We start from the raw sequence: 144,179 nt of genomic DNA, 5'->3' as shown, positions 1-144,179 counted from the left end.
TCTTTGTCTATTGGTCTATTTGTCTTTTATCCTCTAATATCAAGAAAAGCGATCATTTGTGTGGCTATATATCCCCCACTTGCCAACTGACCACATTTATACCATCTATGCAAAGTTAAGTTAAGCCAATTCTTAGACTTAAAGCAGAGGCCTCCTTTCGATTTCCTATATCTTTGGATTTTTGATTGCATTAAACATAGGACACAGCTATTGTGTACAGCTTCCTCTTCATATTTTGAATAAAATAGCGATGCATTGTTTGTATTTTTTGTATAAATCTCTGTCGTTCTTAATATTATGTTTTATGCTTAATATTTCTTTATGTGTTACAAGAATAGGATTTTTTAACCTGTATACTAAAATGTACTTTTAATTTACAGAAAATTTGAATTCTGTCTTGAGAAAGGCGCTTGTCGCCGAAACGCGCGTCGACACACAACCTACTTTTCATTGTTAAAAGAATTCATAAAATATTGTTTCATTTAATCCTTGACTGTAATTCATAATTTTAAATGATATGGTTTTATAATTCTACAAATGTTTTTCTTAATTAAAATTTATTGTCTGTTTTTCAATTGATGCACTTGTTTATGTTTATATTTTATGAACTATAAAATAGTCTGTATAATAAAAATAAGTTTTTAACTGGAAGCTGTTCAGTTCTAGTCTCTGTCCTACCACCATTGAGTGGGCAATCATAAGTTACCGCCTAGGTTGTTTTCTCCATTGTGTTTTTCCCTGTCCTAGGGGTTCATTTCTATATGTCTAAACAGGGAACCCTTGTTTGATACAAGTTTTTCACATTTGGTATTAATACTTTCGGGAGTGATTTATTAGACGTGGTTCCTTTGGGTGGTGCCAAAGTGGTCGCATTAGAAATATCGACATCACTCACAATCTGATCAATTAGGTTTGTTACGTCCTTCTTCAAAGGTGGTTTGTCAGAAGGATTTACTTTCGGTGGCGCCAAGGGGGTCGCAGTAGGAACCAATAAGGGGCTAACAACTACATCAGTGATTGGAAGCTCACTGCCACTTAGACTTAAGCTGGACAGGGTGATGATACTTTTCTCCACCTCAAGGAGCTGATTTTCAATACAGGTTAACCTAACTTCCAGCGGCCTAAGAAGTTTCTTTAATGTCTCCCACACAATTGCCAGAAACTCTTCTTTGCCCCCCTCTGTCTCTACTACGGGTGTGATAATTTTTTCTTCCCCGATGACAGGGCACCCTACTACCAAATCTAAATTTGACGCTTCCAATTTATCACTAGTATTTAACATTTGTGTGGTCAAGGGTGTCCAATGTAGCAAGCTACTTGTACACCCCATTTTCATTGCCCCCCCTGTAAAACACTGGCTTTTAGCCACTTTTGCCTTTTTCCTCGCGTATACTGACATAGCTTTACGTTTTCTCTTTTGTTTAGGCGCTACCTTATTTACAACCTGTTTGCTCTTCTTTCCCCGTAGCTTCGTCCTCTTCGACATCCTCCAACGGCATAACCACTTTAGAGGTATTTTCCAATAATTTACTATTAACTGAATGGTAGGGTGAATTTAATGTAACATCAACAGTAGTGGCTGTTTCCTCAGGAGCAGCGTGCACATCAGCCAATATAATAATGGGAGTGGGGCCAGTAGAACGCTCAGGGGTTTTGGCTAAGGCTATACTACCAAGAGAAGATTTTTTACCCAATGCAAGGTCTGAGGACAGTCTTCTAGCTGCCTCCAGCTCCAAGGATACTCTGTGCTGTAGTTTGCAGATCTCAATGTCAATGTTCGTATTGGTCCTTGTGATGAAATCGTCTAACGTCCCTGTAGCCTTTTTCACAGTTTTAGCAGCCCTGCTCCGACTTTCTCGTGATGACATTGTTAACCAATATCCCAAAACTAGAAAGTGCAGAACGCTAAAGAAACTATTACCAAGTTTGTCTAGCACAGCCACACAATCAAGGGGGATGGCCCGGTCCGGTCCTGACCGGTCTGTAACGGGCTTGAACGGGCCCGCTCTTGGCCCCGGCCTTAGTCCCGCGCGCGTCCCGCGTGCGCGTGCTATGGCGTGTTGAAATACGTAAAAGAGGGGGCGGGAAAAGACACCAGGTTCGCTGGGTTGTTGAAGCGCGTAGCCTCCTGGGTCTCGCAGTCCCGTCCCCTGCTGGCGTGCAGATTAGAATCCCGGTGTTCTGGTGCAGAAGGGCTTCGACGTGGGACAGTCTCTCAAGCTCACCATCCAAAGTGCAAAGTGCAAGATCAGCAAAAACGGCTGCGAGCGGCTCCCGCGAAGCGGGGGTCGCGAGCCGTAAATAGCCTGGCGCCGGGGGGCGGGAAGAGACACCAGGTGCGCTGGGTTGTTGAAGCGCGTAGCCTCCTGGGTCTCGCAGTCCCGTCCCCTGCCGGCGTGCAGATTAGAATCCCGGTGTTCTGGTGCAGAAGGGCTTCGACGTGGGACAGTCTCTCAAGCTCACCATCCAAAGTGCAAAGTGCAAGATCAGCAAAAATGGCTGCGAGCGGCTGTCACTTAGCTATAGACTGTTCCTAACGTATCGCTGGATTCCCAGCAATATTCACCCATTTCGCCGCTATCGCCGGATATTTTATCGCTTTAGAGATAAATGTTGCTAATAGCACGTTATCTCTGCGACAAAATCCGGCGATGCGCGGCGATAAAAGAAATATCGCTAAGCTCATTTAGTGATAAATATCGCTAGTTGTTGATAACATGCCCCTTCGTTTTTTCTTCACTTTGCAGACCACTACAAAATGGTTCTCTTTCCCGTGGCCCTTGCATACTTGTCCAATTGCGGGATATTTACCTTTGTGTGGAAATGAAAAACTGCATCTGAAACATAGTTTATTTTTCTTTTGGGACATCCCTGTGTGGCCCTCAATCTTGTGTCTCTGCTTACTTTTCATTTTCAGCACTGATTCGCTCTGGGCTCCTCTGGCCTCCATGTCAGTATCTTGCAGGTCTGTGCATTCTTCGGCTCTTGCAGCTATGAGTACTCACTTCAGACAAAGCATTTCTATTATCGATTCATCATCTGAAGAAATCAGAAAGGCAACCATCTATGACTTTGAGACAAATGACTTCTTCATCAATGAATTCACTGAACTTGCAATATTTGAAGAGCGTGTCAAGTCTTTTGACAAACTCATATATTTTTTCACCAGCTTTCTGCCTTTCTTGGTTGAAAATGTATCTCTCATAATCCAAATATGGCATTGGATTGAGCTTGATATTTAATGCCTCTTTGATTTCATGGTATGAGACTTCATCAGTGTGTGGTATTTTCTTTATTGCTGCCTTTAAGCCTTCACCTACAAGATTCTTGAGATATTTGATTATCTTGTTCTTATCTGCTTCTTTCAATGTATCAATGAGGTCATCAACATTTTCAAACAAGGCAGTCCATCTGGTGCCAATATTCTGATTTTTGGCAGTATCGAATGGAAGCTGTGGTTTCAGGAAAGCAGCGGATTATAACCAGTTATGGAACTTGTTGACACTAGGAGTATGTACTGTTCGGACAGCGCTTATGGGCCCCCTACTTTTGTAACTCTGAAAATATGAGCCCAGTACTTGAACTCAGGTCATTTGGCCCTCTCACCGGATGAGCAGCTCCTTCTTTCACTTTTACAGTAAGTACTTGTTTTGTCTCTTTCATGTATTTGTCAACATTTCCAATCTTCTGCATTTTACCTGATTTCCACTGCCTTAACATTTTTCTGTTTCTGGCTATTTCTCTTCAAGTGCTTCATTGCACCTGGCTATCGCTGCTCTGAGCGTTATAGTTCTATATGGCTCTGTGTTGCATTGTGTGGCAGTACCTCTTTTACAGCTTCATCAGCAGGTTCTGGACCGATAATACAAACATTTCTCTGTAAGGCCTTCGTCTTCTTCGAAAGCTCTGCACTAGCTGGAGTAACACTTTGACTCCACATACACCAACCTGTCAATCTTCACTTCAACTGAGACACATGTGGCATGCACAAGCAGTTTACTGGATTGGGGCAAACTCTCTGGGAGACCACTGTTGGTTCTTCGGATTACGTACCTCCTACCTCGTAGCCAGTTGTAGTGTCCTCCCCAGCCTTGAAGCATGTAAATGATCACACCACACATAGAGTTTGGTATTACACATCTTTATATCTAAGCTTCAAACGTGAACATTCCTCCCCAACACGCCAGCATCTGGATACCCTCACGGGAGATAAGCAGCACTTTACAAATCGGGTTTGATTAATTCTACATCACAATGTCTATCAACCACACCCAAGCACTTATGTCATTGTTCTACAGTGTACATCAGTAACCAAAATGGTCCTGTCATCTCTAAATCACAAGACACTACACTTCCTTTGTCAAATTCTGTGGAAATGAGTGTCGGAGTAGAGCATATTTTTGACAGACAGTTAGAGTTATAAAGTATTGGCCGTAAAAGTTGTTGTGTGCTCAAAAGTGTAATCTTGTAGTATAACTGTTCTACTTCTGCCAGAAAGAGGGTGGGTCAAGTACTGAAAGAGATAGTCATAAGGTGATTGGCACGTGATCTGTGACAAGTATACACATTGTTCAATGATGTGCCATTTAAATTTACTGTATTTTCATTGGCTGCCATACATGCCAAACCTCCAGATTCTGAATGGAAATCACCAATTTCAAGGCTAGTCTCCCTTCTCCCAATTCCTGCATGCAAAAGCCTGATTCCTCCTGTGCTTTTGCCGACAGGGACTAGTCTTCTGTGACTCGGAGTATGCACTGCCGGAACCTGCAAGACAAATATGTATATTTACATTTCTGGAATCCGCCCTATCCTTCAACAGCACGTTTACAAGTCCCAGACATAACAACTGAACTGATTCAGGCCTCAATATAAGTCAATGGGAAAAATACATTAACCCAATAATTTCTTTTCAAATCGCCCCCTTTTCTCGCTAAAATGTTGACATGTATGTAGCTGCTCTCTGTTTTATAGTAAAAATGGAGAGAATAATCTTCACCTCCATGTCCTTAAAAGAAATGGAAATTCTTGTTGTGATAGCAAGCAATTTTATTATTAACTCCACACCCTTCCCACTCAATACCCAATCCTGCAGCCCAACAGGGGTTATCAGACAAAGGATCATACGTATAGAGTGTTTGGGATCTCTTCGATGCTCATTGCGGCCTTTTAGGTTTTGCCTGCCCAGCACTTGCACTGTGTTTGTGAAATCTATTGTATTCAATATATCTTATAGGGTCTTAAAGTCCGCCTTCTCTTGTTGTTTGCCCTTGTGCGTGTCACTTTCATTTTTCTTTATTTCTATTGGCTGTAGCTTTTTTTGGGGGGGTGCTTGTTCTATCAGTATCCTGTTACCCAATTACTCATTCTCATCCTCATTTATCTGATTTCATGTCTTTATGTGTTTATTACATTAAGGCTGGCATCTGATTCCTTTAACCTTGCACTTTTGAAGAAATCTTTTTTTGCAGCATGCACAACTACATTTTTTTGTTTCTTCGATAACTTTAATTTCATTGGGATTTTGTTTTTAAACAATTTTTATTAAGACTTATTGTAGAGCATTTCAATGACAGCATGACATTCATCGCTTGTAAAATCATAATTACCTGAATCACATATTTTGCTACAGTTATATGGACCATCACGCCCATTCTCTTCCCTCTCATCCCACCCCACCCTACATGGACATGTTTAGGGAGTCACATATCATAATACAATCATGTACTTTCATCTGAATCAGAGTCTTCAGGCTGCAGGGATTCACACATATCTCCTCTGTACGTGTTCCACTTTCCCCATACCTTCTCTCATTTTCTTGGGCAGCCTCTATATATATACACTGATCTTTCTGCCACCATTGCCAGGTCCATATCCCTTAACCACTGAGTGAGAGTGGGACTAACTCTGGAGCCCCAGCATTGTGCAATATTTCTTTTTGCTACAGTCATTCCTAACGTCACCCAATCCTGGGTCGTCTTAATTAAGTCAGTTGGGTCCCACATGTTAAGGAGGCAGCATCTTGGACTCTGCAGTATAGTGATTTGCCTAACCTGAGAGAGTGTCCTCATGATAGCCATCCAATATCTTTCATTGGGATTTTAATCAACTTTCTTTGTCTGCACGCATTTCTTTAATTAACTCTCCCATGTGAGCAAGCATGTCAGCTCTTCTGCTTATCCCCTCTTCCCCCAACCTCTTACCCAGGTGCAGTAGATTAACCTCCCCTGACCCTCCTACCACAGATTCTTATCATCTTGGACGCTCTGTGCTCACCAAGCAGCCCAGCTTTCCCTCGGACAGGGACACGTAGCAAGGAGACATGCTGAGTACCGCACAGGTAATGGTATTTGTGTATTGCAATCCTTATTGGACCGATTTACACAAGCACTCTAGCCCTTGTGCTACATAAGGCTCCCTACTTCTGGGCAGCGACTACTGTGGGTGCTGCTGCTCCGCTTTTGGCCCGTTGTGTTAGCAGCATGAAAAAGGAAAGAAGATGGAAAGAAGGATCAAAAGAGGCATGAAAAGAAAAAAGGATGTGGAAAGAAGGAACAAAAGAAGTATGAAAAAAGGAAAGAAAACGGAAAGGAGGAGCAAAAGGAAGCATGAAAAGAAAGAAGATGGAAAAAAGGGAACAAAGAAGCATGAAAAGAAAGAAAGAAGGAACTAAAGGGTCATGAAAAGAAAGAACGAAGACGGAAAGGAGGAACTAAAGAAGCATTAAAAGAAAGAAGATGGAGAGAAGGAAGGAAAGGAGCATGAAAAGAAAGAAAGAAGATGGAATGAAGGAACTAAAGAGGCTTGAAATGAAAGAAAGATGAAGGAAAGAAGGAACAAAAGAGGCATGAAAAGAAAAAGAAGACGGAAGGAAGTAACAAAAGAAGCATAAAACGAAAGAAAGAAGATGGAAAAAGGAACTAAAGCATGAAATGAAGGCAGATAGAAAGAAGGAACAAAAGAAGCATGAAAAGAAAGAACGAAGATGGAATGGAGGAACAAAAGAACCATGAAAAGAAAGAAGATTGAAAGGATGAATGAGAGAAATAGGTCTAAACTGGTAAATGTTTGATTTTTGACCGAATCCCTTTAAAACATACTGGAATAGTCATCATTTTGCACCAACCATTTTCTTCTTCCTCACCACTGTCATCGTCACTGAGCATGTGTGGGTTTGGAGCAGGGGGCAGCTGCTGCTCATTGTCATCCAGAATCAGGGGGATCTTAATGCACAAGGCCAGGTCGTGTAGCATGGAGCAGGCGACTACTATCTGGCACACCTTCTGTGGGGAGTAGAGTAGTGCACCACCACTCTTGTCTAGACACCTAAATCTAGACTTGAGCAGTCCAAAAGTGCGCTCCACCACACAACGTGTCCTCCCATGGGAAACATTGTAGTGCACTTCCCCGGGCGTGGTTGGATTCCTCAGTGGGGTCATCATCCACGGAAGATTAGGATACCCTGAGTCACCTAGTTTTGAGGAACACAGACAAACATTGCAATCAGAATATGTGAAGAGAGCAACATGTCACACATACATCACAGTCATTGACACAGCACACTCACCAATAAGCCAGGCCTGCTCAGGTTGCAGATTAGCCATCAATTGTGGTATGCTGCTGTTCTGCAAGATGTAAGAGTCATGTGCAGAACCAGGGAACTTTGCAAAGACGTGTGAAATTATCTGATCCACCTGACATGCCACTTGCCCATTAATGGAGTGGTGGTGTTTTCGGTTGCGAAAAATGTGTTTACGTGCCTGTAGCAGAACGAGGCCAATCTGGGTTCTGTCAATGGCTCCCACAAAATTTGGGATGCCTCCCAGATCAAAGAAATTCCTCTTCACAGCTGACAATTCATCTTGCCTCGTAAGTGGACATAGCTGTCCTTGTACAGCATCAATGCTGACAGGACGTCAAGCAACACCATGCTGAACATGGTCTGTGACATCCCACATGCACTGGACACAGTGTAAACTGTGTTTAATAGAGACTGTGCACTTCGTTTTTTGGCCAGGAGAGGGAGTAAAGTTTTATACAAATAGTGTTGTTAGAGAACAAGTTTGTTGGGGCCGTACCTGCAGATGTCATGGTTCAACTCGTGCGCAACGATGATGGGGAGGTACTGTGTGAAAAGAACTACATCTCCCATAAGGCTTTGCAGTTGGGTGATCATGTGACGTCTATATAACCACATGACAGACCAGGAACTGGGTCGAACATTCTGCTGACTGGCCAGACTGGCTAGCTGTGTTCCTTGTTTAGACCTGCTGTTTTGGGCTCAAGACTTTGTTCCTGTTATCTCCGATATTTGTCCTCTTTACGGCATTACTCAGCGAGAATTGCACGATTCACTGTAGTGCGGCTGCACTCAGTTGAAATGATCGGCGATTCCGACCTGTTTGCCCTCCGTTGGTGAGCCGCTTCTGTGCTCGTGCGGAGGATGACACTTGAAATTTAAAAGGTTCTCTCGAGTCCACTGTAGGCGAGCATTACTTCTATTGCTCATGCGGGGGACGGTAGTCTGTTGATATTTCAGACGGCATTCCGGCCGTCAGAGAGAACTGGTAATCATTGTGAAGGCTTCACGATATACCGGACGGCATTTCCGACCGCCTTACACACAGGTCCTCCGTTGGACTGGAGTTCATGCGGAGGACGATTTTGGTTGTTCTTATATTGGAGGGTAGTGATTTACATTTGGATATTCGTTATTTCCAACCTGGGAACTCCAGACTCGGAACTCGTTGTAAGTACTCATTGAGTGCTATTAACTCAAGCTATTGGATTTACAACGTTATCTCTACAACGAACTGTGTCACAGTTATTTCTACCTTTTGGCGTTTAGGCAGGTAAGAGACAAAGAGTCAGCACAGTATTGTTCCTTTGGGTTATAGTAGTCATACGGGGGTCATTGTGGGTTTTGTCTTCCTCGTGCAGTGTCACTCCGCCTACTTGCCTGACCAGGGACAGCAACTTTCCTTTCTTTGGTGCAGTTAGATGCAGAGTAAGTCACCCACAGTTCAGGTATATATATATACATATAGAGGTTCCTTCTATTGTTAGCACATGAGGCACGTGATATCAGTTATAGTAAATGTGATCACTGTCTATTTGTTGTTTCAGATCTCCCTCCATGCTGTCCCTTTCCCTACCTTCCCTCTCTTGATCCTTCTATCGTCCTGTGTCATTACAACAATCAGGCGTGGTTAGGTCAAGAGGTGGACCCCATTAAGCAACAAACGATCCCGAGGACGAAAGACATGACAGCAGAAGTCCAAAGTGTGGATTGAGCCTGTCTGTCTCCTAGGAGATTGCTGAATAGAGGATATTTTTTGGATATTTGGAGGGGTATTTATAAAGCGCGACGTTCGCTCCGGAAGGAGCATCATGGCGCTGTAAATCCTTGAGACCAGATCACAGAGTAATGGGAGGGGGGGAGGCTAGATAACGGCTTTTGTCCAGTCGTCGGAGAGATTAAAAATCCAGGTTTTGAGGAGTTTCCTAAAAGGTTTCTCAAGAGTCTGAAGTCTGAGATGTCTTGGCATGCTGTTCCAGGCTCTAATGGCCAGGGTACTGAGGGTTTTACCGCCTTTAGACTTCAGGTTGAACTTGGTGGAGGTCATGAAGTTTTCTTGTGAGGATCGAAGGGAACGACTCGGATTATAGTGAGGGAAACGTCTGGTAAGATAAACGGGACCTGTTTTGTTGAAGGCTCGAAAAGCAACAGTGAGAATCTTAAAGAGTATTCTCTTGTGCAAGGGGAGCCAATGTAAGGTCTTGAGGGCTGTAGAGATTGATGATTTGCGTGGGAGTTTTAGAACAAGGCGGGCGGCGGTGTGTAAAACACTTTGAAGTTTCGAGAGAGTGGACTTTTTAGTCCCTGCCAGAAGGCCATTACAGTAGTCCACTCGTGAGAGTATAAGGGCTACTGTAACTGTCTTTCTAGAGTCAAAGGGGAGAAAATCAAAGAACTTTCTCAAAGATTTAATTATGCCGAAGCATTTTCCTGCTACGGACGTGACGTGGTGATCGAATGAGAGGTCAGAATCAAAAATGACCCCGAGGTTTCTGGCAGAGGTGACCGTCTGAGGGGGGGCTACAGAGTTGTCAGGCCACCACAGGGCAGGGCAGAACGAGGCATTCTTTCCAATGGGGAGGATCTCAGTTTTATTTGAGTTGCAGCGAAGATGGTTAGCGTCCATCCATTGGAAAACTGCCGTTAGGCAGTGTTTGAGATTGAGCTCTGCTTTGTTGGAGTTGTCGTCTAGGGGGATGATCAACTGAGTATCATCGGCATAGGAAGTTACGGTTATGCCGAATGATTCTATCAGGGTGAGAAGAGGAATGAGATAAATGTTGAAGAGGAGGGGGCTTAGGATGGATCCTTGGGGGACTCAGCTTCCAACTCCCTGGCCAGCAAATCCTGTCTGAGGTAGCTGGGACCTTATATAGTCTGATATTGTTTGGTACATGTGTACACTGGTGGTTGTATCTGATGTTTCTATTGGATTAGGGTTAGTGTCCTCATTGGTTGGGTATTTGAGGGTTCTGATTGGTTTCTGGGTCTGTGATTCAATCAGTTGTAGGGTTAGAACTAGGGCTAGGGTTAGGATTTCTATTGGAAGTAGGGACTAGGGCTTCCTGTGTTATTGGTTGTTGGAACTAGGGTGGGACTAGGGCTAGGGTTTGGTCTTTAATTGGAAGTAGCAATTAGGGCTTATGGTGTGATTGGTTGCTGGACTAGGTGTGGGCCTAAGAGTAGGGTTAGGCTTTCTATTGGAAGTAGGGACTAGGGCTTCCCGTGCCAGTGGTTGCTTGGACTAGGGTTGAGACTACTGGTAGTGCTAGGGCCTCTATTGGACGTAGAGATCAGTGTTTTTGAAACTGCTTGGGTGCTTGGACTAGGGATAAGATTGGCTGTAAGGTCCTTGTCTCCTATTGGTTCTGGATTTTAGGTCTAGTGCTGTGATTGGATAGTGTTAGGGCTAGGGTTCCCATTGGCTGAAGGGGTCACCTGACTACTAGGGCTATAAAAATGGCCAAGGCTTAGGGCATCTCAGCCCGGGTGTCAAAGCTAAGGGTGGAGAGGACAAGGGTGAGTGCCTGTTTGAGCCTGTTCGAGAGAAATGCTGCCCATTTTCCCATTCATTAATACACACCTTATGTATTTGTCTCTCTGTATATAAGCATTATTTCTCACTATTGATATGTGCCTATCTTTGTGTATTGCTTTGTATAAACATGTACAATAATTATGTTGTGATAAAAACAAACACAAAAGAAAAAAAATCATCTTTAGACATACACTTCCTGACTCCATTGAGCATCTATGTACCTCCATGTACTTGGATCTGTATGTCTGTTACTTTTCTCCTGAAAAAGCATATCCAATGCACTACCGTATTTCTCATCCGCTACCTCTATCAATATCTTTAATCTGCATATACTTACCTCCTTTATGCATTTATATACTTTCAATGTCCTTATGGATCTATATATTTATCACTTTCTTCTAATTTAGCATTTCCAATGCACTACCCTATTTCGCAGCCTATACTTTTCTCAATATATCTTCTAGCCCAACTTTCCGACTCATCTCAAACTCGTTCTGCTACTCTTTTCATTCACTACCCTATCTCTCACCCTATACATCTATCATTACATCCTCTACACCCACTCTCTCATTTATCCCAAACCCCATACCACTTCAATGCTCCCCAAAATAACTCTTCCCTCTGACTCTTCCCCTCCAAAAACCCTTTTTACTCATCCAAAAGCCTCCTCCTACTGCTATGACCTAAAAAACATACATCCTTAACTCTTCTATCCCTCCACTATCCTTTTCAATCAAAATAACAGACTAGCATGTTCACTTCTCTAATTCCATATTCCACTATACTAATTCGCCACTAATCCTTTATGGGTTCCAGAGTAGCGTGCTACTCACCAACAAAGCATTTCAACACCTCATTCAGGGTTACAAGCGCTATATAAATGCAAACCTTTTTTCCTTTTTTACCCCTCCCCAACCCTTCTCAAGCCAAATAACTGACTAACATATCCACCACTCAAATTATTTCATATTTCACTATACTAATTTTTAACACTAATCCTTTTTGGGTTCCGGAGTAGCCTGCTACTCGCCAGAAAAGCACATCAACACCCCATCAGGGGTAATAGGCACTATATGAATGCAAACCTTTCTTTCCCTTCTATCCCCCCACTATCCTTCTCACTCCAAATAGCTGACTAATATCCACCACTCAAATTACTTTCATGTTTCACCATAGTAATTCACCACTAATCCTTTATGGGTTTCCGGAGTAGCGTGCTACTCGCCAAAAGAAGCGCTTCAACACCCCATCAGGGGTTAGAAGCGCTATATAAATACAAACCTTCTTTCCTCTTCTATCCTTCTGCTATGCTTCCTAATCCAAATAACTGACTAACATATCCACCACTTAAAATTTACTTGCATGTTTCACTATACTAATTCAACACTAATCCTCTATGGGTCCCGGAGTAGCATGCTACTCGCCGAAAAAGCACTTTGACTCCTCGTCAGGTGTAGTAAGCACTATACAAATGCAATTACAATACAATACAATAATGGGCTCTTGAGTCCTTCGTCCATTTCTCTGCCTCTTACTAATTTAAAATAAGAGGAGAAAGCAGGACCACGAAGCACTGAGTATGTTTTGTTCATCTGGGTTCAGCAAGGTTATTTTCACAGTCATTAACTAAGGTATGAGAGAGCGTGAGCGAAAATAAATAAAGCCCAAATTAGGTACAGAGTTTTGCGTGCTCATCGTGCCAGTCAATACTTTGCTGTTGCTCACGAGGTTTCGGAGTTGGAAGCCTTGTTTGAGAAAGTATACAAAAATTTGATTAATGAAATGCTTGTTTGTTTTACTTTTAAATAAACACTAAGGGCCTTATGCATCAACACATTTTCCCATAGACACAGAATGGGTAAAACCCTTTGATGCATCTGGTCCTAAGAGTGCATGTGTCGGCAGTCTCTCCATCCCACCACGGACACACACAGTCTGTTGTGATTAAGACAAGAACACTCATGAAGGAGAACGTTCATTATTCCACTGACACCTCCATGGCACTTCAGCAGAATGCAGGAGTGTCACCTGAACATTCTAAGGTGCACTCCCGGCCATGACAATGAGGAGCAAAGGAGGTGGGGGGCACAAGGAAGGATAAAAGGCAGGGTAAAGAAAATAACTAGGGAATGGGAATTACATTTAAGTTGGCATTATAACACATGTCCCTACTAACTAATAAAAAGAACAATGCACAGTAGTTATGGATACTGTATTACCCACTACAAATTATAGCATGGATATAATAAAGAAGAGGACCTGACAACAAGGAAATGAAAGTTATGGTGTGACATAATCTTCAAGGTATTGAGGTTCATGTCTCCTTCTAATGGAATGGAACGTGGATACATCCATCTCTTTACCTTCCATGTTTTCCAGACCACAAACATCCTTGTGTTTGGATTCACAACACCTTACAATTCTGTCCATGCTCCACACCTTGCCATCATTCAAACCAACAGCATTGTTCTGTACTTCTGTTATAAACCTTGGCACAGAACCCTTGTTGTGAGCATTCCTGCGTGCTACAGGAAGATGTACCATGACCTTGTCCCCTACTATCCATGGTTTTATCTCAGAGTGGTGATGAGAATTATATTGTCTCATGCATCCTCTCTTGGGTAGCTATACCCTGTCCTCAATATTCTCTCTTTGTACCCAAACCGGTTGTCCCCCACCTAACCAATTGGGTTTCAGTTTGGTGCCTGGTATTCTTCCCTAGAGTAGTACAAAAGGTGTTACTCCAGGGACCGCATTAGGAGTAGTGTGGTAAGACCACAATAAATCTCTTAGAAAATCTTCCAATGGTATCCCCAAACGGAAGGTGAGTTGTAAGTTTTCTTTAATCATTGTGTTTGCTCTTTCTACCAACCCATTAGCTCTAGGACAGTATAATGCTGTGGTGAGATGGATAATGGACAGGTGTTTTAGGAAGTCTTTCATCACTTGGGAATTGAATTGCACCCCATTATCTATAATAATGACACTAGGAACACCTTCCACAGAAAATGTGTCTCTTAAGAAATCTTTCATCCCTTTGGCGTTTATAGAGGGTACCACACATGTGACGATCCATTGTGAGTGATAGTCAATAATAACCAAGGAAGGGAATTACATTTAAGTTAACAGTATAATTTAGTCCCGTACCATACGGGCACATATACAGCCGCCATACCATACAGACACACGTATGCTTCTAAATATTTTTAGACTCTGCATTCAGTTTCTGGGTACCTTGGGCTACATGTGTTTCACTTTATATAATATATATCCATTTTGGGGCACTTCCCCTTTTGCTGCCTGGGACGTTTCAACCTCCGGTCAGCTGTCCAGCCTGCCATGATTACAAGCCACAGGGAAACATTTGCTAAAGGCTTATGGGTTTGCAACTGGCTCCCCAGGCACTTGTCCCAGAAATACCCCTGCAGCTGCACCTCGGACTGGGGTCAGGACAGTGAAATATTGTTGTTGCCATGGAATTCAAGGCAGGTGCCTTTTGCTGCAGGGCTTTCAAATCACAGTAAAAAGGGAGGGGGTGTTTAGTGCCATATAATGTGACTGTCTCAGCTCAGAGTCACTGCCACATTTTTCAGGCAGGCTTCTAGGCTAAACATGCATATTCGGTTTTAACAAATATGATCGATGCTGCCCATCCAACAACCTCCACATCATGCACATTACGTTATGTTACAGTCTTCTGTGTAGCGCACACTCTTCAGTCTGGCCTCACAACACTATATTAGGAAAATCCTATTGAGCACCCACATCACAGGTGTGGGGCTACAGAACATTAGCCGATAGTTCTTGCTACAAAGATATGCCTTGCTGCCTGCCCCGTCTTTCTCCCTACTTCCCTCTATCTCCTCTAGACCTCTCACTTGCATTCCAGACATCAGCCCTTGTCTCACTGTCTCTCCACTGTTCCCTATCACACTGTCTCTTCCTCAACAACCTTTTGGCCATCCATCCCTACAGGTCTGTCTCTTGCTCTCTATCCCATCTCTTGATCTCTACCTCTTTACCCTAACGCTATATCTCTTACACCATATCCCTCAGTATCTTGCTATATACCCCAGTCTTTTGCTCCTACCCCACTGTGTCATACTCCATACATGGCTGTCTCTCAATTCATGGCTCTTCTTCTCCTGCTCTGTACCTCTCTGTCTCTTGCACTCCACCTCGCCCCTCTGCCTCTTGCCTACACTTCTCTCTCTCTTGTTTCATATTCTGCTCTCTTTTGTGCTCTGCTACCCTGACTCTCTGCTCCTAATATCTCTCCTGTTTCCTGCTCCTCTGTCTCTTGCTCTCTACATCTATCTCTTGCTCGGTACCCCTGTCTCTTGCTCTCCACTCCACTCCTCTGTCTCCGACCCTCTACCTCTCACTCCCTGGCCACCTCTCCCCTGGTCTCCGAAACTCTTTCTCTTGCTCCCATGCATCTTTCTTTCCTGATCCCCTCTGCATCTTGTTTCTGCCTGCAATGTGACTTGTTCTCTTCCAAATATATAATCTAGACTGTTTCTCCCCTACTGTCTATTTACAGTAGAGGCCACCATGCTACAAACTCTGCCCCAGTTGGGTGCTGCAGGGATGGCTCCTCCGTTATGGCTGAGGAGCGTCACCCCCTGATGAAAGCCAGAACCAACAAAAATAAAATGATGATAAAACATTTTTATAATAATTGTATTTGTTGTCCTACAAACAAAGCCCCGCCCCTCCAAATTATGGCTGTTGCAGGAAGATCATTGCAAGCTGCAGAAATAACTCAATAAACCATACTTGCTCTTTTCTTTGTATGCCTTGTTCTAAATGCAAGCATTTATGATCAAAACAAACCCAAGTGTTGTTTTCTAAAAGAAAATCACAGTTTCCCTATGTAGTATCTTCCTGTTGTGTTTATGATCTTCCCTTGTTACCTGGTTCCTCGCTGCTCAGCCAGTGTGAGTGTTCTGTGTGGAATGTTGGTGTGATGGACATCAGTGGAATGCTTGGGTGCCTGGTGTGAGTGTTGACAGTTGAAGATTGCCTGAGCAGCAGGGAGGCTGCTCTTCATTACTACACCCTAACTTTCACAAAACAAATTAACAACAGCGCCTCTGTTAGTTGGAGGCTAATGATTATCCTTCTGTATCCATCACTGGGCAATAAGGACACCATTGTGCTGGACCCCTTAAAATTCTATAAAAAGGAGCCCCTTTTTCAATTCGTACGTGGCTCTATCTGTCATGTCGGGGATAACATACTCCAGAGGAGCGTAGCTGTAGTGGGTGCAGCAAGTTCAGTGGCACCAGGGCCCAGAGACCCAAGGCATCCACTGAACCCTGATTATTGCTGTATTTTATGATTTAAAAATTGACTTTCTCAACGGGTTCAGCAGGATTACCAGCTTGGGTTACTCATAAACTACCATACTCACCTGGGCCCATAAACATTCACACATAAGCCAATAATCACCGCTGGACATCAGGATTCAATATTTTCCTTCATGATAAATTTACCTTTACACCAATTCTTACCAACCCTTATCACCTTGGTTCTTGATTTCCTCTGGTCAATAGATCAGGTTGTTAGCAGAATAGGTAGAAATGACATTTACTTTTATATCTTGAAATGACCACAGACTCAAGAGATTTTTTAAGTTTTATCTAGGAAATAATTGTGTGAGTCAGATACCACTACATGTCATACACCAATTTCTTTAAGGAAATGATCAAAGTAAAACACAAAGACTAGTTAAATCTCATGACGTTGGTACTTGGAAAGGGAGGGAAACAGAGAATGGTACAAGGACATTCTACACAGAATTATACTTACCTAGAGTGGTGTGAGGACCAACCCATGGCCAAGGAGCTGGAAAGGGGATTCCCGAGTAGTCAGTGGCCGACAGTACAGGAGAGGTTCAGGACAGGATAGGTGACCTCTTCTAAGTGCAACGCCAGCGTCGCACCCCTCTCTGGTACTGCTCTCCTCGATTCTTCCCCCTTCTGGATGGACAGGTTTGTCTTCTTCAGCAATTTCTCCGACTCTTCTCTCTCTCCGTCTCTTCTCTCTTGAGTCTTCTATCAGAGTGCTCGTACAGCATCTCTGACCTCCGTGGCATCTGCCCATCCTCTGCTTCAGTGATGGGTCAGTGGCAGGTCAGTGACAAGTCTGACATTTAACTGACTAAGCCTACCTTAGTTATACTATTCTATGTGTATGTACCACCCCCCAATGTTTCAATATTCGTGAAAACCCCTACTTCTGATTGGTCAATGGAATGGGGAGAAGTCATCCTACCATACTAATTTAATGGTTTTTCTTTAGTTCATTGTTCAATATTACCGCCCCTTAATTTACTTTCCCAAGCTTTATTCCCACCCGTATTTCACAATAGAAGAATGTATGCAAATTTGTCTTCTTTTCCTTCCATTCTTCGGGTCGAGAGGTGAAGTTCCCAAGCGCTTCTTTTCTAGAACATCCTTGGCTGGGTTTAAATGATACATCATGCATTATGACGGATTTTGGTGTGCTTGCGCATAATCATGCGGGACAGAGACTTCAGTCACCCTCCAGGCCCAAATACAAACTAATAATAAAGTCAAAGAAAAACATATTAGACCACAGAAATAAATTCATGCACTGTATACCACTTATTCTTACTCTAATCCCATTAATTTATTTAATCTTTTCGCATTAGCAATTTAATAAACATGCAAGGTTTAGTTTAAGCATGGCATGCGCATTAACCTGTGAGTTTCAAGCGGCCATCTTAATAGCTACTGTGCAGCTGCAAAGATTTGCCTCCAAAGCAAAGGACGTCATACTACGTAGTTGCAGTAGACGCATGCGCAGAAGATTCCCAGTTTTTGGCAGCCATCTTTAGACACTCAGATTACTTATTAGTAAAACACATAGGCAAGCATCTCCCGGATATCAATGTAAAATGTGTAATGCAAATATTAGTATTTACAAACATGTTGGTTACATTATTACATGTTATCTGAGAGGATTGCATCCGAGCAAGTTCTTTACGTACGAAACCTTGCTCCATCACCCAGAGACAGGGCCGGACTGGGAACCACAACTGGCCCTGGCAAAGTGCTCGGCCAGCCCCCCCCCCCACTCGGGGGAGGTTGGAGGTGCCACCAAGCTCTTTGCCAGGCCGGTTTTCGGCCGATTTTGGTACAGGGCCGATTTTGCAGCCATGCTGCAAAAACGGCCCTGTAACAAAAGCGGCCCCCAGGGGCCCAAAACCGCCCCCCACCCGTGCGGCGCACCGCGGGATTGTCCGATGCCCGCTATGGCCAGTCCGGCCCTGCCCAGAGACTCAAGGTGTCCACTGAATCCTGATTATTGATGTATTTTATCATTTAAATATTGACTTTCTCAAGAAAAAAGTAATAGCACTTTAACAGAGTTTCAGCACTTTATAGTGCACAACTGCTCACCAAGCTACAACTTACAACAAAAATCAGCTTTTTATTAATCACATAGCATAGCTGCCAACTGTCCCGTTGGAGACTGTCCCGGGTAATTCACTATCCCGGAGCAGTCCCAGCATGCCAGTGTTGGCGCATAATTGCCAAATCACTTACCCCCAGATGCATCCAGCCCATATTCTGTGAATTCTAAATTGCGAAAAATACCGAATCGCAATTTAGAATTCGCAGAATGGGATGCATCAAGAAAAGCGACTAAAAAAGCGAATCACAATCGGCCGCAATTGCCGATAGCGATTTTCGCAAAATCGCATAAAAATTGAAGAATCGCCCGTTTTCCATGTTAAAATTGCAAACTCGCATTTACCGAAATCGCAAAAACGGGAAGTCGCATTTCGAGCACAACCAGGAAGTAGGCAATTCCCTCCCTCATTCAGAACACAGAGCCGGAGAGTGGGAGAAGCACAGCCCAGAGCTCCACAACACACATCCTGCAGCACCACAACAGGACACAAACAACAAATTAAAATGTCCCAGGAAGCAGCAGGGAGCAGTGCACCAGGCAGAAAGAGAAAAATAAAATTCTCTGAACAGGAATTGGAGTACCTCATCGAGGGAGTATCGAAGGACCATGACAGGCTGTTTGGCCAGGAGTCCCGGAGGGTGCCTGAGGCCGACAAGAGGCGCATTTGGCTGCGCATCCGCTCAAAAGTGAACTCAGTTGGAGTGACCCAGCGCTCCATTGATGAGCTCCAAAAGAGGTGGTACGACCTCAGAGGTGGTGCCAAAGAACGCATCGTTGAGAGGCTGGGGGAGCAACATGCCACCGGAGGAGGAGACCCCACAGTTGCACCCAACACTCCACTAGAAGACCTGGTGGAGGACACCCTCAATCCTGCAGCCTGCGTGGGGGTCACCCGGCGAGACTCCTCCCGACTCACCCAACAATCCCAAGGTAAGTGCCATCCAACTGCATCCCCATCCCCTAACAATGCCCATGACTCCAGAGCTAGCCATTTGATAACCCCAGTAATGCAGGCCATGCTCACCTGAAATGCCCTATTGCATTGTGGGACCTGTAGTGTGACAACAATTCCCGGATAGCCACACAAAGCCAGACCTGTCAAGTGAAAGATATCCCTAAAGCCAGTCAGGGAATGCAAGCCTGCATGCATGTAGCAACATTCCATGTGCAAGATACATATCATTAATCATGCACCCATTTACATCACAGGTGCGTCAGAACAACCCAGCACAGACAGCGAGGCCCTCCACATAGAGGAGAACCCTGAGGACACCGAGGGAGAGGGCCATCCTGCCCCACGACCCGGACCATCACAAACACCAGCAGCAGTACCACCACCTCCCCATGTGGACAGGGCCACCCCTGCAGCCACAGGAGCACAGCAACCACCCCATGTGACACCCATGGCAGTGGTACAGGCCACACCACCACCACCCAGGAGGCAGACACGGCGCATAGCCACTGTGCGATCTCAGTCCAGAGGACTGATGAGGCAGCAGCGCAACGTCTCAACGCGCGCTGGCAGGGGGGAACATGTCCGAGATCATGGGCTGGACATAAAATGCCGGATGCTTGCTGTCCACCAGAAGCAGGCACGCCACTTGGCAGCCATCCACCTGCAGCTCAATAAGACAGTGCGAAACGTGAGCCAGCTCACGGAAAGCATGCAGGTCATGACCGCAGCTGTCAGGGAGAACAGCCAGATCCTGGTGTCCCAGCAGGACATCACCCACCGCCGCCACCGCCAGCTGCTGACCCGCCTGTCAGCATACACAAGATCCAACCATCTGATTAGAAATGCCACCTCCCAACTTTCGCGTCGCTCTCTTGCTATGCAAATACAGATGGTTCAATGCTGCCAAGACGTCGCCATGGCCTTGGAACAAGTCACAACATCTGTGCAGAGTCTGCAGGCGCCTGGCCATGGCCAAGCATGTGGGGGGATGATGCCAGTGAGGGCACTTCAAGTCACATCAGCCTGTCCTTGCCGGTGGTAACCGCACGCCAACGCAGCACCATGCCCACTGCAGTATCACGGGCCAATAGTGTTGTGGAGGACGTGGCGACTGGGTGCGTCCGGCCGGAGGCTCCAGTGACTCTATGAACTCTAGCAGCAGGGCCATGCTGATTAGACAAGCACGCCTGCTACTCTATCATGGGCTGTATGTGGAAATACAGTTATCATCTAATTAGAAAAAAAAATTGAAAGACACATTATTGTGAAAAAAACAATAAGAATTTATGTCACACGTAAATCCGACTCATGTCATTATTTCATTTGTCATGCATGAGTGCAGTGTTGTGTGAGGAGTATGGGTGCACTAGAAACAGTTCATTGTGATTTGGTTGCGGCGCCTGTGTCCTTCTGCAGGATTCTACCCGCGTGCATGATGCACATGTGCAGGTGGGCGGTTGTCCCATTCCGACTCACTGCCAGAGATCTCCACAGGTATCCTCCGCTTGGTAGCAATATTGTGGAGTATTGCACACACGGCCACGATGCGGCAGCAGACCTCAGGCTGGTATTTGAGGGCCCCACCAGTCTTGTGTAGGATGCGGAATTGGCTCTTTAACAGCCCAAATGTCCGCTCAATGCCATTTCTAGTGCGAATGTGTGCAGCATTGTAACACCATTGCTGTGGTGTGGCAGGGTTGAGGTATGGGATGAGGAGGTACTCACAGAGGCCGTAGGCGCTGTCACCTGAATGAAAGGAGCAGAGGGTGAGTGCCTGTTATGCGCAGCTACATGGTCACGGGATCACTGAAATAATATTGACTGCCAAAATATCGACTACCCAAAATATCGAGGAAAAAATATCTACAGACAAAATATCGAGTTTGTATGTACAAACAGGTGAGTACAAAAATATTGAGTACAAAATATCGATTGCAAAAATATAGATGTAAGAAATATCGACTTTATTAAAAACAGTGTTAAATTAATTTTAAATTTAAATTTAATTACTAAAATATACTTACAAAGACTTAAATTAAATTATAATAATTAAATATTTAATTAAAGTTATAAAAGAAATTAACAATCATATTTATTAAAACATATATATATATTAACATAATATAATTAAATAATATCCAATTTTATTTACGTACAATAGCAAAATGTAAAAAATACTATTCCCACTCCAGTGGGTGCAACAGTAGGGAAAGCGTTGGATAGCGTAGGGGTAAAAAATACTATTCCCACTCCAGTGGGTGCAACAGTAGGGAAAGCGTTGGATAGCGTAGGGGTAAAAATTACTATTCCCACTCCAGTGGGTGCAACAGTAGGGAAAGTGCTGGATAGCGTAGGGGTTAGAATTACTATTCCCACTCCAAAGAGTGCAACAGTAGGGAAAGCGTTGGATAGCGTAGGGGTAAATATTACTATTCCCACTCCAGTGGGTGCAACAGTAGGGAAAGCATTGGATAGCGTAGGGGTTTAAATTAATATTCCCACTCCAAAGAGTGCAACAGTAGGGAAAGCGTTGGATAGCGTAGGGGTTTAAATTACTATTCCCACTCCAAAGAGTGCAACAGTAGGAAAAGCATTGGATAGCGTAGAGGTAAAAATTACTATTCCCACTACAGTGGGTGCAACGGTAGGGAAAGCGTTGGATAGAGTAGGGGTAAAAATTACTATTCCCACTCCAGTGGGTGCAACAGTAAGGAAAGCGTTGCATAGCGTAGGGGTAAAAATTACTATTCCCACTCCAGTGGGTGCAACAGTAGGGAAAGCGTTGGATAGCGTAGGGGTTAAAACTACTATTCCCACTCCAGTGAGTGCAACAGTAGGGAAAGTGTTGGATAGCGTAGGGGTAAAAATTACTATTCCCACTCCAAAGAGTGCAACAGTAGGGAAAGCGTTGGATAGCGTAGGGGTTTAAATTACTATTCCCACTCCAAAGAGTGCAGCAGTAGGGAAAGCATTGGATAGCGTAGAGGTAAAAATTGCTATTCCCACTCCAGTGGGTGTAACAGTAGGGAAAGCGTTGGATAGCGTAGGGGTAAAAATTACTATTCCCACTCCAGTGGGTGCAACAGTAGGGAAAGCGTTGGATAGCGTAGGGTAAAAATTTAATTAAAAGTAATTACGAATTTAATATAATATAATAATTAATCAATTAAAATTACAAATTAAATTTAATTAGCAATTTTAATTTAATTAATTACCCATAAAATAAATAATTAACAATTAATTCTACAATACCAATAAAATGTTTGCATATTTAATTAATTATAAATAAATTACTTCCCACCCAATTACCCTATAAACCCACAACCCACTACAGAAAATAAATTAGAACAATTAACATATTTAACAATTAATCAATTAATTTTAATTAATTGCCAATTACATTTTAATTAATTACCAATTAAAAATTAATGAACAAATAATTAAAATGTTATAACAATAAATTAATTTACATATTTAATTAATTATTATTAAATTACTTCCCACCCTATTCCCCTATAAACCCACAACCCGCTACAGAATTAAATAACAAAAAAAATGTAAAATACAAATTTCATTAATTATTATTATTTATAACATAAATACACACTTTTCACACATATAATAACATAAAACACACTATAAAAAAATCAATATCGGCGAAATTGGGGGAAACATGGCGGCGGCTGGTTGAGCCGCGGCAGCGCTCTGCTTATAGGCTCCCGCGTGTGCTGACATTGAGGACGTACTTCTTCGTAGTTCTTCGGCGAAATTTGCGCATTTGTGCCATGGCATGACACTCCGCTATTCCGCTTAGATGAATAGCGGGTTAAGCGGATTAGCGGTGTTTGTTTTTTTTCTCGTTTCTCGATGAACGGCGTACACCCGCTCTCATGTGTTTGGGGGAGGAGCCTGTAAAGTCTGCAGCGGCGGCGGCAGTGGCAGTGGACGAGTGTTTACAGGAGCCTGTGTGCTCCAAGACAGTTAGCCTTCTGGCGCAGAGGCCCGCGCTTTCTCCGGCGAGGGAGTGGATTTGGTCGTTGGCCGCCCTGGAGCTCAGGAGGGGTCACCGCATTCGAGGAGCTCTGCCCGAGCGGTGTTGTTTGGCTACTGCCACTGCACGGGAGGAGCAGTGTGAGGAGGGAGAGGTTCTGGAGGAAGCGCAGCCTCAAGCCCTGCATCAATACCAGTACCGGAACCAGAACGAGAGCAACGAGAGCAATACCTGCGGTAACGGGGGTAACGGTAACGGTGGTGAAGTGGAAAGTTTGAAAGGCCCGGTGAAACCTGCTGGCAAACCAGTAACCACTGGGGAGGTCCCCCGGAGGGGTAGAGGAAGGGGGAGAGGGAGTACGAGAGGAAAAGGGAAATGCATGGATGTAATTACTGATAAAAGTACCGAAGACATTGAACCTTTAAGAGGACCTGCATCCCAAAACTCCTTATTTAATCCCTCCAATATTAACGCTGGTATAAGTATAAGTATAAGCAAGGTGAAGGATATAGATTCAATTAGTGCTAATAGCGAAGAGGGGGAATTGATCTTAAAGTCGCCTGCAGGCACTAATGCCTGCATTAGTGCTGATAATAAAAAATTGCCAACATATTTAACAGGCCAAGGTAAAGCGAAGCGGGCGTACACCCCTAAGCTAGCAAAAAAATTTAAAGGGAAGAATTCCGCCCTTGCATCAAAAATAACTCCCTCACTGCGATCTTATTTTAAAGCTGTGCCTCAATTGGTACAGTTGGGCGATAACACTCCCCCCGCTCCGCAGGGTCAGGCAACAGGTGATCTTATGGCCACTAATGAAGCTGAAAAGTCATCTATGGAGAACATGGAGAGTCCGGGCGATCCCATACTTAATCTTACACTAGAAGGTGCGGGGGGGCCCAAGGGCAATAGCATCTATGCCACTGTCAAGAGTAATAATGCCAGCAATAATGCTAATAATGACAATAATGACAATAATGATAATAACGATAATAACAAAAATGACAGCAACTTGGATCAAGAGAACCCCCTAAGGTCAGGAGAGACGGGCCAAGCCGATTTAGCGGTTTGTCATGTCCCGAGTGAGTTGGTGTTGCCTGTACCTTTTTCCTTGGTTCTGGCTCCTCCACTGGCCCCCCCTCCCCCTTTTGCTCCTCCTACTGTCGCGTCTGGGTTGAGTTTGCAGTCAGTCATTCAAGAAGCAGGTTTAACGGCAGGTCTAAGGGCTGGGGGAGGTACTGGCATTGCCTATGACGCATCCCATGTTTCGAATACGGATTTGGTCACCACACTTCAGGCCTCCTTTCAGGCAATGTTTTCAACTTTGGCCGCAGACATTAAAAAGGGCTTTGAGACCTCTGCATCAAACCAAGCTGATATCCGCTGCTTTTGTCAATCTCTGGATAGTAAGCTTGGCGCCATTACCACTAGGACAGAAGTCCTTGAAGATAAGGTTACAGAAGTGACCATCAACATGGACGCTACAAAGGCGGAAATAGTGAACCTTAGACAAGAGAATCAGAGCTTGTCCGACAGGATGGAGACCTTAGAAAATAACCCCCGGAGGAACAATTTGCGCATTCTGAATGTTCCAGAGGAGAAAGAGGGATCAGATATCAAGCAATTTGTGGTTTCTCTGCTAAAGGAAGCACTGCGATTAGACCTGACCGAACAGGAAATAGCATTAGACATCCAGCGCATTCATAGAGAGCCTTTCCGAAGGAATCCCCGGAGAGTAAAACCTAGAAAGGTTTTGGTTAATTTTCTTACCTATTCCGTCAAAGAAACCATTTTGAATATTGCGTTGAAACAGAAAGTTGTAAACACTAAAGGGTTCAACTTTCAGATTAGATCGGATTTATCCAGAACTACACTCGACAAACAATGGGAGCTAGGCAAGAGGTTGGAGGCCTTTAGAAGCTATGGGGCCGTTGCTCAGTTGGTATTTCCGGCAGCATTAAGAGTTATGCACAAGAATACCTTGCATAACATAAGATCAGTGCAGGCTGCAGATGAGTTGCTGCTGACCATGAGTAGAGGGTCGGGGCCAGTTGAGTAGCCTGGGCTTTCCCATAATCTACCTTGCTGGGTCTCCTGTGGCTTTTCTTCCTTCTCCTTCTGGTTTTGACAGGCGTACTAACATTTAAGCTATGATATGTTAAACAGTATAGACCCTCTATTGGCACTTGATATAATGAAATAGAAAAGAAAAAAAAAGTCGGAGATTATCAAAATAAAATGGTGGTGGTTAAAAAAAAATAAAAAAGTAAAAAATTATTACAAATACAATTTTTTTAAAAATGGGAGGGAAGGGGGAAGAGGGAAGAGAAAAGGGGGAAAAAAAGAGAGAAAAGAAAAGAGAAAAAAAAAAAAGGTTAGGCCTTAGCACTGGTTATCACATTCTGGTTTGCCCAGTGACAGGCTTAGTCGCCACCCGAACTTAAGGGTCACATTTAGGGGGGGTATTTTCACTTAGCATAGAGTGTTATGCTCTAGGGCTCTAAATCTTTTGTTTTGTTGATTCTTTCTTTGGTTATTGTCCCCGGGGCTTGTGGTTGGTTCTAGCGGGAGTCCATAGCAGGGTGCTATCTCTCTGGTTTTCCAGATAGATAGAGTGGGGGTTTCCCGAGGGAGGGGGGTGTGGAGGGGGAGGGGGGTCAGGGGGTGTGGAAAACTTAAAAATTGTCCTCTAAAACGTCCTTTAAAATATCTTCTAGAGGTGAAAAACAGGTGTAAGCTATTACATAACCTATGTATGGGAGTATGGCAAGATTGGTTTTTGGTCCTTGTGATTTTGTTGCTCGGGTGGGAACTCTATTACAATGAATAAACTCCGCATTCTGTCCTGGAACACTAATGGTCTTCGAACTTGTCCAAGAAGAAATAATATAATGCAATATCTACAAGACTCGGCAGCGCAAATAATAGTGCTCCAGGAGACACATTTGGCAGAAGCCGAAATACTAAATCTGTTGGGTAAAAATAGGTGGATAGACTTCGGTGTTGTCACTTCACAATCATCACATATTAGGGGAGTGGCCATCCTTTTCAAAAAATCTATCAGGGCGAGGTTGGTTTCTAAGCAGGTGGACCCATACGGCCGATGGGCCATAGCCTCAGTTATTATCTCAGGTTCGCCATTTACTATAGTAGGATACTATGGCCCGAATCAGGATGATCCATCAGTTCTAGCCACACTCTTCTCACAACTATACCTATTCCCAGAGCCGGTTATCTTGGCAGGTGATTACAATGTAGTCCTTGACCCTGTGCTGGATAAATCACCTTCCAACAGGGCCAAACTTTTATCTAAAACCAGGATTTTTTTGTTAGATAACATGAAAGCACTAAACTACAATGATATATGGAGGACACTTCATGGGTCTCAAAGGGGGGTCACTTTCAGGAACTATAAATGTCACCACCAGTCTCGTATTGATTTCATTTTGATTAGTCATATCTTGGTTAAACAGGTTAAATCAGTGTGTCATCTACCTTTCCATCTTTCTGACCATACAGCCATCCTTCTTGAGCTAGAGGTCATGTCCAGGGCCTCTCTAAGAAACTGGTCCTTCGATAGATCAATCCTCGTCTCATCTGACATTATAGAGGCATTAAACCAGGAAGTTAAGTTTTTTGGGAGATTAATCAGGGCTCTGCCCCACCTGGCATCACATGGGATGCGTTTAAATCTACATTAAGGGGGTATCTAACCAACAAAACTCCATATAAAAACAAGATATACAGGGAATCAGTAGCCTCGCTTGAATTGGAGATTGAGGGAGTTCAAGCAGAAATCGATAGGTACCCAGTAGCATCTGGGGCCACATTAGAGGACTTGCAGGATAAGCTAACGGTTTTAAAAGGAGATCTTTCCTCAGTTTTGAATGCGCGGGTCCTGGAGAGATGGGAGGCCAGCAAATTGGCCCATTTTGAATACGGGGAAGGCGCGGGTAAGCTCCTGGCCTGGAAGGCGAAGACAGACAGGGTCCGAAATAATATTAGTTCCATTAGTAAGGATGGTGTAATACACTCTACTGATGAGGGAATTAGCGGGGCTTTTAAGAGCTTTTTTAGCGAAATATATCGTGAGGACAAGAATGTACAACCAAATGAAGCAATGGAATGGTTGTCTGGGATTTCCCTTCCTGCCTTATCACCAGAACAAAGAAATGCTCTGGAGTGCCCTTTCTCATTGGAGGAAGTACGGTCGGCTGTTTTTAATAGCAAAAAAGGTAGGGCTTCAGGACCGGACGGGTTACCATCTGAAATCTATAAAGTAATCTGTTCAACAATTCTTCCTTACCTAACGGACCTGTTTAATAATATTCTGCTGGAAGGTGCGTTGCCCCCCACTTCTTGGGATAGGGCCTCTATAACTTTGATCCTAAAGCCGGGCAAACCAGCAACTAACTTTGGGTCATATATGCCGATTTCAATCCTCAACACAGATTATAAAATTTTCGCTTCGGTGTTAGCAAATAGATTGGGAGCGGAGGCAAATAACATCCTGCACTTGGACCAGAAGGGATTTGTAAAGGACCGGCAGCTATATGAGCTGACATACGACCTCATCGGCGCAATAGACATGGCCACGTCTGCATCTCTTCCTCTGGCAGTTCTCACGCTCGATGCCACAAAGGCCTTTGATAGGGTAAATTGGGTATACCTATCGGGGGTCCTGGAAAAATTTAACTTAGGTGATAATTTCAGGCGGGCTGTAAAACTTTTATACAAAGACCCTTCCGCCTCATTATTGGTTAATGGGGAACTGACAGAGCCATTTAGTATCACTCGCGGAACCCGCCAAGGGTGTCCCCTTTCCCCTCTTTTGTTTGATTTATATATAGAACCTTTTGCCCAATTAATTCGTGATAACCCTAATATTAAACCTTTTATTTTTGAAGGGTGGGAGCGGAAAGTCGCATTATATGCGGACGATGTTCTCATTTTCTCATCCGAGTTGAGCTCGGCGTTTCCAACAGTGATAGCCATTGCAGAAGAGTTTGGTGCAGTATCTGGCTATGAAGTTAACGCTTCTAAAATCGATATCATGGTTTGGAATCATCCTGTGCCGGTGGCAGGGGCACAGCCTAGCTCTATCCTGAGGTATTTGGGTTTAAACATTTATGCAGATATTAATAAGATCGTCCCCTTAAATTTCGCTCTCGTGGCTAAGGAGTGTCGTAAGTTGATGAGAACATGGTCAGCTCTCCCTATCTCCCTGTTAGGGAGGTCCAACCTGGTTAAAATGACTATTTTACCTAAGATTATGTTTCTGTTTAGCACTATCCCTCTTTTTTTTGATCCATCCATGATTGCAAAACTCCAATCCGAAATAAACACATTTATATGGAACTGTCATACACCCAGATTGGCCTGGAAGAAGATAAGACGTCGCCGAGAAAAAGGGGGCCTTGCGGCACCAGATTTGCAGTATTATGGATGGGCCTTTCAACTCTCTCACGTCAGGATGCTTTTAAAGACCCCTAATTGCACCGGGTGTGGGAAACTATTTTCAGCACTTCTTAAAGGGGAAAAAGTTAGGCCTGCAAATTTTTTGTTAAAGTTTGGTGACCCCAAATATTTCAAGAAAGTCAAGCTAAAGGTATTGAGGGATCTAGCTAGAACATGGGGTAATTTTAGACGTGCACTCAAACTTGATTACTATCATAGTAGGGCTCCACTTTGGGATTCTCCGGGCTCTCCCTCTTGGCTCTTGGATAGTCTAGCTCTACCTATTAGAGAGGCAGGCCTTACATCATGGGGAGACCTGTTTGTCAAAGGTACCTTATTTGAGTTCAATAATAGGAACGCGTTTCTCAAGATTTAAATACCTTCAAATTCAGAGCTGGGCTCATGCTCAAAGTCAGGGTAGGGGCAGATTCAAAATAGGTGCTGAGAGTAATCTATTATCCCATCTGATAGATAAACTACCTTTTAAGAAAGAGATCACATTTTGGTATAACCTCATGATAGACGAGACTGATGGTGAATTTTTGCTCCCCCACTCGCTCTGGGAAACATATATTACTAATACTGATGTGGAGAGTTTGTGGCTAGAATCGTTTAAAATTTTGGGGGACATTGTGAAACCTTCATGGCTTCGTCGCAACCATCTGTTCACATTGCATAGGGCGTACTATTCTCCATTACGTTTATCCAATTCCAAATCAAAATTTCCTAATAACGCTCCGGTTGCTTGTCCTAGATGCGGTTTGGTAGCCGCATCAGATGTACATATGTTTTTTGAGTGTCCATCCCTAACATCATTCTGGAATGAGATCTGCGTGTCCCTCTCCCTGGCGGTAGGGTCTCAAGTCAGTCCTTGCCCAGTGTTAGTCTTTTTGGCATTTTACCAGAGCTTTGTGGCATGGGTAAAAAACTAGTCTTCTATGGCTGTCTGCTGGCCAGAAGAGAAATATGTAAACGATGGAAAGATAAGGCACCTCCACTTTTAACAGATTGGCGTGCGTCTATGCTACAGACGTCAAAATTAGATATGATCAGAGCTGGGAACCCAAATAAGAGAAGATTTTGGCTGCTATTGAATTGGTAATCATGGAAAATAATAGCATGGTTTTTTTTTGTTGTTTTTTTTTGTTTTTTTTCCCCCATGTCCTATGATTACGCTGCTTGGATGGGTCTTCTCAATTGTTCCCCTTTGGCTACACATACCCCACAAGGGTGATTTCGTTTACGAAGTGGGTATTATATAGCAGCTTGTTAGCCTAGATGGTACCATGTGACGAATAAGAGGTTGATGCTCTGCACTGTGGGGTACTCCGGTAGGAATCATTAATATCCCCCCCCCCCAGTATATCTGGGTCAGTGTTCCTGTCATCTCCTCTATCTTTCTGTTACTATATGGTCACCAAGGGCAAATATGAGGACCAAAAAAAAAACCCAAAAAAAATCAATATTATTAAAAATTAGATAATTTTAATAACCTATATTATATACTTTGATATTTTAACTGTCTATATTTTTAACAGTCGATATTACTTTACTTACCTTAAAAACAATATTTTTGCTGTCTATATTCTGTCCAGTCGATATTTTGTCCAGTCGATATTTAAAACTCGATATTATGTCCAGTCGATATTTTGGAGTCGATATTTTGACGGTGCACCACGGTCTCGATGTATTGTTTGTTGGTATGTGTACTTACCTAGGAGGTGTCCTTCGCCAAAGTCTCCCCTGGCCAGGCATATGTGCATGCCGCTGTGGAGGAATATGAAGGAATCATGCGTGCTCCCCGGGTATTGTGCCACTATGTCGGTGATGATTGCCTTTGCGTTGCAGATTATCTGGATGTTCAGTGAGTGGTAGGACTTGCGGTTCCGGTACATGTATTCTGCCTCAGCGGGTGGGCAGATGTGGATGTGGGTACAGTCAATGCATCCAATTACATGGGGGAATTGCGCAATGTTGTAAAATTGTAGCTTTGTTTGATTCAAGTCCTGTTGGGTGGTTGGGAATGTAATGTAATGGTGTAGCCGGGTCAGCATGGCGTCCAGGAAACTCCTTAGGCAGCGGGACAGTGTGCTCTGGGACATCCCCTGCAACTTCAACTATCCCCTGGAAGCTTCCGGAGGCCAGGAGGTGCAGGCAGCACAAGACCTGGACATGGGTGGGCACGGCATTGGTCCTCCTTGTTGGGTGCTGCATCAGGGGGTCAAGGTCCCGGATGTGCTTGGTAATCATTGCCCCATTCAGCCTGTACTTCGAGTAGATTTCCTCCTCAGTCTGGCCCAGGAGTGTGATCCGCTGCCGGAAAATTCGCTCCTGGATCCTGCGTCTGTTCCTGGCTGCAGCCTGGAGCCTTCGCCACCTTACCACCATGTAGAGTCCTGGCATAGTGAATGTCCTCATGCTCCTACTGTGTCTACTTAAGTGTGTTTGTTCAGCCCCGCATCTGTAGCTAGTTCGAATTTTCTTTTTTTTTTTTTACTTTATGGTTACCACCTGGTTTGAGTTCTCCTTAAATTGCGCGTCGCAAATAGCGATTTTGAGGTTTTTCGTTAATTGCGATTTTTCATGCATTTGGTTTGCGATTATTTTGCGACTTCGCAAATGAAATCGCAGAATCATTGGAAATTCGCAATTTCTGAATCGCAAAGGGGTTTCCAGCTTGATTCTGTGATTTTATTTGCGAAGTCGCAAAATATAGTTTGCGAATTCGCAATTTGGTTGTTTTTCTTTTCATGAATTGCGGTTCATGGAATTGCGATCGCAATAGCTGTTTTGCAACTATTGCGATCGCAATTTGTGTTGATGAATCTACCTGCTAGGTTTGCACGATCTGCAGATTGCTCACTTTGGGCCAGATGTAGGTAAAATTATTTTACCGATTCTAAAATACCGACTCATACCGAATCGGTATTTCAGAATCGGAAAATGAGATGTAGGTAAAAAAATCGGTAAAAATTACCGATTCGGAATCACTCTGAATCTGAAATCGGTATTTACCGAATCGGTATTCTCCGACTCAGTAAATTCCGATTCTGTAAAACCCATACATTCCAATGGGCCCATGGCCCATAGGAATGAATGGGTTTTACTGAATCGGAATTTACCGAATCGGAAAATACCGAATCGGTAAATACCGATTCGGAAATTTGAAACTGACAAACATGTGAGCCTGTGAACCAATCAGGAACACCAACCACACCCAAAACCAAAGGTACAGTGGAATGCACCAATCAGAATCAAGCACCCCTCCCCAGTACCTGGGAGTGGCCACACCCATGCAGGTGCAGAATCCAACAGACAGGAGAGCAGGAGGACAGACTGAGGAGCAGGCTTCCCTGAGCTTACCTGTACAGCACCATGGAGAGTCAGGATGGACAGAGGGATGCTGCTGAGCGCAGAAGAAAATTGAAATTTAGCCCTGAAGAACTGCAGGTGCTTGTTGCAGAGGTTGTCAAACATTACAGCAAGATTTTTGGTAAACAATCACTGCATGTTGCAGAGTCCATCAAGCGCACTACCTGGATTGACATACAAGCAAAGGTAAATGCCATTGGTGTCACCCACCGTGAAATAGACGATTAAAAAAAAAAGGTGGTATGACCTTCGCATCATTACCAAAAAGAAACTAGCTGCCCACCGAAAAGAAGCTGCAGCAACAGGGGGAGGAAGAAACCGAGCACCACGACTCACCGACATTGAGGAGCTGGTGGAATCCACCCTTGAGCCTGAATCCATCCATGGCATTGGGGACGCTGACAGCTCCGCAAGAGCTGCAAAGAAACAAGGTAAGATGCATGTACATTGTCATTAACCCATTTACCTATTCCCCTTCCACACTCTGTGTGCCTACATCACACTCCAGAACAGGTTTTACTAATGCCCAGCAATGCATAATGGGAGACGTAGTCATAGGTAGATAGCTCTATGCAGTCAGCATACCATACAGCAAGGGATGCAACACACTACTAGCATAAGCAAATGAGGGACAGGCAAATGTGTGATAGTAGTGTGTTTAATCAAGAGACACAGGTGAACTACTCCACTGACACAATGCCCATGTCTGTCCACAGGAGAGTCATCGCGCAGCACAGCAAAGGATAGGGAGAAGAGGAGAGAAGAAGCTGGTCCCAGCACAGTACACGGAGGGAAGGACACAGAGCAGGCAGCCAAGTCATCTGAGGATACAACCACACAACAGCCTCAGTCTCCTCTTTTGTTTGGGAGTCAGGAGTCAGGAGCAGCTGCACAGTCCCCCACCCCGACAACTCCGTCCCCTGTGCTGGAAAGGGCAAGGCAGCTTGATGTGCCCCTCCCCGCATACTGGAAACATCTGAGGAGGAAGAGGATGAGGGTGGCATGGCCATCAATCCACTAGAGTCAGCCAACGCTGAGCAGCAGCCCACTCCTAGAGCTGTGCGGGCCAGTGTCCGAGGGCGAAGGTCACGGGAGGCAGCTGAAGAGCATTACGGTCAGGGGGTCTTCTGCGGTCTGGAGGCCACCTTGGTCAAAGTCCAGCGCCTGCAGGCAAAAGCAATGATGGGTGTTCAGAGGCAGGCACGCACCACCAACAAAAAGCTGGATGACATAGGCAAGGGCATAGGAGACATTATTGAGAGCATGCAGTCACTGGCATCTGGCATTACAGACATGACCCAGTGCATGACTGTCCTGTGCAACAAGTTGGACAGGGACCACTTGGAGAGGCACAAGGCTCGTGTGGATGTGCGGCAGCAGACAAAAGCCTTAAACAGATTTGCGACTGCAACCTCCCTGCTGTGCAGACGGTCAGTGGCGATGCAGGATGCTATTGTTCAGTGCTGCACCAATTTATCTGTGGGGATGGCCAGAGTGACCTTTGCCATGAAGCTCATGCTCGCACAACAGACAGCCACTCGAGGCGACACATGTGTGGCTGACAGTGAGGAATCCACCAGCAGGAGTGGGGCAAGCACTACTGTCCCAGAAATACGCAGGAGCGGCAGGCGCCATGCGACAGAGACAGGCCACACCGAAAGCCATGACACACAGCCACATCAGTCCCACCCTGTAATCCGTGGTCGTAAACATTGACTATGCCCTCCACCCAAAGGACAGGTCACGGTGGTGTTAACCGTGACCACCCAGTCATGGACATTGCTATTTTGTGTAACCATTGTGTGGTATCATTGCAATTGCGTAGTGAAAATAAAACTACGTACATCATAATCACAGACTGTCTGTGTCTCATTACTTACTCAGAAATATTGCTGTGTGATCTCTGCCCGTCTCAGTCTCCCATCTGTAGCTGGTGCTGCATCTGTAGCATGGGGCTCTGCCTGTTCTGCGTCATCATCAATGTCCTCATGATGTGTGATCTCCACCTCTGTGCCTTCCTTGGTGGCGAGATTGTGTAACATGGCACAGGTCGCAATGATTTTGCAGCACAGGATTGGAGTGTACTGGCGTGCCCCTCCACTCTTGTGGAGGCAGCGAAACCTGCTCTTGAGGAGTGCAAATGTGCCCTCCACAACGTTGCGTGTAGATCTGTGAGCCACATTGTACCGCCTTTCACTCCTGTTGGATGGGTTGAGGTAGGGGGTGAGCAGAAAGGACCGCAGGGCATATGCATTGTCGCCTAGGGGGGGGTAAGATTGACATTAGTTGAATGTACATGATACATTAATCTACTGTGAGTGTCAGGGTGTGTCAATGTAATTTACCTAGCAGGTATCTGTTTCCAAATTCTCCGGCAACTAGGCGTGTGTATATCCCACTATTCTGAAATATGTACGAATCATGGGTACTTCCTGGGAATTTCGCAACGATGTCTGTGATGATGTTGCCAGCGTTGCATATGACCTGTACATTGATGGAGTGCTTTGACTTCCGGTTCTTGTATATGTGTTCTGTGGCAGCAGGTGGACAGAGTGGTATGTGGGTGCCATCTATGCAGCCTATCACGTGAGGGAAGTGTGCCAGTTGATAGAAATCAGTCTTGGTCTTTGCAAGTTCCACAGGTGTGTCAGGGAATGAAATATAATGCTCCATCCTCTGCATCATGGAGTCAAGAAACCTCCTGAAGAAGCGGACAGGCAGCTCTGGGACACACCACCCACTGCAGCCATCACACTCTGGTAGCTCCCAGAGGCAAGCAGGTGTAAGCTACACAGCACCTGCACATGGGGTGGGATGGCGTGGGCCCTGGGTGTTGGGTGCTCCAGGAGTGGGTGTAGGTCCCTGATCAGGTCCTGGATGGTTTGGGGATGTAGCCTGTACCTCTGGAGTATTTCTGGCTCTGTCAGTTGGAAAAGTGTTATCCTCTGCCTGTATACTTGTTCCTCCCTTAGCCATTCCCTCACTCCTGCTGCCTGTAGTCTTTGACGCCTTGCAATGACGTAGAAAGCCGCCATTCTGCTCACACTGTTGCATTTTGGGACTCATTTTATGGACTTCACCTGGTTACCACCTGCATTCAATCCATGGAAAATACCGACTCGTAAATACCGAATTTCCATGAAATCTGTATTTTTCGGGTTTCCTACATCTCCATGCCCATTGTTTTACCGTTTCTTATTTACCGAATCGGTAAATAAGAAATCGGTAAATATGAATTCGGAATTTTCCGCATCGGTAAAAAAACTACTCATATTTACCGAGTCGGTATTATACCGACTCATATTTACCGAGTCGGTATTATACCAACTCATGTTTTCCGATTCGGTATTATACCGACTCATGTTTTACGATTCGGTGAATATTAGGCTCCTACATCTCATTTCATGTATACCGGTCGGTAACAGCCGAAATTACCGATTTTCGGCCGTTACCGACCGGTATTGGCCGACCTACATCTGGCCCTTTAATACGTTAAAATAAAACGTGATATCTGGCCTGTGTGTATCCAAAACCTCTGGCGGAGTATCTTCCTCACAGATCCAGCAGATGGCACTCCTGTATTTGTTTTGAAATGTTATCAAACATCTTGCTCTACTTTTCTTAATCCTGGTATCACAAGAGCCAAAAGTGAAATTTAAATGATGCTAATTGTGTGGGTTGACGGAGTAGGTGAGGCTTTGGGCAGTAGGTGTGGTAAATGGTGAGGTAATTGATAGTTGTGCTGCAAAATGTCCCTATAATATTTTTTTCAGATGTTGGCATCTATGACATAGGCGAAACAGAGTGCTTTTTTCGAAACATCATGATTTGGCGCCTAGTTTAATAAGGTATAAAGTTTCACCAACATACATAAAAAAGTAAATATTGTAATATACCTACGCTGTTGTATCAGCTAGCTAATTGTGATATGCCCCGCCGCCTAGGCTTGGCGGAATTTCAGTTTCCTTTGGGAACAGCCATCTGGCCTGCCCGAACGTAATGTGCCGTTCTAGTCTTTGGACGTACGTCTTAAAACGTCACGGTATTGACCCGCCCTAAAGGGCTTACACTGCAGACCGGAAGTTACAGTTGTAAACAATCGTTGAGACTTGGGTTGGTGCAGTTGGTGGCTGTGCTGTGTCCGCCATGTTAGCGCTGAAAGATTCTGCCGATTCGGACAGTAGCCCCACTGCGCTGGGAGCGGAGGAGGGTGTGGAGGTGCCCTTCACTCCTCCCGGACCCTCCTCGCAAAGCTCTCTACGGACCCTGCGGCCAATAACCGTGCTCGACCCCACCATGAAGGCTCGTGTGCGGGACTACTTCGTTTTCAGGGTGAGGGCTCCGACGAGGCCAGAGGCTGAGAGGGGTGGTGGTCCTGCTGAACGACACGGGGTGCTTCTTCGTGAGGGTGGTAGAACGGAGCGAAGGGAGGGCATTCAAGTGCGATGGGTAATCAAATTATGCCTCGGGTATGATGTGATGGAAAGCATTTGCGTGGGAGAGTTTATTTATTTATTTGTTTATGCGTTTTTATATAGCGCGGACTTTACCCGAAGGTGTCAGAGCGCTTCACAATAGGAACACAACTGATACATGAGAACATTACAAGTGAACAAGATACAAAAGCAAACGTTACATTAAATGAAGCAAAAATGACAGAGTGATGGTCAGCTACGTGTATTGCGACCTGCAAATGCGCACCTTTCAGCACATTACATTAAAAGCACGTTTAGGCGCTGTCGTAAGAGGGACGAAAGCTATGAAGAGCCTGAGATGTACAGGAGCAGAAGAGGGAAGGGTGAGATGACCTGCTGGTACTACAAGATCTGCTGAACCGATAAGTGTGAAACCTGTGGGCGTGGCAAGACTTACTGATGGAAAAGCTAGGGAGGTTTATTTATTTATTTATTTCAAGTGTTTTATATAGCGCTACTGGACCTAAGAGTATCAGAGCGCTTTACAAGGATGGTGAACATAATGAGATAAAATTAACAATTAAGCGAAAAAGAGTTGCAGTTTGATAATGCATTCAACAGTGCTAAGGGGGCAAAGAAACAGAGTGGAAGGTGAATATTAAAAGTTAGGAGAGAGATGGGGGTGAAGAGGGGGAGTGAGAAAATGAAGGGATTGTGAGGGGGTGGGAAGAGGAGCGGACAAGGGAAGAGCGAGGAGTGGACATGTTCAGAGTCAGTAACATTAGATACCCCAGTATTTGTTGAGAAGAAGTATGTGGGAGAGGTGACTTATAAGACAGCCGAGTGAAGGAAGAGGGGACTTATAAGGGTTCAGAACCTACTGATACGAGTGGTAAGAGGAAAACCGGAACCACCGAGATGGGATGGCACTGTATTGCTGCGTCCAAGGTGCTTTAGCGCTTTGAGGGAGTCCGGATTTCGGGGATGAGTTTAGTTGAAAGGACTGACGAAGGGAAGCACGTTTGAAAGTTTGCTCCCTGAAGTATTCTCATTTGAACTAGAAGTGACGTTCTGCGTGTGATATGGCATCAATCAATGGAAAACATTAATACTATGTAGAGTGAGGGATAGATGACCTAAAGTGTGTAAAACGTTAATCGTTGGGTCATGGTGAATTGTCTACCTTGAGTAACGGGGCGCGAGGCCTGGGTAGGCTGGCAAGTTGTTGTGTGCCTGCCCTGGGACGGACTGGTTTAAAGGGCAACCGTGCAACGGCCGAAGGGCTGGTCTGAGAGGTCACTGTTTGGATCGTTTTTTGCGCTGTTTGTGGGCCTGTTTATGGTCAATGAGTCGATTTGTGTTTTGTCTCCAGTGTTGCCATAAACATTGCCTACAGCAAGCACAAATGCATGAAGACGTCTATATCTTATAAAACGCAAATACAGCTTGTATTTACAAGTTAAAAACGATCCTCATTTGTAAACGTAGAGCACTTCATCTTTTTTTATTTTTTTATTTTTTTTATTTTTTTATTTCCGATTCGAAATGGAGGCACTTTTATTTTGGTGTCCCGCCCTATTTTCTATTCCAGCCCCTCCGAGCCCTCGTATGTATGATGTTTACACTTTTAAAGTGTGCTTCTGTATTAAGCATTGTATGACTTTTGTTTAACCTCAGTGGCCTGAAGCAGTTAATAGGACCCTTTCCGATGTCTATGTCTGACCTAAGCTGTTTGCAGTAGTCGGGGACACTGGAATTATGCAGCAGAAGAGAGCCAAATTAAGCGGCAGGGTTGAGTAAATTATGCGGCGAGGAACATCAAATGATGTGGCACAATGTGTAATAGTTTTATTTAATTATTTTATCATTTTTAAACTTGGCAATACTCTCTGGGCATTGGTTGCACATCATTAGTACCAGTTTAACATCCAGATATAGCAATAAGCTACCCAAAGGTGACAAGAACTGCTCTGCAACACATCATTGCATCTTTAAAGCTTGAGATAAAACAATAATTGGGGTGACGGGGGCTAAAATCTGCAGTTGATGCCTTATGTGGCACATCTATAATGATGTGCAAATCGCCACGGCTGCACAGTTGTGTAATTCCAGTTGCCCTAGTAGTAGTAAACATTGCTTGCAGTCTTTTAGTCATTGAATTCCCAGTACATATATTGCTCCAAGCAGAAATAAGCAAACAGACACTGCGTTGAAATAATTCCTGGGTGTATGCCATGTGGTTAATTATCTGTTAATGACTTGGCACAGCAGTAAATGACTGTGGCACAACCTTTCTCTCTACCAGGTGATTGCCAAGACTCCAAATTACCTGTCTGTTTAATTTCATTCAAGCTACTCGGACACTAACTATGTACAACTCATGGAGTTCTTTTCTGCATGCTTAGGAGTAATGCTCCTTCCTGACAGGCTTTTAGCATGGCCTATCTCCATCCAGTTTTCTCTAGCACAGTTTTGCCAAGGACATCTACATATGGCAACAATGGGCACTAGCATGTCCAGAATTGGCAGTTAAGAGCAGGATTCCAAGCCTTGAAAAATTATGGACATTCATGTCCTAGGATGTCTACTGCTATGTTGAGAAGATCCATACTATGTAAGGAATGTGCACCATTACTTCGTGGCCACTAATATGTCAACAATGTCCATGGCATGTCATATCAGACACCATTTGGCCGTGCCCACCTTTAGTCCAGGGACAGTCCTAGTTAAGTTCGGAACAGCCACAACATTATAGGTAACATTATCCAGGAATATCCAAAGCTACATAGAGAATTGGCCAAAACACATTTGAAACTAAACTTCCTCAAAACGGAATTCCTCTTAATCGCTCCCCTTAACAAAACTCCCACTATCCTGAAGTGGATGAAACACTTAACAGCCCTTAATGGTCAATCTCTCGTTGTGGACTCAGCAAAATTGCTAGGGGTAACGCTTGACAGTAACCTAACCATGCAGAAACATATCCGCGCCTCAACCAAAGGATCGAACTTCCACCTGAAGACCCTGTGAAAACTGAAACCCTTTCTGCCCGCATACGTTTTCAAACAAGCAGTTCAAGCCCTAGTAATCCTACGCATAGAATATGGGGCGGTAACCTTATGCGGCCTCCCAAGGTCGTCGACAGCACCGCCAAGAGCCACAATCAACTCAGCTGCAAGACTCCTCACGGGCTCTAAGAGAAACTCTCACATATCCCCAGACTTGAGAGCCCTCAACTGGCTACCATTTGAAGCCAGAATCCATCTGAAAATCGCATGTATGACGCACAAGGCCCTCTACCACAACGCCCCACTCTACCCAGCTCGGAAACAAGACTCTTCTTCTAAAACCCCAACGATTTGCCAAGAAAAAAACCTATAACCGATTCTTTTCTGGTATGGCTCCTAGGATCTGGAATGCTTTGCCCAGTGAAACAATAATGAACCTTTCCTCTGCCTCATTCAAAAAAGAAGTGAAAGCGATCCTATGTGGCTAAATTCACGTGAACTCTATAACTGTTTACTGTATTGTATTCGTATGCTGTTTTCTACGCTCCATAGTCAACCTTCGGTCACCTTAGTCTGTATGATTATTAGCTTTGTATTACTGTTTTCTCTTAGATCGTGTGATGTTATTTCGTTCTTTCCACGTATGACCTGTAAAGCACTTTGTTACTCGCAAGAGTCTTGTTCGCGCTATATAAAACCTTCAAAATAAATAACTAAATTCCATAACGTGCAGGACGCGGCACTATTATGTCATGGATAGGCAAAGTACTGTCATGATTGCTTTGTTTGTCAAAAATGGGACACCTTCGGGTAGAGTGGGGATTCGGCATATAACAAGGTGACCCCCAAACAGTTCTCCCAGCCATGCAGTTGCACACAGCAACTTTCCCACACACAGACACAAGCCGACATTTACAAACATGCAGGCACAGACTCTTCACCATCTGCACCACCTTTATATGTTTTTGACACACTGTATATTGTTTTCAGGCTGAGGCCCTGGGCATGTTTGTGAGGCTGCGGTGGGTGCTGCACCATAGGCAGAGTAAATTTGGTTGGTGAATGGAGAAGAAGAAATCATTATCATTGTGGAGCAATCTGGAAAATCATTTATAGGTTGGTCTAGAATCTAGGTTGATCTGTGTTGTCATACAGTCAGCTTGGTTGCTCCAAAACCTTTCAAATCAATGAGTGGTTAAATTGAATTCTTTATCATCCTTACCAATTCTACTTTGCCATCAATGTTGTCGTAGTATTTTTTTTGTCTGCTTGTTACTCATATAAAAAGAAAATGCACCACTTAGACCTATTGAAATAAGACCACAAGAGCCAGGCAACTGCGAAACAGTCACTAATGTGTCCTTGTACATAATGATGTTCCCGTATCTTTCACAGGCACAAAATGCCAATTCTTTACTAATTTTCATTTACCATGAACTGCAAAATATATTTTGCACAAGCACCTCCTACAGGAGTGACAGCGTGGTTTACCCAGAATTACACATTTTATGCTCGGGTAGTTTGGTGGTATTAACCTGACATAAGGTGCTTTATCAAGCAGGGAAGCTGGGATTTAGATGCACACCACATGTTGGTCTTCAACTCAGCCCCTAGACCACGTTGCTCCATTGCTCCTCTCCGATCCTATTCCTTTAACTGATGTAGGCAGAAAATGAGCAGATTGTATGGTGTGTGCATTGTAGAGTTAAAGTGGCCATATATTTAGACCCAATTCTTCTAGGCATGTTATTCCGGGGACACTGCTTCTTTGACCACAGTATTTTGTAAAGGAAGATATATTCTAGGTTTTGTTTTTCTGTTTCATACCTTCTATTTAGTTATATTAATATAGCCAGAGATTGTTAATATCTTTGCATGTGGGCATGAATTCCAAATTTGAAGTGCCGTAAGAAAGGTAGAGATGTAAATACATTTTAAAGCCTTCCCTATTACCTCGCATTCGTTTTGATCACCACAATAAACTTAAATTTGGTTTTAAAACGCTTCATTGACTCACTTCAATCTAAATCAATGGGGTAAGCTTCCGTGTTGCTCTGCTCTTCACTCAGTGGCCCCTTGCTTATATTTGTTGGTCCCTATTTTCAGGGCACAGCAGTAATAAACTATGGGGTATTTGGTGAGTAGGGGCTTGTGGAAGAGCTCCAAGTTTTGGGCACTGCGGTTTCAAGAATGGCTGGAGATATGGTTGTGGTTGTTGAAGGATATGGCATGTGCTGTGTTTGTGGGCAGGAAAGCAAGCCAGGTTAATAGGATTTCTTGATTCATAAGACTGTTTAGTATTGGAAAGATAGGCAAGACAGCTAGGTATGGAAGTGGGCATTTGGCAACAGTTTGGAGGTTTGGTCCAGTATTTGACATTAGACGGTGATCTCTATGTTTAGGGCAAGAGGAGCAGGAAGAGTGCTGGGTCTTATTTGGAGAGAGGATATACATTGCCTGGGATGTTTATTTTTTGAATTTTTTTGTTGGGGTGGGGGAGCAAAGTGAATATACCAGGTAATGGTTTGTTTATGGGATGTGTGTGTGTGTACGCAGTTGCCACATACTGTTGTGCCTCTCTTGGCCTAGGCTGCAGAATGTTGTCAGAAAAGGTATATAACAAAATCGCTCCACTTTTGTTTTGTAAACATGCCTATGTGGGAGTGCAGCACTTTGTCCTGGAATAGTTTGCATTTTTAATCCTATGAATGTAAATATTGTGAAGTGCTGCAAATAATGCATTTGTATACTTTGTGCCACACCATTTGCTAATCCATGCATCTGCAGTATCCTGTTAATATGAAGGAAAACGGTTGGGTGTATGAATAGTCTCACTTGTGGTGTTTAAATTAGTGGAATTTCAACTCTGCAGAAGGCAGACCACTTGTGTGTATAAAGTTCAACAGACTCCTGCTGGCTTAATTTCTAGTGTGGTGTTTAGCTCAAAGACATAGGTCCGCCACTCCCAGCATACGTCCATCCACTTTAGATCATTTCAAGACTACATTACTTCATCCAACACTCTCCTGAAAGGTAATTATAATTCACTCGTCTAACTAAGCACAAACCTTTTATTAGATAATCACACAATGACAACGAACCAAAATGTCCTCTTCACTCGGCGTGAAACAGTCCACTGTCAAAAGTGCATTTGTGGCAGATTCTTGCTGTACTGGAATCACAACTGCTAAGTTGCACAGTTGTGTGCTTTGAATGCAACAGAGACTGCACCATGAAGAATATATCCTAAGGAAATATTTTCTGGCAAAGCTGACACTACCGTACAAGTGTTGTATCGGCTGAGTCATCTGTTATAATCAGAATAAATAATGGACTGTTTAACCTGATCTGTCTTTGTATGTTTAGTATGGTTAACAGTTACAAACAGTCTTAATATTTGTTTGAAGGTGGTAACAAACAGTGGCAAAGCCAGTAGATCTTGCCCATGCAAGCGCTATTTGCTTTGCCAATATGTTTTAGCCATGTTGTACACCAGCGTGACTGCTGTTCAGCATGACTAAAAGTTAGTAGAGCAAAGGAGAGTGGCATGGAGTGTCGTAAAGTGGAGTGGCTTAGAGTTGAGTGGAGTAAACTGGTGTGTCATGGAGTTGCATGGAGTGGTGTAGAGTGTTGTGGAGTGCCACAAAGGGAGTAGACTGGAAGAACGTAGAGTTTCGGAGTAGAGTGTAGTGGCATTGTATCGTGGAGTGGTGTAGAGCAGAGTGGCGTAGAGGATGTTGCTTTGAGTACTGTTGTAGAGTGAAGTGGCATAGTGTCATACTTTGCAGTTGTATAGAGTGTAGTGGAGGCGTGGACTAGTGTCGTAAAATAGAGTGCAGCAAAGTGACATAGAGGGAGTCTCGTATAGCGCCGAGGAGTAGATTGTCATAGAGTGGAGCCTCGCAGAGTGGCCTAGAGTGAAGTGGTATAAAGTACTGTGGTGCAGAGTAGAGTGCAGTGGCACAGAATGGAGTAGAGTGGCATAGAGTGAAGTGGCTTAGAGTAGATTGTTTCAGCGTGGAGTGGCGCAGAGTTCACTGGCATATACTAGAATAGGCCAGAGTGCAGTGTTGTAGAGTGCTGTCAGAGTGCCGTGCATTGGCGTAGAGTCCAGTAGCCTAGAGTGGTGCAGAATAGAGTGCAGTGGCATAGAGTGGTGCAGAGTTGCAGCAGTGTAAAGTGCGGCTGTATAGAGTGCAGTGGTGTATGGAAGAGTGGTGTGGAGGTGAGTGGCGTAGAATAGAGTGACTTAGAGTACAATCGTGTGTAGTGTAGTTGTTGTGTAAGATGTTGCATAGAATAGTATAGTGGCACCTGGTGCAGAGTAGTTGGTGTAGAGTGTATTGGTTTTGAGTAATGTGGCTCAGATTGGAGTGGTGTACACTAAAGTCCTGTGAATGCATTGGCATAGAGTTTGGTCCCCCGAGTGCAGTGGCTTAGAGTACATTGATTCAGAGTAGAGTTGAGTGGTGCACGCTAGAATACAGTGGCATAGAGTGCAGCGTAGATTAGAGTGGATTGATATAGAGTGCACTGATGTGGAGTAGTACAGAGTAGAGTGCAGTAGCAAAGCAGTGGTGCATAGTAGAGTGGGAGGGGGTAGAGTGGAGTGGTGCAGAGACGTAGAGTAGTGTAGAGTGGAGTAGGCATGGTGTGGTAGCACACTTCCATTATAGACAACACATCTTCAATTGAAATCACCATTACATTTGCACAGACCTACAGTTTTACTGATAAAACTATACAACGCACATACAAAAATGTGTGGAAATGTCATCACCTAGTGTATTGATTTGTTTTGATCACTTCAAATGTTTCCACCACACTTTCATTTGGGCTTTTTGATTCGGAAGTACCTGCACAGTTCACTTACAGACATTTCAATTTTGTTGTGGGCTAGAAAAAAAAATATCTGGACAGACTTCCTCAAACACTACTCTGGAGCCAGTATGATTGTCACTTAAATCCTCTCACTTTGAAGTCAAAAAAAGAAAAGTAAGCCCCATGCTCCCTTGAAAATGGAGGCTAACGTTTCACCTCTGTCTTTGAAGGCACAACAAATGTGAGAAGATGAAAACAAGATTTAAAGGTCTGTTTACAGAAATTGAGCACTGGTGGACAAATATAGTAAATAGATTTTGGGCAAGGGAAGGGACGAACTCTAGCTCGACAGTTCAAAACAAATGGAGCCAGCTTATAGACCGCAAGCAAATGTGAGTTACAAAACACAACACCAATGGTAAACACCGAGTGGAATACAATTCCTAGGGAAGCTTTACGAATGACCCCAAAATGTAGTTCACAAACCAGACAGATGCTCCGTCTGGTAGACTTCGACCTAAAAAGTGGAAAAAGAATGCAGTTTGAAATTGCATTAATAATAGCATTCTGAACGGTGATGTCATTTACTGTTATGTAGGTCTTTAGAAATAGATTGGTACCAAAGCCTCTATTTTTAATTCAGGGAGAAAGTTGCACTACTACTTAAGGATGTCTTATAAGCACTGATTAATTAGATTAAATATCGTGCCTACGTAGTTGCGTGAATGCAGCAGGACAGGGATTTGACCTGTGGTTTTTTTTCTGAGCCTATTGTTGAATATTTGCAGTTAATGGGATGCTTCTTTATCTGAAGGTCAGTCGTAAATAACAGCTTTTAACACAGGTATATCGTTTAATGGCGGTGGGAAAGTTACTTATTTTAACCACATCGTCGTCTTTTTTGGCTCACTTTGTGACTTTAGCCTAGAAATGTGTTTCTTATAAATGTCATGCTACATTTTTTATTTACTTTCTTTCAGCCGGGAACTATTGAGCAAGCAGTAAATGAGATCCGTTCCATTGTTATGCCTACCGAAGATGGAGAAGTACAAAGTGTATGGCTGCTAACAGAGTAAGTGGGGCGTTACTACTTAACGTCTTTTGTCTTCTGCTCAGTAAGTCAGTTGGAACTATTTTATATTATGCTTTGTCAATAAAGTAGAATGATTTAGTTTTCTGCTTTATTTACCTTTCATCAAAAGTGTGGCAGTTGAACCTAGTCTTTCCTGCATTTAGATTGAGGGGAATTACTTTGCCAGTTTCATCACAATTTTCTCGGACCATAGCAATAATTACAATGAACTATGTATAACAAATGTTAATAGCCTGACCTACAAAAGATGCCAGTTTTGTGTGAATAGCTTTCAAGAAAATGACCTACAAAAGATGCCAGTTTTGTGTGGTACCAGTGGTGAATTAAAATCCAGTTTTCGAATAAGATCATGCATGCTTATATTGTATCGAACAACTGTGCTGTACACAATGTTTGTTGGGTGTTTTTTTCGCTTAATGTTTTCTTGTCTAAGACTAAACCACCCTGCAAATTGGCACACTTGTTTAGAAAGCAGAGCAAAAGTTATTGGGCGTCTTAGGCGGTATTTGGAAGGCCACATCATAACAATCGTGCAACATCAGTGGGGGTGACCATGTGTGTTGGGAATGGTCCATTTCGTCATTTGCTTCTCTGCTAAAAAATCGATTAACTGTTCTAAATGGAGGGGGTTCTATCCCATCAGATAAGGGTAGTCTTTAGGGTTGTGCTAAGTTTCACACTTCTTGTAGTGTTCTTTAGCATCTGCTGTTGGAGTGGATAAACAAGAATTGTCTGTAAATGCCAGCAACTTAACTCTCACTGATTGGTACAGGAGCAACTGCTGCCAATATTCGTAAATATATAGTAAAAATCTGTCAAAATCTGGGTAGAAATATAGGAGTTATAAAGGCATGGGTACTTTAATGTATAACTTGCACCCCCAAAAGTAAGAGGTGAACATTTGTTAAACACATGACATAAAATAGCTAGCTATCAAAATCTGGTTGTCAATATCAATATGTTTATGATTCGGAAAGCCAATGGGTCTCACATAAAAATGTTAAAAAAAGAGTAAGGAATTTACAATTTATTATATCATGATATTCTAGATAACATAACAATTCTAATTCCACTGAACAAATGGGGTTAAAAACAAAAGGGACTCCATATAATGTGCACAACTCCATAAGACTTAGTCCCTTTGAGTTTCCAAACATCCTCTTTTATACAATTCAAATAGCTTTAAAAACTATTTACAATAAAAGAATGACATGCTACGCAGCTAGGTCCCTTTTCCTATCAGATCTTACACAAAATGTGGGGTGTGGCCGAATAGTAGTTGATTTTTACATCCTGCCCTAGATTTCAGATTATAATTTACAAAAATGATCAACCACTCAAAATCGTATTTGGCCTACCTATTCTTAAACTCCTATCTAAAAAATATGTAAAAAATGTTTGAAAAAGCTAAACGTTTTTGCACATACTAATTCCGGGGGGGGGGGGGGAATAATTCTGAGCCTCCTCTGCGGTAGTAATATTATACTTTAAAAATACAGGTCTTAACAAATGTCGTTGGGGTTGCAATGTGGGACAAGCAAATAATACATGTTTCAAATCTTGTACCCAATTTCCACATAAATCACAAGTCCTTTCTTTCCCCCCTAGGTAATCCCTCCCAGGCCCCTGTTATAATTCACAAGATCTGGTTGTCATTCTTTCCCAAATTCATTTATTGAAGGTCTTTTGACCAGTCTTTTGACAGGCGAGACTTGTGTACAGGATTGCAAGAGCCTAGACAACATACAGTTGAAACTCAGGTATTGCATCCTTTCACGAGTCTCTAAGCATGAATTTCACGTCGTTTGAACATTTTAGTACTTCAGATATTGAGTCTATCAAACTCTTATCAGATTGATTCAAGTTATTTCTGGCTTCAAAGCTAGGTAGCAGTTGGGAATACATATTAAAACATGAAGGAAAACCAATGAGGAAGATAGTTGAGGGGAAAAATGGGACCCGTTGTAGAGGGATGTCACCAGCAGGGCTGGGAGAACCAATGCCCGAAGTACCTTAAGTAAGAAAATAAATTACTTGCCTGTAACTGCATTTATCCAGTATTAGCGTCTTTCATAGATTCACATGCTTGAATTATTCCCTGTCGTCGGTCATGTCCCACGGTGTAATAGAAAGCAGTATGCAATTGTACTATAGCCGATAATAGTTTTATACAGTCACATTAATAACCTAAGGCAACCACACCATCTAGAACAGGCAACCACACCCTCTAGAACACTCCAAACAAAGTCTGAGACTTTCAAATATTCGAGCACAAGTGGGAAAACAAATATCCCAGTCTGTGAGGGGAGCCTCTATGGGGAGGAGGGTGGGTCGTACATGAATCTAAGAAGGTGGCCAATACTGGATAACTGCCGTTACAGGTAAGTAACTTATTTTCTTATACAGTATTGGATCTTTCATAGATTCTCATGCTTGAATCAGAATAGCAATCAGTCCTTAATATGTAAATATACATACATTAGTTATAGAAAATACCCTTGTCGGTGGTGTGTAACAGAGATTTATAAACCTCTACAAGCATGAAAGTAAAACTTGTGTAACCAGAGTACAGTTATAAAGTATACCAATATATAACTATAGACGCATTTATTTTACATTGCTTAGACTTCCAGAGGCTCACCTCAGTGAAACAAATGACGTAAGACCACCTGTCTCACAGCAGCAGATTCCAAGCAGTAGTGCTGCATGAACGTGTGAGTGCTCTTCCACGTTGCAGCGCTGCATATCCTGTCCAGCAGTATACTGGCAAACCGGGCTGCTGAGGTTGATACTGCCCTCATGGAATGTGCTTTTGGTCTAGCTGACAGTGGCTTCCCAGCATTGTTGTGACAATACTGAATAGTGGCAGAAATCCATCTAGAAATGGTAGCCTTGGCGACTGACACCTTTTTGAGAGAGACCATAGGAGACCAAAAGCTGATCAGATTTTCCGAAGCGTTACGAATGCTGGAGATAGAATTTGAGGCTTTTAACGTGCAAGGTGTGGAGAGACTTTTCAGCTGGTGATTCTGGATGTGGAAATAAGGTACGCAGAATGATCGGTTAATTGAGATGAAACTGCGACGGAACCTTGGGAATAAACTTTGGGTTTATTCTTAAGAGCATATAGTCATCCGTGAAGCGCAAGAAAGGCTCTTGAATAGTAAAGGCCTGATGCTCACTGACCCTTCTGGTTGAAGTGAGAGCTAACCAAGTGATTTTCCAAAGTGAGAAATTTGAGATTTGACCTGTGGATGGGGTCGGAAGGTGGCTTCATAAGCTGCAAGAGAATCACATTGAGATGCCATTCTGGTGGAAGAGCTTTTACTGGAGGGAAGGCTGTGAACAACCCCTTGGTGAATTGCTTGACAATCCTAGGTGAACAGAGGAAAGGTGAATGAGATGTGCGCCTGAAGCTTTATATTGCTGCAAGGTGAACCTTCACTGCTGAATGCACCAATTCTGAATGAGCTAGAGATAGCAGATATGGTAGAATCTGCTCCAGTGATGCTTCCAAAGGAAGGAGATTGAAAGCTTCACACCATAAGCAGAATCTTTTCCATTTTAGTTTGTGTGTCTTCGTTGTTGAGTCGACTCTAGCTTTGGCTCGAATTTCAATATGTTCTTGAGAGAGATTTAGATTATTGTACTCCTGGTATTTAGGAGCCATGCATGTATTTGAAAAGAACCTGGATCTGGATGCAGGACCTGGCTGCTGTTCCTCGTGAGGAGGCTGTGGATCCTGTGTAGACTGATGTGTTTGGATTCTGTTAAAAGCAGGTGCATGGTAAACCAGTGCCGCCTGGGTCATCTGAGAGCTATCCGAATGAGGCGACATCCGTCCATCTTTACTTTGGTGAGAATCCTAGGAATGAGAGCAATGGGGGGTAAATTGTATACATAAATCCCATATCGTCTAATTGAAAGGGAATTTCCCCATGACCCAGATAGTGTATTGACTGGCGTAAAAGAGGCATGTGGTGTTCTTGTTGGTCGCAAAAAGATCCAGTGCTGGTTTGCCCCAGCGTGAGAAAATCCCTACCAACTTTTGTTGATCTAGTTCCACTCGTGGCAACTGTCCATGGTTCTCCTGAGTGTCCGCCAGGGTATTGTTCACCCCTGGCACTTGGACTGCCTTCAGGGTGATTCTGTGCGTTTTAAGCCAATTCCACAAGTTTTGAGTCTCTTGAGAAAGATAGAGACTTTGTGCCCCCTTACTTGTTGTAATACAGGCTGGTCGTGCTGTCTGTGTGGTCCCTTCTGCAATACGTGGAAGGAGGCTTGCAGAGTTGTGAATATAGCCTTTAGCTTTGGACGATTGATGTTCAGTGATTTTTAAGATTGCGACCATTTCCCCTGAATCGTGTAATCCTGTAAATGGTCACCCCAGCCTTCCAGAGAGGCATTGGGGTTGACGATGTCATCCGGTGTTGGCGTCAGAAAAGTCAGACTGTGTGAAAGATTAGATACTTGGGACCACCAAGTTAGTGTTTCCTGCATATCAAAGGAGCCTGTCAATTGGACCCATTGCAACTGGAGCTCTTCCCACAAAGGTCTGATTTTCAGACTACCAAGCAGGACCAAGTTTATGGCTGAAGACCTCGTGCCCTGGAGCGAAATGAACATCTGCACTGAAACTGACTTTCTTCGGTAATCTTTTACGGGTAGGCATGACAATCTTTGTTTTTTGTCCAGAGACAGATAGGCCACATTGCTGATGGTATCGAGGTTGGCACCGTAGAAAATCCTTGTCTGACTTGCGATTGAAGTTTTTTGGTAGTTGCCTGTGAGGCCAAGTCTATGTAACAATGAAAGGCAGGCCGTGATAGTCATGGAAGCCTGCTGTTGTGTCAAAGCTTTTAGCATCCAGCCGTCTAGGTAGGGGAATACCTGAGGACCTTGTTTGTGAAGTGTGGCTGCTACAGAGCCAAGTATTTCGTGAACATTCTTGGACCGGACTGGAGACCGAAGGGAAGGACCTTGAACAGGAAGTGGGTACTCGCCACGGTTAAGCGGAGATCCTTGCGATGCTTGGGATGGATGGGAATGTGGAAGTAAGCATTGTGTAAATCCAGGTCATAAGCAGTGCATTGCTGGGGCGTAAGTTCTAGTTAGCTCGGGTAACTATAACTGCTGAATTTCTATGGTTTTGCATGAGTGAAATCGGAGCCTAACTAAAGCTCTCCTGTAACCTTTTGGTGGGGGGGGGGATATATATATTGATATATATCGCTTACCTTCATTCCAAAGAAATGGATTTTCCATGATGTTAGTGGCACTGGAAGGTGAGAAAGGGAAGCATCTGCCTCCCTTTGGAGATTCTGGACTGTCTTTGCAAGATAGGCTAATGAGGAGCAGCAATATGGATTGTGATTTTGTATATACTTTTAACATGCAAAGTACGTGGCTATCTGCATTGAAACAAGAACATGAAGAAATGCACTTTTAAATGTGAACTTGGAATTGTGGTGTGATGATGCTACTCGGCTTTATTCAAATGCGCACCACAGTACAGAGCTGAAACAACAATGATGGTGCTGGGCTGGTATTTGCAGGAAAATGTTGAGCCACGTGACATAACGGGTTAAATACTGCAAGCAATCCTACTCGCCTGTGATCAAGACATTCTGCTGAAACGCATAAAGACCTCAAACTGCTGCCATCTTCCTGAGAAATAAATGCTTTGATGTTATCCAGCATCGAGCTTCTGTGTTTCCTTCTTTGTGTGCACGTCATGCTTTTAACAGGTCTCTCCATTCCCATAAGCAGAAGCCACCCTGCAGCATTGGTGGCCCCCTTCATGGAGTCTGTTTTGGAGATATATAATTCCTTTGGTAGTAGGAGATTGTTGAAACTTCCTGAGGAAGGTGGAAGCGAAAATGTTGTAGTGGAAATATATTGTTCTTTGGTGAGTCCATTTGTGTGAGTAACTTCTTTCTTAAATATTTCATTTCTTTGTGACACGTATCCTTTCAGGTCCAGATTTTTGCCCTGGCTGTTTTCTTGTGATCTGTTATCTTTGTGTGTATGTGTGTGTGTGTATTAACTAATCAATTGCCTAATAACTTTGGGACTGTGCAAACTGAGTTCAAACCCAAGTCTACATTCCAACCTATCATGTTGTGGGACTCACTAGATATATTCAACGATCATGTCACTTCAGAAATAAAAAAACTTGATTACCGAATATCACATGCTCGCAAAAGCTATAATCATCAGAATGATAAGTTTTACCAACGAATAAAGAAACTACAAACAAATGATCAAATCATCATACGCAAGTCTGACAATGGAGGAAACGTAGTCATTTGGCCCAAAAATAATTATATGGAAGAAGCAACAAAATAAGTTGAATGACTTAGGAATGTTACAAAAGGAATAATCGCTAAACAGTGAGGGCTTCTTGCCAAATTACTTGCGTGGAGGAGCGCTGGCCTCCTGATCATGGATGAACTTAAATATCTAAACAAGCATTGGCATAGCCAATAGGTCTCGCCTTTGGGAACTTATAAGTGTTTAGCCATGCAACAGTTGATGTTGTTGCACCAAGGATATTGTGCTGCATAACTAAATACTTATAAGGTCCCAAAAGCGAGACCTATTGACTATGCAAATGCTACGTGACCTCATTATACACGAGCATTCACCACCAAGATGGCATTAAAGCCATAGAACATTATTTAGGTTCGAGGCCAATGTACTTGTACCAACACAACAAAATGCTAGTGAACATGATCTCATTTTGTTTAGAGAATAACTACTTCCTATTTCAAAATCAAATATTCCAGCAAACGTGCGGTGTAGCAATGGGGGCGTGTTTTTCACCAAGCTATGCCTGCCTCCATATGGGATGGTGGGAAGAATTGGATTTAAGAGCAAAGTATTACCACATACTGGAGAAACATCTTATTTGGCTGTGGTACATTGACGATTTGTTTGTGATTTGGTGGGGTTACGGAAGAAAGTGCACTCACATTTATTGAAGAAATTAACATGAATACACTGAGTTTGCACTTCACCACCACCATCAGCAAACAATCAGTGTGTTTTCTAGATGTAGAGCTATACATAGCAGACTGCAAAATTGAAACCAAATTATAAGCTACCACCCCAGACATCTAATACACCGCATCCCCTATGGGGAAGTGCTGAGAATTAGAAGGATTTATAGCAATGACAACAGGCCTAATGCACGCACAGAGAGACAGTAAAAGTAGATTTATGACCAGAGGATACTCAGAAAAAATAATATATAGTGGAACTAGAGCACTAAACAGGTCAGATCTACTAGTCAAGTCTGCCCCAAACATACCCAAAAAAGAAGTTACACATCATCCAGAGCAAAAGACTAGATTAATTCTTACATTTAACAAACGACACATTTGTTACATAAGATTATTAATAAGAATTGGCCCATAGTCTTGAGTGACCCAGTTCTTGGAGAGTAACTGGCTAAAAATCCAAACATCCCTATCAGGAAGGAGAGTGCCATTAACCCTTTAACCGCGGGGGGATTTCCGCCGCAGTGCGGGTGATTTATGGCGTGGGTGTGGTTCGGACGGCCCCCGGCCATCCTCCGCACACGCCCACTGTGACGTCGGACTGCCGGCGGCCGTCTGACGAACGCAAGGGTTTAAGGATGCCCTAGTGAGTAGTAGCCCAGAGGTCAAAACAACTACCAATTGGTTGTCATCAAGGAAGGGGTATGTTCAATGCACAGCTTGCAGTGCATGTAGGTATGCAAACAACATATATTTATGTATGCATTCAGTTGTTTTGCAATTTAATTGTTTGTGTATCAAATGTGATCATGCACTTTATTTCTAGGCGTAGAGATGTAAATGAAGCATTTGCTCTGAAAAGTATGCCTTCTCTTTCTATGAGAATCTCAAATCCCGTGTGAATGCACCTAGCACTTTAAATTTGTAGACGTTCTCTGCAGTCGCTTCATGTGATCAAGGCCTGCTCAGGCCGAAACGTGTCATGGCGGTGTAAGGGCGAAATTTAATTTCTTATTGCACCAGGAAGTTGGTGTTCGCCTTTGTTTTTTTCTACGGAGAGGATAATTGCAACGAAACGAAGGTCAAAAAGATATATATAATCTCCAATTATGTCACCGCAGTTACACCACAGACGGAGACGGACCACTGAATTGTGCTAAAGTTCCTTTATTGCTTGGTCGGCATGACACCTTTCGGCTCGGATGAGCCTTGATCACAAGACGAGAAAATATATATATATATATATATATATATATATATATATATATATATTAAACCTATCGACAAAGGGGGGAATATTGTAATTATGAGTAAATATTTGCCGAAGCAAATGGACAACTGGGCAATAAAAAAACATTACAAAAGACTCCCTGATAACCCAATCAAAGAACTTGTGGATCAATTCTCCCAAAAGCTTAAAGGGTGGCAAGAGAAAGGCCTCCTAGATTTGGAAGAATAGAACTATCTTAACACGTCACATCCGATGACACCAACTATTTATTTCCTGCCAAAGGTGCATAAAGATTTGAACAATCCGCCGGGCAGACAAATAGTTAGCTCAATTGGTGCCCTGCTGGAAAACACTTCAAGATTTGTGGACATATTCTTTCCTTACGTCAAAGACCTTCCATCCTGCCTACGAGATACACAGGATTTTCTTAGTAGAATTAACGAGCTCCCATGGAAATATAATTCTCTGATGGCTACTGTAGACGTAGTTTCACTGTACACCTCAGTTCAACATCATGATGGGTTGGAAGCCTGTAAATACTCTCTGTGAACCCGTTCAGTTTCCCTTTTGGAACACTTAGACATGCTTACTGAAACAATAGACTTTTGTCTTCATCACAATGTTTTTATATTCCACAACACGCGTTATCTAAAACTCCAGGGAACCGCCATGGGGACATCTTTTGCCCCAACATTCACTAATCTATTCATGGGGCGCTGGGAATCCGAAATAGCCTGGAGCGAACAGAACAAGGGAAAGATGGAGCAGATGGTGTTATGGGTTCATTTTATTGACGACCTCTTCCTAATATGGGAAGGGGAAAAGTCGGGCTTGGCATGTTTTTGAGATCGGTGAATCAGAACACATTGAATCTCACAATTGATATCCAGGACAGAGAAATCTGTTTCCTAGATACTACAGTCTACATCAGAACGATCGGATCTGCAATAAAATGTACAGGCAAGTACAAACCGCATACTCCACGCCAGTAGTGGACATCCCCTACCTTTGAAATGGAGTGTCCCATATAGGGAGTTTCTGAGAGTAAGGCGTTGCTGCTCAGAGGAAGATGATTTCGAACACCAGGCTAAAGAAATGTTTCTAAGATTCTTGATAAGAGGTTACCCGAAAATAGTCTTAGAAGATGCTCTAAATAGAGACAGTGCTAAGAAACAAGAAGCATTATTCGTGCCAAGTGAAATTTAGTAAAAGGAAAGCCCAGGATGTGAGGTTTATAACTAACTACAACACATCTAGTGGTAAAGTAAGAAACATAAGGATCTTGCTTATGGACGAAGATCTTAAAAAGACACTGCCAGAAACAAGGAACATCACCTACAGCAAAGCACCAACATTGGGGGATCTTTTGACTAGCACTTATGTGATCCTCAAACCAACATAATTACATGGCTCCCAGAATTTTTTTTTTAAATGTGTCGCGTGTAAGGCCTGCAAACATGGCATAAACAAGAGTATAATACAATCTATGGCACAATGAACAAAATACAGGAGACGATCGCATGTGAAACAGTCAGTGGTTTATGTCCTAGAATGTCAATGCGGCACTAAATATGTGGGCAGCACCGTCAACATACTTAAGCTCTGCATACTGCAACATCTGAGTGCCATAACAAATGAGGACTATCAATATGCCATGGTGAGACACATATGGTAGATACATGATGAGAAAACAGACCACGTGAAATATGGCATCGGACATGTACAGGAAAAAAACACGAGGAGGTAATACGTGGTTAGAGCTACGCCATGAAGAATCCAAGAAGATTCTATTGCTGGGGTCAGAGACCGCCAGTGGACTGAATACGGATGCTAAACTGTACATTCACATTTAATTATTTGAGTAACTGGTTTCTGGAGTTTCTTGGAGTCTCTGAATCTCCACGTACAGTCCGTACCCTAATTTCCCTGAGACCATAGATATTCAGAGCCATCAATACAACCACGACGGGTCGATGGGCCATCAAAAAAGCTCTGTACATGTTCCTATCTATGGTGTTAAGATCGTTTGAAAGTGCGCCACATTCACCTTTTTGTTTTGTTATGTTTTAAAACTGTGATAAATATTGTAGGTATGTTAGTATGTTCTATTGAAATATATTATTGAAACATATGGATGGGCATGGTGTAGTAGGACTATAACACGTGTTCTACACTTATTTGGCCTGACTTTTGATTATCTCAGACAGCTGGCACTTGTACTTTTGAAATTAAACCACTGAATGCACTTTAATAACCTTATGATATTGGTTTAACAAAAGCTTTTTATACTATTGATCAGTACTCAGAAATCTACTCGGACCTGTATATTTTTTATGGGTAACTTTTACTTGCAGTATCATTCACATTTTTAGAACACCATCTTTTAATCTATTTTGATCCTTTATCAATTGTATAAACTCTTTATATTATAAGATATGAGTACTGTATGGGAGACCCTTCGAACATGTAAAATCATTTGAACTTGTGATTTGAGAAACCCTACATTGATTACAGCACTTAGCACTTTAGGATTGGGTATTGTATATGGGATTAGTTCTTTATACCTTACGGATACAGATCCGAGTATTGCATCAGAGATCTGTATGCATGAGCCCAATCTAGTATACTTAATCTTTAAACTGTTTGCATCACACAGCACTTTAAGGGAAGTGAGTTTAACCATACATCATGGTAGTTCAATTAATTTATTGTTTCACATATTCAAAACATGTTGTCTTCGAATATTATCCTTCATATTCAATTGTGCACAAAGGTTAGATGTTCTCAATCCATATGTAATCGTTTGTATCAGTTTCATGATGTTAAGGAAGTTCAGTGCATTTTGGGTGTGATTTTTGTCACTTATACAAAGAAAGGAACATAAAAGGATGCTGCACCTGCTAGTGGAGGTCAGTGTAAGCCTAAAATAGGAAATGACCACTAACAGACCAGCCTTCGGAAGCCACCAAGAAATGAAATTAAAACTTGATGTAATTTCACATTTAAACAAAAAACTGAATGCAATTAGTGCATAATGATATTCAATATTTGTAGTATGTTGTGACTGAAGCGCCCAATTCCACCTGATTGTATAGTGTGTGCATGAGGAGTAGGGCACCCCGATTGATCCATGTGTGTGTGTATGTATGTATGTATATATATGTGTGTATATATATATATATATATATATATATATATATATATATATATATATATATTCACTGAAAAAAACATAGGTTTCACACTCGTTATAGTTAGGAATTAGCATTTAAAAAACCTTTCAAATTCACTGAAAAAACCATAGGTTTCACACCAGTTATAGTTAGCTGAACATTTTACTCCTACAAAACCATTGAAATTCCCACGTTATAGTTAGTTGGACTCACTATAACTCGCGCGCACGCAATCCACTGCTGATGATGTCACATATTACATTATTCATGACATGGTCAGTGACATCACTGATGACATCACTGATGACATCTCAAATGACATCACTGATGACCTCTCAAATGACATCACTGATGACATCATCCAGTGACTGTGTTTCTGTAAAGTTAAAATATGTTTTACATATTGAAGAATGAGTGGATGTATGAGTGTCTGGATGAAGGATTTAGTAGGTGCGTGACTGACTGTATGAGTGAGTGATTAAATGTGTCTTACTGAATGCATTGGTTAGTGACTAAACTGTCTGAATGTGTGCATCAGTATGTCTGTTGTGTAAGCTGCTGCATGTGTTGATCAGTAGCTATATGAGTGGCTATATGGGTTATTGATTGGTTGTTCAAGTATTTGTATGTGAGGGTGAGTGTGTGTGTGGGTGGCTGGGAGGTGTGTGACTCTGTGCATATATGTGTGAGCAGTTGATTCACTTGGTATATGGGTTCAAGAGTGCATGTGGAAAGAGCTGTATGGGGGGTTGATTGTCTGCATGGATGTGTTGGTGAGTGAATGGCTATCTCCGTGCTCCATGTCCAAGTAAGTACATATGTAAAACACAGTGCATGTGAGAGTTGGCATATATAAATGACTATACATGAGAGCCTGTGATTGCGTAAGTGACTGTATAGATCAATGTGTACTTGTATCAGTGATTGTAAAAGAGAGTAAGTATGTGTTAGTATATGTTTGAACAAGTAAGGTTTAGTGTGTGTAACTGTGTAGTTGAGGAAATGGGAGTGTGATTGATTCTCTGCATAACTGACTAGGTGTTTGAGTAACTCTGTGGATGAGTGTCCGTGTGTAAGTGTCTGTATAGGTGTATGAGTGGATATGATAGTGTTCTATTGATGAGTGACCGTATGTATGAGTGATTGTATGGGTGAATGAGTGGATGTGTGTGTAGACCTAGAAATCAGTGAGTGCATATGTAGTTACTGGTATTGGTGTGTCAATAATTTCAGGAATGGTAGTTTGTATTTAACACTGGGTGTATCAAAGGTTAGATTAGAGTGTGAGGAGGTGCATCGTATTATCACATGGATGATGTCATCAGTGATGTCATCAGTGATGTCATCAGTGATGTCATTTGAGATGTCATCTGTGATGTCATCAGTGATGTCACTGACCATGTCATGAAGGATGTAATATGTGACATCATCAGCAGTGGATTGCGGGTGCGCGAGTTATAGTAAGTCCAACTAACTATAACGTGGGAATTTCAATGGTTTTGTATGAGTAAAATATTCAGCTAACTATAACTGGTGTGAAACCTATGGTTTTTTCAGTGAATTTGAAAGGTTTTTTAAATGCTAATTCCTAACTATAACGAGTGTGAAACCTATGGTTTTTTTCAGTGAATTTCATAGTTTTTTAAAAAGTTAATTCCTTTGTATATTGACTTTGTTACCTACGATTTTTTTTAATTAGCTGTTTTTTATAACTATTGATTATAATTATTATTATTTTTTTTAATTATTTGTTCACTGTATTTTTCATTTTTTTTTTTTTAATCATTTTCTCTTGGTGCGCTCTGGGTGCGCGCACCAGTAAGCTTACCCGTATCATTTTGACTTGCAGCGCTCAGGGTGCGCGCACCGGTAAGCTCTCCCGAGAGCGCAGCGAGAGCGCTATTTCTGCGTTCGTAAAAAAAATATGTAAGAAAACGAAATAATAATACAAGACATTCAATACCATACTTATAAAAGCAGTATTTTTGATTTACGTAATGAAAATGATTTTGCATTTCCGTAAAGCTACCAAAACGTCACTCAGGCGCGCCGCGTAAGCGCCCCCGGAAGCGCCTACGTTCGCGCCACGTAGGCGCCCCCAGAAGTGCTCCAGTGCACGCAGCGTAAGCGTGTCAAGTCATGTGCCCTTAAAATAACACTTTTCATTGGTTGCTAACAGTTTTTTTTACAAAGAATGAAATCCCCACCCATTTCCTTCACTTCTTCTTTCGCTTTTGTGACTGCAAGACCTGTCTTTTTCCTGGTTAATCTTTTTTGGATTATCATGGCTGCCAGAGCATCCAGCAGCAGTGATGACTCTGATGGATTCATAAATGAAGAGCCTCCTCAGCCGAAGGTGAAAGAACATTTCATTTTAAAAAATATTGATATACCTGAGGGACGTAAGAAAGTAAATGCTCCAAAGGTGGAGTGTAAGATCTGCCATACCATACTTTCCCGAGGAGACCCCACAAGGAAGTACAGTTTTGGTAATTCTACCATGATTCGCCACGTCCAGAGAAGGCATCCCCAGAACTATGCCCGGGAGAGTGTCCGGGCTCTGGCACGAGAGGCTCCAAGAGATGGTGCCTCTACTTCAACTGGAGGAGCAACTGCATCGGTGAGGGGGCGACAAGAGCAGCTGATCCCCCAATATTCAGCCTATTTTTAATGAGGCCTCCATCAAATGCAAGCATTGTGATGCTCTACTTTGTTACGGGGAACAAAGTATAATGATCATTGCTCGAGCATTAGAGAACCACCGCTGCCGTCCCCAGCCCTAATTTTGATTCTTTTTTTTGCTCCAGTAGAGCAGTTTGCCATTCCCTGTTTTTGTTTTTGTTGAAAAAAAAGAAGAAAAAAAAAGTTATTTTCAGAACTACCTCAAATTCTCAAAAAAGAGCTGTATTCTTTAAAAAAGGTTTTTTTGCCCTTCAGGGTCATCTAGGCCCCCCTCAGAAAACCTAGGGGGTCAGGGGGTGTCTACTCTGCCCCCTTTTAATTATTTCCCCCTTTATTTTTCACCTCTTGTGTCTCGATTCTACCGAGACACAAGATGGCGGACTCTCCGGACTGTTTAGAATGTTGACAGACACCCGACAGCCAATCAGCTTTCCGCACGCGCACTCCCGTAGTGCGCCGGGTGCCGGCATACCGCGTACCGGCGAGCGCTCGGAGCGCACCTATAGATATGTGTTTTTCAAGTTAATTTTCAAAAAAAACACTGGAGCAATTTTCACCAAACATAGCAAAGGCACATCTGCGTACCAGTCCCTACAATTTTGCCAAGTTTGGCGTAATTCCGTTCAGCGGTTCGGGCTGTAGACTTGTCAGACCGTCCTATGCAAATTAACATGGGGAAAACACGTTTTGGAACTCCCCTTTTTTCTCAGCCCCCACTTCACGAATCTCCCCGAAACTTCCAGGGAAGGAGCGGAGCGGAGCTGGCCAAAATTTTGGAAAATTACACACAAATTCCTCAACCGGCGCCAGAGTTATTCCCAATAGAATGTTGCGGATTTCCTATGGTAGCCAATCCTAACTATAACTACCTACTGGCGACCGCCAGTAGGTAATAAATATATATATATATATATATATATATATATATATATATATATATATATATATATATATATATATATATAATATTTTTTTTCAAACCCTAGGGCTGTAGGGAGCGCCATAAAGTTTAGATTAAGTCTGTGGTGCTGTCTCACTGCATATCCGCCCCCCTGCACTGCACGTGGCTGGGTTTAATACTCCATGAATAGATAAGGAAGGTTGTTTTGTTGTGTAGTGTGCCTGACGTAAGCCAGTTACAGTAGGTCAGTCTGACATAAGTAGCATCTGAAAAAAGCATGTTTTCTGAATGTGTATCAAGAACATGGATGCCGTTCCAAACCATGCATCCTCTGTTACTTCCCTTGAGATGAGTTGTCTGGAAGCAGTAGCAAACCTGGGAGCCACCCGTTTCACCTGAAACCAGTTACCTCTGAGAGTTCGCACACTTAAAGGAAAAAAAGGGCATTGTGTGACTGCCGCCACCACCACCATCACCATTCACCACCCCCATCCACCACCCCCCAGGTCCAATTTGATGTTCTACTACAATGAGGATCTTTAAATGAAGTAAACACAAGAAGATGATGGACGGAGCGCTGAAACTTTTCAGACACTCACCCCCAGTCACAGATCTGGATTAAATCCATCATCATTATTTAGCTCACTATGCCACCTCCATTCAGACCCAGTTATATACTCATCAGTCTTGACCCTGTGCCTCACGGAAACAGTCCAGCCCGAACTGCCAAGCCAGGTCTTCCCTGACTCGGAAACAAGCATCCTGGGACCGGTTTCTGGGTAACACTCTTCATCAGCCTAGCTGGAATCTAGTGGCAAAGTGAGCAAGGGACTCCCGTCTGGGCATACCCTGCCAACTTAGGGAAAACAAAGCAAACACAAGGAGATGATGGATCTTCAAATGAAGCCACTAACAATTGAAACACTCGGACTGCCCTCTCTGAATCAAACATTGTGACCAAAAGCCATCACCTGTGAATTTAAATAGTGTGGTAAGAGAACTGCATAGGCTTATCCTGCTCAGTTACCAACATATTGCAGAGCAACATTCCTGTACTACAGGCCTACCACCTTTGTTCGAGCCCAGTGTTATGTGAGGCAAAACTCAGAAATGGGTTTAGCTTGTACTGGCTTCCCTCTTGGATCCTACAAAGCTGTTTTTTCTGGTGAGCTCAAATTAAAGTTAAATATGTGACCAGCTGCCTTTACTCATTTGGGATTTACTTGGGTAGTTCTGCATCAATTTAGAGCTGTAGTAAGTATTGTGTGTGGAGCAGTAAAATGCCTTTGCCGGTGTCCCCTCTGGTCAATACTATGTCAAGCACTTTATTAGAAAATATATGCTTTCTCCCTTTTTCTAGCACTGCGTGGATGACAAATGCATTAATTGTATTCTTGAAGATGTCGCTTGGGAAACGGACACTAGACGGATATACAGTGTCACTGGTGCAGACTTTAAGGAGCAGCTCATAAGATGGGGACATCCCTAAAAGTCCTTAACCTGGTTCATTTGTGTACAGCAAACTAAGTCTATGGTTGTAGGATGATCGTTTGTAGGGCCCCTGAATTTGTTAATGATTCCTCTCCAGTCCCTTACCAAAATATGTTTCTCTCCAATCCCTTACCTAAATATGTTTCTCTAACTTGCTCCTTTTAATATCTTCCTTGTATTGGACCCAAATTGACGTGGACTACTTGTAAAAGGTCATCAGTTAACTATATCCCTTAGTACCTGTTCACTTGTTTGTCCATTTGATGTTCCAATTGTAAAACTGCTGTAAAAAGACCCATGCAACCTAAGAATATCACACTTATTAGTGTTACTCTAGATCTTGGTGGTTCCCCAAACTGATCAATTTGGTTTAACTCCGTACATAGGACGAATCTGTTACAAATATTAAAAGATCACCAGCATATAGCTAATGCTCCACCATGCCATGATATTTCCTTTTATATCCATAGTGTCTTATTGCAACAGGATGATCTGGAAAGGCAAATATTGCAGTGTGAATCTTTTCTGCATTCACATGCTGTGCTCAGAGTCTGCAATTATGTCTCTTAAACAACATTTTTTTTTTTAAGAGAGGATGTTTGTCTTGTCGACCAGCTGGTGCTGTATCCCTGCTTGCACAATGTTAAACATGTTAGAAAAATACTTCCCAGAAGCCATCATCGATTTATTTATTTATTGCTGGGTCTGGAAAAACCGCTGAGAGGAGAAGACCAGTCTTTTCCCAACAAAGAACTGAAAAAGCACCAGAGAATAAGGAGAAATTAACGTAGCTTTCTAGGAAGACCAGAAAAACACCCAAGTTAGACGTTTTTACATGTGAGGCTCTCCGCCTTGTGGGTCAGAGAATGAACTGGTATGAGGCCTACCACTTTTAGATTCTGGCTTGTGTGTCACCACAAGGTTGCCCCAACTTAAGAGAACCATGAGCTGTGTAACGTGTCTGCCAGAGGACCGCAGATTGGAGGGGGCTAACAAGTGCTCCAAATTTCAGCGCATGATTCTGATGAACAGAGAGCAGCAGGGGTGTGCACACTATGCAATGTTAGTCTCAGCACAAACATGTCTTGATCAGAGTGGTGGCAGTCGAGCATTAAGGGAGACCCTGAAGAAACTGAACTGGTGCAAGGGGAAGTCCAGGGAAAGCGATACAAAATGCCCGATCCCAATGAAGGGGAGCAGTAGAGCAAAGCCAAAATACTCCGACTTTAAGTCCTCAAAGGCTACCTCAATGCTGAAAACACCTGTAATCGTGGACGGGCACAAGCATAAATAACCCTATGTGTCTAATTTGAAAGCCACTGGTGTTTAAAAACCTCAGAACTGGCTTAGCCACTGAAAGTCTTTAGAGAGTGTAGAAGGGACAAGGAGTGTCATGAGAAAGAGGTTTTGATGCCCAAAAGGAAGGCTTTGACGTGACAAAACCCTCCATGTCAAAAGAAATGCTGCTTTGAGGTTGAAATTCCTCTAAAACCTCAAAGGGATAAAGCCAGGGAGGAAAAGCACACAGAGCCTCTAGACTCTGACCACCCTAGATTCCCAAGAGAAGGCAATCTAAAATGAAGGGGAATCTGAAGAGGATCGGTTTGAGCAAGAACCATTCCATGGCCTAAACCGAGGAGGGGTGGCAAGATCCCACCGAGGATGAGGTGGACATTTACATTTCAAAATACCCCTCATGACATGGCAGTGTACAAACCCTTGCCAAAATAGCAAGTGATCCATATGGAGTGCACTTGTTAGAGAAGCAGGCAGAGTTATTTCTCCTTCTAAAGTCCCTCATAAAGGAGGAACCAGTTCCCCTCAAAGCTGCCTGGTGTCCTAGATTAGGGACAAGAGGATTTCAGGGAGCCAGCTTCAGCCAAGGCACTGACTCTGAGAGGAAAAGAAATCTAGGCACTCTTTCCAAGATCCCCCTTGTTTCAAGGGCAATGCGACGGTTGATCTGTTATTGTCCCCACAGCACACAAAAGAGATCCAACTGCAAAGGTACCTCAACCTGGCAGAGAGAGTAAGACTGGTAATGGTGAGAATGCAGGGTGGAAAGGTCAGCAGCCACACTATGGCAGATCGCCAACTCTTACTCACTACTCATAATTGAAGTATTCAAACAATTGATGGGTGTAATATATGCATTAAACTCAGCCACTGGTAATTACTTGGGGCTGCATCCCGGTCAATTGATATTTTGCATAACACAGTAGGTTGGAATGCTACTCTGAGCGATTGCCAGCAGTTAGGCTTATTGCAAACATTCCTCCCATCACCTTTTGTGTTTTTGATGTGCCACCATAAGTGGCAAGGGTGCGCCTAGATCTGAGTTCTGTGCAGCGGGAACCAAGCTACTTATGGTGGACTAGCGCCATTTGGAACAAAACTGGGCTTCGGTTGCTTGTGTTCTGGTTCAGAGAGGGCCTGGCAGTATATGGTGAACTGTTCCGATTGCAGCAGGGTCAAGACTGATTTGCATATGGTTGGTCCAGGATGGGCTGGCAAGGTGGGCAAATAAACGGTGGATTGAAATTCTATCCCAAGTGATTGCCAATGGTTCGACTTACTACAAGCATCCTCCCATTTCTTCATCACCTTTTCTGTGTCAAAAGACTTGGCCATCGTTCCGCAGACCTCCTGGGTGGAAACTTTTCAGTACCTAAAATCTTTACAATCTGTCATTTACATGTACAATGCTTGCCGGGCTCTACCTACTTGGTACTACAGAAAATCAATAAAATCTGTAGTTAAAATAAATAAATAAATAAAAGACTCTGCCATCAGCAATGGAAGGTGATGGGGGAATTGATGCAACACTTTCCAGAGCAGTAGGAAAAAGAGGGGAAAAAGTTTCATTTAGGGAGGTAGAACCATTACCAACGGATGCCTAAAATCCGCTTTTGGCGCAGCTGACACACAGTTGTGCCCAGCTACCATCATAAGAAGGCACATCTAGCTGAATGTTTGACTTCAAGCAGGAGTTGCAAGCAGCATTCCTAAACATGCCCTTCACAGGGGTGATCCTCTTTGGAAATGCAATGGACACATCGCTGCAAAAAATTAAGGACAACCAGACTGCAACAGTGATGGATGCCTTACAATTCAGAGGGCTATTCTGAGGAGGAGTAACCACAAGGGAAAGGTCAAAGCATACACCCCTCATGCCACATTTAGATTGCAGATTGGCACACAGAGCACCCCAGGACAATGGCAGTACTCTTTTTGTTAAGAGTGCCAGAGGAGAGGAATTACCCCATTTTGAGTGGGACCAATGGCCAGGTGACTTGCCGCTAGAGGCTCATTCCAAAACATATATCAGCAGGGGACAGGATCTGAGGATTCTTCCAGAAGTGGAAGATAGCCCCTGTGACAAGTGGTTACCAAACATTATCTGACAAGGGTGTTGTACCAAATAGTTATGAAAACCCCCTGTGATCCGCCAAAGACCAGCAGCAAGGAAGAACTGTATCATCGACATAATGCCACAGATTTCTTAAAGAAAAACGCAACATGGAAAGTGACAAGGAATGACTCCCTGGTGCCAGAACCAGAGAAGACGCTCCAACCCATCCTACATCTACGGTCGATAACCCATATTATCAAGACACTAAAGTTTAAAATGACACAAGAAGAAGTTCCTGAGAATTGTAGTAGACAAGTTCCTATACCAGTTTAGGATACTTTCCCTTAGGGATTAAACCAGCGCAAGGAATTTGAAAAAATGCTTTGCAGTAGTGGCAGCATAACTGAGGAGACTGGATCAATATATACCCATACATGGATGATGTACTGGTAAAGGCGAAGTGTTCAGGAAGGGACAGGACATCATAGATACGATGATAAAGGCGCCGTCCCAGGCTAGGGTTGTTTCTGAACCTAGAGAAATCATCCTGGGTTCCATAGAGGAAGAAGATATTTCTGGGAGCGAGAATAAATTCCAGGTAACTCCGAGCCTTTTGAGTGAAAAAGGGAGCCATGCATTGATGGAGTAAACTCTCCTTTACCAGAAGAGTCCAACCCCGACAGTAGTAGCCCTGTGGAATCTAATGGGCATAATGGCATCTTGCTTACTGCTAGCACCCCAAGCTAGTCTTCTCATGAAATCATTCATGAGTGGCTGCAGCGACAATGGTCACAGGCCGCTGGGAGTTAGAAGGATCTAGATGCTATCACAGAGAAAGTACACAAAGAGATAGTGATGAAGCAGAAACCATATGACAGTCAGCAGACCTTTCTCTGTACCCATCACAATAGACACATCCCACATGGGAAAACTGAACATCAGTGGCCTGTAGTAGACGATGTATCACATAAATGCGTTCGACCTAAAGACAGTCTTTAGCTAAAAGCTTCCCAGACATAGGAAATCTGGTTCAAATCCAGACAACCAACTCGACCACCATGTACTTCCTCGACAAACAGGGAAGGACAAACTCACGTGTGCCCTCCAAACTAATAAAGAGCATATGGATATGGGCCATTCAGAGAAAGCGAATACTAGTAATATTACACCTACCAGGAGTGGAAAACACAAAAGTAGACCCGGCAAGTTCCTCACATAATTAGGAACTAAAGTAACAATTAGGGGCATATTTACAAGACCTGATCGCCACAGGAAAGTCACTTTTAGCATCATTCCTGGGGCGATAGGGGCTTCGCCTTATTTACAAGGCGGCGTTGCGCCACTTAACGCCACCATGTAAATAAGGCACCCTTTCACGCTATCCTGAGCGTGAAAGGAGTAGGCAATGGGTGTTACACTCAATGGTTTGTTTGGGGAGGCGGGGGAGGGGGGTTACGCTGCCCCATATTTACAGGGGTGGCGTAAATAGGAGGCAGCGCCAAAATTAAAATCAGAGACAACCTGGTCTTAACATGGAGAAATGCTTTATTTCTCCTCGTTTTTGCTGTGTCTGTGTGCTGCATTGTGTAGCACACATAGAAACAGCAAAGCGCCATCAATGATTGTTTATGTGCAGCAAGGTGTCCCTTCCTGCACATAAATAATCATTTAAAAAAAAAAAAGACGATTTTCAACTTCTGTGTTTTGCTGCTCAATGCAGCACACATAGAAGTTTCAAATCTCCATTTGCGATTGTTTATGTGCAGGAAGGTGTCCCTTCCTGCACATAAACACTAATTTCCTCAACGCAGGCACCCTTGCACTATGGTGCAAGGATGCCTAGGTTGGTGCTAGGCAGCTTAATTTAGCACCAGCGTTAGGGAAAATGCAAGGATGTGCCACTATCTCTGTAAATGCGACTCATCCCTGCGTTTTCGGAATTGGTAGGAGAACGGCGTTAGCATTTTGTGCTTAACGCCATGCTCCGCCATTCCACTGTAAATATGCCCCTTACTGTAAAGATCTTTCAGGAGTGGGGCACACTACATGTAGATTTCTTTGCAGCTCAAGAGAATACAAAATGCAGTCACTTTTATACAGGTCCTGCACCATCAATCTAGGTATTTATCTTATCAATAGATTGGGCAGTGAAACTTGCATACGCTTTCCCCCACCCCCACCCCACAAATACCACTGGTGCTTGATGGATCCAAGCAAGCGCCCATGAATCTATAATCCTGATAGCATCCCCGTGGCAGACAAAGCTGTTTCTCCAACCTGTGAACTGGCACAGGATTGGATTTTGAGATTGATAGAAAATCAGTACTTTCTGACAATTCAAAGGAACCAGGTATACCACCTGGAACCAGTCACTCAGCCTAGTGACATGACTTCTGAAGACCTAGTGTTAAGTTTTCGAGAGCTACCTCTATGGGCTATGTGGGACTAAAGGAGGTCCGAAGGAAGTTTTACACCGCAAAGAGGAACATACTCTTACACTGGTGTGACAAGAAAGGACATTGGTTAAACTAGACAAGGTCTCAGTAATCACAACGAAAAATCACCCTGCCCACAACTGATATATAAAAAGCTAAACAGTCATTGACTGGTTAGCTTTTTATGGATCAATTTTGGGCAGAGTGATTTTTCGTTGTGATTATTGAGACTACTTTCCCCTGTTCTCTCTGCCCATCTACCTCAGGGGACCCCTTCCTTGTGAGTGGTTAAACTGGACAAGGTACCTCACTTACCTGCTAGATGAGGGACTTTCTCATGCCTCACTTAAGGTACACTTGTCAGCCATGGTGGCGTACACTAGTGGCATCCTACAAGGAGTGTTTTCAACACATAGGTCCTCAAGAGATTCTTTGAGTAAGCAAAGGGGCTACGCCACCAAGATCAGCCCCACACCAATCTGGTACCTAACCCTAATGCTGATGCAACTCATTAAACCACCCTTTAAGCACATTATTAATGTGGGACTCCAGTTTTAACACTGAAGAGTGCTTTCTTAATTGCCATCACACCTCTATAGAGGGTTAAGGAACTACAGGCTCTCGGAAAGCAAAAACCTTACCTTCAAATGCACAAAGACAGAGTGGTAATGGGAATAAACTTAAGTTTCTCAGAGGTAATTGCGTACTTCCATTTAAAAAAAAAAAAAGCCATAGAGTTACCTGTGTTTTTCCAACATCAAAATCCCAAGCAGAAAGGGCCCTTCATACATTGGCTGTCAAAAGGACAGTCCTATATTACTGCATGGAAATCCATGGTAACATGGAAGCAAAGGTTGAACAAAAAAGACTGAGACACCCGTTCGCTTGAGCATGCTCATTTCAACCCAGCACCCAGGGGTGGCAAATACTGCTCCAAAATTAATGCAACGCATGTCAATCCAGAAACTTTTCACGAAGGAAAAATAAATGGTTACTAACCAGTATGAGTAGTTTTGTAGCTTGAAGAATTTGCTGGATTCAAATGCAACCCCTAAATGAGGTTAATTGTAACGGAGAGAGGTTGGAATACATATAGGAGAAAAGGAAGCCTCCCTACAATAGGTTTCACCAAGCGGGAGAAATAAAATCTGAAAATGGCGACCACACCAAGAGACTTCTGTGGCACACATCGGATGTTCTGCATGGAGAGACATAGGACTAAGTGGTCGAAGACGCACAAAACAAGCATTGGCAGAGCATATAGGTTGCTCCTATGAAAGATCTATTGGCTTTGGCTGTTTATTGAGACATGTTACACAGCAGTGCTGGCTGCTGTGCAACATGCCTTAAGGTAAAGAAAAAAAGAGCGTCCTAGCCCTTTTTTAGGTTTCGCCTGGCGATCCGCTGCGCAGCAGCTTTTGCGCAGGCGAAATCTTTTGAGTACAGTATGTTGGCCTAATCCCGCCTCTGTTCCATTGGCTAGCTCCATAAATGGAGACTAGCCATTGGAACAGAGATCTGCCCGTCATTGCCGGAGCAGATTCGTGGGCGTTCCGGCGATTTTTACTCATCCCGCCCCCTTGCGATCGTCATTGCGGCGGTGGGAGGTTCCTATATATATTTTTTTTTTTTGGGTCGCCTTGTTTTGGTCAGTTACCAAAAGTAATCTCCAGGAGTGGGCTGCGAAATTGAAGTTGCCAGGAAGGAGTTTATATTTGTGATCAGGTAAGCAGCATTTTGTTTGTAATTTTCTTCTCCCTTTGTACATTTACCCCGTCTCATGTCGTCGCTTTGTTTTTTTACGTATTTGCGTGTCTCGTTGCTGTACCCCGTCTCATGTCGTCTGTGCCCGTTCCCGCCCCCCCCCCCCTCCGCTGTCCGTGGCTCTTTGTTTTTTTATGTCTTTGCGTGTCTCGTTGCTGTACCCCGTCTCATGTCGTCTGTGCCCGTTCCCGCCCCTCCCCCCCCCCCCCCCCCCCGCTGTCCGTGTGCCCGTGCTTCTTAAATCATACAAACAAGGACATTGACCAGAGAGGAGTTGCTGCATCAGAGCGTCGGCAGAGCACGGTGGTGACCATCTTTCATCTTCCTTTCCATTTCTCTCTCCCACCAGGCCTTTATTATTCTCCTACTTTTCACCACACTGCTCTTCTGTTTTCTGCCATTTTCCCCACACTCAGCGCTCTCCTTTTACCCCATTCCCATTGCCCCCCTCTTTGTGGGTTCCCCTCCCTCGTAAGACAGTTCCAGTTTCCACCTCACCCTGTACTTCTCGCTGTTGGGGGCTGGAGATGAAGAGCAGGGGCTCGTTCTAGGGGCAGAGGCTTGTTTCTCTGCACGTAGCTATTTTGAAATGTTTTCTCCCCTCGCCCCCTTACACTGACAGTGGTTCCTTCTTCCCCCCACCCCACTCCCCACTAATTGTGGAGTTTATTTAGTACAACTTCTGGCCGGATCCCAGCCTCCCCCCCCCCCAACCCCCCCCTCCTGACCGCCAGCCCAGGTGGCCCTTTGATCTCTTGTGCATGCCGTGTGTTCGCTGAGGGGTTTTTCTGCAGCACCCCCCCATTGAGAGTGAGGTCTCTCCAGGCAGACAGCACCCAAGGTGCAGCCACGCACGAGCAACAGGCAGCGCTTGGCAGTACTTTTCTACTGCATATCTGCTGCTTTTTAGGTCTCGGCAACGAGAACTATTGTCGCCTAGTAAGCTAGCAAGGGACTACAGAGAGGTGGACGAGCCGACCAGGGTCTGTGGACGCGCACGCAGGCAGGCAGGCAGGCACGCGCCAGACACACACACAGACAGACACACGCACGCACGCATGCATGGATGCACACACACACACACACACACACACACACACACACACACTCTCTCTCTCTCTCTCTGCTGCCCCCCCCCCACTCACCGGGCTCTTTCCCTCTGCAGCGGGTCAGTCACGGCAGCAGGCAGGCTCGGTGTCTTCTCCGGCGATCTTCAGCTGATGTGCACGCCCACGCTGCCTCTCGTGCGCGCCCACCACGCTGTTTCGCGCCCGTTGATCCTCAGCTTGTGATTACTACTCCTTCTAACCCGGATTCTAAATTACTATTTCTTGGTTCTCTAACTCCACTCTGTTGATTCGTAACAAACTGATATTCAGCACATTTCACAGTCTCGCTTTTGCTTCTCATAAATACAATAAGATTATTTTAAGCAATGTCTACCCTTCTTTTGGTTCTGTGCCTATTATGCTTCGGACTATAGAGTTTTAGAAAGTGTGGTGGAAGATTCCATGATATCAGCGGCAGTGCACAGTGCAGAGTGAGTGTGCAGAGTAGTGAGTGCAGAGTAGTGAGTGCAGAGTAGTGAGTGCAGAGTAGTGAGTGCAGAGTAGTGAGTGCAGAGTAGTGAGTGCAGAGTAGTGAGTGCAGAGTAGTGAGTGCGCAGAGTAGTGAGTGCGCAGAGTAGTGAGTGCGCAGAGTAGTGAGTGCGCAGAGTAGTGAGTGCGCAGAGTAGTGAGTGCGCAGAGGAGTGAGTGCGCAGAGGAGTGAGTGCGCAGAGGAGTGAGCGCGCAGAGGAGTGAGTGCGCAGAGGAGTGAGTGCGCAGAGGAGTGAGTGCGCAGAGGAGTGAGTGCGCAGAGGAGTGAGTGCGCAGAGGAGTGAGTGCGCAGAGGAGTGAGTGCGCAGAGGAGTGAGTGCGCAGAGGAGTGAGTGCGCAGAGGAGTGAGTGCGCAGAGGAGTGAGTGCGCAGAGGAGTGAGTGCGCAGAGGAGTGAGTGCGCAGAGGAGTGAGTGCGCAGAGGAGTGAGTGCGCAGAGGAGTGAGTGCGCAGAGGAGTGAGTGCGCAGAGGAGTGAGTGCGCAGAGGAGTGAGTGCGCAGAGGAGTGAGTGCGCAGAGGAGTGAGTGCGCAGAGGAGTGAGTGCGCAGAGGAGTGAGTGCGCAGAGGAGTGAGTGTGCAGAGGAGTGAGTGCAGAGGAGTGAGTGCGCAGAGGAGTGAGTGCGCAGAGGAGTGAGTGCGCAGAGGAGTGAGTGCAGAGGAGTGAGTGCAGAGGAGTGAGTGCAGAGGAGTGAGTGCGCAGAGGAGTGAGTGCGCAGAGGAGTGAGTGCGCAGAGGAGTGAGTGCGCAGAGGAGTGAGTGCGCAGAGGAGTGAGTGCGCAGAGGAGTGAGTGCGCAGAGGAGTGAGTGCGCAGAGGAGTGAGTGCGCAGAGGAGTGAGTGCACTCACTACTCTGCACTCACTCCTCTGCGCACTCACTCTGCACACTCACTCTGCACACTCACTCTGCACTCACTACTCTGCACTCACTACTCTGCACTCACTACTCTGCACTCACTACTCTGCACTTACTACTCTGCACTCACTACTCTGCACTCACTACTCTGCACTCACTACTCTGCACTCACTACTCTGCACTCTGCACTCACTACTCACTACTCTGCACTCACTACTCACTACTCTGCACTCACTACTCTGCACTCACTACTCTGCACTCACTACTCTGCACTCTGCACTCACTACTCACTACTCTGCACTCACTACTCACTACTCTGCACTCACTACTCTGCACTCACTACTCTGCACTCACTACTCTGCACTCACTACTCTGCACTCACTACTCTGCACTCACTACTCTGCACTCTGCACTCACTACTCACTACTCTGCACTCACTACTCACTACTCTGCACTCACTACTCTGCACTCACTACTCTGCACTCTGCACTCACTACTCTGCACTCTGCACTCACTACTCACTACTCTGCACTCACTACTCTGCACTCACTACTCTGCACTCACTACTCTGCACTCACTACTCTGCACTCACTACTCTGCACTCTGCACTCACTACTCACTACTCTGCACTCACTACTCACTACTCTGCACTCTGCACTCACTACTCACTACTCTGCACTCACTACTCACTACTCTGCACTCACTACTCTGCACTCTGCACTCACTACTCACTACTCTGCACTCACTACTCTGCACTCACTACTCTGCAGAGTGCAGAGTGCAGAGTAGTGAGTAGTGAGTGCAGAGTAGTGAGTGCAGAGTAGTGAGTAGTGAGTGCAGAGTAGTGAGTAGTGAGTGCAGAGTGCAGAGTAGTGAGTGCAGAGTAGTGAGTGCAGAGTAGTGAGTGCAGAGTAGTGAGTGCAGAGTAGTGAGTGCAGAGTAGTGAGTGCAGAGTAGTGAGTGCAGAGTAGTGAGTGCAGAGTAGTGAGTGCAGAGTAGTGAGTGCAGAGTAGTGAGTGCAGAGTAGTGAGTGCAGAGTAGTGAGTGCAGAGTAGTGAGTGCAGAGTAGTGAGTGCAGAGTAGTGAGTGCAGAGTAGTGAGTGCAGAGTAGTGAGTGCAGAGTGGTGAGTGCAGAGTGGTGAGTGCAGAGTAGTGAGTAGTGAGTGCAGAGTGCAGAGTAGTGAGTGCAGAGTGCAGAGTAGTGAGTGCAGAGTAGTGAGTGCAGAGTAGTGAGTGCAGAGTAGTGAGTGCAGAGTAGTGAGTGCAGAGTAGTGAGTGCAGAGTAGTGAGTGCAGAGTGCAGAGTAGTGAGTGCAGAGTAGTGAGTGCAGAGTGCAGTGCAGTGCAGGTGAGTGCAGTGCAGGTGAGTGCAGTGCAGTGCAGGTGAGTGCAGTGCAGTGCAGGTGAGTGCAGTGCAGTGCAGGTGAGTGCAGTGCAGGTGAGTGCAGTGCAGGTGAGTGCAGTGCAGGTGAGTGCAGTACAGGTGAGTGCAGTGCAGGTGAGTGCAGTGCAGTGCAGGTGAGTGCAGTGCAGGTGAGTGCAGTGCAGTGCAGGTGAGTGCAGCGCAGGTGAGTGCAGTGCAGGTGAGTGCAGTGCAATGCAGGTGAGTGCAGGGCAGTGCATGTGAGTGCAGTGCAGTGCAGGTGAGTGCAGTGCAGGTGAGTGCAGTGCAGGTGAGTGCAGTGCAGTGCAGGTGAGTGCAGTGCAGGTGAGTGCAGTGCAGTGCAGGTGAGTGCAGTGCAGGTGAGTGCAGTGCAGTGCAGGTGAGTGCAGTGCAGGTCAGTGCAGTGCAGTGCAGGTGAGTGCAGTGCAGGTGAGTGCAGTGCAGTGCAGGTGAGTGCAGTGCAGGTGAGTGCAGTGCAGTGCAGGTGAGTGCAGTGCAGTGCAGGTGAGTGCAGTGCAGGTGAGTGCAGTGCAGGTGAGTGCAGTGCAGGTGAGTGCAGTGCAGTGCAGGTGAGTGCAGTGCAGTGCAGGTGAGTGCAGTGCAGGTGAGTGCAGTGCAGTGCAGGTGAGTGCAGTGCAGTGCAGGTGAGTGCAGTGCAGGTGAGTGCAGTGCAGGTGAGTGCAGTGCAGTGCAGGTGAGTGCAGTGCAGGTGAGTGCAGTGCAGTGCAGGTGAGTGCAGTGCAGTGCAGGTGAGTGCAGCGCAGGTGAGTGCAGTGCAGGTGAGTGCAGTGCAGTGCAATGCAGGTGAGTGCAGGGCAGTGCATGTGAGTGCAGTGCAGGTGAGTGCAGTGCAGTGCAGGTGAGTGCAGTGCAGTGCAGGTGAGTGCAGTGCAGGTGAGTGCAGTGCAGTGCAGGTGAGTGCAGTGCAGGTGAGTGCAGTGCAGGTGAGTGCAGTGCAGGTGAGTGCAGTGCAGGTGAGTGCAGTGCAGTGCAGGTGAGTGCAGTGCAGTGCAGGTGAGTGCAGTGCAGGTGAGTGCAGTGCAGGTGAGTGCAGTGCAGTGCAGGTGAGTGCAGTGCAGGTGAGTGCAGTGCAGGTGAGTGCAGTGCAGTGCAGGTGAGTGCAGTGCAGGTGAGTGCAGTACAGGTGAGTGCAGTGCAGTGCAGGTGAGTGCAGTGCAGGTGAGTGCAGTGCAGGTGAGTGCAGTGCAGGTGAGTGCAGTGCAGGTGAGTGCAGCGCAGGTGAGTGCTGTGCAGTGCAGGTGAGTGCAGTGCAGTGCAATGCAGGTGAGTGCAGGGCAGCGCAGGTGAGTGCAGTGCAGGTGAGTGCAGTGCAGGTGAGTGCAGTGCAGGTGAGTGCAGTGCAGTGCAGGTGAGTGCAGTGCAGGTGAGTGCAGTGCAGGTGAGTGCAGTGCAGTGCAGGTGAGTGCAGTGCAGGTGAGTGCAGTGCAGTGCAGGTGAGTGCAGTGCAGGTGAGTGCAGTGCAGGTGAGTGCAGGTGAGTGCAGTGCAGTGCAGGTGAGTGCAGTGCAGGTGAGTGCAGTGCAGTGCAGGTGAGTGCAGTGCAGGTGAGTGCAGTGCAGGTGAGGGCAGTGCAGTGCAGGTGAGTGCAGTGCAAGTGAGTGCAGTGCAGTGCAGGTGAGTGCAGTGCAGGTGAGTGCAGTGCAGGTGAGTGCAGTGCAGTGCAGGTGAGTGCAGTGCAGGTGGGTGCAGTGCAGTGCAGTTGAGTGCAGTGCAGGTGAGTGCAGTGCAGGTGAGTGCAGTGCAGGTGAGTGCAGTGCAGGTGAGTGCAGTGCAGGTGAGTGCAGTGCAGGTGAGTGCAGTGCAGGTGAGTGCAGTGCAGTGTAGGTGAGTGCAGTGCAGGTGAGTGCAGTGCAGGTGAGTGCAGTGCAGGTGAGTGCAGTGCAGTGCAGGTGAGTGCACTGCAGGTGAGTGCAGTGCAGGTGAGTGCAGTGCAGGTGAGTGCAGTGCAGGTGAGTGCAGTGCAGGCGAGTGCAGTGCAGGCGAGTGCAGTGCGTGCAGTGCAGATGAGTGCAGTGCAGGTGAGTGCAGTGCAGTGGAGTGCAGGTGAGTGCAGTGCAGTGCAGGTGAGTGCAGTGCAGTGGCATGCAGGTGAGTGCAGTGCAGTGGCGTGCAGGTGAGTGCAGTGCAGGTGAGTGCGGTGCAGGTGAGTGCGGTGCAGGTGAGTGCGGTGCAGGTGAGTGCGGTGCAGGTGAGTGCGGTGCAGGTGAGTGCGGTGCAGGTGAGTGCGGTGCAGGTGAGTGCGGTGCAGGTGAGTGCAGTGCAGGTGAGTGCAGTGCAGGTGAGTGCAGTGCAGGTGAGTGCAGTGCAGGTGAGTGCAGTGCAGGTGAGTGCAGTGCAGGTGAGTGCAGTGCAGGTGAGTGCAGTGCAGGTGAGTGCAGTGCAGTGCAGGTGATTGCAGTGCAGGTGATTGCAGTGCAGGTGATTGCAGTGCAGGTGATTGCAGTGCAGGTGATTGCAGTGCAGGTGATTGCAGTGCAGGTGATTGCAGTGCAGGTGATTGCAGTGCAGGTGAGTGCAGTGCAGGTGAGTGCAGTGCAGGTGAGTGCAGTGCAGGTCAGTGCAGTGCAGGTGATTGCAGTGCAGGTCAGTGCAGTGCAGGTGAGTGCAGGCGAGTGCAGTGCGTGCAGTGCAGATGAGTGCAGTGCAGGTGAGTGCAGTGCAGTGGAGTGCAGGTGAGTGCAGTGCAGTGCAGGTGAGTGCAGTGGCATGCAGGTGAGTGCAGTGCAGTGGCGTGCAGGTGAGTGCAGTGCAGTGCAGGTGAGTGCAGTGCAGGTGAGTGCAGTGCAGGTGAGTGCAGTGCAGGTGAGTGCAGTGCAGGTGAGTGCAGGTGAGTGCAGTGTAGGTGAGTGCAGTGCAGGTGAGTGCAGTGCAGGTGAGTGCAGTGCAGTGCAGGTGAGTGCAGGTGAGTGCAGTGCAGGTGAGTGCAGTGCAGGTGAGTGCAGTGCAGGTGAGTGCAGTGCAGTGCAGTGCAGTGCAGTGCAGGTGAGTGCAGTGCAGGTGAGTGCAGTGCAGTGCAGGTGAGTGCAGTTGAGTGCAGAGTGGTGTGTATTGACAATGTAAATGACAATGCCATTTATTTATGATTTAAAGAAAAAAAAAGAAATGTCATGAGCAATGCCAATAGCTCTACCTTTAATGATGCCGAGACCATTGCATTGTAAATGCTTGTTTTATATGTCTACTTACAATCTAAACCAATGAGGTCTGTAATGGGAAACATTAAAAAGTAATAATAATAATTACACAACAAACTGCACATGACGTGGCCGAAAGTAAACCCGGGATCCTACGTGTCGGCAAATGCCACTCCCGTCCCTCACGCACCCTCCACAACAGGCCACACTTCAGAGACACTACCATCCCTCACGCACCCTCCGCACTTCACAGGCACTCCCATCCCTCACGCACACACCCTCCACAACAGGCCGCACTTCACAGACACTCCCGTCCCTCACACACCCAACGCAACAGGCCGCACTTCAGAGACACTACCGTCCCGCATGCACCTTCCACACTTCACAGGCACTCCCGTCCCTCACGCAACCCCACAACAGGGCGCACTTCACCGACATCACGCACCCTCCACATCCGGCCACGCAGATTCCAAACACTCCCCACTTCTCAGGGCAGAACTTGTTTTACAACAAATCTTGGGAGGCTTCGGCGCCAAACAATTCTGGTAAGTTGTCAGGGAAGTGTTGTCTGCTGAAAGCACGCGTGCAGCCTTGCGCAAGCGGCTGTCAGCGGCCTCGGGCGGAGTATTCAAAGCCTGCATGCATGAAAGGCTCATTCCGTAATCCCCAGCCCGAACCAGCATTGGCATTAAGACTACTCCTCCTCCCCTACCCCCCCCCCCTTGCCCCCAGTCGCAATTGTCCACTCTGTCTATGGCCTCGCCCCCCATCTGTCCTGCCACCAGACACCTCGCTACCTCCTCCCCAGCTGTCCAATTTACCGCCCCTCCCCCACCGTACCCCCTGGCGCACCTCCGTCCCAACCCCGAATGCGTTTCCTCCATCCTGACCACGAACCTCCCGTGGCCAAAACAGCAGAAATGCAGCCCTCCCAGTGCTACCCCTAACTTAACAATTTAACTCCTCGCTGCCTCCTCCCCAGGCTGCCTAAACACAGTGTCCCCCCTTGCCCCTTTCCACATGAGCCCCCGAGGAACCTCCTGGCTGGATATTATCCCTTAAATGATCTGGGCACGGTGCACGAGAGGGTGGCCGGGAACGCCTTATTTAATAGCACTGATGTCTCGGATCTGTCGGCGCTTCTCTATGCATGTAGTGCAGGGACTCCCCTTTATGCCTCACTTGGAAATATGAAACTGTCCAGGCTTTCAAAACCTGAAAGAGACGGCAAAGACAGCGGAGTGGATTGCAAGAAGGTACTGGGAACGGAGTGATTTATATGAAAGGAGACGTGTTTATTTCAGTTGAGGAGGCACGGTAAAAGCTCACTGCTGTTCCAGGTCAGTTTTTAACATTTACCAAGATGCACCCCAAACCTCCCCGAAACGATCACAATGAAAGTCCGCCATTTCACTCATTGAGTCATCCTTCCTTTTAGTCATCCATCCATCAATTCGTTCACACCATCCATCTATCCATCCACTACTCCACTCATCTATCCATACCCCTTGCACTCGCCCATCCATCCATCCTTTCACTCAGCCTTCTGCTCAGCCACCCAGTCATCCATTCATCCATTTACTCTTTCACTCATCCCTCCATCCATTCACTCTTTCACTCATCCATCCACGCTTTCAATCTGTCTATCCACTCTCTAATCACTACTATTCACTCTACTACTCACCCTCTACTACAATACTACTCACTCTCTACTACTCTCTACCCACTCAACTACTCTAGTTCTCTTTACTACTCACTCTACTACTCTCTACTATCCACTCTCTATCTACTACTCACCCTCTACTACTCTACTACTCACTCTCTACTACTCTCTACTCACTTTGTACTACTCTAATACTCTCTACTACTCACTCTCTACGACTCTACCTCACTACTTCTACGCGCACACATATGCACATATATATATATATATATATATATATATATATATATATATATATATATATATATATATTCACTGAAAAAACCATAGGTTATAGACCATATATAGTTAGGAATTAGCATTTAGAAAACCTTATTTTACTCACACAAAACCATTGAAATTCCATATATAGTTAGTTGCACTAACTATATATCGCGCACCCGCAATCCACTGCTGATGATGTCACATATTACATCATTCATGACATGGTCAGTGATATCACTGATGACATCACTGATGACATCTCAAATGACATCACTGATGACATCACTGATGACATCTCAAATGACATCACTGATGACATCATGACACACCAATACCAGTTACTACATACGCACTCACTGATTCCTACGTCTACACACACATTCACTCATTCACCCATACAATCACTCATACATACAGTCACTCATTATTACAACACTATCATATGCACTCATACACCTATGCAGACAGTCACACACTGCCACTCATCCATGGAGTTACTCACACACCAAGTCAGTCCTGTAAAGAATCAATCACACTTCCATTTCTTCATCTATACAGTTAAACACAGAACACCATACTTCAGTGACATCACTGATGACATCACTAATGACATCTGAAATGACATCACTGATGACATCTCAAATGACATCACTGATGACATCATGACACACCAATACCAGTTACTACATACGCACTCACTGATTCGTACGTCTACACACACATTCACTCATTCACCCATACAATTACTCATACATACGGTCAGTTATTATTAGAACACTATCATATGCACTCATACACCTAGTCAGTCCTGTGAAGAATCAATCACACTTCGATTTCCTCATCTATAGTTAAACACAGAACACCATACTTTTCACACATATACTAACACATACTTACTCTCTTATACAATCACTGATACAAGTACACATTGATATGCACAGAGTCACACACACACTCAGTCTTCCATACATCCACTCATTCTTCAATATGTAAAACGTATTTAAACTTTACAAAAACACAGACACTAGATGATGTCATCAGTGATGTCATTTGAGATGTCATCAGTGATGTCATCAGTGATGTCACTGACCATGTCATGAATGATGTAATATGTGACATCATCAGCAGTGGATTGCGGGTGCGCGATATATAGTTAGTGCAACTAACTATATATGGAATTTCAATGGTTTTGTGTGAGTAAAATAAGGTTTTCTAAATGCTAATTCCTAACTATATATGGTCTATAACCTATGGTTTTTTCAGTGAATTTTCAAGGTTTTGTAAATGCTAATTCCTAACTATATATGGTCTATAACCTATGGTTTTTTCTGTGAATTTCATTGGTTTTTTAACAGCTAATATCTGTAGCTGTAAAATGTATTCTTCTTTAAATCCAAAAATATATTTTATATGTTTATGAATAATTTTTTTTTTAAATATTTTTTTTTTTCGTTCCCGCTTCGCGAATCGGGAAGCTTCCCGTTAGCTGACCTTGATGCCGCGAAATAGACCGCGAGCCGGTAAACGTTTCTTTACCGCAAGTGCCGCGTTAGAAAACAACATCGTGACGCCTCCCGTCCGCATGACGTTTCACGTTGTCGCGTGATACGTCATATGACGTGCTACGTTAGCGAACTGGTACGCGAAGCGAGTCGCAAAGCGCAGGTTTCTGGAAGCAAACCGGGAGGCCCTGCAAAGCGCTTAACGTAAACACAGCAAGTCATGTGACTTGGTAATAACACTTTTCATTGGTTCATTTCACTTTGGTTTCCTAATGATGTAAGACTAGGTCATATAATCTAAAATGAACACTTTTGATTGGTTGAGAACTCTTGTTTTTCCCAAATGATGAAAATCCCTCCTTCTTTCCTCACTCTGACTTTCATCATTGTGAGAGAAAGACCCTTTGTGATCACTGAGCAATGGCTTCTTTAGTAGCTTCAGCTGGTGCTTCCCCACCACCTCCACCACATACAAGGAAGAGTGGACCACCTGCTCAAGTTATAATTCAACAAGAAGAGGAAGAAGAGGAACAGGACGACGAGCACGAAGAGAGGCAGTTTTTGCCTGAGCAGCCCAGGACGTCTCACCGGAAAGAAAACTTCATTTGGCAATTTTTTAAAATTCCCAAAGGTCAGAAAAAAGTGAATGCAAGATACGTAACTTGCCTTATATGTCAAGATAGACTGTCCAGAGGAACCGAGAAAAAATACAGTTTCGGAAACTACACAATGCATCGCCATATGACTAGGTGGCATCCTAACAACTACAGTGCTGCACAGTTTCGGAACGACCTAGATAATCTCCCTATTATGGCCAGAAGATCTGTTGTACCGGAAGTAACGGGACCAGAGGGCAGGGAGATGGTGCCAAATATACAAATGAAATTTGGTGAAGTAAAACACATCTGCGTATTTTGCGATGGATTCATTTCCTACGGAGAAAGAAGCATCACTCTGATCAACAGAGCTATTGACTATCATATGCAAGTTTGTACGAAACGCCCAAAATAATAAATACTTCTTTTTTTGTTTTGTTGCTCCTGTTGAGCCCTTTACAATGAATCGTTTTCATTGCCCCCTCCAAGAAAAACCCCAAAAAATATAAAACTGTTCAGAAAAATTCAAAAAAAGTACAAAAATGTTCCGAAAAATAATAAAAAAAATATAAAACAACAAAAACAATAAAAAAAAAAAAGTTCTTTTCAGAACTACCTCCCCGTTATTAAAAAATTGGTACAATATTTGGAACTGTGCCAACCTCTATTTCTCTTAGTTCGCTTCCCAGTTCGCTCGCCGGTACGCGAACCGGAAGCGAACCAAAAACAGTAAGTATAAGGGAAGGAAACAGACACTTATGTTAAAAGAAAGACAGCTATAGGGGAGTAAACTAGAGATACTATTACCCGTAATCCACTGCTGATGATGTCACATATTACATCATTCATGACATGCTCAGTGACATCATCAGCAGAGGATTGCGGGTTTTTTGGCAACGTGCCTTATCCACGGTTTAATAACGCTGCCTTTTGCTTTATATAAGTTTTCAAATTGTATGAAATATATACCAATAGGTCGTTATGAACCTTTAGGTAGTGCTTTTCTTCATGAGGTCTGGTCGCTTCCATACACATACAGATGTTTCAAAGATGATCAAGAAGTTTATCTGAATGGAGAGGAATGCACTGAGACGCCAGATCATTCACTAATGTGTAGGCACATACAGTTACACGGTTCATGCAACAAACACCGACCAAATATGGCTTGCGTGTTGCAAGGCACGCCAGTTCCTGCTATCATCCCCACGTTCAAGTTGTTGGAAAATGGTAGTTATTTGATGCTCAATAATGAAGATTGTTCTGAGTTAATTAAAAGTATTCCTTTTATCGTAACAGTAAGTGAACGGGTTATTTGCTGCAGAAATGTTCTATTTCCTCCCACACATGAACATAGGGAGTTTTCAATCTGGCCACAAATACCAACCTTGGGACAGATTTCAACGGCATGGCAAGAATAAGAGCTCTTTTGTCTCAGAGAGAGGTGGCCTTGAGTTCGGCCCGTGAAACTTTCGTGCTTCACATAGCGAACACACGTACAGAGGTGCAGACCCTTTTCAATTCAGATTTGCCTTTCAATTTCAGCAAGATGGTTCCGACTATCTTTAACGCATCCTCCACAAAGGCCCTGGCGCACTTTTTTAAAGTTGTTACCAGTGGTCTCGTGACTTCATTTGAGAAAATCTTTGGAGTCATCCCTGCTTCCTTTCATTCTATTTTCTCCACTCTGGTTCGTGGATTGGCATTTTTACTTGCATTACCAGCGGACGCTCTTGTGCTTTTTTACATTTTTAAATATGGATGTCCCTCCTATGCAACCTCCCACCCTGCAGCTGCTGACACTGTTCCGCAATCGCATGCTAGAATATTATGGCACAATGCCGTTGGCGATATTAAGCACGGCATATGGATTATCTTTTCGATTCTCCTACTTCACCTGTGTCCAGCCTGTATTTCACTGCCTGACCTGTGATTTCGATTGGGCCATTGATTTGTGTCTCTGCGGACCGGTTTCTCCTGACGTCGACTTTAATCAGCTGATGACTCCTATCATTACTCACGAGTTGGTTTGTCCTGGCGAAAGGATTATGGCTGTGGCATTGATGCATGGACTACTTGGTCCCTGGAATTTACTGGCGGCAGCACAGTCTTTCTTGGAACAGAGCTTTCTTGAAAACCCACCGAGCTGTCCTCTGATGGTGATAGAGGATCCGGTGCTGGGAGAGCACGTATGTTCTTTTCCGCTTTTAAATTGGATGGCTGAACTGTTTTCGGATGAAGACGGTGACTTCCTATTGGAGGCTGTTGCAGCTTATTTTGCATACACAGTTATGTCATAGACCTTTTTCATGTTTGATATGCTGAGTACTAGCATTTCATTGACAATTCATTGACTTATTTGTCAAGTTTTTATTATTTACCTTGCCTATTGGCTTAAGACTCGATAAAGTACTTGGCTGTTTTATTTTTCTTTAGCATTACATTTTCCTAGTTTTTAATGCTTTACCTTGCGGACCGTCCACATATAAACTTGCAATCTGCTCTCATGAGATGGCACTTCTATTATCTTATTCAGTTCGTTTCCGGATCATGGGGAGGTGTCATCTAGGTCCTGGATATCTTTACACCGTGTTAAGTTAGCATGGGCTCATTACCGGTTTAAACGCCATTTTTCCTTTTTTGCAACTTCTGCACACGACACTTAGTTGTTGCTTTAGCTTTCCACCTAGTAGTTCATCGTGGTTTACATGAGAATAATATGTTATTGCTCTACTATCTGCTTTGCTTGTTAAACTATATCTGTACAGCGAGTGCTAAAGTTTCAAGAACAACACGATACAGAATTGTTATGAGGTCTGATCTCCACGACTTCATACTCATAACATAAGTGCAACTTCTGCCAATTCTGGGCATGAGGCGGGTTTTATATTGCTTTGCCGAACACACATACACAACAGTTGATGCGGTTCACATGAAGAGAGAGCTGGTGTATGCTGATGTGATTCCTTCAAATCTAAGACACTAAAGTATGGGCACGCCCTAAACCAACACAAAGAGACCTTCTTAGCAAATAATATAATATGTGTATTAGGGAGGGTGAGATATAAGCAGCCGCGGGCCGTGGAGGGAGTTACGGTGAGGCGGGGAGGGGGAGAAGCAGGGTGGAGCCCCTCTCTACCCTGCCCCTCCCCGCCTCCCTGCCCCACCGTAACTCCCTCCACGGCCCGCGGCTGCTTATAAGTGTTGCTAACTCTTATTCATTTACAGCATGTTAACATACTGTCACCATTCGCTTTTTATGTACTAGTAACTACGCTGGTAATTTTGCTACTGATAATATGTGTACTTGTATTCTCCACCCTGCTTCTCCCCCTCCCCGCCTCCCTGCCTCACCGTAACTCCCTCCACGGCCCGCGGCTGCTTATAAGTGTTGCTAACTCTTATTCATTTACAGCATGTTAACATACTATCACCATTCGCTTTTTATGTACTAGTAACTATGCTGGTAATTTTGCTACTGATAATATGTGTACTTGTATTATTTAAGATACTACGCCTGAGAAGACGGCATTAGTAAATAAACATTTCAAATACACATGTGTTCTTCTTAACTCCATGTTCTGGTTTCTAAGAAATATATAACGACCGACTGTTCATGAGTTCCACGTATCCTGAGGTACTATAAGTTCATATTCTGGATTGTCTAAACATTGAGAGTTTGTTATATCCAATGTGACACTGTACCTAGCTTGCTAAGGAGTTTTTGATTACTAACGTGAGTTTTGGGACACCCTAATTCGCCGAGGTTCCAATCCTCTGTCCACAGTTCTGTGTGAGAACAGAAACCCTGCGACAGGGGCACCCCCGACCCTTGCTGGAGCTTCATCACACTTGCGATACAACTCCAGCAATGCGCCACCTTTACGACACAGATACATCACGCATCTGTGCTGTTTTTGCCCCATGATGCGCCGCATTGTAAATGCAGCACACCATAGGTGACGGAACAGCGGCACAGAATGACTAACACATCCCTGGTGATGCGCCAGTCATCATAAATGTATCCCTATGCTTCTTATCTTGTTAGAGATGAACCGCCATATGTATCATCAAAGTTTTTTGCATTTCCTAAATAGCGAACTTTAAGGAATAAATAGCGATTCTTTACCATTCCTAGTTTGCGATTAGCTATTTGCTAATTACAAATTACCCATTCATTTCCTTCATTTCCATAGGGCGGTTGGACTCACTTTTAGCTCGAACGGCTGAATGGATTTCCACGAAACTTGGCAAAATTGTAGGGACTGGTAGCCCGATGTGCCTTTGCTATGTCTCAAGATATATGCTCCAGTGGTTTTTACGAAAATTAACTTTGAAAAATATATATTGGGCTACATTGGCCTATATATATGTTGGAGCCCAAATGTAGCCCAATGAAGCCCAATGTAGCCCAATGTAGCCCAAAGATGGCCGCCAGACACACAAAAAAACAAATGTAGCCCAAATATCAGCCAGATGTAGCCCAACTATAGCCCAGTGACAGAATGACCAATCAGCTTCGCAAACCTCCGTTACGCGAAGCGGAGCGCTGTTACAGATATATATCTTTTTTTGAACGTTAATTTCTCAAAATCCACTGGAGCACATATATTGAGACCTAGCAAAGGCACATCGGGCTACCAGTCCCTAATATTTCGCCAAGTTTCGTGCAAATCCATTCAGCCGTTTTATTATTATTATTATTTTTTTTTGCCCCGCGGGGCCCTTTTAAAACCTCCACATCAAACCTAGGGGGTCAGCGAGGATCTACTATGCCCCCTTATAGTTATTTCCCCCTTTGTTTTGACCTCCTCTTGTCTCTCGATCCTACCGAGAGACAAGATGGCGGCCGCTACGGACTTTTTGGAATGTTGACAGACGCCGGAGAACCAATCAGCATCGCTTCACAAAGCTCCGTTGCGCGAAAAGTACGCGTCCTGGGACGCTGCCAGGTCCGCTGTTACAGATATATATCTTTTTTTAAACGTTAATTTCTCAAAATCCACTGGAGCACATATATTGAGACCTACAAAAGGCACATCGGGCTACCAGTCCCTACAATTTTGCCAAGTTTCGTGCAAATCCATTCAGCCGTTCGGGCTAAAAGTGAGGCCAACCGCCCTATGGAAAACTCAATGTTAAAAACACGTTTTGGGACCCCCCTTTTTTCTCGGCCCCCCCTTGACGAACCCCCCCCCCCAAATTTTCAAGGGCTGCTCAGAAACAAAATGTGCCATTTTCCTGAAAATTTCAGCCAATTCCGTCCACAAACGCCAAAGTTATTAGACCTAGAATTTTCAAAAATCCCATAGAGAAAAAATCCTAACTATATATACCTACTGGCGACCGCCAGTAGGTAATATATATATAAATATATATATATATATATATATATATATATATATATATATATTATATATGCGGTATGTGTCGTCCTTTGATTCAGCATACCCAGCCAAACAGTGAGGAAGAGACGAGACCCGTTCTTAGGTGTGTAATCATTTATTTTGCCCAACACCAGTCTGCCATGACGCGCTTCGGCTACCAAAAGCCTTGATCACATGACGCAGTCATGGGGGCTGGCCACCCGTTTTAAAGTGCAAGGTGCCTACTGCGTGGTAAACATAGTAGAAATACTACATATTATATATGTGTGTATGCATTTATATATATGTATGTGCCACCTTTTATTTATGTTTTTGTTTTTGAAACATAAATAAAACGCATTATTTGCAATGTCAATAGCTCATACTCGCGTAACTATGCGACCTATTGCATTGCAAATGCAATAGGTCTTGCATTTGCAAGAGATTAAGTCATTGGCATTGTAAATGACAATGCCATTGATTTATCTGTTTTGAAAACCAACACATAAATACAAATGTTGTCATTTACAATACCAATAGCTCTAACTTTTCCAAAGGCGAAACCATTGCATTGTAAATGCTTGTTTCTTTAAGGGTGGGGGAACAAGTAACAAGAGGAAGGCGTGGGAGAGAAGGGAGCCATGGATGTCCTTTAGGGGTTGCCTGGCCCGCAGCTGCGGCCACTGGCACTGCCTGTGTGACCCCTAAAAGGTGGTAAAATCAGTGCCAGTAAGACAGGGGCAGCTTCGCCTTCCTTGGTTTGAGCTCACTTTTGAATTATTCAGACAGCAAATAATTGTATATTATTCACTTTTCAGTGTAATAAAATCTGGAGCATCATGTAAGTAAAAAAAATGTTTTTTAAATGTATGTTGTGTGCGTTCCTGCGGGGTAGAGTGTGTTTGTGAGAGAGAGAGGGATTGTTTATGTGAAAGTGTGTGTATAGGTGAGCGTGTGTGAGTGAACGTGGAAGTCCTTGATGGAGTGGCAATAAATAATACATTTAATAATTTCACATTAATAAGTTAACAGTATACAATTGAAAGTATTGGTTTTAGAAACTGTTATTACATCGTATAAAATTGGAGGAGATCAATTAGAGTGCTCTTTTTTGTTGTTGACAGAACTGATTTGAGGACTCCTGAAATAATACAAAGACACCAGATTACACAAATGTTGATTGCAGATCTGTTTCTAGATAGGGGAGGAGGGTGTCCGGCAGAGATGTAACATTATTTACCCTGATTGACAAGTGTAACTAAAGCCGGATTACAACCAAATTCTAAAATCTGCAACTTAATCAATAAACCATGCCTCCTCCACAGTCGTGAGCTGTGATTTAGCCTCGTGCATTCTGAGAGTTGTAGTCTTGGCTCATGTCAAATGTATTCAAGTACCAGAGTACACTGGGGTCAGATAGAAAAAGCCAGGACTGAAGCTCTGAGATGTGAGTGACATGGAGTCATCCAGCTAATCTTTCCAGCATTCGATACTGTGAGTACCAAATATGTGAGTAATTACATGGAAGATCATAAAGTGCCGCTTTCCAGGATAGAATGGTTCACTTAGGCCCACATTACAAGTGCCTCGAGTTGTAAGATGCACAGTAACATTTTGGGCCCAGTGTTTTTCTGTCACACATTTCTCCTGCTTTCAGCAGGTTAGGTGTCTGGGTGACACGTGAAAAATGGCGAAAAACGTGCAATTCTCAATGTATCCCCAAAGAACATGTATTCGGAGGATTATTGCCATACAGAATTACCACTTCTTGCAATATTGGCAACTCCTTGGGGACAGGGGGCAGAGGCAGACCATACCACTCCGTTCTCTGGGCTGCTGATAATGGAACCTTATGTTTACTTTGCATTCTGGGATTTGTAGTTTTACTTTATCTAATAGAAATGCAAGTTTATCACAACTTTAAATCTCTGTAATAGTTTCTCAGATTCTAGATAGAAGCATATGACAGAACAGTGAACCAGGCAAATGCATCGTATTGCTTAGCTCCCGTGTTTCCTGGATTCCATGCATGGGTGTCTCTTCTATGCCAGGCTTTACAATGTTAGGGGATGCCAATGGCTCAGTGATCTAACACTCCTCTCACACATATGCAGGGATCTAAATGTTCGAGTGTGGACCCTGGCAAGGCAAACTCCGTCTTCTGAAGATGGTAAATCGAGTCCCAATAAACCATTATTTACAGATCTTAGGAGCAGAAACAGTTGATATAAAAATAGTGTAATGGGTGTAATTACATTAATTGATTGAATAATGAGCTAATCAGACCTACAAATACAGAAATGCAAAGACTATTAAAAATTCTGGCTTTGACAAGCTAATCGGGCATAGATGGGAAACCGGAGATCCCTGTTATTAGTTTGTACATTTTAATAACTTCCAGCAATAATAAATGGCTATTATTGTCCTTCAGAATAAACAACAGTGGAGGAGGGTGGGAATTCACGGAGCTGCCTGTGAAGACCAAATCATCTGTTGTAAACTTTTCAAGTGAGGAGGCGAGGGACTGACTCCCTTTCTTGGATGCTTAAAGCTGGACGGGGAACCCACTTGCAGTTTTACGAGTACTTGCCAGAGGTAGCAGCCCTTAGGGCTGGTGTACAAATGCAGAAAATTAGGGCTGGTGTACAAATGCAGAAAAAGGATTCTAGCGGATTTTGGGACCACTCTCCAGACAACGCTCTAGAAAACACAGTGAGGGTTGGGGAGGACCTGGAGGCTCTCTAAATTAAAAAAAAAATGCTGCCCTGGGTTGTGTGTTTTTAGTGCTCCCTGGAAGGGCAGCGCAGGAGGGGGTTGGAATGGAAGAAAACAACAACAACACAGCTTGATTTAGTAGTTCGATCTTTAAACAAAAAAAGTCAGTAGGCATTAAACAACAGTAGATGTGTTCTGAAAAAGACACCGCTCCCAAAAATACATACAGCCCACCACAATCGAGCTGGATTACAAAGAAAAACAAGCATTTACAATGCAACGGTTTCGCCTTTGCAAAAGTTAGAGCTATTGGCATTGTAAATGACAACCTTTTTATTTTTGTGTTGGTTTTGCAAACAGATAAATAAATGGCATTGTCCTTTACATTGCCAACAGCTTAATCTCTCGCAAATGTAAGACCTATTGTACCCTACTGGACGAGCTCATCAGGCAGCAATTACTACCACACACACACACACACCCAGAGCCACACACACCCACCCACACACCCAGAGCCACCCACACACCCAGAGCCACCCACACACCCAGAGCCACCCACACACCCAGAGCCACCCACACACCCAGAGCCACCCACACACCCAGAGCCACACACACACCCAGAGCCACACTCACACCCACAGCCACCCACACACCCACACCCACACCCACAGCCACAGCCCCACACCCAGAGCCCCACACACCTAGAGCCACACACACACCTAGAGCCACACACACACCCAGAGCCACACACACACCCAGAGCCACACTCACACCCACACACCCAGAGCCACACACACACCCAGAGCCCCACACACCCAGAGCCCCACACACCCAGAGCCCCACACACCCAGAGCCCCACACACCCAGAGCCCCACACACCCAGAGCCCCACACACCCAGAGCCCCACACACCCAGAGCCCCACACACCCAGAGCCCCACACACCCAGAGCCCCACACACCCAGAGCCCCACACACCCAGAGCCCCACACACCCAGAGCCCCACACACCCAGAGCCCCACACACCCAGCGCCCCACACACCCAGCGCCCCACACACCCAGCGCCCCACACACCCAGAGCCCCACACACCCACAGCCACACACCCACACACCCAGAGCCACACACACACACACGCCCAGAGCCACACACACACACGCCCAGAGCCACACACACCCACAGCTACACACACCCAGAGCCACACACACCCACAGCTACACACACCCAGAGCCACACACACCCACACACACACCCAGAGCCCCACACACACAGAGCCACACACACACACACACACACCCAGAGCCGCAAACACACACCTAGGAGAGCAAGGACAGCGAGGGGGCAGGGAAGCAAGCACAGCGAGGGGGCAGGGAAGCAAGCACAGCGAGGGGGCAGGGAAGCAAGCACAGCGAGGGGGCAGGGAAGCAAGCACAGCGAGGGGGCAGGGAAGCAAGCGCAGCGAGGGGGCAGGGAAGCAAGTGCAGCGAGGGGGGCAGGGAAGCAAGTGCAGCGAGGGGGCAGGGAAGCAAGTGCAGCGAGGGGGCAGGGAAGCAAGTGCAGCGAGGGGGCAGGGAAGCAAGTGCAGCGAGGGGGCAGGGAAGCAAGTGCAGCGAGGGGGCAGGGAAGCAAGTGCAGCGAGGGGGCAGGGAAGCAAGTGCAGCCAGGGGGCAGGGAAGCAAGTGCAGCCAGGGGGCAGGGAAGCAAGTGCAGCCAGGGGGCAGGGAAGCAAGCGCAGCCAGGGGGCAGGGAAGCAAGCGCAGCCAGGGGGCAGGGAAGCAAGCGCAGCCAGGGGGCAGGGAAGCAAGCGCAGCCAGGGGGCAGGGAAGCAAGCACAGCCTTGTCTTTTCAAGAAACCAAGGTGACCTCAGGCGGCGGGAGAAGAGTTGGTTTAGTCGTGGTGAAATCCCTTCATTTTCCGATTCCTCGATTCCTTCCTGTGCCAAACAGGAAGCGCTATACGAAGGCTAATGCTTGTATCTAGTTACATATAAAAAGTGAACATTAACATTTATATAGAGCTCACATGGGGGGTCATCTCCTACAAACATCTTCCCTTGTAGCAGAGATTGGCTTAAGCATCCCCTGAGCTCAAGGCTACCTTTGTGAAGTGTGCGGAGCTCAGCGCGATACGAGGAGGTGGGCGTGCCCTAGTTTATTACCTGGCTCAATGTACATTGCTGTCCATTAAGCCAGTGCTACCTCTCAAGTACACACGGTTTAAAATGAGTAAAATCAAACGTCTAAAATGCATACAATACAAAGTTCAACAGTCACGATCCCAAACTGCGAAGCCAAGTTTGTGTGCTACAACGTGTAATCTGGTAACACGGGGACGCTGGAGTGGTCTTTGACAAAGCCCTTGAACCTCGATTTACCACAACATTTGTGTGCATACAAAAAGCCTCGAGGATGAACTCATATTGAATATTAACAAGCTTCTAAAACTGAAACAAGAAACTCACTGCAGTGCATATACAGCGATCTCGGCAGTCGATGCATTAACCCACCGAGACGCGCTCCCAGCAGTCAAATAATGCATGCATACATAAATAATAAGGGACCGTGAGCAACCAAGAATTACGAAATATCTACGACTCTGCGATGCAGTGCGTGTGCGCCCGTGTTGTAAAGAAATGCAGAGCACGGCACGGCAGCCTCCATAGTAAACCGCTACCTGAACGCACGGATAGCGGATCTGTAAAGCGTTGCAAACCCTGCACTAAGTATAGCCGAAGACTCCCCTTCCTGGAGGGCACGAGACACCTTGCGCCGCTTCCCTCACTGTGTCTGGGTGGGATGCATGAGGCAAGAGGGATGCATCCGGTGATGATGGGGAAACCACCGCTTTAAGCAGCACCAAGTTCAGCATCCAGCACCACACGGGGCTCTCCGGAAAGGGCCGTCTGCAGCACGGTACTGGGATGTGCGCTCACACACCGATAATTCATTAACCAAAAGCCCCCACCCTCTCTCTGCTAACACAAAGCCAGTCCGAGGCTGAGCCTGTACTCAGCCAGGCAAATACAGTGAACAGGACCGGCGAGGACTGCCTGCAACTAGCCGACAGACCCAACATGGCGGCTCCCTGTCTTGGACTGCCATCTGGCTGGGTGCCCTGAGAGCACAGCTGCCTCCACAGCGTGAGCCCAGCAGGGAAAGCGAAAGAAAGGGACGGAGAGTAGGAACTGAAATGATAAGATATATGAATAAACTGAACAGCAAGGACAATATTGAGAAGGTTACACGTATAACGATAAAATCAAGTCACGTGATGAATGTTCTAGACAAAAATATAAGGGAAGCGTTGTCATGAAGAAACAACGAGGGGCCTGGAAGAGCTGGAAAAGTGATATGCGAGGGGGGGGGGGGACAAAGACAAGGATAGCGGGAGGGGGGGAACGGACAGCGGGAAGGTGTTCAGGATACAGCCACGCGGGACAGGGACAAAGTTAATAATGAAGACAAACATCGGGCACGCTCTAGGCCACACAAAAAGCTGTGGTCGGCTTTTTAAAGCCCACTCACCAAAAGTCTCGCCAGAGCAGCGCATGTGCTGGCTCATACGAGACCTAAAAAGGTATTCAGGCTGCATGCTCTCTAACAAATGTTAACAATCAAGAACTTTAAACATTTGAATTTTCCTACAACCCAAATCATTGGATTCAATGCAAATGTATAAATGGATATCTACACTTCAGTGACCAGTTTGGAATGTGAGAGTAGGGTACTGGGGCTGTACAAGTCATCTGTCAGTCATTGTCCGCTAATAAGACTGGAGGAAAATCAATCTGCCACTTTGAAACATTGCTAGTGGGATAGCAATTATGGAAAGCAGCAACGACTCAAAAAAATCTCTCTTCCAAAACAAAGGCATAAAACTAAGTGTTGGCACACTCTTCACTAGATGCCTACTTTAACTCCTTAAACACAAGTCTCTGCCACAAAAACATAGCACATCTGCAAATAATTCAAAAGTGTGGTACTGCTGACAGCTAGAGTGAAGTTAATGGATTAAGTTATTTAGCCCATCAAGGCTGTATAGGCCCTGGTGCAGATTACATTCAGTTCAAAGTACTATTTTCTGTTTACTGGGCACAGGACAAGCGTTTGCACCATAATTCAAGCAATGAAAAACGAGCCTTTGAAGAAAGATTACAATATGCTTGCATCCAAAGGTGGCTGTTCATTCCATGCTGTTGGCCCTACACTGTGGAATACCCAAATAGCCACTATCAATCTCTGAGTGAGGGAAAAAGTCTCTTTGGGATATTGTACTTTTTGCTTTAAGGGGTCCGACAAGAATTTCAATTTCCACATTTAAACTATTCTAAATGTAAAACACAAATACATACATGATTCCGTTAAAGTGTATATTTTAGGCTGCCTTTAGAATATCCATGAGAAATATTTACAGGATGTGAGTTGCACATTCTGTAGGCCCTTATATCACCAGGCCAAAAAGCAAAGAACTCGACAAGCAAACTCCTTTCGATATGCAGGAAAGCTAAGAAGAACTGATGTATGGTTCCCCGTGGCACTATATAGTTATGTACTTCTAAATAGAACAGTTATGGCTCAAATACTAAAACAGTCAGCACCAAATTGTCAAATTGTAACTGATACCGCTTAAATTCACCTGAGATAGGTCTGCTGAGAGGGTTGCCCATCATCAGCATTGTACAGACAAAAAATCAAATATCACCATGGAATAAATGAAGAGATCCATCACATAGCACTGGAGAATTTGAAAAACTTTAATGTAGTCCATCCATTGCAGGTCCCACATATCTATACAATCTGATTGCTTCTTTACATCTCACAAAGACACTCAGATGATAAAGAAGATGTCCATCCAAAACAAAACTCTCCACTTCTCTCTCCCTCCAACTGTGCCAGCTAAGGTCAACAAATATACACAAAATCTCATATCAGACAACCAAATGCATTAACAAACTAAGCAAACTATTTCATATGAAATATGTAAAGAATCCTGCAGAGCGTACTGAAAACCATAAAACGGTGCCTCTGTCTCTTAGACTTCAACATCCAACACACTGCTATGCGCTGCATCATATTACACAATAACAGCACCTCACTGGTCATTGTTATGTTGAGATATGGTTTTTATCCCAACACTCAAATGTGACGAGGGGTGTGTCCCTCCATAACCCTGTGACATATGGCCCAGATGGTAGATACTGTGACATGCTGGGGGTCTAATAAAAAGGCCCGGTGCCCCAAGCTCGTGGCTCACATGCATACATGGTGCTGGTGTGGTTATTGCTTGCCAGTTGTCACTGCTTCCACGTTCTGACTGGGTGATCGTGTTGTCAGCACCCAGACAGAACAGTCTTCACACACACAATTAAAACAAACACTCCCCACAGGATAAAAAAACATCCTTCCAACCACACACCCTACATGGTGTAGGCAGCCTGCTACTCATGTAGGTAAGCACTTCAGTGTCCCGCGTAAAAAAAATATCTAATCGTAAGCAGCTTTCAAAGTGGGGGACGAAGGACTGCTCAGCATGCACGAGCTGTTGAGGACAGTAGGAAGCTGCAGGTGCACTGTTCAATGCGTAAACACTAGGCCGGAAGCTCGAAGCTGCTTATTTCAACATCAGACTTCTCGCTTCAGGTCGGGTGCTGCACTGGATGACTGGGTCACTGCACTGCACGTTGTAAAATGTGTTCATAACGAATTTTAAAGAAACACGCCACGTGTGATTCACCCACCCCATGCGCATTTAATGTAAGATGACTCCTACTACTGGCAGCGAATTGTTTACTATGTCACAGCCACAATGTGCACGCGCTGCCTTCTGCTTCAGAACGTCAGCTTATTCAAGCGACAGCATTCCGGGGCTCTGCACGAGCTCTTTGTCATGCACAATCACAGGGGTTTAGGGAGAGTAGTGAGGTATGAGATAGTCAGAGAAAGGAAAACTGAGTCACGAAGTGTGGCAGACGATACGAGAGAAGGACGAGAGTGCATGAATTAAATGGGATTTTTTTTTCTTTTTTCTTTCTAATAACTGAACCTGTTCCATGAGTGGGAAGGAAGAAAGTTTTCTCCGTCGGCGTAGGGAGTGATTTCACAGCACTAGCATGTCAATACAGAAGATGCAAACCGGTTTATATTTTTTGTATTCATTTACTTACGTTTTTGCTACGCCGGCTGGAATTGATGTTACTGAGAGAATAATAAAACAAGTCAGGTCCCGGGCCGTGCTGTGATTGGCTGACGTCACTGGGGTGTCCCGGGCCTGCAGCCAATCACAGCGCGGCCCGGGACACACGGCAACAAGGGGCGGGGCTTAAAAAAAGACCCAGAAACGCCCCCGAATCGCGTTTTCACGGGAAAACGTGATTGACAGCCAATCTCTTCCAATGGCTAGCCTCCATTTATGGAGCTAGCCAATGGAAGAAGGGGCGGTTTCAAGACCCCACTAAAGAGATAACATTAGATTTCGCCTGGGCGGAGCAACTGCTACGTAGTTGCAACGCCAGGACGAAATCTAAAAATAGCTCCCGTAAGGCAGATGAAAACTTACAAATGAAAGGAGTACTTGGGCCAGGCTCCACAGAAAAGATAAACTCTAGAAAAGAAACAGAACCCACCAGAAACTGAAAGAAACTAACATGCCAAAACCAATAAAAAGCAAGGAAAAATAGAGTAATAAGCAGAAAAACAAATAGTAAGTATGGTCTGTAAGACTCTTCTTAAGATTTATATATATATTTTTAACTTACAATAGATTTCACAATCACAGTGCAAACACTGTGCAGGTGAAACCTAAAAAGGTAAATGACTTTAGACAATGCTGGACCCAGACAATGGATGGCAAATAATTTACAGCATTTGAATACATAAAATTCTCCCAGCTGCAAAACTATTCTTACAGTTAAGTAACCAGCTAGTTTTCTTGTATTTTCAAACATTCTTCACTAATCAGATTTTTTGTTTGTTTTTGTCTTAACAGGGTTGACCACTGGAACAATGATAAGGAGCGTCTGGTACTGATCACAGATAAATCCCTTCTCATCTGTAAATACGATTTTATCAACCTACAGTGCCAGCAGGTGATGAGAGTATCTCTAAATGCGGTGGACACTATTTCCACAGGAGAATTTCAGTTTCCTCACAATTCGCTGAACAGGTACGTCTTGCTCGGTTATCCTCCATAGTTGATTTAACTATTACTTGCAAATACTCAAGAGTAAAAGCCACATGGCTCTATATAAGCTTGGTTTTAACATCTATAAGCACTGTAGAACCGTAACATAGGAGGAAACTACTTCTGTCCTGACCCAGACAGGTTTTTACACTCCTGTTTTTATAGTTTTCATTGCTACTGTGTGATTCTTGATTTTCTTCATACTTTGACATCAGTCTACTGTTGAAATACCTTGATTCCATAATCCTTCAGTGCCACGGGCTGGGTCCAGTGTTCCATACAAATTATCATCCTATAGTGTCCTACAGATATCCTTCTTTTCCTTTCCAAAACTTAACCTCACTCCTAATTGATCTCCTTAATTACACCATTTCTTGTTGCACTCCTATACTGGTGAGGAACAAGTTACTTACCTTAGTTAAAGCCTTACCTGATAGAGATTCTAGCCGCAGATTATTTACCTTAGAATATTCTCTAGGTTTCAGACTGGATCCAGTAATTTTTTGTGAGCAGTACCCCTGTGCACTGGTAGGTGGCGTTGTTTAGCTTCCCTTGGCATCGTTGGCGTTGTCCGTTTCGGAAGTGGCATTTTTGGTGCCTATATAGGCACCACCCATGCGTGTCGATGTCCGTTACTTTTCACAACTTTCCACTCCTGAAGACTAGAGCCCTGAAAGGGGATTTAAATTTCTTAGAAATCTGTTCACAGAGCATTCGGCAAAGAATCTGTGGCTAGATAGTCTCTATTAGGTAAGGCGTTACCCAAGGTAAGTAACTTGTTCATCTGATACAGACTTCGACTTCTAGCCGCAGATTTCTTACCTTAGTATATATACCCAAACAATACCCCCCTGAGGTGGGTCAGCAGACCAATTTGACACGAGGAAGTCCTGCAGGACCGAACAGGCAAAATGCCCATCTCTACATATCTGACTGTCCAGACAGTAATGTTTGTGGAACATGTGCAATGAGGCCCACATTGCTGCCTAGCAGATATCCAGGACCGGAACTCTGAGCTAACGCTGGGGTTGCAGCTTTAGGCCTGGTGGAATGAGCACCCAAACCCTCAGGGGCTTCCTTTTTGGCAGGTGCTTAGCAGATTTTGATGCAGAACACGATCCATCGGGAGATGGCCCGCTTCTGCACGGCCCATCCTTTCTTCGCACTGAAATACACAGTAAAAAGTTGGTCGTCCACCCAGAACACTTGTGCGGTCAGGGTAGAACAGCAACTCCCTTTTTTGGATCCAGACAGTGAAGTCGCTTCTCATCCTTGGAGGGATGAGGTGGAATAAAAAGTAGGCATAGTGATTGTTTGGCCCACGTGAAACAGACCAGTTTCAGAAGGAAAGGAAGCTTTCATACGAAGCACAAGTTTGTCTGGGCAGATAAGATCAGGAAGCTTGGATGACAAGGCCTGAAACACACTTACCCTCCAGGCAGATGTTATCACCATGAGAAAGGCTGTCTTGATGGTAAGGAGCCTCAGTAGACAACTGTGCAGAGGCTCATAGGGAGCACACACAAGAAAGGCATGGACGAGATTGAGATTCCAGCGGGGGTATAACGAAGGGAGTGGGAGGTAACATAGATTGCAGGACATTAAAAAACCTATGTACAATGGGGGATTGGAAAAAGGAAGGTTGCTCAGACACCCAAAGAAAAGCAGAAATTGCAGATCAATATCCCTTAACAGTGCCCAGAACAGAGCCCCTCTGGGCAACGGAATGAACAAGGAGTGGTATGGGGGCAAGTTGTAGAGGAGGCCAGAGCTCCACGCTAGACAAAAAGCCTCTCTGAGCAAGAGCTGCCTTGGAAACTCCAGCACTCTAAAATGCTGACATTGCACGTTTTCAGTGGTGGCAAACAAATCTAACCAAAGCTCTCTCCATTGCTGAACGAGACATTGCACCGCCTCCTGATGGAGATGCCATTTGTGATCCCCTAGGCACCCTCGGTTGAGTTTGTCTGCTCTGGCATTCAGAGAACAAGATGTTGAACCACCAGGGATATGCTGTGCTGTTCCAGCCTGTCCAGAGATGCAAAGCCTCTTGACAACGGGTCCACTTCCCAAACCCCACCCTGCCCTGTTTGTTGCAGTACCACATGGTGGTGGTGTTATCCGTGAACACCTGCACTAGCTTTCCCTAGATGGAGGGTAGAAAGGCTGTCAATGCCAATTGGATCACTTCATAGGTTGATGTGGAGTCCAGAGACCAAATTCCTCTGATCTTCACCTCTCCCAGGTGGCTACCCCTTCCCAGGAGTGACCATCTGTCACCATTGAGATTTTGTGCGGAAAGGGAGTAGGGTCTGCCACTGCCCCAATCACGGTTTATAAGCCGCCATTGCAGGCCCTTTGCAGTTTCCTCCGAATTCTGGACCATGTTGGGGAGATTTCCCTGATGTTGCACCCACTGGAACTTCAGATGCCACTGCTGAGCCTGCGTATGCCAACAGGCATTCGTCTCAAGCAGGAGGTCATGAGGCCCAGCAGCCTCCGAGTCCATCTCCCCACTGGACCCATGCCCGCACCATATTTTCTCACAATTAACACCAATAATTTGCCCGGCTGTAACCAAAGTTTTTAATTCCTCATTGAATTCTGCTGTAATCCCGAAGACCTGGAAAAGCGCCATAGTCACGCCCCTACTAAAAAAAAGCAGGGTTTGATATTAACAATCCAGCTAACTATCGGCCTATCTCTCAATTACCATATCTGTCTAAAGTGATGGAAAAATTAGTCAACAAGCAGCTATCCAATTTCTTAGAAACTAATGACTTATTGGATACTTCCCAAACAGGGTTTCGGGCTAATAACTGTACCGAGACAACACTCCTGGCAGTAATGGACAATATAAGAACCAAGGTAGATCAGGGAAAAACAGTCGCCCTGATTTTACTGGATCTCTCGGCGGCATTTGATACCGTTCCACACCATCGACTCTTAGAAATTCTTGCAGCCAAGGGTATCCGGGAAAATGCGCTAGGGTGGCTACAGTCCTTTCTGCAAGACAGAACACAGTCAGTACGGATGGGTGATTTTGTTTCTCCTCCCCGGAATATCAAGTATGGGGTCCCACAGGGGGCCTCATTGAGTCCAACCCTTTTCAATGTGTTTGTCTCTTTACTTGCGGAGATAGGGAGAAAGTGGGGTGTCGAGATCTGTTCCTACGCTGACGACACCCAGCTGATGATAACATTGGACGAAGAAGATGACCCTAAGGATAGGCTATTGAACTGTTTAACTGAACTAGCCAACTGGATGCATAATCACTGCCTTAAGTTAAATGCAGATAAATCGGAAGTACTGTTGTTTGGTAGACAAACACAGCTATGGGACAACAGCTGGTGGCCCACAACTCTGGGCACCGCTCCCAGTCCAGCTACAACGGCCAAGAATTTAGGCATGACTTTGGATAACACCTTGAGCATGAAAGCCCATGTATCAACAATTTGTGGGAAAGGCTTTGCTATACTCAAGATGCTCCGGCGAGTATTCCCATGGATCCCTATTGAGTGTAGGGAAATTCTGGTCCAATCCTTACTAATGAGCAGGCTGGATTATGGAAACTCGCTGTTCATGCGAATGACTGACTACCTCTTTTCTAAACTACAACTTGTACAGAACGCTGCGGCGAAGGCCATTTGTAATAAGAAAAAGTATGACCCAGCCAAAAGCTGCCTGCGTGAGCTCCATTGGCTACCAATGAGGCAGAGAGCCACGTTTAAGCTGCTGTGCATAACGCACAGAGCTTTACACAATACTGGCCCTCACATTCTAAAAAATAAAATCAGTTTTTATGCCCCCTCTAGGAATCTGCGATCCCGCACAGCAGCAAGAGCTAGAAATACTCGTGTGAAAACAGCTAGGATGGGTGGACGGGCGTTTTCCCACCTTGCGGCAAATAGCTGGAACGAGTTGCCCATGGAGCTCAGATTAACTGACTGTTATTTGTCCTTCAGAAGGCAATTAAAAACATGTCTTTTCCCTAAATCTGACTAAACTATAACTGTGACCCTGTTATTTGCCAACTACCCACATCTGTCATGACAGCGCCGTGATATCCTATCTAGGATGATTGTTCACGCTATACAAGTACCATTGACATTGACATCTCAAGGAAAATCCACGATAGAGGCTGAAACTTTGGCATTATAACTCTAATATCCTGCGCTCGCCATTCGGAAGGATGGATCCGAAACTGTACCGTGTCCAGGACGGGTCAACTGAGAGGAAGCGTCTGAGAGGGAGTCAGTTGTGACTTCGGCACGTTGATGGTGAACCTCAGTGAAAGCAGGAGGTCCGCTGTAGTCTGGAGGTGGGAGATGACCGCCTGGACCTGCCAGCCTTCAACAGCCAGTCATCGAGATAGGGGAAGACTGGCACTCCTGATCTCTTCAGATCAGCTGCAACCACTTCCATCACCTTGGTGAACACCTGAGGGATGCTGATTAAGCCAAAACGGAGCACAGCGAACTGAAAATGCTTGTGGCCCACCGTGAATCGCAGGTAGCGCCTGTGGGCAGGCAGGAAGGGAATGTGAAAATAGACGTCCTGCAAGTCCAACACTACCATCCAGTTTCCAGGGTCTAGAGCAGACAAGACCTAAGCCAGAATGAGCATCTTTAATTTTTCCTTAAGGAAGAAATTGAGCAACTCCCGACTGGGTGGAGGAGGCGCTAGGGGGCGCACAGCGGAATGGCTGCCTGAAGAGACCGCTCCGCCGGGCAGACACCAGCCCAGCGTGAAAAAATCGATAAAACGGACAACAAATGGAGATATAAATATAGCGTTGTGGATGGGAAGATGTCAGGCGTTGGAAGGAGCACCTGAACTACGAAAGGTGGGGAGACTCCTGGAGAGCAGCGCCACCTCAACCCAGGGTGGACTGAAGGTAAAATGGCGGCCGACGCTGGCAGAAATGAATGAATACATTTAACAAGAGGTTCGGCAGAAATGAATGAGCAGAGACGGACCTGCTACAGATCAAGCTATTTGCTGCTACAGACTGCCCTACCATGAGAAGAGGATTAATCAGCGACTAAGCGAGAGACCCGGCAGTGTCCCGTGAGTAGAGGGAAAAAAAGCAGCGCGTAGGAATTGATACTGGCACTGACTGGCAGACATCAACAAAATGGCGGCGCCCATACCCTCGCTCGGTCGGTGATTAACTACCGGGCTGCGGGGAACGCAGAAACCGCTAACTGTTTGTACGGACTCACTGGAGCTGCGGACTGATGGAGCGCGAATACAGACAGTGGTGGGAAAGGTGTGGCGGCAAAATGACAGCACAGTATGCACCACCTACAAGGTCAGCCTGCATGGGGGAATAACGAGAAGCTGTAGGCTAATTGCGCGATTGCAGGGCTTCACATTTAACGTGCTGCGGAGGCGGGCTAGAAGAGAGATGACTGGCGCCACCTTGCCGCTCCTAATTGAATAAGGCCATCCATAAACGGCATCAGCAGGCGCACGCAAATGATATGGTGAACCTGAGCACCACATACCCTCTGGGCGGGCCTGATGTGCGTCCAGTGCGCGTGTAAAGCTGCGTTAGACATATGCGGTGAAAAGTTGCTGTTCCTAGACGAACCGATGAGCGCTGACCTCCTAACGCTATTAAGGAGTTGCCTGAGACTGGAGAAGACTGTGTGATGGTCGCAGGCGGCAATAAGTAAGTGTGAGAGCCTCCCATTACATAACTGAATCCGAAGACAGCACAGTGCCTGGTGGATTCGCTGGCCACGTGGAGCGGTGTATAGCAGGCGCCATTTCTAACTTCCCATCTATTTAGAGGTTCTTACCGGGATATAATCACGGGAAGGAGACTACAGTACGCTCTGCCACGTATAGATCGCTGCCAAGCGTGACTGTATGCAGCTGCCAGATCTACTGATGTCATAGGCCCCCCTGGCTGAGCGGACAAATAATAGCGAGCCCTTGAGAAGACGCATATCTCCCCTTGTGATTTGAGCCTTACATTCTGCATAGTGGTGAATGCGGGTGACCCTTACTGCAAGTTGGGCAGCGCGAAGCGATCGCAACGGGACTGACAGCCAGGGAGGGCCACATACAAGAGCAACATGGGGAAACCCGATAAACAATAACCAAAACAGAATTTTGAATCCCGCAGAGAAACGATAAACAACAACCAAAACTGAATTTTGAATCCCGCAGAGAAACGAGAGGCCCTACTGGACAACGGAAGGAAGATCAAGAGACGGACGCATCTGCAGAAAGTAGTGTGGAGACCATCTTAAAGTCCATACAATCCAACCTGCAAGATATAAACGGGAAGCTGGATCATCTCATGTGTAGGATGGATAACATGGCTGCAAAAATGGACAAACAGGGCGAGCGGTTGGAGACAGCTGAAAATCGCATTTCGGCAGTGGAAGACGAGGCGCATGAGACAGCGGGTAAATGCAATGGCATGGAAAAAGTCCGTGAGGTGATCAAAGTGAAAGCTGAAGAGTTGGAAGCCCGTTCCCGCCGAAATAATGTAAGAATAGTGAGGCTTCCGGAATCAACAAATACGGGCCGCATGGAGCCTTTCATCGAGTCTTTGTGCAAAGAAATATTTGGTGAGGAAGCATTCTCCCCAATCTTCATATTAGAGAGGGCACATCGATCCCTCGCACCAAAGCCGCCGCCAGGTGCTCCACCAAGACCTATTGTGGCTTGTGTGCTGAATTACCGGGATCGCGACAATATACTACGACTCGCCCGAGAGAAAGGCCAGATCAGCTATCAAGGGTACAAGCTTGAATTTTATCCGGACTACACTATCGCAGTACAGCAGGCACGCCGAGAGTTCACTACTGCCAAAGCAAAATTGAGGTCCTTACAGATAAACTATGCCATGCTCTATCCTGCGCGCCTCAAGGTGACATGGGAAGGAAAACCAACGATTCTGTCCACTCCTAGGGCGGCGCAGGAATTTATCAAATGTATAACAAACAATTGCAAAACTGCGGAAAGAAAGGAACAGCAGCAGGACTCCGACTGATGGTCTGACTAAAGAGCAAAATCTGCACGCAGTGGATGCTGAGACCCATAGCTTTATTGTCCGCTGAACTGGTGTGCTGATTCTTGGTAAGACTGTATGACTGCCGATTGTCGTAGATTAGAAGGATATCTGGATGTATTAGACATGGCGCTATGCAGGCAGAAGTGAGGCACCATATGAACGTGTGCAATAGACGATGGCACCTGGGGGTGGAGTACGCCAACCTCATGGCTATCAGACATAAGCTGGTTGCGGCAGATACCTATTGGAACTAGGATATACCACCCGGGAAGCAAGATGGATTGTACTGTTTAATCAAGGAAATTAACATGGAAGTCAGCTGGAAGGTCAGTTAGATGAAGTACACATAATGGGACACAGTATGGTATCGGCTAGCCGAATGGGTTAAAAGCTGTTAAATGTGCCTGAGACTATGAACTGTGCATCTGTTCTCACTAACGACTAAGATCTCGTAAACACCAGCAGTAATTTTACCAGGAAAGGATGGGTGGTTCATGAACATGTGATGTTGTAGGGTATTGTTTTGCTAATTAGTTAATGGTGGGGATGATGTTGAATTATGAGCCTGACTATTTCCTAAAGCAAGGGTCGGTATAAGCAAGCAAGGTCTGCCCCCATCCATTGAGTTGGATGGTGTAGTGTACCCTCAGTGGACCTCTGCATGGGTGATCCCCAAATCGGTTTTTGATGTGTTGGGAAGTTAATAGAGGGATGTGGCTTTGGCAGAATTGGGTTGCTGAAGTGGGTGGGGGTGGGTGGAGTTGGGGATTTGTTCTAGTTAGAGGACCAAAGCATTTGAGATGCATTGCTGAGATTCATGCTGTACTGCAGTTCTGCGATATGGGTACTGTACCAGAGACTGTTTCATTAGACGCTGGGAGAGACAATGTGGTTATGAGCTTATTGTGGAATTATTTAGTCAAGTATGATGCCTCATAGGAATGATCCCTTAAGTAAACGGTGTTTAAACCTCCTAACTTGGAATGTCCGTGGATTTACAAATCCAAAGAAAATAAGGCAGATACTTGCGTGCTTAGATAGGTGGGGAATAGACCTAGTCTTACTGCAAGAGACACACATAGCACCACACAAGCATACTACTATAGGACAGCGATGGGCAGAGACAACACATGCATCTACATACTCTTCATATTCCAGAGGAGTCATGACATTGGTGAGGAGGGGAACAAATTTTAAAGTGTACCGCACAAAAATAGACAAGAATGGGAGATATGTACTAATAACGGGGATATTACGAGGACAGCGGATAACACTAGCCAATATATATGGTCCAAACGTGGATGCGCCTGAGTTTTAACAGGAATTATGGAACCATAAGCACGAACTATGGGATACAACGATCCTATGGGGTGGAGACCTTAATGTAGCTTTAAAGGAGCAAGCTGACAGGTCAGGACATACTACAGAACCGCATAGGAGGGCAAGGGCGAAAGTACTAGATATAATGGCGGATCTAAACATGAGGGATATATGGAGGGAAAGACACCCAGACACTACAGGAGCGACACATATTAATGCAGCACATGGAAGCTGGCCACACATCGACTATTGGTTGGGATCAGATAACATACTACTCTGGACAAAGGAAGTGAAAGCACTCCCCAAAACACTATCGGATCATTATCCAATCCTTGTATCCCTTCAGATTCCGCATTATTCCCCTCCTCCATTAAGCTGGAGGTTTAATGCCTAAGCACTTACAGATACCATATATGCGGAAACAATAGCCAAAGCAATAAGGGATTATTTTCAATTAAATGCAACTACGGTTGACGATCCAGGCATATTCTGGGAGGCATTTAAAGCCACCCTGAGAGGGGTGTGCATAAGCACGACGGTAGGGATATTAAGGGATATTAGGCAGCAACTTGCACAATGTGAAACCCAGATGAAAGAGCTGGAGACTAAATGGGAACACACGAAGGATCCAAAATTACTGGGGGAGTTAAGACAAGTACACACAGAGCATCAGTCTTTCACAGAGGATGAACTCAAATACATTTCCAAACGAGCCACTGCTAGGAAATTTGGAGAGGGGGGCAGGCCGGGTAGAGTACTGGCAGCTAAGACTTGTGAGGGGAGAGGCCCGCAATCGGTCTTGCAAATACGGGGAGAGGATGGAACTGTGGTTACTGACACGGAAGGTATTTTGCAAGGCTTTGTACAAAATTATAGGGAGCGGTATAAGTCGCAGTCCCCTGCGCCTCCTGCGGAAGTGTTCAAATATCTAGAAGATGTAGCCATTGCATGGCTATCAGACAATCAGCGGGAGTACTTATCGCTGCCAATAACGGTGGAGGAAGTTACGGAAATCCTACAATCCTTGCCGAATGGAAAAGCCCCCGGTCCGGATGGGTTTACATGCGAATTCTACAAAGCGCATGTAGATATATTAGCTCCCCATTTGGTAGCTATGTATGGTAACGCTTTCGATCAGGAAGTACTTCTCCGACACTACGGGAAGCAGTGATCATAGCCCTCCTGAAGCCCACTAAAGACCCAGAAGTGTGGGAGTCATATAGACCTCTGTCTTTGATCAATGTTGACTCTAAGATACTGGCGAAGATACTTGCAGTTCGGTTACAGCCGCTTATGACAAATTTGGTCCTCCCTAGGGCCACTTCAAATAACACCAGAACCCTTTTTGCACTATCCCATTATTTAGTACCCAACACCAAGGCAGTGGCGGTCATGTTAGATGCCGCTAAGGCCTTTGACTCAATAAAATGGTCATACCTACTGACGATATTAGAAAGGATGGGTTTTCCTCCCATGTACACAAAGTGGGTGAAGTTACTATACACAGACCCAGTAGCTAGAGTGCGGGTGAATGGGTATATATCAGACCAATTCACTATTGCGAGAGGGACACGGCAGGGATGCCCCTTATCGCCTTTATTATTCGCTTTAGCGCTAGAGCCATTGGTTTGCCTAGTACGACAAAAACACAAAGGCTCTGCACTACAATTCCCCTCTAGGCCTCTCCACATAGCATTATATGCAGATGATATGCTCCTGTATGTTTGCGATCCGGTACAAAATCTGGAACCACTGTTGAGGGAATACATCAAATTTGGTAGACATTCTGGCCTTCAAATAAATTGGACCAAATCCTCAATAATTCCCCTGACGAACACCACACAACCGCATACAACCGAATTTCCTTTAGACTGGCAGGCTGATCCCATTAAATATTTAGGGGTGTGGCTCCACAGAAATCCCGAAGTGGTCATACGAACGAACTATGGGAGAGTGATCTCCGTATTAGAAGATAAAATTGACAGATGGATACAATTGCCGCTTTCCATGGCTGACCGTATTGCAATTGTGAAAATTAACATCTTACCTAAATTTCTGTATCTGTTTAATAACATTCCTATCCCCCCTCCGAGAGAAGTGTTTAAACGGATTACATCGTTAGTGCTCAAATTAATTTTGGCAGGTAAACAGGCGTGTATAGAACTCCAAACATTAACACTTCCTTATGCCAGGGGGGGCATCTGTGTTCCAGATTTCCTATTATATTACCTGTGGGCTGAAGCGCAATATGTGGCATACTGGTACCATACGATACCATATTTAAAGCACACAGCGGTAGAAGAGGGGGATGCATCACCAATACCCTTGACAGCCATCATAACGCATAGAAGGCCACCATTACATGCAGAGGACATTAACACTATAGACGCTACTACTGATGCGTGGCGGAGTCTGGGACAACTGGCGCACAAGGTACCGTTATATGCACCGGCACTACCACTACACTATCACCCAGAGCTCTCAGTAACCGGGCAGAAAGTAGGTATGGACCTCCTACACCAGGTAGAGATTGATATATTTGGAGACCTTCATCATGAAGGTAGATTTCGTCCATTGCAAGACCGTACATATTTATTTATTTATTTTATTATTTTATTTTTTACATTTGTATGGCGCGCAGCTACCCAACAAGGGTTTCCCGGCGCCGATGACAGGAAAGAAGCGATTAAGGTTGCGTGGGATTTGTGACTGATGGATTATTTCTGGAAAAGCCAGGTCTTTAAATGCTTCCTGAAAGTGACATAACTGGTTTCTTTGCGGATGTGGATAGGGAGTTTGTTCCAGAGTGTGGGCCCTAGGACAGCGAAAGATCTTCCTCCCACTCTCGCTAGCCTGAACTTCGGGATTTTGCAGTATGTTGAGAACGTAGTACTCTTGTCTGGATGTAAGGGGTTGCCAGGGTTTGTACATATTTAGGGGCGGTACCGGCTTTGATCCTAAACATATAGCTCATGGCCTTGAACCGTATGCGGCTCTCCACCCTGAGCCAATGTAGGTCTTTCAGGTGATTGGACACACTGGAGGTTTTTGGGATGTTGCAAAGTAGTCTTGCCGCTGAGTTCTGGACCAGTTGTAAGCGGTTTATGACAGCTTTGTTTGAACCCAAGTGTAGGATATTGCCGTAGTCAAGACGAGATGTAATAAGTGCATTGACTACGGTCTTTTGCGTGTCTGGGGGTAGCATCCAAAGGATCTTTTTTAACCATTTCAGGATCGTGAAACAGAGTCCAACCACTTTGTTAGCCTGTTGCTTCATGGACAGGGTGTTGTCAATGGTAACCCCCAGATTTCTTACTTGGGTTGTGGGTGTGGGGATGGAACCAAGCTCAGGTGGCCAGTGAGTTGTGTTCCAAAGATCTTTATTTTTCCCCAGGAGGAGGATTTCCGTCTTGTTTCCGTTCAGCTTTAGCTGGTTTGTGGACATCCAGCTGAAGATGTTGTGGAGACCTTATTTAAGACGGGATGGGCACAGTGGGTTAGACTCTGACAAGGAGAAGATGATTTGAGAGTCATCAGCGTATGTCATGAGGGTGAGCCCTGATTCATCCGCTATGTCGGCCAATGGCCGGAGATAGAGGTTAAAGAGCAGAGGGCTCAGGATGGAGCCTTGTGGTACTCCGTGGGGGGCGCTAACCGTGTCAGAGCAGGCTACTGAGGATGTAATTTGAAAAGTTCTCTGTGACAAGAAAGACTCAATCCATTTTAGCGCATCCCCCCTGATGCCATATTTCCCCAGTCTGGTCAGAAGTGTGGAATGGGAGATGGTGTCGAACGCCGCACTCAGGTCTAATAGGATGAGTGCGACTGTCTGACCATCATCGAGGAGTTTCCTGATGTTTTCGGTGACTCCTAGCAGGGCTGTTTCCGTGGAGAAACCGGCTCTGAAACCCGACTGTGATGGGTGGAGAAGGCAATTCGCTTCAGTAAAGGTGGTGAGGGCAGAGTGAATATGTCTTTCCAGTAGTTTAGAAAAGATGGGGAGGAGTGAGATGGGTCGGTAATTCTCAAGGAGTTTCGGGTCGGCAGTGGGGTTTTTTAGGAGTGGACTGACCATAGCGCGTTTCCACATTGCAGGCACTGTGGAGAGCTGGAGGGAGGAATTTATAGTTTCTGCAATAATGGTCAGGGAAGGAACATCCAGTTTTTTAAGAGCATGGACCGGAGCTGGGTCCCTTGGGGAACCCGATTTAACAGTTTTGAGGGTGGAGATGAGTGATTCCAGGGTAAAGGAGGGCCAGGATTCAATGATGTTGATGTCATTCGACCAGAAGGGGACTGAATCAGCAGAGTCTGGGGTAGGGAAATTGTTCCTGATACCTGAGATGATGTTTTCAATTTTCTCATTGAAAAAGGAAGCGAGATCTTGGCATTGTTTTTTATTAAGTGGGCAAGCTGGTGCAACCGTTTTCTCCCCAGCAAGGTCTTTTACAGTGTTAAATAGCATTTTTGCTTTGTTTGACGCGGTATTGATGGTGTTAGCTACAAAAAGGGCTCGGGCTTTAATACAGGCTGAATGATATTCGTTTCTGGCTTTGTGGTATATGGCTTTTTTGTCGTAGGCGTAGTCTTTCCGCCATTTCCTCTCGAGGTTTTTGCATTTTGATTTAATCGTTTTCAGGGACTCATTAAACCAAGGAGCTGGGGGGCGATGAATATTACTTTTTACTCGAGAAAGGGGGAGACATTTTTCAACGGCGTTTTCTATCCAGGAGTGTGTGGCCCGAGCAATACTTTCCATGTCAGTGCCTTTGCTTGGCGAATGCATATCTAAAATGTCGTTTAGTTTCCCAATGTCAAGAAGTTTCCAGTTTCTTATTGTGGATATAGGCCAGGCTGCATTTGTTTTAGGAGGTGTTGGTAATTGCAGACAGAAGCGGACAAGATGGTGGTCTGACCAACATATTGGGATAGTATCGCTCCAGCTGAGTTCAGGAATATTTGTGAAAATGGGATCTAGCAGATGCCCCGCCTTGTGAGTAGGTCCAGAGTTAAGTAGTGTTAAATTCAGAGCTGCTAGATCATCGAGCAAATTTGTGCAGGCCGTATTTGTGGGGTCGTCAAAGTGCAGATTGAGGTCTCCCAGGAGGGAGAAGTTTTTAGAGGCGAGGTGGAAGGGAGAGATGTGGTTCGCCAGATTAGCGGCCCAGGAGTTGGCATACCCGGGGGGCCTGTAGATTAGGATGCCCGAGGCCGTAAAATTAGGGTTAAGGGTGATTTTAAACGAGGCTGCTTCACAGTCAGGGATGTGGACGGGTTCTAGTGTGCAAGTAAATTCTCGATTGAAAATGATAGCAATTCCTCCTCCAATGTGACCTTCTCTATTTCTCCTGACTATAGCATAGTCAGGGGGGAGGGCAGTTGCTATGTCAGGGCCAGCGCTCTCATGCAGCCATGTTTCTGTGAGAAAGGGGGCGCTGGGTTGGTTATCGAGTAGAAGATTAAATATATCTAGTTTGTGCTGCGGTAGGGACCTGCAATTCACGCTATAAAAGGAGAAATCCCGGGTCTCATACATTCAAAATCAAACCTTAATATTTTGCTTCACATATTATAGGCTGCAAAGAGCCATTAACCAGTCGTATCCGGACTACCCTGCTGAGCCAGCCAGCTTAGATACCCTACAGCTACTCCTGACATCATCATATACTACGCATCTAGTCTCTCGTTTATACTCAGTAGCACAGAAAGAAATACCATACACAACTGAAAGAGCAATGGAGAGATGGAATGCTGTGCTAACTGAAACACTAACCGAGAAGGAATGGCAAATTACATGTGCATTAGTTCAAATACTCACACCTAATGGTAATCTAAGGCTTCTGCACTTCCAATATCTGCATCAAACATATTACACCCTGGCGAAATTATATCGGTATGGGTTACGAGCAGATGCGAGATGTAAACGGTGTGGCATTGTAGACCCTGATTTTATACATCTAGCCTGGTACTGTTTGAGGATACAGGATTATTGGGAACAAATCACTTCCACTCTTACAGTAATGGTAGGAACAGAAATTGTATGCAATATAAAGACCTGTTTATTGGGACTCTTGACAAATGTGAGAGCGGTGAAGCGTAAATTTTGTGCGATGGCATTATTATTGGCCTTACGTCAAATATGTCAAAATTGGTGTGGTACGATTGTTCCAAATGTTAAACAATGGATGTGTGACATGGCTTATTGTAGAGATAAGTTATTAACAGATGAGGAAGAATTGCCGGCAAGGTCCAGTCCGAAAGATTATTGGTTCTTCTTTACAGATTATGTACGTAATACTGCCACGATATCTCACTTGTAACTGATGATAAATCTCTCTCCTTATGTACAACGAACTGTAAATACAGATTGCCCTTTACCATTTGGTATTGTTCTTGAACATGAACTGACTACACATGGATAATGAATGTGGAAATGTAATGGTCCGATTTCTTGATTATGTACTTTTGTTATTGGCAAAAAACTTTAATAAACAGATTTTTTTTTTAAACTCCAGACTAGGTGCCCATGATGATATGTGGGCAAACTAGATGGGTTTCAAGACTGTGGCTGTAGGGGGTGATGGTGGACTGACCCGACCGCTGGCCACCCGACCCATGAAGCTGGTAGGAATGAAATGCGGATTGAGGGTGACTAGGGGCCATAGTACGGCTTAAGGACCTGGCCATAACCCTGCTGTTCTTCAAAGCACTCCAACGCCAAATCCAGCTCGTATCTGAAGAGACGGGAGCCAATAAAGGGCATGTCCATGAGCGAGGACTGGACATCTCCAGAAAAGCCAGTCGTCCTCTACCAGGTGTGGCGTTGCAAGGCAACTGTTGACAAAGCTGCTCTGCCTAGTTAGTGGTTGGTTTCAAGTCCACAGTGGATGGTGAACTTTGCTGTATTTCTCTAATCGGCAATACCCTGTGAGATCACGGCCCAGGCCTCCTCCGGGACCGTTTGCAGCACTTGCGCAACCGTATCCCACAGTGCATGGGTATTGCGGCTCAAAAGGCACACATTGTTCAGACCGCAGCGGCAGGCAGGTGGAAGAAAACATAATCTTTTCAAGATTGTCCAGCCTTTTGGATTCTCTATCCAGTGGTGTGGAAGGGAATGTGCCAGGATTTAGTTGGGACATGGGGGCTTGGACCACCGACCTCTCTGGGGTTAGGTGAGGAAATTTGAGTCCCCTGGAGTGGAGCGGTGGCAGCTGGCAGTCGTCCTGTTCACAGGAGCCCCTATGTTGGGCTTGGACCAAGTCCCAAGCAGGATGTTACTAAGTGCCTCATTGAGAGCGAGAAGCGGTTCTGGAGGGGACACTCCGGCTGAAGCGCTTCCATCAAGACATTAGTCTTCACTGCCACTGAGGGCAAGTTATGGTTCTGGACCTCAGCTGCCCTTCGCACCACCATTGGGGAAAGAAGCTCTCTCCTCTTTGGTCACAGTAGTGAGAGAAAGCTTGGCCTTATCTGGAGAAGTTTCCAGTCCACTGACTTCACCCAGATCCTCAGCACAGTCCAATTGTTCTTCAAAAGGTTGGTTTTCTTCAGGGTCCAGTGACCCCTCCCAGAGTCCTAGCCCTTAACACTAGGACTCTGGAGTAGTCATCTGAAGATTCCCCTCCCGCTCTGCGTCAGAGTCTGGGATGAGAATGTCGACGGCGGCAGCGAGAGCTTTGGCCTCGGGATTGGGATTGGCATTGGGGAAGGTCGAGGTGGCATGACCGGCACCAATCCGTATCCATACGTGGAGACCTACTGGCACCAGATCCCCTGAGAGGGGGATCCAGTAGGGGCCCCTCCCGAACCCAGAGGACCCAAAGGTGTGCCGCAGGGAACAGCCTGCCCAAAGATGATGTGCATGGCTTCATAAAATTAATGCCATTGGGCTGGGGTTGCTCCTGTAAACTCTGGGCTGTGCAGAGCCGACCAAGACTCTAGCTCAACTGCGGAGCCAGACCTCGAGAGGTGACGCTCCCTCTTCTCATTGGCCAGTGGATGAGTCAAAACACGCTTTAACTTCTTTCATGGGACTTGGACTCACCCAAATAGCTCTATAACTTCGAAGAGCTCTATAACTTTGAATGCAACGACTACCTCTGACTCTGCGATCGCTATCGGGACCGTCCTCTCGACCAGGACCATCAACTTTGCAGTATCGCACGTCGGGTCACCATCAGCTGAGGGATCTCTCCCTAAAGGCCTTCCGGTGGATGGCGCAACAGTCTGGGCAGTCCTTCAGGTAAAGTTTAGGTACCAAAGGCATACGTGGTGCAGGTCCATCACCAACATCTGTTGGTGACAGGTGCCGCAGGGCTTGAAGCCGGCTTTCCTCAAAGACATCCTGCCTCCCCGGGAGGTAAACCTAAAAACAGATCTGGACAAAACATTACAAAAAAACTTAGTCAAAAGTGATTACGGGGTAGCTCTTCCTGGATGTGCTCTGGCTGGCGCGGAAAGTAAAGAACTGACGTTGGTGTCCCTGGGTGGGCCTATATAAACACAGCGAACATCACTTTCTGCGGAATGCCAACAATGCCATACAGAGTCGAACAACGCCACCTACCAGCATTCAGGGCAACTGCTCACAAAAAATGTCCGGATCTAGTCTGACACCTGGGGAAATAGTTTAAGGTGAGGAATCTGTGGCTAGAAGTCTCTATCAGATATGCAGTTCTCTACCCTGAGTCCGGTGCCACGAGCCAGTTCAAACATTTCCTGGATAGCCAATGCAATAGCTGTTTGTGGAACAGAACCGCTTTGGTCTCAAGAATTACAAAGCTAGAATGGTGGTTCAAGGACAGAAATATATTGTGCAAACAATTGACCACTGCCCTCCTTCCACAAGCTTTGATGAGCAAGTGATCAGCTCCTTCCTCACCTCTGCGAATCTGCCCAGAGCCTCTCCTAGGGCTAGTGATCATATGGCCCAGCCTTTAACCCCCTCCTTCTCGAAAACCATACCCCTACCTAACGCTCCCTCCCGCCCCAGAAGATTTGAGACCTACCTGGCGTCCAGTGATCTCCACGACTTTCACAGCTCTTGCTCTACTAGGTCCAACTCCAACATGATCCCGCTGAGACAAATGCAAGCAATCCATTCTAACCCGAACAGAGAACCTCCTCACAATCTTAGAGTAATCAATAATGACAACCTCACGAGAGTGCATGTCATCCAGACTCCCTCCCCCTTAAATCCGTTACATCTTAAATGTTTACTACTAAATTGCAGGTCAGCCAATAAACACTCTGTGGCCATTATATTTAGAGATACATGGGAGCTAGTGTCCTCGGCTCCGGTTGTTGCTCGGGGCATAGAAGGTTTAAACTTCTGCCTAAAACCGACCCCAACGTCCGCCCTTGGGGGGGATTCTTATTTACAGACCACCTGACTGCACAGCCTGCGCTCTTCATACACTCTGCAATCTAATTGCCCAAAAATCAATCCTGTACTCAAACATCGTGGCCCTGGGAGGCTTTAATCTGCATGTAAATAATGGAAGTTGCCCACAGGCATTGCAGTTAACTACATCTCTAGAGGGGGCGAACCTCAAACAATGGGTTTCCTGCCCCACACATATAGCAGGGAATACTTTGGACTTAGTCTTTTCAAATTGTACTGATATAACCATGGATACGCCTGTCCCCTTGACATGGTCAGATCATTACTTAGTCCCATTCTCTATCTCCCTACCAAACTTAGGGCAAGCTAAGGGAACACGCCTCACACTTAAAAGAAATTGGAAGAATTTAACTGATACAACACTCAACCCCATTTTGTGGGACAATCCTCTCCACCTATCAGCCGACCCAGATACTGATGCAGTTTTGTTACATCAGTGGATTGCTTCAGCGGTGGAGGCGGTAGCACCAGGAAGAGTGGTGAAATCAAGTAGGTCATCGCCCACTGCTCCTTGTTTCTCTGATGCCCTCAGGGAGCACAAGAGTAGGTGCAAGAAGTTGGAACGCAAATGGAGACTGAGATACTGTGAAAAATGAAAAGCTAATTATAAAGAGGCTTTAAAGGTGTTTCATAAGGAGTTAAAATCAGTTAGACGAAATTATATTGCGTCAAGCATTCGAAGTGCAAAGCAGTCGAGCAGTGAAGTTTTTAAGGTTGTTCAATCCTTCCTTAAACCTCGGGCACTGGAGATAGAAGTAACTCCATCCACAGCCCTGTGCGAACGGATTGCAAACTATTTTAATGACAAGATCGTAAAGGTCTATGAGTCATTTCAAACCCCTGAGGCCACTGTGAAAGAGGATATATCTCCACGCCAGGGGGAGCTACCTAGGCTGTGTGATTTCTCTCCTATTATGCCTCAGGATGCCTTAATGGAAATCCGGAATTGCCATTCTGGAGCCCCAGATGATCCTTGCCCGCCTTAACTATGGAAGGTGCTTGCACCCTCTCTGGTTGATGGGCTCTTACACATCTGGAATTCTTCCCTGAAAACAGGCACCTTTCCAGATAAATGGAAACATGCGACGCTTCTCCCACTGAAGAAAAAACATAATGGAGATCCGGGTGATTTAAAAAACTTGCGCCCTATCTCTCTCCTCCCCGCCCCAGGAAAAATGCTGGAAAAATAGGTTCAACGGCAATTGATGCATTTTATTGAGCAGAATAGGTCTCTGCACGACACTCAATCAGGCTTTCGGGCAGGGTTTAGTACAGAGTCTGCTCTACTGGAGGTGGCACAGTCGATTAGGTGGTCACTGGATTCAGGAGCACCAGTATTACTGGTGCTCCTGGATCTGTCAGCAGCTTTTGATACTGTTGACCACATTACCCTGTGTGAGCGCCTACAAGAAGCGGGAGTGGAGGGAAATGTTCTCACATGGCTGACCTCCTATCTGAGTGGACGCTCTCAGAAAGTCGCCGTCATGCCATGTGAATCCCAACCGAAGCCACTTTGGTGCGGGGTACCTCAGGGCTCAGCACTGAGCCCGTTACTTTTTAACATTTACCTAGCCCCTCTGTTCACTATGATTGCCAACTGGGGGGTTAAGGCTATTTCTTATGCTGACGACACCCAGCTGGTTTTTCCCTGTAGAGAGCAGACAGTGGAGGGTTTTAAAAATTTCAAGGGGTGCTTACGCAATATAGCTACGTGGATGATTTCTAATAAACTAAAGCTTAACGCGGAAAAAACAGAGGTTGTTTTTTGGGCAAGGTAGGATGCCAGAGTTAGAATTATGGTGGCCAGTGTAAATGGGCACTCCTCCATCCCCGGCTGCCTCTATTCGAAACTTGGGAGTGAAATGGGAAGCAAATCTGACCTTTTCAGCCCAAATACAACAAGTCTCTGCTATCTGCTTCAGTAAGCTAAAAAATCTGCGAAAAATGCTGCACCTGCTTCCATAAGATTGCCGCAAAACAGTTGTACATGCCACAGTTACATCTAGGCTTGATTATGCCAATGTGCTGTATATTGGCCTCCCAAAATATGCTATCCATCGCCTTCAAATGATTCAACATGCGGCTGTGAGACTGGTTTGCCGGATTCCTTTCCGACAACATGTCTCTCCGCATTTATACAAACTCCACTGGCTACCAGTGGAAAAAAGAATCATATTTAAGGCTACGACAATGGCCTATCGGGCCTTAAATGGAAATTGCCTGAAGTATCTGAAGGAAAGACTCTGCCCCTACCAACAAAACAGCGCTCTAACTCCTTTAACTGGCTGCAAACTCCGCGCTTTAAGAAAGCACGATTTGGGGGAAGAGCTTTCACAGTGAAAACAGCTGTACTGTGGAACAACCTCCCTGCTTCACTCCGAAGTGCCGAGTCAGAACTCCGTTTTAAAAAGGCCTTGAAGACATGGCTCTTAAAGACAGCAGTGGTACAGAACTAATAGTCGCATTCTTGCACTTGACCCCTGTTTTCCCCCAGTGGTTTTAGCGCCGGGACACCCCTGTGTTTGGGGGTAGCTGTCGCGCTTAATAAATTTCAGTTTTTTTATTATTATTATTAAACGCACCTCCGATATCTTCGACCTCATCCAACACAATGACTTAGACATTATCATCCTCACTGGAACTTGGCTAAATCCCGCCTCCACTCCCATCTTAGACCTCCTAGTACCTCATACACACGACATAATTAGGCTAGACAGAGCTTGGAAGCTGGGTGGTGGCCTAGTATTCATAGGAACACACTCTCGATTTCTCACATGGAGTCCTCTTCACCTTCCTCCTGCGAATACCTCTGTCTCAGCATCTCAAGTAATAACCTGCTGGTTTGCAAACTTCACACTTTTTATCACCCCCGGGAGGCAATCTCACCTTCATCGAGCAGCTAATGGAAATCATCTCTGGCAATGTCTACTCAGTCGTGTCCCAAATCTTCCTTGGTGATTAAAACCTTCACTGGTCTAACCGTAATGACTATGCGGTAACTTTCCTTAAATCATTCTTAAGTGATCAAAACGGATTTAGCACTGTGACCAACCTACTCATAACAAAGCAGAAACTCTAGACCTCATTATCTCGAAAGGGCAGACTATCACTTTGAATACCATTACCCCTTACGATTGGTCTGACCACCACTGCATCCTCTATTATATTAACAGGGAGGTGTCGATGAGGAAGAGTCAACCAACAAAATCGAACATCTGGAAAAGTGACCTCAGATCAATAAACTCAGAAGTACTAACAGCCCACTGTAAATCTGCCCTCTCCTCCTAAGCTGACTTGGTTGAGGTTCAGTTACTCACCGACTCCTACAACTCTACCATCTCCAACATAATGGATGACATTGCACCACTCCAACAAAAAAAATGCCTTAACAAAAAATATCCAAACCGTGGTACAAAAACTATTTAAACACGGAACACCGCAACCTCAGGGCAGCTGAACGTTCCTGGAAATCCAAACCCTCCTTGGACCAACTAAAACTCCTTAGAGATGTTCGAAGCCAAACAAATCAAGAGTGCAAAAGCTGATTACTTCAGACACCGACTTGATCAAGCTGCTAACCGCTCCAAGAAACTTTTCGAATTGGTCAAACAGCAATCAGTGGTATGTCCAAACCACTCTGACTCTGGAGGCAGCCCACCCTCATGCAACAGACTTGCTGCTTTCTTCACTGAGAAAGCAAGACTCATCACCATTGATCTCTCCTCTAAGAAGGCTCCCCTGCCATCCTCTGGGTCCGCACCTCCTCGTGACCGATTAGAAAAGTGCTAACCTATCCGCCTGAACACTAAGAACAATGCGTCATGTGGCACCTTTACCTCAGTCAGTGAAAAAGACTTCAACAAGATTCTTCAGAATATCAACCCTTCTAACACCTTCAGTGACCTGTTGCCCCCGGTCATCTTCAAAGAAATCAAGAATGTACTCATCACCATCTAGACAAGGATTGTAAACGCTTCTCTATCACAAGACCCGATCCCTGACTGCCTAAAAGTAGGTCAGGTGTCACCTATTCGAAAATAAACCTAAAGCAGATAAAGCTGACCTCAATAACTTCTGCCCTATCTCCAACATCCCCACCCAAACTCCTAGAAAAATGCGTTCAATCCCAACTTTGTACTCGCATACAGAACTTCCGACTACTAGACCAGCAGCAATCCGGCTTTCGGAAGGGGCGCAGTACTGAATCGGCTCTCGTTCATGTTATGGATGACATTTTAAAAATGCTTGACCAAAATGATTCCTGCCTCCTAATCCTCCTGGACCTTTCCTCTGCATTCGACACGGTTAATCAGGACACCCTCTTATTCATTCTGATAAACAGGATGAGTTTCTCTAGCCTGATGCTACAATGGTTCTCGTCCTTCCGCCAGATGTGAATAGCAAGGACCCCCTGACAAAATTGATAAAAACAATTCCTAGGACAGGGTAAATATATTTGAAAAGTTGACTCGTCCTTCCTCCACCACAGGTCACAAAGAGTCGAGGCAAACTACTCCCTCTCCGAGCCCTATCTCGTAACTCACTAAATTCCAGGAACATTCTCTTCCATATGTATGCGGACGATACGCAACTTTACTTGAAAATCTCATCCCCAGATAACATAATCTCACTCAACACTACCCTAACGTCTACTCAAAATTGCTTAACTGAGAACCAGCTCCTGCTCAACACGTCCAAAACTGAATTCCTTCTCATCTCTCCTCCGAAACACATCCCCAATCCTGACCTTTGGCTGAATCACCTCACTACTTTCAACAGCACCCCTACTATCATAGACTCTGCCAAATCTCTCGGAATCACCCTGGACAAGCACCTGAATATGAAAAATCACATCAGCAATGTGTGTAAGGGAGCTAATCACCTGATGTGGACTCTTAGAAATATCAAACCATCCCTTCCACAATCTGATTTCAAGCAGTTGGTCCAAGAGCTTGTCTTTCCGAGGCTAGACTATTGCAGCGCTACGCTCTGTGGCCTTCCCAAATACACCCTGGCTCCTTTAAGGGCATCACTGAACGCTGCAGCTAGACTGGTTACAGGGACCAAACGAAATGAGCACATTTCCAATGTCCCTCCTAAATGGTTGCCCTACGAAGCTCTAATTCAGTTAAAGGTTGCCGTTCTGACACACAAAGCCCTGCATCTCAAAACCCCCAGGTACCCTGCACAAAAGCTTGAATTATCCTGTGGTGGTAGAGCCTCAAGGAGCGATAAAACTTTCCTCATGAAACCACTCATCCTTAGCAAAAAGAGAACTTGTCGCTAAGCCTTCTCCAGCGCTGCCCCAAGGATATGGAACTCTTCCACCGGAAGTACGCAGAATCTCCTCAAGGACTCCTTTCAACCTGGAAGCTAAAAGATTCCTAATGAATACATTTGTACCTTAATTGGGCTAGGCACACCTGCTCCAAGCCATTGTTCCTACAAGCATAGTACCATCATTTTGATGCTGCTCTTCTTTACCGCAAAGTGTGCCCCCCTTCGTAACCCGCTATATATCGGTTTATTGTATTACTCCCCTTGACTCATTTGTCTTGTATGCAATTATTCCTGTTTTCTCATTCTTACTTGATGTCGATATTGCATTCATGTCCTTCTTCCATCCTTTTGTAAAGCGCTCGGATATCCTTCGGGATCTTGTTCACGCTATATAAAATGTTATAAATAAATAAAGCAAGGATCCATAAAGGTCATATGCTCTGAGATAACAACTCGGGTGTCCAGACCCAAAGCACATAGGTGGTGAAATCAGCTCTCACCTTAGATTTCTAAATAAATACTGCCTTTTATCTTCACTATGACAAAGCCCTCTATGCAGGTCTACTTGTTAGCAAATCTGTAGATTTCCAGAAGGTCCCTGTTAACTTGAATTGTCATTGGGGGAAAAAAGTCCCAACACACCTTGTGACTCTCCAATGGTTACATTATGTCAGAATACATAAAATGGATTATACACCATTGCCCATCAAAGAACCTGCCTTCTGTACAAAACGATCTTCAAGATCCTTTATCCCAGGTGCAAATGCCGTGGAGGCTGATGTTTCTCCATTTCTCTCAGGCTGTGGAACAATATCCCAATTTCCACCTGCACACTATCACTTCCCAATGTAGTAATTTTATTTGCTGATCATAGGACTGTCATTGAGGTTGAGCACAGATTGAGCAAGCCCATATGCAGGTTCATGGAACACCTTATGGGAGGTAGCTGAGAGAACTTTCGTTTTTGTGGGTATGTGTTTACTTGTTTTTCTTTTAGAACAAAGCTTGTTGCAGGTGGAACATTAACCGCTTCCATGCGTCGGACGGCCCCTGGCCGTCTGACGTCACAGTGGGCGTGTGTGGAGGATGGCCATGGGCCGTCCGAACCGCACACCCGTGGAATTCTCCCGCACAGCGGGGGAATTCCGGCCGCAGCGAATCGGTTATTAGATTGACGTTTGTATGTGCCATCCCTTCTTTATAGAGTTTTTCTTTACTTTTATAACAAATCTAGTTAAAGTTGTAAACTATTCACCTTGAAGTCCCAGGTCAATGCCGTCACATACTCATGATTCCACATCCTCTGTGTGTCATGTAAAATGTTCAAGTGGCTCCCACTGGACACCAGACGTACCATCACGCAGGGCCTATCACAAGCAGACTGGACTATGGAGACGCGCGCTCCTACCGGAATCCCAACCAGTCTTCACCACACACTTCAAAATGCCTGTGCCAGACTCGTCCTCCCACGCCAAGCCCAAACCACTCCTCAGAGTCCCACTTGCTCCCCATCCAGAATACTACCAGTTGGAACTTCTCAAACATGCATTCAGATCACTACAGAACCCTGATCTGCGTACCTCACTCATTGGCTTCAGTTCCAATAACCCACTAAGAAACTTCGCTGAGCATCACTCTCACTTCCACATATACCCGCATCCACAGAATCAGAATGGGAGGTCGATCATTCTCCTACCAAGCCACCAAATCCTGGAACGACCTCCCCAACACATCATTGCCTCCTCTTTACTTCTTGAATTCCGCAACAAGCTGAAGACCTGGCTTTTCAATTCGTCTTCTTGCAGGACCATCAAGAATCCCTGTACTCTGGCCCAGCCTCACCTCACCCCTACACTTACCTGCTCTGTGCCTCGACACACTCATGGGTGACCAGCAGTGCTCTACAGTTCCACATTACATTACTGGACCATACTTCGGTGATCTTTGTAGAGGGAGATACTGTACAGGTAGTACTGTGGCTCCACTATCCAACAGTGTTATTTTGCAAATGCTGGGTTCTCAGTTCTCATTGTTTCTGTCCCTGTGGAAAGAATCCTTTCCACAGGGACAGAAACCTATGAGAAAGTTTGACTCCCACCTCCCTCCCACCCACCTCTCCATTACTTGATGTTTCATTAGGTCAAGTAATTTTACATTTTTTGTTTTTGTAGCTGAAATTTTGGCAACTTATTTTTTATTTTCCTCGAAGTCCTCTATCTTTACCTTGCTTTTTATGAGGTGTGGAAAATAAATATATCAAAGATCCTAATGGTCTCTGCATGGTGTTCGTGTAACTTGCATACTTTTGAGAAACTTTTTGTGGAAATGCGAGGGCTCTTGTAGGATAAAAAAAACAACAAAGCTTAATGGTTCTGATGCTCGTTTTGCCAAACTCCCTAGAGAAATACTCCTCGGAATAGTCTACTGAACTTTGCCCCTAAATGAGATGCAAAAAATAGCATTTTTATGGAACATAATTTCCACCATGAGTCTACGCTCCTTTAATCAAACATATGTCACTGAAAGCCTTATTGACATCCAGGACTCTGCTTTCAAATGATTCTTGTACGTCAAGATCACCATCAATGTAGCAGACCGCATCACTGATTCTTTTGATGGTGTGTTTCATCAGCATGAGTTTCAGTCTAACAAAAGATTGTTGTCGTCTTAAGATTGTGGTTTGTGTAATTTCCCTTATGTATCTCTTAAGTACTCCAACTCCCCAGTCTGTAGGAAAACCTTTTCTGAAAGGCTTACTGCTAATCGCAGCAGATGAAGCCAAATCCTTCAGAAAAACAGCAAAAAGTTGGAAAATGTTGAAAGCCTTCTTTCCACCCTTCTCTTATCTATGCCTGAGGCAAGAGGGAAGCCATGAGAAAGAATGACCAGAGTCACCACAGATAAATCTGTGCTGAATGTTGTGCATGATGTTTTCCTACCATTTCACTTACTTTTTTGCCACGACTACCAACATATGGGCAAAATACAACTGTTGCCAATATATGCCATACAGTATGTTTGTGATTCCACTAAGGAAAATGAATGTATTCTGCCTACTTTGTGGTTCAAAAAATCAATCCAGGACAGGAAAACAAACCCATCTTCAACCTGCAACGGTGAACAAATCGATAAGTAAAGTGAGCATGCTTGCCCTTTACCAATGTTCCCCACAACCCCACTCGAGCTGAAAATGGAAGTTGATCGATGTATGACCATATTCAAGCTACAGGTCGCATATTTTTACAATTGCAAGAAACTATTGCAAGTTCATGGTGAGCAATGTCTATTACCCCACACGTTCCTGCCATTTTGGGCCCACATCTACATTGTAAACCAAATTCAAATTCTTGACCGTAGCCTTTATCTGTTACGAACGATTGGCTCAACAAATCTCATGCTTCATGAAAGCTCAGCAAGACTCTTTAACAGCTTTACTCTTAAATTTCTAAAACTACTCCAAATTGGTGCTGACATTGTAGGACACTCAAAAGGTTTGTGCTTGATCAACAGTTTATGGGTGGCAATAGAGGAAGTGTTCCATTCAAGTAGAAGGCCCTCCCTTTATAGGGAGAGGTCTTCTACTAAATATTGTGCTTTATCATTTATGGTAAAGCACAAACTCGCACATAGATCCTTTTTGGAAAACTTTTATGGAATACTCTTACATTTTCAGACGTGTTGGCGTATCTGTAGCTACGAAGAGTAAATTTGAATCCCAAGCCCTCTAGATTAGTTGAAACTGGAATGCTTCTTTATTTTCCTAAGACCCATTGGACAGGTCTTTTGGTCGTCCTCTAGATTAATTACTTACACTCATACTCCATATCAACAAGGTGAAAAAGGATCAGCATTTCCCCAAAAAATTTGCCTCCTAACCTCTATTTTAAAATATCTGTTCACTGCAAGTCCGATCAAAAATTTACTTTAACTCAGAACTTACTTGGGCTCACCTCTCTTCAATCACTCTGTTTGAAGCCAATTTATACTCAGCGACAATTTTGTTCATTCAGTAAAGAAATTTGACCACTTCCCCCTTTACTGCATGCCCTACAATGGCTTCCTATTTCTTATTTAAACATTTGCTTCAAGCTGCCTCCTGGTCTAGCAGACCTGCTCAAAATAATTGATGATTCAAAAAGTCTCTAAAGTCAAATACACTTCTATTTGAGATTTAAAAAAATCAAAAAACCTTAACAGCACTTAAATAATGCGGCCCCTGCTTGGAATTCTGAAGGTGTCATTGCAAAGTATTCAACACACCAAGAGGAAGCAGAGGATGAGACTAGTTTACTCCTTGCCACCTTGTATGGGGCAATAAGAACCTCTCTTCAGTTGGGTACTTGCCATGGGAGGCCTTGAAATATCAGTGGGTTATGTACACTACTTTCTTGTTGCCTAGTGGAGCCCATAGGCTGATATTCTGAATTTCATTTTCAGACTTTGCCTGCAATGCGAAGGGTTGTAATGAGGTGACTAGCAAATGAGCAGTCTGAAAGGTAATTTTCATTTGACTTTCCCCCATCAATTTAAGGGAACAAATTGCTTGGGGAAACGTCTAATGGTGCCTCAGGTCTCTACCTGAATATTTATTATATTTCAGTGCAAGCCATTTTTTGTAAGCGAAAATGTACAATTCTAACTCTTCAAGATAACTGTACTGTTTGGACCACATTACCACCAGAATCCAGAGAAGCAGCATCTACAAAACTGACCTAATCAAAGCATGTACATAACTGTACTGTTTGGACCACATTACCACCAGAATCCAGAGAAGCAGCATCTACAAAACTGACCTAATCAAAGCATGTACACTCACTGAGGTCCAAATTTACACATATGTGTTTGTTTCTCTTTGCAGACGAGATGGCATGGGGATCCGTATTCAGTGGGATAAGAGCAGCCAGCCCTCCTTTCTAAATAGATGGAATCCATGGTCTGTGAAAATGCCATACACAACTTTTACAGAACATCCCATGGCAGGTGCAGATGAAAAGATTGGATCGCTTTGTCAGGTAATGCATATAAAATGCTCACAAGCTTAGGTTGAGTGTCTTGAGATACTACACTACATTACATACACGTAATAGATACAAATGGTATTGATTCTCAATGCTGAATATATATATATATAGTGACGATATGGCGAGCACAAGAATAAATATTTAAAATTGCACTGAACATGGGTCTTCCTCGTCTTTTCAAGTTTGTGAAGCAGGACGAGCCTTGCATATATATATATATATATATATATATATATATATATATATATATATATATATATATATATATATATATATATATATATATATATATATATATATATATATATATATTCAAAACTAATTCTTTGTTGAGATCAGCTCCTATGTTGAAAGTTTGGGGGTGATTCGTCAGGGGGGCCCTAGAAAAAAGGGGGGGTCCCAGATCGTGATTTCTCCATGTCAATTTCCATAGGAAACTTTAGACAAGGCTACAGGTCGAACGGGTGAACGGAATTACCCCAAATTTGGTAGGGAGAAGGGTCTTGGTCTAGAAAGCACGCTTTTGTTTATTTGGTGTAAATTCGTTCAGTAGATTTTGAGAAATATCGAAATTTACAGATATCCATATTTGGGAATTCTGCCATCTGATTGGCTGAGGCTCTACGAGCATGAGCTTGTTGCTGATTGGCTGCGAGCGGTTGCAACTAGGAAGTGTTGGCCGCCATTTTGTGATTCAGTTGAAGCGAGTAAGGTGAAAAGTGGGAGAAAAAAGTGGGAAATAGGAGGGTAGGAGCACTGTAACCTCTCTGGGGTGTTTAGGGTGTGCTATAGAGTGGGTGCGAAGCGAAGTATTCACCCCTACCGGTGTGTAAGTGTTGGGCTACGGAAATTAAGTGCGGTATTGCGTAGAGTCTGATGCGGGTAAGGTTAACTGGTGCGGGACTCGGGGATTAAAGCGTGAGCCCAAATTGTGTGTCTTATGCTGTGAAGTCATGTGCCATGGCCGCTGTACTACAGTTGTGGAAGTAGTGGTCGGATAGGTTTATAACTACTAGGACGAACTACTGACCCATACTGGTATGAAAGTCCTGTGGTACGGAATATATGTGAGGTATTTTTCTAGAGTCTCATGCTGCTAAGCTGTGCTGCTGCCGGAGTCTGGGATTAAAGCGTGAGCCCAAACTGTATGTCATATGCTGTGAAGTCATGTGCTCTAGCCGCTGTGCCACATCTGTGCAAGTAGTGTCAGCATGTAGTTATAGCTACTTGGATGAACTTTTGTTTAGATTATTGTAGCTTGTGTATGGTGCTTAGGAGGTGTTGTATAGGGAGTGTGAAGGTAAATCAATGTGGTATTTGTAAAGCGCAAACTACTCACCCTTATGGGTGAGTAGAGCTGGGAATCCAAGCAAGAGGTCTGTGCTGCAAAGTGAGATGGTCTGGCCGCTGCGCCACAGCTGTTTGGAGAATAGATTTTGGCAAGGGTGCGGGAGTTGGCGTTATAGGGCCCTAAAATAGCGGGCCTAAGTTGTAAGTTATAGGGTGGCTCTAAAAGGAGCCCTTATGTTCATTAGTTGGAGCTACGTATAAGTGCAGATGCACAGCTTCAAGTTATTCAGGAGAACTCTGTTTCCCTGATTTGTAAAGTGTACTCCATCCCTTCTGTATATATCTGCCATATCAAAACGTATGTTGTTGTTGTATATGTACCCCATTTTGTTGTCTCTGTGGTATGCAGAGACAGCTTTGTTGACTTTTTTCCGAGATGTGTCAATCTGAGGACAAAATTGTTTGGATCATTTCCACTTTGGCATATATTGGAATATACAAAGACCGTTTGAGGCAAAAGTAATGTCAATTGTCCAAAGGTGTCCTTCATAAGCATTTCCAAACCTATCTCAGTCAATGTGCCTAGGTCATTTCCACCACAGTGCACAATCATGAGGTCAGGGTGTTGGAGATGCAAAAAGGTTTTAACCGAAGGCGTCAATTGGTGCCACTTCAATCCTCTCTGTCCAAACCATTTAATTTCCACATTTTGTAAACCTAGGTCTAAGTCAATACGTCTCTGTTCTGCATAACTCTTGCACCAGAAAACATAGCTATGTCCTACAATCCACACTAGCATTTTGAAGGTATGGCTGGAAGGTATGGAAAGATGTCTGTAGCTCATGCAGTTCCTTCGTAGAATAAGAGATCGGTTTAAAGATGGGGAACTAGTTTCTTTTCGCATACAAAACAGTACCTGATTGGGAGATGAAAAGCATTGTTTTTAGTATTAAATCTCTTTATTGACAGATCATAGCACATACATGAAAAACCTGTAACCACATAGCCCCCAACACTCATAGCAATGCGAGATACAAGGCTCAAAAGAAACGGACAGGGCCTTGCCATGCTGTAGTGAGGCCCAATAGAGAGCGCCTTGTGAGTGCAAACAATCAACATTAGAAATAGGAAAAAACAAAATTAACCAAAGCCCCCAAACCCCCACCCAAACCCTCCACCCTTGTTCCAAGTCCACTACTCATATCGTCCAGGAGCCTAATCCCTTTAACCCATTGTCGGCTGTTCCACATCAGATAGACACAGTAAGCGCAGATAGCGAGGGCAGGTTACCTCCCGAAACTCCGAGGCCAACAGCGACAGAAAGGGTCGCAACAGCTCTGAATACTTAGCACCCTCTCCTGCCAGCGTCAGAGAAAGCTTCTCCATACCCAACACATGCCACAAGCGATGGAGCCAACCCTGAAAGGTGGGGACATGTGCAGTGCGCCAATGGGACAGGATATTTTGAATGGCAGAGCCCAGAGCAATAGCAATGAGGCGGCCTCTACGGGAGCACAGCGGGTAAGTGATAGGATTTGGCAGGCCTAGCAACACGTAGGAAGAGATGGCTAAGTACCCTCCCCAGCGTGACTTCCCGGCGCTATAAATATGTGTGTACGTAGCTTGTAGCATCTTGTATAGGTCCGAAATAAGTTTTTTGTCAGATTTGCGGGTGATCAACCAGTACTCATACGGCAGTAGCCACCTATCCGCCGCAGGGCATACATGGTCGCTTAGTGCCCAGTGCCGTACCTGTAAGTATCTAAGTCTCTCCGATTCTGGGAGGCCATATTCCTGCCGAAAAAGAGGAAATGGAATGACACCCTCTTCTGTGTACATATGGAATAGGAACCTACACTCAGCTGGACGCCAGCTCGCGAAGGCTACTGAGTCCATTCCCGGGGTAAAGTCAGGATTATCCGTCAAAGGTGTAAGAGGTGACAGAAAGGAAGTAAGTTCATGTTTAACATTGGTGCGATCCCAGACTTCCATGGGGACCCTTGTAATATGCGAGGCGTACTAATTGGGGAGGGGGTGCGGGGGGGAGGTCTGTGTTGCCTACGGAGAAAAGGAATCTCATGGAGTGGCCGACCTGCCACCGCTTGGTCCTGAAAGAGCCAATGCTTTTCAGACTCCCATTTACTCCACTCGACAAGAAAGTGCATTTGGGCCCCTTGGAAGTAGAGGAGCAGGTCTGGGAGGCCACGCCCCCCTCCTTCCGGAGGAAGTGTCTCTGGTCGCGCCTTTAGCCGCGGTTTCCTACCGTTCCAAATAAACTGGGGACCCTTGTAATATGCGAGGCGTACAAATTGGGGGGTTCTGTGTTGCCTACGTAGAAAAGGAATCGCCTGGAGTGCCCGACCTGCACCGCTTGGTCCTAAAAGAGCCAATGCTTTTCAGACTCCCATTTACTCCACTCCACAAGAAAGCACATTTGGGCCGCTTGAAAGTAGAGGATCTGGTCTGGGAAGCCAAGCCCCCTCCCTCCGGAGGAAGTGTCGCTAGACGTGCCTTTAGCTGCGGTTTCCTACCGTTCCAAATAAACTGGGCCATCTCGTACTGTGTCTGTTGGATCCAGCCCACTGGTGGCCGCAGGGTAATGGTACGGAACAAATAGAGGATCTGGGGAAGGATTGTCATCTTTACCACCGCCACCTTACCCAACCAGGACAAAGGGAAGTGCCTCCATCTCCCCAGTTCTTGCCTAAGTTTCTGACGCAACCGAGCATCATTAATGCTAACCATGGCCAGGAGTGTGGGAGCCAGCTGGATCCCCAAGTACGGGATCTCCTCAGTCGTCCACTGGAAAGGAAAGGATCCCTGCGTGGGGCCCTCTATAGACAGATCTAGGGCCATGGATTTGCTCATGTTAACCTTAAAACCTGCGGCTTGCGCAAAAGCCTCTAGGGCCCCCAGGCATGCAGGCAGCGACTCCCTCGGGTGGGACAAAGAGAGCAGAACATCATCAACGTAAAGACTGATGGTGTGAACATAGCCGCCAAACTTGATTCCCCGTATTCTCGGGTTAAGACGTAACCTCTGTGCCAATGGTTCCTTGTATAGAGCGAAGAGTAGGGGCGACAGTGGGCACCCCTGCCTCGTGCCCTGCTCTATTGCAAACCGGGGGGGTGAGAGTATGACCATTAACTCGGACCGTCGCAGTTGAAAATTTATAGCAATTCATGATGTAGGTACGGAACTTCTCCATCCCCCCCTTCTCCAAGACTCTTTCCAGGTAGGACCAATGGGCCCGATCAAACACCTTTTCGGCATCAATTGCTAGCATCATAAATTCCCCCTGCGTAGGTGTAGCTTTCTCCACCAGATGTAGGGCCCTCTTGGTATTATCAGAGGTTTGGCGTTCCAGGATAAAACCCGCTTGATTCGGGTCGACCAAGCCACCCATGTGAGGCGCAAGACGGGCCGCTAGTATACCTTTATATAATTTGAGATCAACGTTAAGGAGAGATATAGGACGATACGCCCCACATTGCAAGCGGTCTTTTCCCGGTTTAGGAATGACAGCGATAGTAGCGTCCAATAAATCTCTGGGGATCGCTCCCAGTTCTGAGAAGGAGTTAAAAAGGGTCGTAAGAAGGGGAGCCACCTGTGCACAGAACGTCCTATAGAAGCTCGCAGGGAAGCCGTCTGGCCCTAGCGTTTTCGCCAGCTTGAGGCGGGAGATAGCTGCGATGACTTCCTCCGGCCTGATGTCAAGCTCTAAGTGGTCAGCTTGCTCCTTCGTGAGAGCTGGAAGGGGAAGGGAGTCTAGGAAGGACTCTCCAGAAGACATCTCGATCGAGGACCCAGCGAAGAGAGTGGCGTAAAACTCACTAAAGGCGGCAGCAATGTCAGCATCTTCCGTGACTTGCCCGCCCCCCTGTTTAAGAATCTCCTGCACGGTCTGGCGCTGCTGAACTTCACGCAGCTTGTGACCCAACAAGCGCCCACATCGATCCCCACCAGTGTAATATGCGTGCTTCAGCCTCAGGGCCGCATATTCTGCCCGGTCCTGGTCTATTGCCGCCAACTGTTGCCGCACTGCCTTAAGCTGCCTCCAAACTTGGGGAGCCCCCGTTAGTTGGTGCATTTGTTCCAACTCTCATGTCTGCTGCGTGAGCTCCTCCCTCTTACACTCACGCTCAACATTGTCAGCAGCCGAGATTGCAATAAGCTCGCCCTGTAGAACCGCTTTCAGGGCTGCCCACTGTGTCGCTAAGGTAGTGTCCGCATTACTATTGTGTGTGAGATAGTCAGCTATAACTCTGAGTCGTGTAACCACCTCCTTGCGATGTAACAGCGTTTCTCGTAATTGCCAATGTCGTGTCGTGAGTGGGGCAGACGGAAGGGAGAGAACGACTGTCACCGGCACGAGATTTGAAAGAGATGCAACCCCAATGTCGATAGCGGTCGTGAGCGCTTGCACCGAAGGGGAAGCCAACAGATAATCCAAGCGAGCATGTTTTGTGTGCATTAGAGTAGTAGGAGTACTCCCGACTCCCGGGGGGAAAGCAGGACCACAGATCCACCATACCTACCTCGTGCAAATGAGCTAGTCCTCCATGGTGGGAGCACCTGACTGGGAAGTACGCTGGCATGACCTATCCAAAGTGTTGTCGAAAACCAGATTAAGATCCCCACCCAGCAAAACATGACTGTCCATTGTATTGGAGGCCTCGGTAATAGCGAGATCGAAAAAACTCTCCTGACCCTCATGAGGAACGTAAACAGAACCAATAGTGAACATGGAACATGGAGGAGCCCAAGGAAAATCTATACGTCATTAGCCTCCCCTTTATCTCTGCCCCTTTATGCAGCACCTTACCCCGAAATCTCTGGGCCACTAGGATTGCAACACCTGCGGTTTTTTTAGAAGCAGAGGAAAAGAACTGTGATGGAAAACTACGGGATCTGAGGCGATGACCATCTTTCTGTAACAAATGTGTCTCCTGTAGGAGGCATATATCCGCCTGGTAATGCTCCAAGAGGGAGAGGACGGCCCTGCGCTTCACCGGGTTGTTCAACCCCCTCATGTTTAACGTAAGGACTTTAAGTTCAGTGGCCGGCATCTACATAGTAAGGGTCATAAGATGCTAATGGGACAGATCTTTCTGCCAGTGAGATGGGCCATACACATCTTGCCTCTCCATGGCACGAGCAAGCAGCGCATCGGCCCTCCCTTCATTGCTCGGTGGACTTGGAACAGCCATATCCTCCCCCCAACAACCCCTCCCCAAAGAAAACCCCAAAACAAAACAAGAAACTCATATCCATATTGTCCAACATCCCCAGTGTACTTCCATAGGTCCCCCTCTCCCGCCAACGACCTAAAGTGCAAAGTAAACAAAACAATCGCCTACGCAGATCACTGAAATCTGCCGGTCGGAGACTGGGTACTGTCCAATGCAACCGCCTCCACTGCGGCTCGCTGGCCCTCCGCGATCACAGCTGCCGGGGGTTTCTTCACTCGTCGCCGTCTACCCTGCTGTCGCCACTGGGGCTTAGTCATCCGTGACGGTGCCCTGGTTCGCTCCTTCACACTCTTCAGAAGGTAGATCAATGCCTAGTACCCGGCAAGTCTTTGTTGTAAACACGCGAAGACTCCTATATTGTACCTACTACCTAAACTGCATAAAAAACAGGTTACACCGCCAGGTAGGCCAATAGTGTCCTCCATGGGTTCAAAGTTGGAGACCTCTAAATACATGGACTTTTATTTGAGACCTTTTGTGATGGCATTATCAGCCTACTTGAGGGATACTATGCACTTTTTGAATATGAATATAATATATTCAGCTTTGAGAATATATTGTATATCTCAAATCAAAATTGTCTCCAAGAAACAGATTGGGGAACTCGGCGGGTCTGCAGAATTTCATTTATTTTCTATGGCATGATGCGTTTCGGCCTGTGTGCCTTTCTCAAATGCCAATGACCTTGGTGCACGCATGCTGTTTGTTATATACATGCTGCCTCGCTCTCATTGGAGGAAACCGTGTGGTCACTATGAAACAACTACTTGTCCTAGCATTCCCCTCAATGGGAACACTGTTGTTATTGGCACCAAAGTCAAAGTGTCTCCGCAGACTCCTACGTCCAGCCGCATATCACAGTGATGTACACACCTGATGGCGCAGCTTCAGTAACCTGCATCTATCAATGAAGTCATGGCCCAACTTTGTCCGCAAGTATTCATATCTCCCTGGTTGCTGTGGTTATGGGGCTTTACGTCCCTTGGAAAAAAAGATATATTGTTCAATGCTTTAGATGCATTGCACATTTATTTAATTCTGGGCACACATTGACTGTTTGCTTACAATGTACTTAAAGTGGACTTTGGGATATATATATATATATATATATATATATATCCGATTGCTGGCGAAGATTTAGCACGAAATAAAGCACCAAGAAAATAAGCACTTAGCTGTGGTTTCGCTCTGGCGTTATTTTTCCACTGTTACATGGGAACTTGCCGGATGGCGTCCTTTTCGACATATATATATATATATCTATATCGTTCTAAATCTCTTGCTTGAAACTTTCAGTTGTATCTTGGCATTGCCCAGAGAAATATTGTACTACTTTACGACTGTAGCCATTACTGTGTACTCTTGCTGTCATCTTTTTTTATGTTATTTCTCTTTATTCCCGTTTGTGCTCCTCATCCCTCCGCACCTGTTACTCCCTTTTGTTCAGCCCTTCGCTCTTGTTTCTTACTCCAGCCTTTCATGTTTCTCCTGTGCACTCTTAGGTTCTCAGACATCCTCTTATCAGTCATCTCTTTCTCCTGTGTGCTCCATGTCCCCGAAGAAGGCCACCCTTTTAGTATTTACCTGTCTAGTTTCGCCCTTTTTGCCAGGTATGTTCCTTGCTTCCCCCTCCAACTGGGTGGCTTCTCATAAGTGCCACTGAGAATGGGCTACAAGGAGCACTTCTTGCCATCAGTACAGTGCTGTTTTTTTTTTCTCTCTATCAAAAGAAGGTTGGGAGGCAAGAAGTTATACAGTCACTCAATTTAATGCTCTAAAACAGGAAGACTTGAAGTATGGCCAGGGGGCCGCATGCATCCCTCCTGACCTTTAATTGCAGACCCCTGGTGAACAGCTGCACTCACTTCACTGAGCAGAAACATTCAGAAAGCTGTGAAATGAGCATAAACTATTTAACTAACTAAAGTAATGGTGAAGAAGCAAAGTCGTTGTCCTAGATAATTTACCTTTAGAAATATGTTTAGTTTTAACAACCCCTTGCACCAAAAGGGGAGAGGGGTTGGCCTAACGGCTAAGGCGCTCGACCTCGGACCTGGGGATCTGTGTTCGAGTCTCGGTAACGACGCCAAAAAACCCCTGTGATTCTGGGCAAATCACTTCATCTCCCCGTGCCTAAAATGAAAGTGTGTCCTCATGAAACGTAACTGGTGCAATGTAAAGCGCTCTGATAACTGATTCGGTTCGGTTCTAGTTCGCGCTATATATAGCTCTGAAAAAAAAAAAAAAGCATGTAAAAACATGATAATACTCTACAAACGTAAGCGTATTTTATTAACATGCATGAGCGTTTTACCTTAGCAGATCAGATTATATCACTACATTGAGTGGCCTTTATAAGCAATTATAGTTTTCAAACATGAGCTTGGAAACATTCATGCCGTCCACATTGTGAAAACAATGCCATTAGTGAGGCAAGTCATTGGTCGGGTGTACCTTGTGTGTAGCCTTGGTTGTTATAAAATTGGAACAACATTATAATTTATTAAATAAAACACAAGAGATGGTTTTGTACAGCACACATCCTGAACTCTTGTATTTCAAAGGGCTATCATGTGGTAATGCAGAAAAAGGAGGCAAAGTGAAACTAACCAATTACCTTGGATCACAATATTAGGTCAAGTGGGGAAGGCAAGACTGATACCAGGTTTTCTGGTTTCACATTTTGCAATTCAGCCACCAGATGAGTATCTCTTTACCTCTCATGTTTTACATTAGAAGTTATTGCTTTAACTTTACTTCTTGGTTCATCCAGAATGGAGTATTGGTGGTAGACAGTCATGTGAAGGCTTGGTATGTTGTCCACACCATGTATCTGCTTCACGCTCCCCTGCGCCCAACTATCATCACCCCGCCGGCATCGTTGAGGCCCTCGGGCATGCCACAGAAAGTACTTTGTGCGCCCCTGGAAATGTTTGGGAGTACCCATGCGATAAAACCTAAAGGACTACCGCGAAGGCTCCTTGCCACCAGAACCTCAAATACTCTGCATGTCAGATATTTTTCTAGCTTTAATGTGCGCCCTCTGCATGCATTAATACAATAAACCTACATCTACTTACTGTGCCAATACTTGTTTATTTTTTCCTTCCTTTTAGTGACATAATTTCATGCTCATGCTGGCTAATATAGCCTTTATGCAAACACAAGGAGGACATATCCTTGAGTTTGCTTTATAGCCGTTATGCCAAGTTTGAGTGTAAATCATATTCAAATATTTTAGATGAGTAGGAAAACTATGGCACACAGTGTGATATTTGAGGCATTTGTTTTTTAAGTTATCCATTTATTGGTTGAAATACTTGCTCAGCTATTTTACACTGTGCCATAATTGACAATACACAAAGAGGGGTTGGGGAAGACAAGCTAATTTTTAATAGTGGTTTGTAAAAATTAAGGGGTAACACTGGACGTTTAAGCGTTTAATGAATACATGTTTTATTTTCAAGCTGGACAGCTTCAGGACCCAGGTCATTCAAGCAGTGAAGAAAGCACACAAGGAGTGTCCTCTGCCTGGAAGACCCAATGGAGTGCTTGTGTTGGAGCGGCCTCTTCTTATTGAAACCTACGTGGGCTTGATGTCTTTTATTAACAATGAAGCCAAACTGGGATTCTCCATGACCAGAGGCAAAATTGGATTTTAAACTACTCCTCTTTCATTATCAGTGGGATTTGTGCTTTTTATTTTATTTTTATATCCTCCCATTGAAAGGTTCCATGAACCCCTGAGTTTAAATGAATTAAGTTTTTAAATTACTTTAATCAAAAATGACTTTATCCTGAAATGTTACCTAACCATTTTACCCTAGTGCCACAGTTCACTGAATGTTTGACAAATGGTACAAAACAAATCTTTTTAGAGAAATGAAATTGCCAAATTAAGTTATACTCTTAAACAGTATTGTAACGTTCTGCATCTGAAGTTACTGCCAACTCATATTTGCACTATGTGACTTGAAAATGTAGTTACAGAGTATGAGAACTTATTGTTGGTATGACCTAGACCCAATTTTTGTCTGTTCAAGACTGAAGTAGTAATCCGTTCAGTAGACAGTCCTGTTGCCTAAAACTGCAACTAGGCTTTGATTATATGCGAGCTAGAAAATTCCGACCCTTCGCAAAAGCCCTGTTTCTACTGAGAACAGAATTATAAATTATATGAAGTTCACAGATGCAATAATCTCCACAACTTTCCCCAGGTATATTTTGACAGGTCGAATTGCCCATATATATTGGTGGGGAAATAACTGGGACACGTGGATTGAATCAAAAACTTTATGCACCATTTTGAAGGGCAAAACTAGTAGCTGAAGATAATTATTTAACTCTCTGATGCTGAAGTTTAGGATAGTAATTAAAACGTACACTTTCTATTTTTGCATTAAGTTCACCCACCTTTTCAAGGGTTATGTTGCTCTGATTTTCTGCATCGGTTACATATTGGATGCACTGCACTGTGAAAATGTACTTTCCTTTGAGTTTGTTATTACCGGTTATCCTTACAGTATACAATCCAGTTTAAACTGCCTGGAAAGTATCCAAATACATTGTCAAATCTCTACTTGAGTTTTAATTAAAACAGTATTCTATACTTGGGTTAATGAAATGATTTGCTGAGGAAGATAACATAGAAGTGTTTATGGGGTTGAAAGACTGGCATCATAGTGTTCTCTTTACTTATATTAAAATCATTACAACTTTAGGACATTAGCAGGGCTGTAATTTAACAGTATAGAAATTTGTGTGTGGCATAGTTTATCTCCTGGTATGCTAAAAACTCAGAAATGTTTATTTTAAAGATATTTCAAAGTAGTAATTGGAAGATTCTTCCCATCACATTTTGTAAGGTACATAGTTTTTGCTGGTCTTGAAACCACTAGTAGGTAGAATTGTTTAGTTTTAGGGTCGGATTGTGAACCATGCCCCTTCTTTGTTTTAAGTTTACATTTCTTACAGCTGATCAAGATCGCATTTTTAGAGTGGAGACTGTTAAAGGACAAAAGCGAAGCTGTTCTTGTTCGGGTCCATTGAAGTAGCTCATTTTGCACTCTAGTTATTTTTAAACAAGGGACACAAAAATACCCATTTTAAATAGTAACTGTTGGGTCATCTTAATATTTGCTTGCAGGAAGGATGTTGGTTTAGAGTAGAGTTAAGAGAAAGGTATGAAATTGTCAAGTTATTTTTGACCAATTTGCACATTTGATCAACTTGTGCATACATAGCCTATATTATGCAAATAAATTCTTTCTGAATAGGAGGAAAAATTGTTTTATGGTAGGTATTCAAGGTTTTACAAAGTTCAAGATTCCTGAATGTGTATGTAATGCATTGTTTAGGACATGTTTGCTCAAAAAACAGTTCCTTCAAATCTGCTGCATGCTAGCTAAACATAGTTCAAAGAATGTTGGTGGTTTTATGAATGTGTTTTTTTTTATTATTTTGTTTCATTATGGAAGTTGTGTGTAAAATGGTGGATGTGGGCTTGCTCTGAAATGCAACAAACTGCATGCCCGTGTGAATATATAAAGCTAATATTTTCTATACTTCTGTCTTGCTTGTTTTTAATCTGTTAAAATGGAAATAAAACAATGCAAATGCCTGTTGTGACTTTAATGGTGTTTAGTTGCATGGACTGGTTGTTTCTTTGCATTCTTTGCAGCGGTGTGTTCACTTAATATTTTCTCTCCATAGAACCCTTGGATGGTTAGGAAATGTGAGACTCCTATATCATAAAATATTGACTGTAGTTTGTGTTGATACTGTACAGATGGTTCATCATTTGTGTTTGCTTCAGGAATAAGTTCTGCTGAATGCTTATTCCACAGATTTCTCCTTGGGTTGTTGAAACTTTAAATCTCGTCATTTATAGCAATATCAAATCACTAGCCCAATGTGGTGTTGCTACCACACCAGTTTTGTTTCTGATAGATACATCTACCGTGTGGATTCCTCACCTTTTGAATATCCCCCTGCGTCAGCAACATTCGGAAATTCTTTTCGTAGCTTCGCGCCGACGTGGACTCTGACGTCATAGAGACACGGCATCGCTCGCGACTCCGCTGACGTCATCGACGCCTATAATAGGCCCACGCCGGCGTGATGACATCAGTTCCCTTTTTTCCGCGTCGTCGACGCTAACGGTTTTCTGGGGTCGTCTGTAGCCTTTGCTGTAACTTTGTTACTTGCTATATTTCTAGTCTCTTTGTCTTCTCTCTTTCAACATGTCCTCGAAGAAGACCGGATTTAAAGCCTGCGGAGAATGTAACAAGATAATGTCCATTACAGATCCACATGAATGCTGTTTGTGGTGTCTGAGCTCTGTGTCTGAGTAAATTGGATGCGTTGGTTGACTGAGTTCAAGGTGATCAAAGCTTGTTCAAGGCTCTCTTGTGTCTTTCCAAAGAATAAATAAGTCATCTAGTCAACCAACGCATCCAATTTACATGGACAATAGATGCTGAATCTATAACCTTTTTGGATGTTCTAATTACACTAAAGGACAACCGCATCACTACAGATATATTCCGCAAACCAACGGACCGGAATAATGTCCTCCACTACACCAGTTTTCACCAGGCGTCTTTAAAAAAACATTTACCCAAGTCCCAAATGCTAAGAACAAAACGGATCACCTCGGACCCTAACTTGGCTAACATTAGAATAAAAGAAATGACTACTAGATTCCGTGAAAGAGGATACCCAGACCAGATACTAGATTTAGCCAAAAGTCAGGTAAATGATTTAAACCGTTTGGATCTATTACAAAAACCTAGGGTCAAAGCCCAAAGTGACAGGATGGTCATTGTATCTAAATTTTCAAATGTGAGCTCCACGTTCAAGAATATAATACTAAAACATTGGCCTATGTTACAATTGGAGTCGGACTTTAAAGAAATGTCTAAATCACGACCACTGTTTGCTTATACAAGAGGAAGAAACTTGGGGGAAATCTTAAAACAACCCAAAGTCACCAACCTAGTTTCACGAGGTACCAGACCCTGTAACAATTGCAATAATATAATCTTGGGCAACAAGGTGACACATCCAATGAGAGGACATGAGATAGCCGTAAATGTCACGGCAACCTGTGATACAAACAATGTGGTGTACCTCTTGAAATGTCCTTGTGGCAAGACATACATAGGGAAGACAGAGCGAAAAATCAAAGTCCGTCTGAATGAACACAAGTCAAACATCAGAACGAAGAACTTCTTCTGTAGCTAGCCACTTCATTGAAATGAATCATAGCATTTCCCAACTCAAGTTCATGGTACTTGAAGTCATTAACTAAATCGAGGGAAGAGACAATAATAAATATTTACTTCAACGAGAGAACTACTGGATCTATAGACTTAATTCTATCAAGCCATATGGGCTAAATGAACGCATTGAATTTTCTTGTTACTTATAATGATATGTTAAAATGATATATTAAGCCCACAGTGATGGGCATAATTGTTCTGGACAGTCTCCTGACCGTATTTACTCATTTATGTACCTTTAATTAACACAGTACTAGTGGCTTTTTTTTTCAGTTTGTACGTCATTTTTTCATGTTCATACACACTACACACACGTCTCTTTACGTACTCTTGACCATAGTCCCCTTTTTAGGTCTCGCCTGTCGATGCGCATGCGCATCGAGCAAGGCGAGAGTATTGCGAGTTATCCACTCTTTATCCACACTGCAAGGAATCGTGGCGATTCCTTGCAGTGCCCGTGACTTTTAAGGTCAATGCGCATGCGCATTAAGCTTATGCGCATGCGCATTGACCTTAAAAGTCACGGGCGCGTGCATGTCCGTCTTTGTTTACCGTGTCGCATTTCTCCTCCCCCCTCCCCTCTCTTCCCTTCGGCTTGTTTGTTGATTTGACCCGCTCCGCCCCCTCCCCTTCCCACCGTGTCGCATTTCTCCTCCCCCCGCCCCTCTCTTCCCTCCGGCTTCGTTTTTTTTTTTGTTTATTTTACCCGCCGTGTCTCCGATCCTTTCGCTTGTTTATTTGAATGAGCGTTTCCCTGGCTTAGAGCGGCACCCAATTCATGGGTGCCTTACTTTAATGTATACAGATGCTTGCTCTCCTCCCTTTGTGAGTGTTTCTCTGGCTCAGGCAAGCATGCTGCTGGCTTTCACGTTCCTGTAGCTGTACCCTTTACATCCGTGTTCCTAACCTTACTGCTTCAGACTATTAAGCCACCTTCACACCACCAGCCCCCTTTAGCAGCCCACGCATGCTCCCCCGCACAGAGGTTCCAATCACAGTAACTGCATGCCACAGCTTCTTCGTAACTAACGTCCTCCTGTGCCGTGAACCTCAGAGAACGAACAAGAAAGAGGTTACTGGAGGTTCTTTCAGTGGGTACACACTCTCCCTGAAATCTCAGCTGAGGGGCACCGACAGCGAAACTGGTTAATGCAATCTAGTAGCACAATTAGGGGAGTGATGATCATTTTTATGTGTTGATACATTTTAATTATTCAATGAAAGTTTTACTGCATTTTTTTTTTTGTTGGGTAGCTTCATCATTAACAATGGCGGCGCGTGCCTTTATTCATCTTTAATAATGGCGGTAGCATGCCTTTCTTTTGTTCTGCGCGGCTCGCCCATCTCTTTATTTACTTTGCTGTCATTCAGAAGCTGTCAGTGGTGGCCGCTGTTCAACAGCCTGTTGCGTTTTTGCGGTCACAGGAAACAAAGTTCCAAAACGTTCCTGGGGCCGTAATCGAAAAATGTCATGTCAGCATTAGGAATAGGCGTGGCAGAAAGCAGCATAGCTTTTTCACACCGCCTACAATGTCTCCAGCCTTATATCTGCTTTATTCGCTACAATCAGCAAGTCATGAATATTTGTTGGGCGAAGCGACATTTAACGCTTTGCAGTGAGTTATAGTGCGTGTGCATTTACACATGGGGAAGGGGGTTGTTAAGCGCCTGCTGCACAAAACATTGCTCTAGGAGCGCTGCGCAGCAGACAATGGAAATCCGATGGAAGTAGATAAGCACTAATCACTGGTTACATTCTCAATGGCTCCCAATGCTGATAAATAATGTTTAATATTTGTTATCAGACGCCACAGTGGAGCCGCTGCAGTTCTGTGTTCATTTCCACACAGAAAGCCGGCCCTCTTCTTTCTCTCACTAGCTCGCCTCCAACCCTCATCTCCCAATGTAATTTCATGTAATTCTTTTAGTGAACGACTTTATTACAATGATGCCAAATCCACGATAAGAAGACAAGCAGGTTTATTGCAGCACAGCTAAGGCGTCCGCCCAGGTTGATCTCCAGATGCAACTGGAGATAACTGAGTGGAATATACAGTTACAGGCACTCCATTAAGAATGTAGAACGCCATGTGAAAATACACAGAGCGCACAACAACCAGGCCTCATCAGCTGTACCTCAAAACAACCAGGACTCATCACCCCTCTCTCACAACAACCAGGCCTCATCACCCCTCTCTCACAACACTCACTCTCACTCACCCTCAACCCCTCAGCCTCACCCTCACCCTCACTCACCCTCAACCCCTCACCCTCTCTCACCCTCACCCTCACTCACCCTCACCCTCACTCACCCTCAACCCCTCACCCTCACTCATTCACCCTCACTCACCCTCAACCCCTCCCCCTCGACCCCTCCCCCTCAACCCCTCACCCTCACCCTCACTCACCCTCACTCACCCTCAACCCCTCACCCTCAAACCCTCACTCACCCTCAACCCCTCACCCTCAACCCCTCACTCACCCTCACTCTCACTCATCCTCACTCACCCTCAACCCCTCACTCACCCTCACTCTCACTCACCCTCACTCAGCCTCAACTACTCCCCCTCACTCACCCAAAACCCCTCACCCTCACTCACCCTCAACCCCTCACCCTCAAACCCTCACTCACCCTCAACCCCTCACCCTCACTCACCCTCAACCCCTCACCCTCACTCACTCACCCTCAACCCCTCACCCCCTCACTCACCCTCACTCTCACTCACCCTCACTCAGCCTCAACTACTCCCCCTCACTCACCCAAAACCCCTCACCCTCACTCACCCTCAACACCTCACCCTCACTCACCCTCACCCTCACCCACCCTCACCCTCACTCACCCTCAACACCTCACCCTCAACCTCAACCCCTCACCCTCACTCCCCCTCACTCCCCCTCACTCCCCCTCACTCACCCTCACTCACCCTCACTCTCACTCACCCTCAACCCCTCACCCTCACTCACCCTCACTCACCCTCACACAGTGCAATAGTTCTCAGACCATTTCAGTTAGAGCTTTTAGAAATGTTTATGGCTTTTTTTATTTGTAATACTTTAGCATTGGCTACAGGAAACAAAAATGCTAAACATTGACAAAAAAACCCCATAAACAATTCTAAAAGCACTAACTCTAATGGTGCGAGACCTATTGCATTTCCAATGCTTGTTATACCCATGTTCCCGCGATCACGTGATCGGCAGACCTTGGTGCTTTATCAATCGAGCCCGCACCTTCACGCTAGCATTCTGTTCACACCACAGCGTGTGACTGTTACCTTATCTTTGAATCTCAGCGAATACCACACCACTCGTTGTCAACGAATGTAAGTAAACCGAGGCGCATTAATCCCTCACCGCTTTCTTGTAAGCGTCACTAAACGGCTCACCTGTTCGATTCATTTCACCCCGAGCTCGTTGCTATCAGCACCTCGTTTCAAGTCACCCTAGTTCACGCCGAAAGTTTTAACTTCACTGCCGATCGAGGCATTCATTTTCAGGTTGTGTTAATGACTTCCCCACCCCTGTCTCCATACCTGGTATCACAGGTGAAAGTCTATTTTAGACACCAGAGCACCCCAGAGTTTTACTTCCCAGCACTACACCTTATTTTTTAAAGCCACATTTTGTATAGTGATCAATTCAGCATGATAGACCTAATATGTTTGCTATATATGTCGATTTTTTGTAGACGCTCCCCGATGAAGGGCGGTTGCCCGAAATGCATTGGAGCTGGAAAAAGTAATGCTTGACAATGAAAAACTTGATTGACAATTATGAACATGTGGATAAACATGCACCAATGAACATATGAAAATAAATTGGATTTCTTCATTTGAAAATCAACAAGTGTATTTTTCTTTTTCAACATTTAACGGAGGAAGTAACCCCCACACAAGTGTGCCCCGAGGGATGCTGTTAGTTTCCAATTGACAGCACTTATGTGCATTTAATTTTACTCTTCTTTAGGGTGGAAGACGACACCTCAGGAGCACCTACTCAGACTATCCTTTTTCACACTAACTCTAAAAGCGCTGTGCACTGGTCGACCAATCCATCAAGTACTTACTGGTGCAGACATGCATTTGACTGACCCGGACTCCTGTTGCCCACAATTCTTAATGTCCGACCATGACGTAAGAATATTCAAATTCTGCACTGTCCTCATTCTCCTTCAGGCCATTAAGAAGAAAGAATCTAAACTAATATGATCTCGTACTAGCAGTTGAAATGTAAATTGATGCTTTCTTTCAGGAGCCGTTATCACTCAATGGAAAGAAGTCCCTGAGCAATAAGCCCTGGCATATTACAAGCAGATTTAATCAATCTCGCTTGCACGTCAGCAAACTTTAAAAATACGACAAAGAGAAGTGTAATAATTCTTCTTTCTCTGATCCAATCCCTTTGTTGCAGAATCTGGGATACAGTGATGTATATTTCTCACCTCCTTGCACCCTTTTCATATCTCCAGGGTTTGTCGGCAACAGTTGAGACCCTTACTGGAAATAATAGGCCGAAAACCTCTTGCAAGCCTTCTAGAACTGGCATAGTGTGCTTGGCTCCAACTGGCTTCCTGACCACTACAAGAGTTCTGTCTTCTGACCAATCTAATGATTGCCCCTTATGTTTATGATGCTATTTGCACTGATAAGAGTGAAGCATATAAAATGTCTTATTGTGTTCTGTGGGAGTCAAACTGTTCAGGTGGCTACTAAGTGAAAAGCCATACATCTCTTGGAGGAAATGCCACGCATTGAAGGAGTCGTTTGCCTGATTGTCGAAAGTATTTGGGTTTGATTCTTAAGCCTGATGGTTTTAAGCCTATTCCTTATGCAAAGACCAGGACAGTAAAGTGATTGAGATGGTACTCCTTGCAGAACAGTCTAATAAGGATTGTCTAATTATTTTATAGAATGCCAGCATTACTGATACATCTACATCGGAAGAACACCCCACTTCTGCTGCCGGGATCTGAAAGTAGCACAGTCACATAAAATGAATCTAGTCCCATTCAGCGTAATTGCAATATTTTCATTGGAATCCTCTGTCAAACAGAATACAGAATAAAGTCTGCTTTTAAATAGGGTCTTACAAGGCACCATACATGCAGTCTGGGAAAAGTTACATTCCACCCCATCCATGAGCAGCCAACCAGGAAGCATAGATTGGTCCCCTCAATCCATTTTAGAGATTCTTATAGTAAATGTCTTGGCCCAAGCAAAAGTCAAGTGCATACCTGTCCATCGATAGCAATTTGATGGCTGTATAAACATGGCAGAAATTATTTCTAATTAGGCAGCTTGGCCTTTTCTCCATGCTGTGCCATCTGCCTGATGGCCCACCACTCCGACTTGCTATGAGAGAAGACCTTTGTTTTCCCAAACAATTTCGGGAAAGGGTATGGGCGGATCATCTTCACAGTGATTCCACGTGGAAAGGTCTGGACACTTCCACCTAGCACCTTCCTTTGAGTCTAAGGTAATCCTGAGGAGAAGTGACCTAGCAGGACTCATGTGCTCTAGTGTGTTATTTTCCGACAGACAGCATTGCATTAGTCCTTATCTCCTGAGCTCACTACTCAAAACTCTTAAGGGGCTGTCCCATGTCCGGTAGCCACAGCCAGCTCCTCAGACTGTCCTACTGTTATCTTGGAAATCTGCTTTATCCAATGGATTATACACTGTATCTCAGTAGGACCCAAAGAATCTTAAATTAGTCTCTTGGGAAACTGCATCTTCCATTGAGTTGCACTTTCACCCCACTAATGACTCCTGACCGCTTAAGTGCATCATCTTGACCACCGCCTTTAGAGCTGTTAAGATCAAACAACCTCTCACACCTTATTACTCTGACTTGAGTTAAACTATGGATCCTGCGTGACTTAATCTTCCCCACTTTTGCTTCCCATCTACCTCTCAACCTTGTCCCTCAACCCCCTTGCATGCTTCTCCGTACAAGTGAGGCACCCTTTCTGATGGATACATCTGCCTGTGGATTCCTTGCCTTTTGAATTACTCGTGCCCCAGCATTCTATGGAAACTTTTTCTTAGCTCTCCCACGTTGGCTAGGTCGTCCTAGTAGCACGGCTCCGCTCGCGACTCCGTATGACATCACCGGAGCCATAAGAAGACCTTGTCGGCGTGCTGAGGTCAGTTCCCTTTTTCCGCACAGTCGACCCGTAACTGTTTTCTGGAACTCTCCATTTTCTTCAATAGGTTAATGCGGTTTTCCTTGGTGTAGCAGTGCAACAGCAACATCAAGGAAGTCTAGTTTTAAGCATGCAAAGAGTGTGAAGACTATAGGTTTATCACACATGACGACTGTTTGTG

The 144,179-nt window shown here is 44.8% G+C and overlaps 1 protein-coding gene across 1 annotated transcript; it reads left to right on the top strand.

The window, feature by feature from the left end:
- The first annotated feature begins 36,401 nt into the window (after positions 1–36,401).
- On the top strand, positions 36,402–136,190 carry TPRG1L (tumor protein p63 regulated 1 like). The gene is made up of 5 exons (XM_078642644.1): positions 36,402–36,667; positions 45,560–45,651; positions 95,774–95,950; positions 123,866–124,019; positions 134,038–136,190. The coding sequence occupies exons 1-5, from the start codon at positions 36,482–36,484 to the stop codon at positions 134,230–134,232; spliced, it is 804 nt and encodes a 267-aa protein (XP_078498770.1). The 5' UTR covers positions 36,402–36,481; the 3' UTR covers positions 134,233–136,190.
- The last annotated feature ends 7,989 nt before the right edge of the window (positions 136,191–144,179 follow it).

Source organism: Lissotriton helveticus, chromosome 5_1 (genome assembly GCF_964261635.1).
Source record: "Lissotriton helveticus chromosome 5_1, aLisHel1.1, whole genome shotgun sequence".
Classification (NCBI taxonomy): domain Eukaryota; kingdom Metazoa; phylum Chordata; class Amphibia; order Caudata; family Salamandridae; genus Lissotriton; species Lissotriton helveticus.
This window is presented reverse-complemented; position numbering and strand designations above follow the sequence as displayed.

What these genes read in the sequence shown, in the direction of transcription:
- TPRG1L (XM_078642644.1), top strand. Translation starts at nt 36,482, where the DNA reads ATGTTAGCGCTGAAAGATTCTGCCGATTCGGACAGTAGCCCCACTGCG. An exon ending in GGGACTACTTCGTTTTCAGG is followed by an intron (nt 36,668 to 45,559) that starts GTGAGGGCTCCG and finishes ACTTTCTTTCAG; the next exon opens with CCGGGAACTATTGAGCAAGC. An exon ending in CCTCACAATTCGCTGAACAG is followed by an intron (nt 95,951 to 123,865) that starts GTACGTCTTGCT and finishes TTCTCTTTGCAG; the next exon opens with ACGAGATGGCATGGGGATCC.